The sequence below is a fragment of the Heterocephalus glaber genome, unplaced genomic scaffold, assembly GCF_053883595.1.
Source record: "Heterocephalus glaber isolate CG9 unplaced genomic scaffold, H.glaber_assembly_v1.0 deba00001745, whole genome shotgun sequence".
Taxonomy (NCBI): Eukaryota; Metazoa; Chordata; class Mammalia; order Rodentia; family Bathyergidae; genus Heterocephalus; species Heterocephalus glaber.
In genome coordinates, this window is record NW_028258451.1 from 60,828 (window position 1) to 182,723 (window position 121,896).

Genomic DNA, 121,896 nt, shown 5'->3' on the forward strand with positions numbered 1-121,896 from the left:
AAGGCCAGCATGGGCTACACAGTGAGTTCAAGGCCAGCCTGAGCTGCATAGAGAGACTCTATTTAAAAAGAGAGAGAAAAAAGATAATATGTCCCAACCAAGTGGGGCAAGGATGGTTCAATATGGACAAATCAGCAAATGGGAGACGCTGTGTTAATAGAATGAAGGACAAAGGAAATACGATCATTATGGTAAATGCAGAGAAACCACCAGGCATAGTAGGGATTCTTAACACACTAGGAACAGAAAACTGTGTCTTGGTGGAATAAACAAAGGCCATCTGTGGCAAGCCCACAGCTAACATACTCCATGGTGAAAAGTTCAAAGCTTTTCCTCCAAGACCAGGAAGAAAACAAGATGTTCACTCTCTCTGCTTCTGCTCAACACAGTGGAAGCCCTAGGCAGAGAAATTGTTAAGCAGGACAAAGAAATAAAGACATCTAAATGGGAAATAAAGATGTGAGATGGCCTCTGCTGGCCTCAAACTTGCAATCCTCCTGACTCAGCCTCCCAAGTGCCATGACTATGGGCTTTCACTACAATGCTTGGCTCTTGACATGATCTAATGTATAGAAAATCCTTAAGAGTCCATCAAAAAAATCACGAGAATTTGTAAATGAACTCAGTAAAGCTGCAGGGTACAAAAATCAATATACAAAAATCAATTGTGTTTCTATACAGTAAAAACAAAGAAAGAAAATAAGAAAAGATTTACTTATAATAGCACTAGAAATAATAAAATACCGAGGAACAAATGTAACCAAGTAGTAAAATATTTGTACACAAAGCTATAAAACAATTGTTTTGGTTACACTTTTTTGGGATTGAATCAAGGGCCTTCATACTGAGGTATATCTTCCATCTGGTTTTTTGTTTGTTTGCTTTTTTTGGCGGGGTACCAGGGATTGAACTTGGGACCTTGCACTTGTGAGGCAGGTGGTGGCACCACTGAGCTAAATCGCCAACCCTCTTCCATCTGTTCTTAAATTTTTATTTTAAAACAAGGTCTTGGTAAGTAGCCAAGTTCCCCAGGCTGGGCTTGAACTTGTGATCCACTTGCCTCAGCCACCCAGAGTGCTGGGATTGGAGTAGTGCACCACCACATCCAGCTAAAGCACCGATGAAAGAAATTGAAGATGACATGTATCCTGTGTTCACAGGCTTTAATACATAACATTGTTAAAATGTCCACACTAAGCAGAGCGATTTATAAATCCAATGCAATCCCAATCTAAATTTCAATAGCATTTTTCACAGAAATAGAAACAATAATCCTAAAATACCCATGGAAGTACCCGTGCACACACACACACACACACACACACACACACACACTTGAATAGCTAGAGCAATCTTGAGCAAGAAGAGCAACGCTGGAAGTATCACAGTGCCTAATTTTAAAATGTGTTACACAACTCTAGTAATCAAAACAATGTGAAATGGAACAGAATAGAGTCTGGAAATAAATTCATACAGTTTTGGTCAAGTTGTCTTCCACAAAGGAGCCACAGATGCACAATGGGGAAAGGCTGGTCTCTAGCAAATGCTGTTAAGGCAACTGGATGTCCCCACGGAGAATAACACATTTGAAAACCTTTCATACACCATATTAAAAAATCAACTTGCCGGGGATTTAGCTCAGTGGTTCCAGTGCCTGCCTCGCAAGTGCAAGGTCCCGAGTTCTATCCCCAGTACCAAAAAAAAAAAAAAATCAACTCTATGGGCCAGGGATTTATCTCAGTGATGCCACTGCCTGCCTTGTAGGTGCAAGGTCCTGAGTTTGATCCCTGGTACCAAAAAAACCAAACCAAAACAAATCAAAATAAAAAACGAACTCAAAAATCCCAACTTTGAATTTATTAAGGACTTAAACAGAAGACCTGATTCTGAGCAACTAGTAGAACAAAACTTCTTGGCATTGGTGTGGGTAATGATTTTGTGGATATGACTTTAAAAGGTTAGGCAACAAAAGCATAAAGTAGATGCGGAGGATGCTGTCACACTGAAGAAGTTTCTATGCAGCAAGGGAAACAATCAACAAAACGAAGAGATAACCTGTAGAATGGGAAAAATAGTCGCATATACTTGAAAAGGAGTTATATTCAGAGCATATAAGGAACTCAATTTAATTGCAAGAAATCAAATAACCCAACAGAAGAAATGGGCAAAGGACCTGAACAATCATTTTTCAAAAAAAGACAGAGTTGAGCATGGTGGCGCACGCCTGTAATCCCAGCACTCAGGAGGCTGAGGCAGGAGGATCACTGTGAATTCGAGGCCAGCCTGGGCTACATAGTGAGTTCAAGGCCAACCTGAACTACATAGAGTGACCCTGTCTCAAAACAAACAAATAAACAAACAGACACACACTTGAATGGCCAACAGGTAAATGAAAAGGAACACAGGAGCTGGGAACCATGGTGCACGTCTTTAATTCCAGCTACTAGGGAGGCTGGGCCAGGAGGATCACAAGTTTGAGCCTAGCCTGGGCAACTTAGCAAAGGCCTGTCTCAAAAATAGGGCTGGGGATGTAGCTCAATGGCAGAGTGCTGGCCTAACGTGCATGAGGTCCTGTGTCCCCAGTACTGAAAAAGAAGTGCTCAGTGTCACTTAGCAATTATCAGATAAGTGTAAATTAAAACCACAATGAGCTATCACCTCACACCTGCTAGGAAGCCTGGTATGAAAAAGACAAGAGATGACAAGTGTGGGGAAGGACGTGGAGAAAAGGGAACCATTGTACATTGTTGGTGGGAACATAAATAAACATAGTTATTATGGAAAGCACTAAGGAGGCTCCTCAGCAAATTAAAAATAGAACCACTACATGATCCAACAGCCGCACCTCTGGGTATGCATCCAAAGAAAACGGAATCGGTATCTCCAAGAGACACCTGCACTCTCGTGCTTGCTGCTGTGCTAGTCTCTATAGTTGAGGTGGGACACAATCTAAGGTTCTCCCGGCGGGTGGATAAACAGAGGATGGCAGAGCAGTGTTAGGGAATACTGCAAGCCCGCAGTCCCAGCACTCCGGGTGGCTGCGGCAGGAGGGCTGCCACTTTGAGGCCAGCCTGGGCAATGAGAGACTTAGGGAGATCTTGTCTCAAAAAGAAGGAAGAGGAGGGCTGGGGATTTAGCTCAGTGGTTTCGCCGCTTGCTGTGCAAGCGCGAGGACCCGAGTTTGATCCCCAGTACCCCACCCCCCCAAAAAAAGGAAGAGGAAGAGGGAGAAGAGAAAAGGAGAAGAAGAAGAGGAGGAGGACAGAAAGAAAAGGAGGAAGAAAGGGGGAAATCCTTCCTTAGTGACAACAGGGACAGATCTGGAGGCCATTATGTTAAGTGGAACAAGCCGAGAATCCCTGCAGATGTCACTTACATGCGACAGCTCAGAATGATGCTCACCAGAACCTGGAGGCCAGTGGGAACCTTTTGTGCTGCTCCAGTGACATGGGCCCCAGAGCTGCCACCTAGGAGCTCCCAGTTCCGTGTGAACCCCACAGGACGTGAGGCCACACAGCCCCCCACTGTATGCAAACTCTGGTGTCCAAGTGCAGGAGTCAGGGATGGACACGGAGATGGCGGGTCTTTCCCAGGCAGAGGCCTGCAGGGCGGCGCTGGGAGGGGTCCAACAACGGCTCCGAGAAAGGAAGCTGTGGTGTGTACGCAGTGTCTGCCGACGTTTTTGTTCGCTTGTTGGTTTTGTTGGTTTGTTGGAGACAGGGTCTCTTGCTGTGTAGCCCAGGCTGGCCTTGAACACACTATGGATGTACTTATTGAGTAGAGTGCTAATTGAAATAAAGTATTTAATTGGAAGTTTATGGAATTTAATTTTTAATGGTGACTGTATTTAGCAAGTGGCTCGTAAAACTCCTGAAAATTTGCCAGGCAGAGTTGTCAGCTGGAGTGAGCAGGGCCTGGTGTACTGAGCTCACCCAGCCCATGTTCCATGGCCTTTTTACTCACTGGGCCTCTGCTTTAGTTTCAAATTGTATTTTTGTTTTTTCTCCTCCGTTTCACCCTGCAGAATACCGACTCTTTCCTTTTACTTTGTGCGCTCCATGTGTGGATGTGGTACTGGGGACTGAACCCAGGCCCTTCCCACTGAGCTACACCCCCACACTGTTTTATTTTGTATTTTGAGTCAGGGTCTGCCATGTTGCTAAGCTGCCAGGTTGAGCTCAAACTTGTGATTCTCTTTTAAAAAAATATTTTGTTTAATTTTTTAATTAGTAGGTTTGAGGTACATAATGTTTACCTTCCTTATGCAGAGTTGGTATAAGTGTACAGGACACACCTTTAATTCCTTTTTTCATTCCCTTTCCTCCATCTCTGACCCCCTTCCCATTTGAGAAAGATCTATCTCCTGCTTCCTATTATCTTTCTTTTATTTTGTTCTTATTTATAATTTGGGTTTCTCATAGAAGGGAAACCATCTGATATTTAAGCTTGTGTGTTTGATTTATATTACCTAACATGATGGTCTCAAGGTACATTTATTTTCCCACAAATGACTCAAGTTTATCCTTCTTTATGGCAGAGTAGTACTCCATTGTGTGTAAATACCACATTTTCTTTATCCATTCATCTATTGATGGACATATAGGCTGCTTCCAAGATTTAGCTATTATGAATTGTGCTGCTACAAACATGGGCATGCATGGACCTCTGTAATAGGATGTCTTTGACACTTTCAGGAAGGCACCTAGAAGGGGAATAGCTGGCCATCATCAAGAAATCAAATAATAAAAAAATGCTCACGAGGCCATGAGGAAAAAGCCTTCTATACTTGGTGAGAATGTAAACTGGTACCACCATTGCTGAAGTCACTGTGAAGTCCTCAGAAGGCTAGAACTAGACATACCACTTGACCCAGCTATTCCACTTGTGATCCTCCTGCCTCAGCTTCCAGAGTGTTGGGATTATAGGCATTCACCATAGCTCCTGGCCAGAATCCAGGATCACTGAGGCAGGGATTCCGAATGACTTGTTCACAACCTCCCTCCAGCTCCTAGGATCACACCTGGGAGGTGCTCCCGCCTGGGATGCAGGTGGAAGCAGAGATGAGGACGAGAGGCCTAACACAATGGGTCTGTGGGGCCAGCTCGGCTTGGAAACAACTCACTGGGCCCTGCATGTTTTCCCGGGATGCATGGAATGAAGGGGAACTGGGGATGGAGGGTGGAAATACGGGAGTGAGAGGGAGGCCTTCCTGCGACTTGACCTCCGGAGGGGATGAACTCGGCTGTCCTCCCTGAGGCCACTCTGGGAGACGGGGGCTACATTTGCAGTTTCCCAGGAAACAGAGCCGCTCCGGAACCTCAGCATCGAGGAGAGGAGACCGAGGCGGCCCCGATCCAAGTCACACCGCAGGGCACCAGGCAAGGAGAGGGCAGCTGGTCCCTGGAGCCGCACCCGGCCCAGCCAGCCACTCGTCAGAGCAAGGCTCTCCAGGGCGCTGAGAGAGAGGAGGAGGGGGGTCGGGGCTGTGCGGTCTTTATTGTGATTTGCTTGGTTTTTAGAGGCAGGAAGAGTTTTGAGAATTGTCTTCTCAGGGCTAGGATGCCAGGGCGGTGCCCAAGGGGAGCCTGGGCAATGGTGACCTCGTGGGGGTGGGGAGAGAAACCCCGAACAACTTCCCTGGGAAAAAGGGTGGAGCCGAGTGAGGTCAGGATGCAGGGCTGGACCCCGGGGCTGAGGGGGAGGCTAGGGCCACCCAGGGCCACCGATGGACCTCACTCCGAGTTCACTGGCCCTGCTCCGTTCTCTGGATCCAGCTGCGGTACTTGCACAGGTTGGTGTAGACCCCAGGGTAGCCAGGCAGGGCGCAGCGCTCCATCCCCCAGGACACGAGGCCCTGGAGCTGTCCTCCGCACACAAGGGGCCCCCCAGAGTCACCCTGAGGAGGAGGAGGACGGAGCTGGAGACCCCGGGGTGGACGGGGAGTGTGGGGGCCGAGACACCGCCGTCCTCCCCAGCACTGAGCCCGGCTGCAGTGGGCCCTGGCTCCCCTCCCAGGCTCTGTGCTGGCCTCTGTCCCTTGGGCCTCACAGGGCTCCTCCCATCTTTGCTGACCTCCAGAGCACCCTGAGCATCTTTTTTCTTCTCTCCCCATCGCTGCCTGTCTCAGAGATGCACTCAGGTTTCCAGGGGCCCTGGCACAGTTTTCCAGATTCCCCTGCTGGGGGCGCTGCTCTGTGCCCTTGCCATGGACCACTACATCCAATTCCACCAAGCCTAGGGAGTGCTATCCCCTCAGGATGAGGGACTGAGGCCTCAAAGGATTAAGTCTGAAGGGGCGCAGGGCTGTCATCCTTTCTGTCCCTGGGGTTTCCTTTCCCAACCACCTCATCTGCTTTCCTGCTCCTGAGCTCCTTTGCTAGTAAAGGCCCAGCCCTGAACAACCCTTCACACCCTGGCCTCACCTGACAAGAGTCCTTCCCGCCCTGGGGGACTCCAGCACAGACCATGCCGGCGGTGATGTTAGGATAGGCCCGCTGGCACTGGGGACTCGAGATGATGTTGATATTCACGCATTGCAGAGCATTGGGGTACCTGGCTGAAGGTAGGGGGCACCAAAGGTCATGACTGGGGTCTGCTCTGCCTTAAGACCCTGGCATCCAGGCCCAGCCTCCTCCCTCAGACCCGGGTCCGGGCCCCTCCTTCCAGGATTCAGCTGCCTTTACCGATAGGGCTGGATGTAGTGCCCCAGCCTGACACACGGCAGGACGTCCCTGGGCTGGCACAGGACTGGGCCAGGCTGATTGGTCTCACTGCCCTCCCGATCCGTGCTCGCTGGCTCAGCCGCAGCAGCATCAGGTCGCTGTCGTGGGTCCGGGCGTTGTAGCGGGGGTGTGGCACCTGGCGCTCCACGCGCAGCACCTGCTGGGTGGCCTCCCACTTCTTCAGGTTGTGCTTGCCCAAGGCAACATGAAGGATCCTGGCCCATGGCCCCCAGGGGTAATGCTGCTGCAACCAATCTGACCTGGCGACTCCTTCCCAGCCCCACTTCCTTCCCCTGGTGATGTTTTCCCCTAAGTCCAACCCTCCTCACCCTACTGCAGGCTGGGCTTTTTCTGGGCTCCAGTGCCTTCTCTTGGGCCTGGGGACTCTCTCCTGGCCCAGCCTCACTGGGGGCCCCTTCTTGGGCTGTGCTCTGGCTCTTTGCTTAGGTATAAAGTGACGGTTGGAATTCTTGGCTGAATTCCAGTCTGTCCAAAGATCTAGGCTTCGAGTTCTAAATGAGACCCCTAAGTTATGGCTCCAAGCTCTAAATCAGAATTGATATTCTGGAGTCAGCTCCATCCAGATTCTACCTTGGGCTCTTGGTTCTAGATATTTTCCAGTTCTGACTATAGCTTAGGATCAGGATTCTAGATCAAGTCTGGATTATGGCATAATTTCTAGATTCTGGTGTGAGCTTTATGTTTGAGAATGAGCTGAGGGTTTTATTTTGAGCTTTGCATTATGGCTTGGGTTTGGGTTCTAGATTGTGGTGTGAGCTTTTAGTTATAGGGCAGGCTGAAGATTCCACATGAGCCATAGACTGACTTGAGCTAGTGGATTCTGGGCACTTACATGAGCTCATTTCTAGGCTGAGCTCTGGGTTCTTGATGAAGCTCTTATGGTCTGGGTTTTAGACAATAGCCTGAATTCTGTGATCTGGTTAGGCTCAGAGTTCTGAACATTGGTTTGAACTCTTCTTTATAGGACAGATTCTGTTTCAGACTTAATGACAATTTATAATCTGGGCTTTTGATTCTAGACTGGTCTGAGCCCTGGACCTTAAGTGTTCTCAAGGTTCTAGATGGAGCTCAGGTTATGATCTCACTCCAAAGATCTAGAGAGTAGTTTTAACCTGGGATTTATGTTCTAGAATCTGTTCTGAGCTGCAGTCCCTAGGTTCTAGACTGAACCTCAGTTTATGGCATTAGAGCTAGCTTATAGGGACTGGGCGGGCTCTAGTCTAAATTTTGACTTCAAGGCTAGGGTTTGGGTTTTAGGCTCTGGTCCAAAATCTGGGAAGGGTTCTGGGTTCTTACGGAGCTTCAGATTATCATCTGAATTCTGGAATTTAAATTCTGGGTTGGAGTCTGGGTCCTAGATTTCTCAGGAGGAGCTGTAGGTGAGATTTTGAATTAAGCCTGGGATCTGGAATAGGCTCCAGGCTTTGGGGCTAATCTTACAGTCATGTGCTCCAGCTGTAAAATGGTTCTGGATTTATGTCTAGATGGTATATTCTGATCTGGGCTTTGGGTTCTGGGGAGTGTTCTGAATTTCTGAATGTAGACTGTACCCTGAATCCAATTGCCAATCTGGAATGGGCTATTCTAAGTCTCAGTGGAGCTTGGACCCTGGATGGATCTCCAGGTATGTGTTAAGCTCTAAACTGGTTTATGGGTTCCAAGGTGCTGACTGGCTTTCAGAATCTAAACTGGGTTCAAGATTTATGGGCTGGATTCCATATTCTGAGCTATATCTTTCACACTAAGATCTTCTCTAGATCCCAAACCAGGAGCCAGCTACTATGCTGAGTTCTACACCAGGCTCTGGGCTCTCAGCCGAGCTCGGGGGGTCTAGATGGGAGTCTAGAACTCACTTGGCCTAAGAATAGGGGAGGGGACCACTCACGGGCGGGCGCAATGAGCAGCAGTGATGACCCACTGGTCCGACAACAGGACCCCTCCACACAAGAACCGACGCCCGGGCCCAGCCAGAAGAGCCACCTGCCACGGCTGGGAGTTCTGGACGCAGGTGTAGCCACCGATTACCTTGTTATCATCCTCAGGGCCCTGGGCCGTGGCTAGGAGTAGACAGGGATGGGGTGGAGAGAGCAGGTGAGGACTCTCCACCCCAGCCCGACAGAATGTCCAGCTGATGGGGCGCTTTCCTTCCTTCCAGCCTAACCCTCACATTACTCTCTTTCTTCCCTGCCCAATGGAACATTTAGCCAACATTTTCCCCGTTATTGGCCCAAGAGGAGCAGGGAATGTTTAGAGCTCTCCCTCAAGTGGCCTTCATGGCCTCTAATGCTGTGTCCTCAGCCACCGCAACACCTACCCCTCTCAACAGGCCCCGCCACATTGCCCTCCAGCCCTCCCCCAAGTGCCCCAGGAGCTCCCTGTGTCTTCCCCTCCATCCCTCTCCACGTGGCCTTCAGGATCTGTTATCTTCATCTCCATCCACTCCACCCAGCACGCTGCACCACCCCGCTGTGTCCACCGCTCCTCCACCTTCCTGCTGACCACAAGCCACTCGCCTGGACTACTTCCTCCCTGACCTGCCCAGGGAGCACTCTGTGGTCCTCCGTTCCGGCAGGACCCTCGCAGGACCACAGTCTCCCTGATTCCTTGTTTATCTCCCCGTCTCCTACCACGGCCTCTGTCTCCAACCCCACCACTTCCTCCATCTGGACTCGAACCTTCGGCCTCCAGCCCGGACCACCCCGCTCTCTCTCTGCTGGCCACCTCTGAGCATTCTCACTCTCAAAGGCCTTCTCGGGCTCCTCTCAGGGGCCCCTCACCCGCGCCTCGTTGTTGTCTTACCTACAGCCAGGACTTGGAGGGCTGCCAGCAGGAGGAACATTCTGGGGCTGGCGAGGGGTTGGCAAATGGGGAGAGAGAGTGGGAGAGAGGGAAGCCAGAGGCCAGGGCTGAGGCAGAGGGAGAGCCACTGAGACGGAGACCCAGCCCCTCCGGGACGTGGAGCCAGGACGAGGCAGGGTCTGCAGGAGGATGCTGAGCAGGCGCAGGTCCTCAGGTCCTCAGGTCCTCAGGTCCCTTTGTGGTGCCCAAAGGAGGGAGCACGGTGTCACTTCCTAGTAGAGCCAGCAAAGCCTTTTATCCCCATCTGGGCCCTGCCCCAGTGCCCTTCGGGTCACATTCCATTTTTATTGTCTGGTTTCCCTGCCCGGACTCCGGCTTCCCCTGCCCTTCCACCCCTTTGGGGCCGAGGAGCAGCCACAGTCGTTAACAAGAACCCGCCCTCGAAAGATTCGATAATTTGGGAGGAATCTGGGCAGCGTGGACAGGGAGGGTGTCCCTTCCAGAGGTGAGGCAGAGGCGTAGCCTTGCTGGTGGGCTGGCGAAATCAGGGAGGGGGCTCAGAGGAGGGAGCTGGGATGCAGGCAGCCGAGGGAGGAGAGCAAGGGGCTGGGCCGAAGGGGAAGTAGGAAGTGAAGGCAGAGACACGGGGAAGGAAACAGGTGCAGAGAGGGGCGTGCTGCAGGTGGAGAGGAGAGAGACGGAGGAAGGGGAAAGAAAATGAAGATGGCCGGTCAGGGGAAGGTGGGTAAAAGCAAGACCCAGAGAGGGAGCGGCCCAGTGACACTGGAGAGGCAGCAAGGACAGGCAGGGAGACAGCGAGGACGCAGGAACTCGAGTGGAAGGAAGAAAGTGGAAGGGAGAGGACAGCCAGGTGACAGACAGCAGGAGTCTGGGGGCAATGGCACCGACAGGTGAAGCAGACACAGACAGAGGGGCTGGGGGCGCCGCAGGAGACGGGGCAGACGGAGCCCAGGACGGCACAAGTGTGAGGCAGGCAGGAGGCCTGGGAGCTGGGCCCTGACGGTTCTGAGGTGCAGGGGGAGGAGGGTCAGCACCAGGGCGGCTGGGCCCAGCTTGGGCCCTGCAAAGGGGTGGGGAGGGACAGGGTACACAGGCTGAGGCAGAGCTGGAGACTTGGGGAGAGGGAGGGAGGCCCAGGGATAACAGCGGGTGGGGTGGGTGAGAGGGGAAAAGGTCCAGCCTGCCTGTGGGAGGGCCTAGGACTGGGGGTCCGTCCGGTCTTGGGGGAGGGCTGCTCGTCACAGCCCCTCCCCCAGCCTCTTAAACTCCCTAATGATTGTAATTTGTCTCTGGGCCTTGGCAGTCCTGTCCTGGGCCACGCGGTGACTCAGGAGGCTTCCCGCCTGTGCTCTCCCTTGCCTACCCCGGACGGGTTCCCAGCCACTTCTTCACAGGCTGCGTCCACAGTCCCAGCCTTTCTCTGCCCCGGGGACCAAACCCTCCCTAAAGAATCCTCTGGGAACACAGGGGTGGGGAGTTCGAGGGAGCTGACCTGTGGTAGTATGCAGTGTGGGTCAGTGTGTGTGTGCTCACGCGCGTGTGGTACTGGGGATGGAGCCCAAGCCTTCACACTGAGCTACATCCCCACCCTTTTTTATTTGTATACTTTGAGGCAAGGTCTTGCTAAATTGCTCAGGCTGGACTCAAATGTGAGATCCTCCTGCCTCAGCCTCCAGGACTTCTGGGGTCACAAGTGTGCAGCACTGCTCTCGGTGAGCTGTGGGCATTGACGTGGGAGGGTTACCAGGATCCACCCTGGGACGAAGCGACGCGGAGCCCCACACGAGTGGGTGTGCGCACACACGCAAGGAGATGCAGCCAAGCAGTGGACATGGGGTGAGACCCACAGCCTAGGTAACAGGGTCTCCGTACCCAGGTGTCCCCATGCAGGGCAGGTGAGGAAGGGCACGTCAGAGTCTGTCCTGTAGGTGAGGGACTTCAGCTGAGTCTACCATCAACTAAAGAGTTAAAAACCAAATGGAATTCATGTTCCTGGAAAGAGCCAAGCTTCAGGGAAGGCCCCGGGGAGCCCCAGAGTGGCCAGGAGAAGGCTGGGGGTGCATCAGGAAGGAGCGTGGCCAGCCCGCCACGGCTAGGCTGGCTTGGGCTGTGAGGTGGGCACTAGACACACAGGCGGACAAACGCATGAACGAAGCAACGCATGAACGCATGAAGGCACAGCCACTGTCCGGGCCTCCCTCCGTTTTGCAGGTCGGCTAAGGCAGCGACTTGAGACTCCACCGAGCGTCCCGAGCCCGAGCCCGAGGGAGCACCAGACGTGAGGAGGAGCCTCCAAAGGGTGGCTGGAGAGAGAGAGTGTGTGTGTGTGTGTGTGTGTGTGTGTGTGTGTGTGTGTGAAGGAGTCTGGTGGGGAGAGCAGAGAGGCCAGATGCAGCAGGGGCCTGAACTCCACATAGAGGCGGTTTGAGCGCCGAGTCTGAGGGAGGAGAGCGGGCGGCCCGGGCTCTGGCTGGGGACTCCGGGCTGGGGCTGGAGGCTGGTCAGGGACAGTGGCAGGCAGGCTGCGCGCAGTGTGAGATCCCCGAGGAGGACCGGGCTCAGGGGGCTCAGGAGAGAGGGCTTCGGGGGAGCTGAGCTCACCGCAAGGAGGCCATGACCTGGGCGGGATGGGGTGGACGCCGGGCGGGCGCAGACTGCGGTTTGAGAGCAGTAACCGGGAGCCGAGAACAAACGGACAAGCAGATGTTTACTGAGTGCTCTGCACAGCCAGGCACCGCACAAGGCCTTCTTTTTCATTGCTGCTTGCGGTGTAGACTTTCAGGAAAATCACAGCCTTTCGTGGTGGTGAAATGTACATACATTCATGATTTTAACCATTTTCAGTCCAGTTTAGCGGGGTGGAGCACATCCACGTTGTCGAGCAGCCCTCACTACTGTCCGTCTCCCCAAAACTTTTTCACGGTCCCCAGTGAAACTCAGCATCCATTAAACACTTTCCGCTCCCCCTCTTTCCAGACCCCGAAACCACGCTCCTTTATCTCGAACTTGACTCCTCCAGGTGCCTTGTACAACAGGAAGCACAATGTTTGTCCTTCCGTGTCTGGCTTATTTTACTTAGCATAATGCCCTCGTGAGTCACTCAGGTTGCAGCACTGATTAGAATTTCCTTCCTTTTAAAGGCTGAGTAATATTCCCTTGCGTGGCCATATCACATTTTGTTTATCCAACTAAATTCTTTGTGGGTGTTAGCTTGCTCCCTCCCTCTTTTTCTTCCTCTCTCCTATCTGCCTTTCTTTCCCTTCCCTCCCTCATCTCAACCAGTATTTGTTGAGTATCTACTGTGTACCCACCCACCCACTCATCCATCCACCCACCCACCTCTCCATCCATCCATCCACCTATTTCTCCATCGTGTTTCTAGTTACTGGGAAAACAATAATGAACAAAATAGACCAAAAATATTCTTGAAGTGCCTTATGTTCTTGAAGAAAAAGAAAATGAATACAGTATATAATTTTAGGAGTTACAAGGACTTAGGAAAGAAATGCATGCAAAGGCCCTGTGATAGAGGCGCTCTGGTGAGTCCTCAGCAAGACCAGTGTAGCTGGAGTAGAGTGGAAGATGAAGGTGTCGAGGTCATGGAAAGTCTGGCTCCACAGGATACATAATGTGTTGTCCTCACTGCACAGACTGGGAAACTGAGACTGAGAGAGAGGAAGTGGCTTGTCCGAGGTCACTTGGTAAAAGGCAGCATGTGAACTCTACAACTACCCTAAGCCTTCTTTCTCCTGGCCCTGTGGCACGCACTTGCCTGTGTCCAACAGGATTTTAACGCATGCCAGAAGAATGAACTCACCGATCCTTCCCTGCTGGTGTGAGAACTCAGGTGTCCCTGAGTTACTTGGTAGCCCTCACTGTGGGGGCGGGAAGCTGAGAGGGTGTTGGGTCATTCACCAGGGTGTGCAATGCTAAGAGGTGGCCGTGACTCCAGCCCAGGTGAGAGCTCTTTGCCCCCCGGGACATGGGGCAGAGGGGCAGCCGCTGGGCAGTGGGATTAGCAGCAAAGGCAAAGACACCTCTTTCATTGTTGCAGGAAGAGGGAAGGGCGGCCTGGGTGCGCGTGGAGTGTCAGGTGGCAGGAAGTCCGAGTTTGTCCAGTGGCTTTGTTTCCTCTTGCAAGATGGCAGCCAGCTGATCTCGGGGGCCCCTGGGCAGGTGGGGCTCGGGAGGCCGAGGACAGTGGAGGAGGTGCCCGTGTGGAATAGGTGATGGCGCGTTTTAAGGGGCACCATCTCGCAAGTGGGGCGATTGTGTTGGTCACTTTTCCCAGGCAGCCCGGGTGGAGGCAGAGGAGTCACAGGCCTGACCAAGATAGCCGCGGGGATGCTGGGAAGGGAGCTGAGGGCAGGCAGAGGGAAGGAGTGGACTTGGGTGCAGGAGAAGCACAGGGAGGGCCTGGTGGGGAGGCTGCAGGGGAGGCCGCTGTCTTTGGGGTGGAGGAACAGGAAGGGCAGAGCCGCCCACAGCGTCAGCTGCACAGGAGGCTGCGTCAGGGTGTGCGCTGCGGGGCTCTGTGGTTGCAGAAGTGGAGACAGAGGCGGTGGGTGTGGCTGTGGACAGGCGGGAGGCGGGGCCGGGGTCTCAGCCATGGGGAGGTCACGGGGCTGGTAAGCTGGGAGCCCCCTTTGCTCATGGCCCCGACTCCCCGTGTCTCCGTGTACAGTGACAGGCAGGTGGGCCTGGCACACGCCATTCGATCCCCAGGAAACCCTAAGAGGTCCAGGACTCCTGGGTGCCAGGACAGGGGTAACTGGCTTATCAGAAGCGGCTTGTGCAAGAGGCAGAGCCAGGACTTGAACCCAGATCAGCTGAGCATTAAACTTCCCGCTAGTGTTTCCTGACAGAGCCCGGGTCCCTAGGACAGGGTGTTCAGCGAGTCTCATGGGAGGGCAGACAGATGCCCCTCTGCCTTCCCTGGGTCCCCGGGGCTCTGGGTTGGAGATATTTTAGGGCCCACCACATGCTATGCCTCAGTTCTCCCTTCTGCCTGCAAGATGACACACAATGCCAGCTCCCAGACGAGGAAACGGGGCGGGGGTGGGGTGGGGCCAGGTGCCCGCTGTTGCAGGGTGAGCAAGAGGCAGTGCTGGGATTCGAACCCCAGCCCACCTGCCCCAGCGTGGCTCTGCTGTGGGTCCCACGTGGATCTCTGGTCGCCTCTCAGAAGTGTGTGAGTCAGTACCTGTACCCGCCAGCTGCCAGGCAGTTCCGTGTGTGTGAACCTGGGAGCCCTCCATCTCTGACCCATCGACTCCTGTTCAGCCCCGAGTCTCCCCCATGTCCTCAGCTGCTCAGGTCGCTGCCTCCCCAGTGGCAATTCCGGTCACTTAGCACCAGGACAGCCAGGGGGGAATCCACCCTCCTGTCCTCTGCATCCCCTCAACACAGCTCAAACCCTTACCTCTCACCTGCACAGGTGTGACAGCATCAAGCTGGTCCTGCTGCTTCCACACTGGGCTCCTCCCACTGCTCCCACCCCAGGCGAGTGCATTCCACACTCCGCATCTAAGTCTTAAATCCAAACATCTCCCTGAAACCTGCTGGATATCATGAATCTCCACTGCAGCTGTAACAAAACCTAAACACACCCAAGCAGCCTTGGCTAGCATCTGTCTGTCCTTCCATCCTCATCTCTCCATCGGGAGCTGTGCTAGACCCCTGGGCTCCTCTGAGCCCCTTTGAGCACCATCTGGCTCATGCCTTCCTACCCCGGGGCCTTTGTCTGTGCTCTTCCCGCTGCCTGGACTCACTACTTCCCACCGCTCTGCCTGTCCTCCTCCTGCAGATCTCAGCTTGAAGGTCGCCTTCCCCTTGCCAGCATTCTCTTCTAATTCCTGTCTCAGCCCTGGGTGTTTTCCTTCCTGTGCCTTACTTTAATCTGTAATTGCTTTGTGTTTGCTGCTTCTTGTGGCTGTATTTTTCTCTCTATGGCACTGAGCGCCGCTGGACGTCCCTTGTGTTTTATTTAGTTATTCTCACTACTTGTCTGTCTCCCACAGACAGGCCGGGGTCTGCAGGGCTCTGCCCCGCGCCCCAGGCCTTAGCAAACATCCGAGGGAGAAGTGGCATCACGCACTGGGGCTTCATGAGGGCAGCGGCCCCCAGAGCCCAGCCTGGTACCTGGCATGGCCCTGTGAGAACAGGCTGGAAAGTGAGGCCATTGCAGAACCGCTGCTTCCGTCGCCTGTGCCCTTCCTGCCTCGTGAGGGCTCCGCTCCCCAGCCCGGGACATCACCCAGAGGTGGCGGTGGGGGAGCCTGCCTCTCCCGGGCTGGCTTCCCAAGGTCCGCAGGGCAGAACACCCCTGAGCCCAGGGCCGGGACGCTGGCGTTTCACAGACCCACTGCCACGGTCAACAGCACGCAAGGCCTCTGGCGTCCACATGGGGCTTTACCATGGCCAGAGGCCTCAGCCAAAGCCCCCGGGCCCGGGCCTCCGCCCAGCTTCAGGCCCCAGTGCTTCCTGGGGGCTCCTCCTCTTGCCACAGCAACCGGGCCTGCGCCTCGAGTTTCTGTCCTTCCTCCCCTCTCCGTTGTGGACAGCGGCCTCCGCCTGGGGAAGCCACCTTCACTTTGGCTTTGCCTGCTTAGGCGACATCTTGTCGACCGACATCTTCGAGCCCAGGTACGGGTTCCACTTCCAGTCCTTGGGAGCACTGATGCCGCCCGGGGGTCTCAGCTGCCCCAGCCTCCCCCACCCCACGGCCGTGGACGTGGGCCCTGGCGCTGCCCGCTGAGCGCCTCTGGGACCGGCGCCCGCGAGGTCTGGCCACACAGGAGCCCCTGCCCGCCGCAGCCGCCCTCTCCCCTCCTCAGCTCGCTCTTACCCACCCCGGGTCTCCGTACGCACCTCCCCCTTCAGGAAGCGTCCATGCTGGGCGCCCCACCTCTGGCTCCCGTGTCCTCCCCGACCCTCTCGGTGGCACGCAACCCTGTGGTCCCGACTTGCCAGCTGCCTGCCCGGCTCCAGCACCTGATGGGGAGCCCGCTGAGGGCAGGGACAGGCTGACTCAGCTGCTCCCCAACGCCCTGCAGGCCCGGCGCTGGGTGGTGCCAGGAAGTGTTGGCAGTGTGAACAAAGCCAAAGCCGTGATCCTTGTCTCCCCCGCCCTCAACCCCAACGCCGGCCCGGGCAGCTGCCTGCTCCGGCCTCTCCTCCCCGGGTGGGCGGGAGCTGCTCTGCTCCAGGGCACAGGTCTTCACCTGAAGCCACCTTCTCCTCAGCCTCCCGTCACCCTTCGTGAATGCACACGACATGCCTGTCCTCACGCTGGTCCCCACCTCGCACACGACACATGCTACTCCTCCCAGTGTGTGTTCAATCTGTGGCAAGGGCAGGTTTGGGTTTTGCTCACTGGTATCACAAATCTCACAGTGCTAGTGAATGCTTGTTGAATAAATGACCACAAGACTCTTCAGTCAGAAGTGTGAAAAAAGATTCCAATTTGTGGGCCAGGGATTTAGCTTAGTGGTTTCGCCTCCTGCTGCGCAGGCGCAAGGACCCGAATTTGATCCCCGGTACCAAAAAAAAAAAAAAAAGAAGCGTGCATGCTTCTGTGGGGCCTAACCATCTCTGCGGATCGACTCTCTGTCTCCCGCGGCCTGAAGACCTGATGTCACCGGCCACCTGCTGCACAGGTGAGGGCACAGCGGGCCCTAGTGGCCACAGCTGAGAACAGCAGCTTCTGAGTTTGCGGAGGCCTCACTAAAGCGGCAGGCAGAGCGCTGGGCTTGCAGAAACAGCAGGCAAGCAGGCCTAACCCCTTCATCAAAGGAGGGACCAGAGCCATCCCTCACATCACTGAGCCTAGGGGGAAGGAACTTGGCTCGGTCAAGCATCATTCTGGACAATCCATGTTAATCGTCTTGCGCCCCCTACAGCCCATTCTCCTCACAGCAGCCAGAGTAAGTTTTAAAAAATGGAAATTGGACGGACTCCAAGAACCAAAGCCCTCCAAACACCTAACACCAGGTTTAGAAAAAAATCCAAGATCTGGGAGTAGTGGCCCATTCCTGGAATCCCAGAAATCTGAGAGGCTGAGGCAGGAGGATCAAAAGTTTAAGCCCAGCCTGGACAATTTAGCACGACTCTGTCTTAAAACACACAAAGGAGGTGCTTGATAAATGTTTGTGGAGTGAAAACCTGACGCTCAGTAACCCTAGGATAACACCACGGGTCAGGCAGGAAGCGTCAGGGTCTGGACTTCCCTACCTCCTGGACAGCAACCCCCAAACCAAGAGCCCTGGGGTGGCCAAACCCGAATATGATCGGCCAAGTCACACAGCACTGAGTCCTTCCCACAGCGACTTGATTTTATTCTCAGAGGAGAACAGGGAGGATCAGTGGGGTTTAGTCACTAGCCCAGGCTCACCCACCTCCGCCTCCAAAGCCTCCAAAGCCACGGAGGCGCCAGGCGAGGTTCAGGTGGGGAAGGATGCGGATGGGGGGGGGTCCCCATAACATCAGGGCGCCGTGGAGCCACGTGGGGTGGGGGACGAGGCGAGGAGCAGCCTGCTGGGCGGGAGGCACGGGCAGAGGCGTCCAGACAGCGACTGTGAAGGCCACGAGCCACCCTGCGGGTGACTTTCCCGATGTCAGCGCAGGGCCGGGCACAGGGCCACCCTGAGCTGCGCAGACCCCACAGCGGCGCTCAGCAAGCTCACAGGTCTGGGTCACAAGGTCACGGCCCGTCCCCTCCCAAGCCCGCGTGGGGGCCGGGCCGAGGCAGCTCCCCTTTCTTCGGAGTCCCGGGCCCTATAGGGCGGCGGCGGCGGCCTCCACGGCGGCTCGGGCGCGGCCCCGCGTCCCCTCCGCGTCCCCTCCGCCTCGGTGCTCGCGCTCGCCGATGGCCAGGCGGGGCCGGCCGCGGGCCAGGCCGTCCAGCAGTGCGCAGGCCTGGCAGAGCGCGCGGCTGGCCAGCGCCCCGCAGCGGGAGCAGGCGCCGGGCCGCGGGGGCCGCACGGCCGGGGCCAGCGCCAGGCGCTCGGCCGAGTGCACGAGGTCCAGCGCCGCCGTGGGCCGCACCGCCTCCAGGCGCTTGAGCAGGTCGCGCGCGTGGCCGCGGAAGGCCTCGGGCGCGTACACGCACTCCTCGGAGAAGTAGTCGAGGCGGCGGAAGTGCGCGTACAGCACCACCTCCTTCTGCGAGGCGAACTGCAGCGGGCGGCAGCGCGGCAGGGCGCCCCCCTCGCCCCGAGAGCCCAGGCCCCCGCCCCGGGCCAGCCGTGCCGCGTCGCCGCGCAGGAAGTTCATGAGCACCGTCTCGGCCATGTCGTCGGCGTTGTGGCCTGCGGAGAGACGCGGGTGAGCGTGGGCACAGCCAGAAGCCCGCACAGCTGCTCCGGAGGACTCGGGGCGCGCTTGGCACCCGCCTGCTGCACCAGGCCCTGTGGTTGTCGCCCCTGCACATAGGGAGCCCCAGGTTGCTCCTGTAGCCCCACCCCCAGGGGCCCAGGTCCCTGTCCTTCCTAATCCAGGGAACCTGGGGCTGTGTTGGGTTACAGGGCAAAGGGGAGTTAAGGCTGCAGGCTGAACTGGGGTTGGGGCGCTGACTTGTAGAGGGAGAGTACCCCGGATGACTCGGCAGGTGCCACACAATCACAAAGCTCCCTGAAGTGGAAGAGGGAGGCAGCAGAGTCAGGATGGCAGCTGTGAGGGCAGGAGTAAGGGTCAGAGCTTTGCACCCTGAGGAATCAATCGGCCAAGGCTGGCTCTGAAGAAGAAGGAACGGCCAGGAGCCAGGGATTTCTGTAGACTCTGGTAGCTAGAGGAGGCAGAGAAGCTTCTCCACAGGATATCAACCCTGCTAACACCTTGGTGTTAGCCTGGGGAGAGAACCCTGCAGGGTCTCTGACCACCACAACTACAAGGATAATTTGTCATGGCAGCAACTGGAAACTAATCATGCTTGACATAGTACCTCTGGCCACAGAGACTATGTGTTTCTGTTATCTTTGTTTACTACTTACCATAAAATGGAAACCAAATCCATGCTTACTCTGTGTCTCTGTCAAGTTGTATTTGATGGTTCTCAACTAGGGGTGATTCTGCCTAATTGCCCTCCCTTCAGGGATATTAGCAAAGCCTAGAGAGACATGTAGGGCTGTCATGACAGGGTGGGGTGATACCAGCAAGCAGTGGGCATTGGGGACGCTGCTAAAATCCTGCAGTGCACAATTACCTGGCCCCAGAAGTGCTTAAGCTGAGAAGCCCCAGTTCATGAGGTGAAACCCACCAAGAACTTTGCTCTGATTATGTGTGCAGTTACAGTTACTTTCTAAAGGTACCCGCCAAGAGACCTTGAGAGCAGGTGTCTTTGTACCTGGAAACTATGTCTGACTAAATGTTTACTGCCCGAGAGCCTGGTGACTTCAGGTTACAAACCGTGTGACTCACAGGAGGCTGGATCTGCTCCACACCTTGTCATTACAACCCATCTGAGAGCTCAATAATTAGAATAATTATTGCAAAATGCCTTTGAAAACAGATTATATAAACAAAGGGTAGGAATCACTTTTATAAATGAGGGATTTTTCTGGAAGCTTTCATTATTTTTACAAGCACAATTAATAATACGTGATTCTAACAAATTAATTTTAAGGCCCAAGGCAAGATTTCATTCTTTTATACTGACCACTCTTATGTGGGAAGGATTGTTCTCCCTGTTTTTCATCAGAGAAAGCTAAGGCCCCGAGATCCAGGGATTTGTCCAAGTGTACATAGTAAGGGAGGTGCTAAAGTAGTGAATGAAGCTCAGTCTGCCATCCCCAGAATCCATGCGCTAGCACAGTGGGAGAAGAAACACAGATGTACCTTGACTTCTGTACCCCTGAATGTGTTGAATCTCCCCTTCCGGCCTCCTGCCACCATCATCTCTCAGTAGATGAGGGTGCCTGCCCTCCTCCTAACTGGTCTCCTTGGCTCTATCCTTGAGTTTTTCAAAGACCTTTTCACTTTCACAGGATTCCCCGCTGCCTGAAGGGTAAGACCTGAAGTCTTCCGACAGCTCCAGCCTTTTCTCCCCTTGCTGTCTGGCCTCCTGCCACAAAGGAGTTCTTGGCTCCACTGATTTCCTCTGCCACAGTCCTTGGTTCCTTTCACCTCAAGCCTTCGGATCTCAGCTTCTCTGACTCCCTCTCATGTCATAAAGTCCTCTTTTTGCATACACAGCCCATACATTTTCTTCAGTAACATTTATGATCACTTATAATTTTGTATGAGAACTCTGCAATATTAGGAATTGTGCCTAACTGTATTTTTAGCCCTAGCACAAGGATGATGCTACTATCACATATATGTGTAATATACATATAATATACCACATGTATATTATACTACATGTATATATTTATATGTAATGACATTATATTATACATAATGAAGATAATGAAATTATTAATGAAATATGAAAAGATAATGAAAATAACACCTATATTTATGCCTACAAATAATGAAATAACAACTATACTAATGATGAATGAAAATAACCTCTATATTTATGCCTAAAGATGACATATATACATACATGTGCACATTGTTTACTCTTACTAACTTGTCTAATTGTCATAATCAATGTATGAGTTAGATGCCATTAATACAACTGGGCTTTTTTTTCTTTTCTGAACCCAGGGCCTTCACACTGAGCTACATTCCAGCTTTTTAATTTTTTGACACAAGGTCTTGCTAAGTCCCTAGGCTTGAACTCACAATCCTCCTGCCACAGCCTCCCTCAGTGCTGAGATTACAGCCGTTCACCACCACACTGGGGTAATACTCCTATTTCAGGGATGAGAAAACAGAAGTGCAGAGAGCTTAAGAAATTTGCTGTGGTCGCCATTTGGATCTGGCATAGGAGAGACAGTGTGTTGATGGAAAGGATGAGAAAGATAATCAAGCATGTTAGAAACAAAAATAAGTGAAGGACCAAAGATCTAAATCCCAGAAACTGACTTCTATAGCTTGACTCCTTTGCCAACGTGTGGAGACCAGACCCAAGTCTTTGTAACAATGCCCTGCCTGGTACATTATCTCCGGGTACTGGGGGCTTTCAGGGAGCTTCGGCCCTAAACTGGAGCATGTGCACATTCCGTATCCTTCCTAGGTTATTTCCCTTAGGCCTGGGCCAGGATCTCTATCCAGGCTCACATCTTGGGCATGCGCCTCAGGGCCTTTTAGCGTCCTCCTGTGCAAGTGCCCAGTATCACGCATGCGCTCCCTCCCTCTGCCACGCATGCGCTCACCGGTCACGATGTGCGTGGCTCCCACGAGGCGCGCCCCTTCCTCCAGCGCTCGGCGCCGCAGCACCCCGCAGAAGGTGCAGCAGGAGCGGCCGCGGCCGGTGCCGGCCGTGCTGCGGGCCACGGCGTCCATCGTCCAGCCCCTGAAGAGGTCCTCGTAGGCCACGACGGTGAGCGGCAGCTCCCAGCGCGCCGCCTGGCGTCGCACAGCCGCCAGCGCCGCGTCACGGTAGCCACCGATGCCCTCGTCCACGGCCACGAGGCGCAGCGCGACGTCCAGGCGCGGCGCGAGCTCCCGCAGCACGTGCGCGAGCACGGTGGAGTCCTTGCCGCCCGAGGCGCCCACGGCCACCACGGCGCCGGGCGGCAGCAGGCGGCCCGCGACCACCGTGTGCAGCACCTCGGCCTCGAAGGCGGCGCAGAAGCAGGGTCCGCACAGCGCCTGCCCCGAGCGTGGGCGGCGGAGGGCGGCGCGGGCCGCGTGGCAGGAGGCGCAGGTCGGGGCGGGCATCACGGGGTCACGGGGCGCGGCGTCTCCTGGGGAGAGAAGTGGGTGACGCGTGAGGCCTGGATGGCGTCGCTGTGTGGAATGGACCAGGACACGTGGGCACGGGGAGGAGCTTCGTCCTGAGCTGGGATTGGAGGTTTCTGCCGGGTTCCGCGGAAAGGGTTTCGCCGTCTGCGGGAAGACTTGGATTTGTACCCCTTATGCACCGAGAAGAGTTGTTTTCAAGGGGAAAGAGAGGAAGAGAAAAGCAGGTTATACTTGGAACGAGGTTTGTCCATTCCAGAGGGACCGGGGTGCCTTTGAGGACCAGTTGCACATCCTGCAGGGGGGCCAACTTTGCTATGGCCTTGATCTGAGGGACAAGGTGGCTGTCACCTAACCTGTTGGTGGTTCACTTCCTCTAGAGACAAAAAGGCAAGAGGATTGCATCTCTGCCTCCAACACAGTTGTACTTGTTTTAGGTGCACAAGCTTCTCTGGCCTCCTGGAGATGCGAGTGAACCCACCATTGACCATTTCAGTTCTCCCCTTTCCTGCCTCATCCCTCCCCACCCAGCCGTGACACCAGCCTTCCAGCCATCTTCCTTGGCCCTGCCTACCTAGGGAACCCGTAAAATCTCACCAGGCTCAGTTTCTCTCTCCAAGCCATGGTCATCTCCAGCTTGGGCTACTGTAGTGGCCCCTTCCGGTTCAGACCACGTCAGGCTCTGACCAGCTAGGGTGTGCCAATGTCTGCTCATCCTCAACTGGGGAGCAACAGCTCCCTTCACCTTGCTGTTTTATAAGTCAGCATTTACTGTCTGTAACCTCCACAAGGCCAGGGCCCAACCCCAAATCCCCGATTCCTTTAACCAAAAGGGCTTCTTCAGGAAAGGGCAGCTCCACACTTCAGCTTTTCAGGCCAGAAGCCTTGGGGTCTGGGCACCTGGACTGTTCTTTTTCTCACCACTCCTGTCACTCACTCGCCCTGTGGGTGGCTCAAGGTCAAGTTCTGACTCTTCTCCAGGAGCATCATGAGAACTCAGATCCTAGATCCTCAAGGAAGGAGAACATGGCAAATCCTATTTGTACTTTGAAAACAGTAGAAGCCAAACACAGTGTCTCCAACTGCTGGCGTCCTTCTCTGGGCCACCTCTCTCCTGGACCATTGCAGGATGCAGCTCACTCATCTCCCTGCTGCCACTAACTCTCTTCCACACAGCTCTTCTCCATACAACAGCTAGGGGGCCCCTGCCCAGTTTTCACATCTGTCTGTGGGTCTTATCTCACGGTAGTAAATGCTGATGCTCTGGGGCCCTAGGCAGTCTGGCTTCTTTCACCTGACCTCATATCCCCCCAACCATAGTCCCTCTACTCTCAAGGACATAGGGAACATGCCTGCCTCTGCCCCCATCACTGACACATCCCACAGCCCAGGATCATCAGGCACACCCATCAGAGCTGAGCGATGCCCCTAGAAACCTTTTCTCCCCTCGCTTTGAATCAACCGTCTCTCTCATCTCTTGGAGTTTGTCCTTCAGCTCCTCTGCTTTTGCGAAGCACTCTTCCTGGCCTCAGGTCCCACTCAGCACCTTCCTGTCACTGTTTGTGGGTGGCTCTGAATCAGGATACTCAGATGCACACGCAGGCTCATCTCCCAAATACCCTGCTGAATATCCCTGCTGGGGGAGCCGTCAAGATTCTCTAGCCTGACCTGCTTCTCCCTCACAAGGCAGGAACCTGTTCTTTTAAAAAGGATTCCATTAGCCATTGTGAGGGAAGGCTACGTACGGGGCGCAGGCAGAAACAGGAAGCCAGAGCGGAGGCTGTGGCAGCAGTCAGGGAGAGATGACCTGGGCTGCACGGGTCAGGGTTGGTAGGTGTCTGGGATGAAGGAAGAGTAAGTGCGCAGACAGGACAGAGATCCTAGGGTCTCCTCCCCTAGGAATCCGGCCATGTCCTAAGGACAATGTGACGTGGCTCCATCAGGACAGAGGTGCTAGGGCAGGTGAGGGCTCCCAGACGTACCCACCTGGGGTCGGGGTCAGGAGGATGCTCTTATCCGGGCAAGGAGAAGAGCATGGTCTGGCAAGAGGCCGACCAGACGCGTGCGGGGCGCAGGCGTTGGAAATCGCAGAGGCGAGTGTCACCACCCCACAGACCGTCAACTCTCCCAAAGCACCGCGGCACTGAGCGCGGCGCGCGTACCGAACCGCGTGGGGTGCACTCACCTGAGCGGGACGCAGCTCAAAAACCTTCAAACTAGCAACCACGCGTAATCCGATACGGAAGTGGCTCTGAGACTACGACTCCCATAAGGCTTTGAGGCTACTTTGCCTACTACTCCCAGAATGCAACAGCTACTTCAGGGCGACTGTGGCTCTGGGTCCGCTTGGCCTACGACTCCCAGCAACCTATGCGTCCCCTGGTTTCCCTCTGCTCACCGCGCTGTTTTTTCTGCGCCTGCGCAAGGTGGTGAGACGCGGTGGAACTGCTTGCAGAGTGGTTGCCATGGCAGTTCAGAGTCTCAGTGCTGAATGCCTCAAAGGCTCAGTTGCAGCCTGCTGATTTCCTAGTTTTGTTGGATCAGTATAGAGTCTTAAAGAGATTGCAGAGCATGTGATTTCTACCCTTTGAGGTGGGGTTGCAGGTGGGACAAGCGGGAGGGAAGTGGGCAGATTTGGCGGATGGGGCCAGAGTGGGCGGAGACCTGCTGGGGGTGGTAGTGGTGCGCGTGCGCAGGTAGACGGGACGCGGAGCTTGGTGGGGCCGAAGGGTTTCTCTGTGGACGTCAGCTGTCAGCGATTTGGGATGTGGTTTCTCTGCACATGTCCTGGCTCTGGGTAATGAGTGCACGTGGGTCCCCTGCGCAGATGTGTGTCTGGCAGTGAAACGACTGCACGCTACCTTCACGTGTAAATGAAGTGGAGGCCAAGATGGCTGATGGAGAAGTTTTCATTTATCAGAGACCCTGTGGACCCTGACTTCCAAGATGAAGAAACCAAAGATTTCTTAGGCTTCCCTTTCTCCAGCGTCCCCATCCCCACCCCATGCCCGAATCTTTTCCATAGTGTTCCCAGATCCAACGTTGTATCTTCCCTTCTCAAGATCTTCCATGGTTTCCTAGTGCTACCAGGATGAGTCAAACCGCTCAGTCTGCATTGGAAGACATACCCACCTTTCCGTTCTCAGCATTCATTGCCTGTGTGGGGTCATTCAGACGCCCTCCTAAACAGTTACTGTCTGGTAGAAGATACCATGGCGCAGCCTTACTGGTACTCTGTATCTCTGACCATGGAGGCTTTGGTCTCGGGAGCATCACACATCTCCGAAGGCTGCGCCTCCATCTGGTCCTGGTCACAGCACTCGTCACAGTATCCACCCAGGGCTAGGCAACTCCCGTGGATAAAACTGGCATACAGGGCCTCATACACTGAACTCAGGATCACCTAATACAGAGGAAAGAGGTTGTGTGTGTGTGTGTCTGTCTGTCTGTCCCTGCAATGTGCTCATTCAGTTCCTGTTTTGGTCCAGGTCCAGCTCTCTTCCAACTTCCTTCTAGTCTGTTTTGCAGATCTCTGTTAGACAGTGAGGCCACTTTAGTTCCCTCTGCATTCTGAAGGAATTGTCTGCCCCATCTTGATGGGCTCCAAGAGGCCACAACTCAGGCAGGTCCAACGAATACCTGGGCATCTTTAGAACTATCAAATTGTGCCAGGTCTCCTCAGGTTGTAAAGTATCCACACTCTGAGTTCAGAATGAGAGAGGCTGTATGGGCTCAGGAAGAGGCAGATGAGCCAGTCTGGGCCGTGGCAGGGAGGGAGGGACTGGATCTGTTGGCTTCTCATACTACTCTCTGCATCCAGATGAAGGCCTCAAGTTGTGTGAAACATCTCAGCTGTTCCCACCATGAGGCCAGATCTGTGGCTGCTCTGGCACTGCACACAACACTAGGCTGGCTGAACTGGGGCCTGACCTCCATGTATCCTCATCTTCAAACCCGAGAACATGCAGCTTCGGTGAAACAAACTGGGCCTGAGAATGGGGGTGAAGAACTCACTTGCCCCAGCCATGGCCTGGAAGAAAAATCGTATGACTGGTAAAGAATTTACACAATGTATATACAGATATACAGAAAGTATATGGTACCATTATGTCCATATGAGTGTGTGTATATGTGTATTGTCAGAGAATATGAACTCATTGAATATACATCTATATCCATATGTAGAGATGTATGGATATAGATATGCGCTCCAGGTCATGTTCTATCCTCTTCCTCTTCTCCTCAGACTCTTACTCTGGGATCCTCTCAGCCTCTTGGCCTCCACCCTCCTCTGCTCCCTGAGGTTTGTCTCATCATAGAAAATGAAGAACCGCCCCCCCCAAAAGAAAATGAAGAAGCCCTGCTACTCAGATTTCAAATGTCTCCTCTATTCATGCTTTATTTCAGGAAGTTAAAAAGGGAGTGACTGGAAGAAAGAGACTCTGTTAAATGAGGCCCCAACTGGAGCTATAAATTCACTGTACTTACCCTTTCTAACAGAAACAAAACTCAGGTTATCATTCCCCTTTCAGATACCTCAAAGTACATAGACACCAGGAAAGTCAGATTCTTCAGGGAACTTTGTTCTGGTGAGAAACTGGCTGAGGGATGAAGTTATACAGAAAGGAGGCCCGAGTCAGGTCCTTCTATCACTGATCTTGATACTAGAAATGCCCACTTAGTGTATAAATGAACACATGACGTTTAAATATGAGGAGCTAAAATTTCATCAGCAATGTCCAAATCAGAGATTCAGTAAAACACTACATACACACAATTAAATAGGGTCAAGTACAAAAGAGAATGAAGGTTATTGGGTGAGGGTGAACGTTTTTCTCAATTCTGAATGCTTAGCTCTCCTCCGGAATGACTATGGAGAAAAAGCTGGCTGGGACAACCTTGAGAGTTTTCATGGCTACCCTCCAGTATGCAGCCAAAGTCTAGAAAAAGCATTCCAGAGAAGTGTCAGATTTCATTGCGTCTATCCTGGAGGCTTAACAGAGCTTAACAACTTCCATAATTCTGTTTTGAGTTGAAGTTATCGGGAATCACAATGTGCAGCACAGAGCAGGGGAAGCAGCTCAACAGGAGAGTTCTTCCCTAGCATGGAAGAGGCCTTGTGTTCAATCCTCAACTCCACAGTATATGATATATGATACATACAGATAATTATTAAAACCCAAAGACCAATGTATCCAACAAAACTGCACAGACATACTGAAGGGTACGTTTGTAGCCCCACTCTGCATACATTCTCAAATTAGAAGTAACTCACATGTCCACCCAATTAGAAAGGTTGTATAGTATATGATATGTGAACATAGTGAAATTCTTTCAGTAGAGGAAATGAATGAGTCACTGTTATAGGACACAACAGTGAGAATTCACACACACACACACACACACACACACACAGATTGAGCACAAGAAGCCAGACACAGAAAGCACAGGCTGAATGTTTGGAATCACATCAAAGGAAGAAACAGACAAAGCTCGTCAATGATAACAACAGTCAACTTGGTGCTTCCTTTGAGTAGGGGTAGAAACTAGCAAGGGTGCTGGTGTTTTCTTGCCTTTTCTGCTGTGCTGGAGAACAAACCCAGGTCTTTGTGCCCAGAGATGACATGTCTCCCACTGAATTCAACCTGCAGCCCTGGAGAGTTTCTTGATTTTGTTGGTTGTAACAGAAATTTATTCTTTTTACTAAAGGTAACCAAGCATATCTTTAAAATCTGAACACCTTTGTCTACATGTTTTGCTTCACTATTGTTCATCTTTTGTAACAACATAAGAGGATGCTTCTTGCAAATCTGTTACTTGATTTTTAAATTTAGATATATAAAGATACAAGAACTGTCTTCAGAAGAAATGAAAAACCCAAAGGGTCATGTAACAAACAATAAAGGAATACATTTAGTAGTAAACATTTTCCAGGGGAAAAATTTATTAACAAAATTCTGTTAAATCTGAATGGCAGAAATAATTCCAGTTTGTCATAAATGCTTCTGAGTAGGGAAGGTGCATACTCTAGCATGACTTTGGGACATCTGTTGCTGTCTCAAGACCTCGCTGAATACTGCCAATCAGGGAAGTGCTAAAGACAGAGCTCCATGAACTCCCCAGCATGGCAGTTTTGGGTCTGAAGCTGCATTTATGTGCACAATTACTGTAACTGTCCACACCCACTGGCTTTCTCTTGAGGCCACCCTTGTTTCCTCAGGCTACCCTTCCCATAATATTACTACTCAGGATGCAGAAGATTCTCCTACTTCTGCTGCTGCTGCTCTCCAGGCTGTGGCAAGGTAAGAGGACCGGGAGCCAGAGGGCTCCAGGGTGGGAATTCAGGCCAGCATCTCACTGTATTTTTCTCTCCAGGGGCTTTGGCTGAGGATTTGGGATATGGTATTGAAATGCAGCAGTTTGTGATGGTACAGGAGGCATTGTGTGTCTTCGTGTCCTGCACCGTTTTCTACCCTTGGAATTCCCAGGAACCAATCAGACCCACTTTATGGCTCCTGATACCAGCATAGAGCTGACACAGGAAGGGGTGCTCCAGTGGCTACAGACAACCCCCAAAAACAAGTGCAGGAGAGAACCAGGGGCTGATTCCAGCTCACTGGGGACCCTTAGGCCTACAACTTCTCTCTGAGCATCACAGAGGCAAATAAGGAGGCACTGGGGCAGATCTCTTTTGAGTGGAGAGAGGATATTATACAAAATGCAATTACCAAGAACAGAAGCTGTTCCTGATTGTCACAGGTGAAGTAAAGGCAGAGGTAATCTTTCTTCTTTATCCAAGGACATGGGAGGCATGGAAAGATGCTGGGAGGCTCCTGCCAACACATGTCTATCAGTCTCAGTCATAGTCCAGCCCACATGGACAGCACATCAGAGGTTGCCCAAGGATGAAGGGTGAGGGGAAGCAGAAGGAATTCCCAACTATGTGAGAAAATTGGGAATTGAAGGATAGCTTCATCATCTTGACTGTGATGATGGCTTCTGGATGTATACATATTTTATTTTATTTTTGTATATCCTTTTATTGGTACATTTTAGGTGTACAACATAATGACATTCATCACTGGAGATACGCACCTTTACATACTCTCTTGGTTCTTATTTTTTTGTATACATATTTTAAAACAATACATTGCAACTTTCAATATACAGGAAAACTTTGGTTTATGAGCATAATGCATTCCGGAAACATGTTTGTAAATGTTATTACCATGATAAAAAATAAAAGTCTGATTCTTCCATGTTTTCAAACTTGATTTCTCACTTTAAGGAAGGAAAGTCATGATGTGAGCTGTTTTATGGAAGCCACCAGTATTTCCAGGCATTGACAGCAGCATTAATACAACAACCAGTGAGAAAATGAAGTCTTCAGCCTGATTCCTTTGAGGGCTTGACTCCTGCAAGAGAACAGGAAATATCCTGCAATGGGATCCTTCCCCAAAAGCTTTGAAATGATTATAGAATCACTTGACGTCTTGATTGTAGCTTGTGAGAAACACGATGTACAGCGAGTGAAGTTGGACTGCTTCCAGAACAAAAGACCCTGGAAGATAAAGTTTTGTTTGAAGATTTTGAGTCTTGACATTTTTTTATGCAGGGATAAATCATTAATATACTATTTACATTGATAGCTTTGATAAACTTGGGCTTTTTCACACTCACATCCTGATATTGGGGACAGCTTTCCTTCTAGCAATATTCTCATCCTTATGTTGATGGTCAAAGTTCTCCCCCATAGAAATCACTCATGACACATCCAGGGATGGTACTTGCTCCCACTGGAGCTCCACAACACTGGTCACACTTGTCACTGAGATTATGACATGCTGACAGCATGCACTAATGAAGGCCAGAAAGCTTCTGTATCCTGAAGAGAGAAATCCAGTATGTTGGGTCTCATAATTGTTTGACATTGGAAAAACTCTGACACACATTCTGTTAAGTAGAAGTGTGGACAAGATACGCAGGGTTCTGAACCAAGAGAGGAGGATGTGGGTAGACCGAGGATGAGTCAAACCAAATCTTAACCTCTCTTAGGATGCAGAAGTCACAGTTCAGGTGCTCAGAAAGAGGCTACTCTGAACATCACAGTCTTGTTTCCCCTTCTGGTATCTAGAGTGTTCCATCTTCTCCTGAGCCCTGACACAGATACCTGGCATTTAAGTACTGTGTTCCTTAGAATGTAGCACCCCTAGAATCTGACCTGTATCATGCCAAGGTCTTTTAATAGGGTCCCCTCTTCTGTTCCCATTGATAGAGCCCTCCCTGATATCCCTGGTTGCAAGAAATCCCGACAGCCCATTGTTCATCTACCTTGGCATCTTTGGAGTCACTGAGATCACCCATTGGGATGAAATTCACAGAGCTGTTGTGACCATAGAGAGAACTCATTTTTCTAGCCTCTCCTTGAGGGACAGACTCTGATACTTGGCTTCCCAAGAAATGTGCAAATGGGAATGGGGTGGTCAGACTTTTGGGTAATTTGAGTGTGGATTTGGGTAACTATTGTGGAGCATTTCCTTTCTTATGTCCATGAGCCTTCAATGGAGAGTGGAGCCAATACCAACTTCCCCCTGCCAAATAACTATGTTCTAGATTCTTCACAGAAACTGGACGCCATCATATTCTGGTACAAGAGCTCTGGAGGGTGTGGCATGCCACCCAACTATGAACACAGCTGGTACAGTCACGGAGCGAGGCTTCATGCCCAACATGCCTAGAAGCCAGTATTATGGCCAACACTTCTGACAGAAAGAAAGATCTTCAATATGATGAACTGATAAGGAAACAGGAGATACTCTCAAACCTTCTTCACTGTTTGGATGATGATGAAGGAATTTAAATGCCCAAAGAAAAGGGGATATAGAAGTTGATTGGCCAAAACCAGGAGTCTTGGTAGGAAAGTCCATACGTGGTAAGCTGCTGCACTAGTGACTTACAGACACATTGCAATTGAGGTGTTTCCAGTCCTTTCGTTACTCTGGCCTATGGAGCCAAAGATGAGTGGACCTTTGCTTCCACTGAAGGTTCACAAAGCCCTAAACCTGTTCCTCAGATTTGGCTCACTAAAGATTTTTTTGGTTTTACAGAATATCAAGATCATTTCAGTTCATCCATTAGGGTTCTGTGCCTGAGTTCTAAAACACAGCCAGAACAGTCTTTCAGTTCTGAAATTTTGGACTTGTATGGATGAGTCTTAAGACCTCTGAAAACTTGACATAAGAGATGAGAAAACAGTATCTGATTTTCCTGGCCCTTTCTCCTTTCCAAGAAAGCACTGTCTGATGGGTCTTGTTCACCTCTCTTGTTTCTTTTTCTCTCCCAACCCAGGAGCCTTTTGTGAATGAGTTCCAACAGCTCATACTTTGTCCTCTTTTTCTCTTCTCATTTCTCATGGTTCTCCTGTGAGGCTTTTCCACCTTTCTGACCTCTCCAATCTACAGGAAGCTCCTAGACAATTACATTTTCCAGACTTGATTAAGGAACCACCATGATGATGCAAATGAGGTCCTATGCAGTCATATAGGCGTCTCCCTCTCACTCACCACGCTCAGCTTTTGCAGATGTCTCATTCTGCAAAGGACTCACATTACTTTCTCTTCCAATATTCCCCTGGCCCCTGCTCTAGGTTGTGTTTTATCCTCTTCCTCTTCCCCTCAGATCTTCACCCTGTTCTCTTCCCAGCCTATTGGCCTCCAACCTTCTCTGGTCTCACTAAAACCTCCAGCCTGACATTGGACCCCTGCAAGGTCTGGTTCTTTTTCATTCCTTCAGTGTCACCAAGATTTGATTCATGCATCAGTTAGCAAATTTTACTCCTGCCTCATCCATTTCTGTGCTCTCTCACTGGATGAAGTCACTTTTGTTTATTGTTTTTCACTCAGAATAGTACTTCACACACATTGTGCTTTCAGTTAATATTTTTGAAGGTAAATATGATGTTTTGTGCAAGACCCTACCATCCCAGGTCTTTGTTCCTACCCTAACAATTCTATTTGCCTTGGTGTTGTAGCACTGTTAATAGTCCCTACCCTGCTCTGTGGAGGGGCTACAGGAACAGGGAATGGTAAGTTTTGTCTCTGAGAGCACTTCATTAAATTTTGATAACAGAATAAAGCTCAGAGAAATCTCTGCCTAAGATTAATAAATCCTGGAAAGCAAAACAAGCAAGCTGGAGAGCCCACTTCCTTTATAGCAAGCAGTGAGCCTGCTCCATGTCCTGGAAGGAGACATTATCTCTTCCCTTCCTACAAATCTAACCTTGAAAACTTAGGCAAGTTAAGAGAAGTCAGTGTATCATGTTTTGTGTATACCCAGCAAGGCGAGTCAGAGTAGAACAGACTGATATTCTTAGTTATATGGTAAACCTTAGAGTGCTTTCATAAAATTCCCTTTACCAAAATAGAGTAAAAATTCTATCACTAAATAAAAATTGGCTGGGGAGGTAGCTTGTTTAAAAAAAATTCTATCACTTATGACCAACATATTAGCTTATGAAGCTGGTTCCGCATCAGAAAACAAAGAGGATGTAAGAAATAGAGAAAACTCAATACTCAAATTTCATCAGTCTGTATTTTCTTGCTTCATGCTTTATTTCAGGAAGTTAAAAAGGTGACTGGACCTGGTGTGGTGGTGCATGCCTGTAATTCCAGCATGCAAGAGGATGAGGCAGGAGGATCGACATGAGTTCAAGGCCAGCCTGGACCATGTAGTGAGACCCTGTCTAAAAAAAATGGTGACTAGAAGGAAGTGACAGCGTAGTTTAATAAGGCCTTCTTTGTGGTCAGTGGGCTGAAGGGAGGCCCAGGGAGGCAAGATTCCCAAAGAAAAGAACATGTATGGAGCAGACATTACAAAAATCAGGAACCCAACTTTATTTTCCAGCACAGAACTTACAGTAGTTCTTTTTTTTTTTATCAGCTTACTGAGACACAGGAAGACAAAACATCCTGAATGACTCTGAAGGCGTGTGGCACATGTGTGGATGCCTATGCTGATTCATTATTATATAACGAAGCCCCATTGTGCACCTGCACCGTGACAGGACTGTGGTCTCAGTCATCCAGGCTCTGACATATCTCACAGCAAGCCCCTGCACTGCCTCCTTCTAACAGAAACCCAACTGTTTTACCTTCCCTGACTCTTCCATGTACATGAAAAAATATGGACCTTGAGGAGTTGGGATAGCTGTGTGAACTCTTCTTCAGGTGGGAAATTGACTGAGGAATATTGGTGAAGAGAAAATGAGGGAGTAGACCACTAAAAAGTCTTAATTGGAAGTGTGAGCTCTACCGATCTTCGGGAAAGTTTACTCAGTTGCCAGATGGGACAGAAGTGGAAAGACTGATCAAGCCCCATGGTGATGATGATGTAGCACTTTCACTCAAGAGAAAGTCAAAACTAAATAAACACCCAGCCTCACCTAAGAGATTAATTAAACACAGCACACATGGCTCGGCTGTTCTAGAATCATTACCTCTTCATATTCCCAGTAGGCGCTTCAGTCTTAGGCCCAATGTCCTTAGGTATGACTTCATTGTCCTTAAACAAACAGGAACATTTAGACATCAGAAGAACCCTAGGATGAGAGAGGGAACAGACAAGAGGAGCATGAGAGAAGCTAAATCCAGTCCCCTCAGTCTGCTGATTTTTGGCTGTAAAAGGAGGGAGGCCAATGTCCATTTCACCTCTTCCATTAAATGGAAACAATTACAATCTTCTCCCAGATGCTGCTTTCCCTATTATATAATTGCTATCATGAATAGAGTAGAAGAATCTTTCCTTACTGGGGCGCCGTGGAATGTAGGGTTTGCTGAGCCCCAGGATTCCCAAACTTTTACAGTGGAAGGACGTGGTCAGACATGGGAAATCCTTGTTCCTTCCCAGTCAGATTTTTGTCCACAAACCTTTGATGAAACCACAGTCAACCCATGAGCTCTGCTGGAATTCTCTAATATCACAAAATGAAGCATTGGGCAAGGAATCTCCTAGGAATTCAGGCTTTGTCTGGCATGCAGCTCAAGACCTCTCTGGGGAAGAATTTCTTCAATGCTTGTTCATATGAAGTAAATGTATCTCTAGTTAATGGATTGTAAGAGAATCTCCCAGTGCAGGAAAGAGAGAGAGAGAGAAAGAGAGAGAGGGAGAGAGGGAGAGAGAGTGTTCAGATTAGGAGAAACCTAATTCAGTCCTTGTTCCTCCACTTACCGAGGGGGGAAATATCACTGCCAAGTTGTCCTGATTGTGCAAGGCCAAAATAATTAGAATTTATCACAAACCCAAATATAAAAGGCACACTCATCAGTAGACTGGAATGTCTTTGGCTGTCTTGAGACCTCATAACATACTGCAGAGTATGAAAGCGCTCAAGACAAATTTTCAAGAACAGTCCAGCTCTGGTAGCTATGGGTCTGAAGTTGCATTTATTTGCTGTTGCAGTCCTGTCCACACCCACTGGCTTCCCCTTGTGCTTGCCCTTATATGCTCAGCCTATCCTTCCTGCCCTGGCATTGGTGGCTCAGGAGGTGTCTGTGATGTCTCTGCTACTGTCACTCTCCAGCCTGTGGCAAGGTAGGTGGTCTTGGAGCCAGAGAGCGGGTCCAGCTGGGAGAGTGGGGTGGTCTCAGTCTCTTTCTCTCTCTCTCCAGAGGCTTTGGCTGGGGACTCAGGATTCAGCCTTAGCGAGCAGCAGTCCATGATAATACAGGAGGGATTGTGTGTCTTTGTGCCCTGCACTGTTTTCTACCCTCGAGATTCCTGGACAGAATCTGACCTGGTTTATGGCTCCTGGTACCAGCATGGAGCTGATACTGGAAGGGATGCCCCAGTGGCTACAAACAGCCCCCAAAAACAAGTGCAGGAGAGGCCCAAGGGCCGATTGCAGCTCCTTGGTGACCCTCGGGCCTAAAACTGCTCTGATGGTGGGGAATATTTCTTTCGACTGGAGAAAGGTCAAAACAAAATACAATTACCAAGATCAGCAGCTGCTCCTGTGTGTAAAAAGTAACTTAAATGCCCCCAAAAGAAACTCTCCTCCCTATGCAAGAGCAATGCAAGGAAGCTGGGATCCTCCATCCCGTAGTAGGTATCTCCAGAAATCCAACTTGGGCCCTTTCCTTTCCCTAAACCTGACACACATCTGAGATCCGGGTCCCAGGGATGCTGACATCCAGGCACCTTGGACAAGTGACCTGCAATGTACCACGGGCCAATGGGAAGCAGACCCCACCAAACTTTTCCTGGGAAGGGGCTGATAATGATTTTACAGCCCACAAGGCCCACTGGTCCTCAGTACTCACTGGCACCCCACAACCATGTGACATGGCACAGTCCTCACCTATCAGGTGACCTTCCCCAGCGTTGGCATAAGCTTAGAGAGAGCCATCAAGCTGGATATCGCCCGTAAGTGGAGGAGGGAATGTCCAGGTTCCTGAGGACAACTGGTGTCAGGAGGGAGGAGCTCAGAGGCCAGGATTGCTTGTTCTTGGGACCTAGGGCCTAGGTTGGGCAAGGCTGAGACAGTCCACACACAGCAGCCCTTCACCGGGTGCTGTCGTTGCTGTGGGACAGAGCCGGTGGCCCTTGTGTAACTCAGGCCTGAAGTAGGGTCTTCCCTATCACTCTATGCCAGATGCTCCACACTTGGGGTCTGTCAGCGTTTCCAGGAGCAGCTGCACGGGTAGGAAAGTGCTGGTGCTCTGGGGGCAGTGCGGTGGGGGGGTCTCCTTCCAGCTCACGGAGGAAGAATCAACCCGGATGTGAAAGAGGTGGATACAGATCTGACGGGAGCAGACCCCTTCAGCCCTCAGTCCTCTCAGCCCGGCTTTGGGCCACTTGTGTGCCCGCTCCATGACTCTGTCTCCCTGTCGCTCTTGCTCCTCCACTGTCATGTCCGATGCCACCACTCTCCCTTGAGCTCCATCTTCACATCACCCTTCACTCCGGCAGTGCGGATTTACTCTTCCGCCGGCCCCAGCATGGGTACCTCCCAGCTCCGCCCAAGGCTGCCCTCTCCCCTCCACCTGTTTCCCCAGCTGAGCTCATCCATCTCTGGGCTCAGCCTTGTCCTATGCCCTACTATTTTCTCCACTTTTCAGTCCTCACCTCCACCAGGCCATTGCATCTCTACCCTGAATGGAAATCCTTAGTTTACATCCTCCTTTCTCACCCAGGCTGCCCACAGGTCAGTGTATCCGTCACATCGTAAAACTGTGTCGCTAAGTTCATTCCCTTCCCCTTTCTGTCATGACCATTGCTCCGCCCACCTCCCCACCCTCTCCATTCCAGTCTGTACCGCTCTCCCTGCAGCTTCGAGAGATCATCCCACACTCCGAGTGGGTGCTGACCCTTCCCCACTCTGCACTTTCCACTGGTTCCCTACTTCCCTGTGCCCACGCTCTTCAGGTTATCAAATCCTGAGACCTTGCTGACTGTGGCAGATTCCAGATAAATGTGCAGCTCCCTGCATCTGCCAGGTGGACTCAGTACCTTTGCACACCGCTTCCCCACCCGAAATACCCCCCCTCCCCCGCATGTGTTCACGTGAGCAAGATCCACCTTCCCATCTCAGCTCAGCCTCTCTGTTTACAGGCTCACTGTACTGCCTGTGACCACTGGGTTTGTCTGCACACGTCCACAGGCTAAACAGTCAGTGTGCCGTTTCTCTGTGGGACTGTGTGATTCAAAAGTTAATTACTCCCCTAGGTTCTGTTGTAAATTTGATGGTTGGAGTGTGTTTGCCTCGGGACAATGGACAATCAGTAATAGGGCAAGATTACTCAGCCATCTGTTTGCCCTAAATCCAAAAGTCCCGGGGCCCAGTATCTATAGGACAATCTGTAAACAGGGTGGTCGTAACTATTAGTCAGGATGTCTGCTGACCATCAGCATGTGACAGTGAGCCAGTAACCTTTGTTCTTTTTTCTGTGAATCTACATGTTAACCCCCCCCCCCAACCCCCTATAAAACAACCTCGGACTCTGAGCCAGTTGCCTCTCTGAGCTATTTTGCTTCGGGGGTGCCGTCTGGCCAGACTAATAAAGGTCTGTTTTCCCAACATGGCCGTTGTGTTCCTTCCCGGGTGGTCCTCACTGTAGTCAGCTCCTTGGAGCATTTGGTAAGGCCTTGGTCTTACATTCTGGAGGCACTGCTGGGATCCCCGGGTGTGCTCCACTTCAGCTCCTTGGAGCATTTGGTAAGGCCCTTGGCCTTACATTCTGGAGGCACCGCTGGGATCCCTGGGTGTGCTTCACTATAGTCAGCTCCTCGGAGCGTTTGGTAAGGCCCTTGGTCTTACATCTCCTTGGTGGGAAGTGGGGAACAAGCAGTCTCCCACCTGTGCCCTCTGTGTCCTTTGCTGCCCCAGTCCTGATGACTGTGAGCAGTGATGCAGCACTGCCTGTCCTGGAGGCCCAGACCCTGCAACAGGTCTGCACAGCTGAGAGCAACCCCCCAGCCTTGATAAGCTGGTCCTGGACAGGAAAGTCCCTGAATACCTCCCAGGTCACAGCCTCCAGTGTCCTGGAGCTGCCCCTGAGGATGGAGGGGGATTGACCTGCCAGGCTCAGCCCCCACTGGGCTCCCAGCGCATTTCCTTCTTCCTCTCTGTACAGTGAGTAGCAAGACAAGGGTGGGTGGGTGGGTTGGGGGGGGCAGGCTGGGAGGTATTTGCTATGAGGGAGGGGCTGAAGCCTGGGGACATAAATCCACCTCACTTCCTCTTCCAGGAAGTCTGTCTTCCTGTCAGTGTATAGCTTCGAAGTCGGAGGGCTCCAGTCCCTGGGTCACAACACCCATCTCCGGATGCCGCATGGGGGCTGCCTTCGTCCTTATCTGTGGCCTTGTCAAAATCTGCTACTCCAGTTCAGCCTGCCTGCCCCTCCCCAGGGTGTCCCATGATAGGTCCCCATGTCCCATATAGGCTGAACTCACCTGTTTTGCCTCGAGTTAGAATTTAAAGGTCTGAGTCTTATTTGAGGCCCGTCTTGACTCTGTAGATGTACAGGAGCCCAGGGGCACAGGGTAGAGCATCCCTGGATTCTACCCCCAGTCCAGAAAAATAAATAAATAATTTATGTATTGAGGAAAACCTTAGTAAGAAAACAATCTAATATAAACTGTGTCGAGGACTTGAATTTCATCAAAGATAAACAGAATCAAAAGTACATGAAAACAAAGGGGCTGGGGATTTAGCTCAGTGGTTCCACCGCCTGCCTCGCAAGCACAGGGTCCTGAGTTCGATCTCTGGTACCAAAAAAAAAAAGTATAAACAAGAAAGTACATGAAAACATACTGCATGCCTTTGGTCATAATAGATAAGGAAAATGTAGTGTCCATGAGAAAACACTAAAGAAGAATGGCTTGAAATGAAAGAGATCAGCAAACCCCTGCATAGTGGCAAGCCCTGTAATCCCAGCACTGGGGAGGCTGAGGCAGGAGGATCGATGAGTGGTTCGAGGCCATCCTGGGCTACTAGTGAGTTCAAAGTCAGCCTGAACTACACAGTGAGACCCTTTCTCACAAACAAACAAACAAACAAACAACAAAAAACCCCCTAGCTTTGGAGACGTATGGCAACCAGAACTCCTGGACACTTCTGGTGAGAATAAGAAATGGCATAAGGACTGTAGACAACACTTTGGCAGCTTTGTAGAAAGTTAAACACGTCCGTCATGTGACATCTCAGACCCATTCCTAAGTATTTACCCAGTAGAGGAGAGCACAAGTTTACACATGGTTATGCAGCAACTTTAACAGCCCAAACAGGACAACCCATAGATCCAACCAAAGATGAAGTTGTGCACATTCATCAATAGTATACTCTTCTAGCAGTGGAAACAGAACGAAGTGCTGGTACATGCTACAACATGAATACATTTCAAAATAGTTAGGCTGAATGAATAAAAGCAGACAGAAAGTGCATACTGTGCAGTCTGATTTATACTAAATCCCTGGAAACACAATCCAGTACACTGTGACAACAGATCACTGGTGGCCTGGGAATGGAGCGAGGGAGGAAGCGGAAGGAAGGGTTATCCAGGGACATGGGAAAACTTTTGGGAATCAATGGGCATGTTCATTGTCTTGATTGTGGTGGTAGCTTCATCTATGTATACATTTTAGGAACTCAACAAATTATACACTTTTAACATGTAATTTACTGGATACCAATTACATTTCATGAAATATGTCTTTTAAAACAATCTCCAAATAATTTTTTTTTTTGCTATGTTTGGTACCAGACTAACAACATAGTCCTTTGGGCCTTTTGGCTCAATGCAAAAGGATGGATGGGGCTAGGACTCTGGTCAGATGAGCTACTAGGCAGTGCTTAAGTCTGGGGAGATGAGCCGGGCCTGTTCCTCCTTCTTCGACCCTCTCTTCTCTCCCTCCTCCTCTTCTCTCTCTCCTTTCTTGTCCTCCTTACCTCCTTCTCTTCCTCTTTCTCCTTCCTTCTCCATTCCCCTCCTGTCTCCCCTCAGGTTCCTCATCTCTCTGGCCCTGTCCTTACCTGCTCAGGGAAGACTTAAGAGTGCTGGCTGCTTTTGGATCCATGACCTTATGAACTGGCTCCTGCTTAAACTTATAGGAAGCCATGTCTGGATCCCATGATCCCACTGGGAAATTATACAAGAGTCAACTCACTACTTTCCATCTCTGGGCTCAGAACCTAGTTTCACCCCCAAGGAAACACAGCGTGGGCTGGGAAACACAGCATGGGCTCTCATGGAGAGGTATAGCACTGGCTCCTCGGAGCTGCCTTTATTTTATACTCTCAAGAAAACCCATAAGAACTTCTACATCCAGTCCTGAAAGGTGGTGCTGGCAACAGGTCTAGGCATCCTATTGAAAACCTGCTTGAGTTTTCCCAAGAGATTCCACATGGATTTGGGAACTGTTCTACGTATGTGTCAGGATCTTCTAGTTAACAGGTCACGCCTACTTCTCTAGTCAGTTTAGACCACACGCTAATCTCCTAGCTCAGTGCCACCCTAGCACCCTTCTTAACTTCTGACTTCATCTATGTAGTGTTCCCCAGTCCTCTTGGACTAAGAGCAAACCTTCCCTGTCTTATCCATTGAGTCTCTGTGTCTCATACATAGAGACTTCTGGGTCCTCCAAATCAGGATGGCCCCTTCTTTTGATTTGATCCAGAAGCCACGTAGGGCTAAGACTTTGTTTTGTTTTGTTTTTTTGACCGGGATCGAACTCATGTCCTTGAGCTTATGCAGCAGGTGGCGAAACCACTGAGCTAAATCCCCGGCCCTAAGGGCTAAGACTTTGGAACAATGGACATTATCGTATTTCATTAAAACAGCTCTTTCCAAGTTGCCTTTTGTAGCTCCAAATACACTGTTGGCTTAAAAATCATGCGACTGTCTTGAGGACAAGGCCACCAGTGTGCTTGAGGAAAGGAGTACTCCTCCAGATCTCTGAGGACTGTAGGAAATTTCCAGCTTTTTGAGCTGGGCATATTTTGTGTCTCCATGTTTTTCCACTTGTTGCATCAGCCTTTCCAGAATGCCAAGAGCTCTGCTGATTTTTCTTTCACAGGATAGGCTGCCTGGCTGGCCCTGTCCAAATTATGGGCAAGCTCACACTCAGAGCAGGCTGGGTATCACTGGGTCACCTCAGAATTGTTCCCTGGTTGTTGCACGGGAGTCCTTCCCTGTCACGAGATTTTACATCCTTCCAGGAGTGGAAGTTCACATACTGAACTGGAGTATGTTCCCTATGTCTTATGTCTAGAACAGTTCCCTACGTCTTTCTCTCATGTAATTGATTTCATTTTAGTAAAAGAGAATGGGCTGTGGTCTTACTGAATGCCCAACATTTGGGATATATATAATTATTCCTTCACCTCTCTTTTCAATACCTCTTGGATGGCCCTAACTTCCATCCCTATGGTTATTGTCTTAGTTCAGGTTAATTCTCTCATATCTGCTTCCTCTCTGCTTCTAATGTGAAGAACACAGTGATAAACGTGACAAACGTTACTGCCAACATTGTATTATAAAAAGCTGGCTTTGGCTGTGTTTTCTCCTTTCTTCACTGCAGTGAAGGCAGATGATGCCGTGAGCTGCCTTTTGGAGAAGGCTGTATTTCCAGGAACTGAGGGCAGTTTAACAAAACTAGTGCACACCCAAAGTCTTTAACTCAACTGCTTTGAGGAACTGACTCCTGCCAGCAGCCAGGGAGTATCCTGGAAGCAGATTATTTCCTGCAAGCCTTGTAAAGATGATGGCATCCGTTGATATTGAGATCACAGCCCATGACCGACTCTCTGTCACATGACAGCTAAGCTGCAGTCTAATTCCAGACCCAATGGAACCACGAGATTATGCTTCTTTTAGCTGCTCAGTCTTAAGAAAATTTATTAAGCAGCAGTAGATAATGAATACACCTTCCTTGGCGACAAATTTGATAATCTTGGGTTTATCACATGCATGTCCCCATGCCAGATACATGTCCCCTTCCAGGAATCTTCTTTACCTTTAGGGTGGTGGTCAGAGTTCTCCCCCAGGAGAATCTCTCCTGATGCCTCCAGGAGGAGACCTCGGTCCTCAACTTGATCTCCACAGCTCTTGTCATCAGCATCACTGTGACCAGAACATGCTGATGGTGATCTTCTGTGTCCTGGGGAAAGGAATGAAGTATGGAGGAAGGTCCTCAGAATTGTTTAAGGCACAGGATGACTCGGGTTTTCATTATGGTAAGTGGGGGTGGGGACAAGGTATGCAGGGTCGCAAACCAAAATACTCACCCGGGAGGAGTCAAACCTGAGCCTCACCACTCTTAGGATGCAGAGAGATTATAGGGCTCAGGGTTTGAGACAGGGCCACTCTGAACATGACAGTGTGGTGATCCCCTCAGGTGCCCACATTGCGTCCTCTCTCCTCTCTCTGATCCAAGCACCTGACATGTCAGTGCCATGGTCATTAGAACCTGGACGCCTGAAGACTCTGACAGGTTTTATGCCAGAACCTTCTGAGAGGGTCCTTCATTCCCAGCGACACAGCACTCACTCATATTTGAGGTTCCTAGGAGTCTGTACAGCTTAGTGTTCATTTCCTGTTGCAACCTTGGAATCACTGGGTTCACCCATTGGGTGAAATCCAAAAAGCTCCTGTGACCATAGCAAGAACTCTCTTGTCCTTGAGGCAGGGACTATGACCTCTGAGTCCCTGAGGAAGAAGGAATGAAATGAAGGGGTCAGTGTGTGGGGCAGTTTATGTCTGGATCTGGTAACTGGATTCTGGAAGGATGTCAGTGCCACTTCCTTCCCCATGTCCATGAACCCTGCATGGGAGAGCCTGGTCTACCCCCATTCTGCTTTGCTGAATCACTGGGTTCTAGATGTGTCACAGAAACTGAGTGACACCATTCCTGTGAAAAGGCAGTGGTGGGGCATAGCATGTTACCCAAAGGGTAGCACAACTGGGCTAAGGAGACAGGAGAGCAGCTCAGTCCTCTTCCACTGAGTGGCTGGGTGTGAAGGAATTTAAGTGTTCTGGGGAGAGGAGGCAGAAAGGGACTGGTCGGAACCAGGAATCCCGGCAGGACAGTCCACATGTGGTAAGCTGGTGTGACCGTGGACACTTTGTAATTGAGGCATTTTCAGTGTCTTCTTTCGTCTGGTCTGCTCTGCAGCTGCTGATGGCACCCTCACTTCTAATCTAGGTCCACAACATCCTGTTATTATTCCTCAGCTTCCGCCCACTGAAGAGTTTGGTTCTCCCAGGCTCAAGGGAATTTTACATCTGAGGGGTCTGCATCTTCATCTTGAAAAACACGCGGAATAATTGTGCATTTACAGCTGAGTTTCATGGCCTCTGGAGACAAGAGGTGAGTAAAAAGGAAACACCCACTCGACCCCTGGACTTTGCGCCCTCCCTCTCTGAGGAATCTGAAGACTCCGGATTACCTCTCTATGCTCATCCCTTGTTCCTCCCCGCCCAGGTCCCTTTGGGTGTGAGTTTCCACAGCTCAGCCCTGGCCCTCTTTCCTCTCTGCTCATTTCTCATGTTCTCCCCTGATGGCTGTCACCCCTTTCTGTCCTCTCCAGGCTACTGAGATCCCCACACTATCACATTTTCTTCTCTTAATCATTATCCAAAAATCATCATCCATCATTATCCAAAAGAAGATCCCCAGAGTCACAAAAGATGTCTCCCTGTCACCCACCACACCCCAAAAACAGTGAGTCTTGCAAATTTCCCTTCCTGGAAATGGCTCATGTTACTTCCTCTTCCCTTCCTTTTGCCTGTCCCCTCCTCCAGGTCCTGTTCCTCCTCTCCTAGGACCCTCACCCTGGTGTCCTCCCAGCTTCTTGGCCTCCGCCTTCCTCTGCTCCCCGAGGGGTTTCTCACCTCACCACACAGGGTGATTTCTCCATCCAGGAGCCCACTCTCACCTCCCCTGCTCTAGACTCAGGCAACTCTCAGGATGGCACTGGAAGCCGGCAAGGTCTGCTTCCCACCGATTCCTTCAGGGTCACCATGAGCTGAAACCTCTGGGGGTCATTAGCAAACTCTCCTGCCTGCACTGGACATTCTCCACTCACAGGGTAACTTGTCCGAGGAGGAGAAGCAGGTGTCCCACCTGGCTGTACTGGCTCTGTGTCTGCCCAGCTCTGGGGCCCTGGGCCATGCTTCCACACTGCCCCTGCCCGGGGAAGTCTCCACTGGACCTGTGGTACCCGATGGAAGCATTTTTGTCTGTACTCTTCACCCAGAGGAGTACTTGACACACAATAACCTCTCAATATCCTTTTGAAATTTTAAAATGATCTTGTTGGTTGGCAAACATTTTCATTCCAGGTCTTCTTCCTCCTCAGTCACTCTCCGGATTGCTGTGCTGCTGTCTATAAGGGAAGTTTCAGTGGTCCCTATCCTGCCCCATGGTGCGCATATAGGAATAAGGACTGGGTGTGCTCTGGCTCCAAGAGCAGCTCAGTAAACTCTGTTGATAGGACAAAGCTCAGAGAAACCTCAGGCTCAGAGTTTTAGGCCCAAGTGGCAAAACTGGACATCTGGAGAATCTCATTCCTTTATAGCAAGCAGCAGGTGAGCTTGCTCTCTGTCCTGGAAGGAGGCATTGTCTCCCCCCTCAAGGCTCCACCCTGAGACCCTGTCTAGCTAAAGAGAAGTCACGGCCTCAGACTTTTTGAGCACCTAGCAAGATGAGTAAGAGCACAAGACACTCACAGAGGACTGTCCTTCCCAACAAACCTTTCCAGTCTTCTCTATGATGTGGGAAGCCTTAAATTTCTTTCATAAAATTCATTTTGCCAGGGTGAAGATTCTTTCATTTGTGATGGACACATTGCATATAAAAGTGCCAACATCTGTGCAGTTCCCAATCAGAAGACAGAGCATGTGGTAAACAGAGGAACCCAATACTCTGATTTCACAATTCCGTGCATCCTCTCTGCATGGTGTGTTTGAGGAAGTTAAAAAGGAGAAGACTGTGACAGGGAAGATAAATACAGCCCCTGGTGGGGGGCTATGAATCCATTGCACTCCCCCTTCTAACAGAAGCCAAACTCTACCTTTCACAACTCCTCCACATTCCTCAAAGGACATGATCTCCAGGAAAGTGAGATTCTTGTGTGAAATTTTGTTGAAACAGAGCCTCACTATGTAGCCCAGGCTGGCCTTGATCATGGTGATCCTCCTGTCTCAGCCTCCCAACTGCTGCAATTAGAGGCATGCACCACCATGCCCAGCTGTGTGACTTTTATCAGGCGGAAGTTGGCTGAGTTGCTGTTGAGGGGAAAATGAGTGAGTGGATCACTGAAAAATTACAATTGGAAGTAAAGCTCTGCTGATTTTAGTTCTAGAAAGTTTAGTGCTCCTGGCCCCTGGTCCTCACCCTGATCAGAGGGATCCTCGTGGGAGCAGGCTTCCTCCTCACCTAGGCCTCGCCTGGATCTACTACACCGGGTGAGCAGGACAACCCCACTTCAGGGGGCCCTACCATAGGTCCCCAAGTCCTAAGGGGGGGCTGAGATCTCCTGCCCTACCTAGTTAGAATTAAAGGGGCCAACCTGGATCCGAGACCTGTTGGTTCTGCAGGCCCTGGCGGTGGCCAGAGGCGCAGGGCTGCGAGGCCTCAGCGAGATCGCTGCTTCTCCACTCCAGAGACTCGGAGGGAGACTTGCCTGGACTCACACTGCTGGCGACCATCTGTGCACCTCCCAGTCCTGTTCCCCTGTCCCAAGCCCAGCCCTGCCATGAGGGACCAACCTTAGGGACTTGTTTCCCTCCACTCCAATGTCACCTTGTTGACACCCACTGTCTTGTAACTCACACCTTAGTTCCTGCTGCACATCAGCTTCACTCTCTTTCTCCCATAAATCTGTGCTTTCAGATGGTCACTTAGGGTGGGCAGAGCGAAGCCCAGGGCTCCCAGGGTCACAAATGTGAATGAGGGCCCTCCTGTGCCCGGGGACAGGAATCCCCATCCATGACCACAGCGATGCTAAGCAGTCCAGCTCCTGCTGGGTCCCCGACTCCACTGCAGCTGCCCCTTCTGTGCACCCAGGACGGCAGTGTGGACCTACAGAGCACGATGTGTCTGGCCTCTCAGGCTCTCAGCGTCAGGGGCTCCTGTCCTCACGGAGAGAGTCGGAACACAGCCCAGGAGACTTTGCTGGTGCTGTTTCATTACTGTCTATGTTAGTCTGCTTTCCCCAGAGAAACAGAACTCAAGTGCTGTGATTTTAGGGTTTTCCTCAAAAACCTATGTGTTGGAAACTTAACCCCTAAAGTTGTTGGAGGTGGTGACCTTGGGAGGGAATTAGGAATGGATGGGGCTGTGGGCTCCAGGCCCTGCCATGGCATTAGGGGGTTTACAAGGAGAGGAGCAGAGACCCCAGCTGGATGCTGGCTCTGACTCATCATGTGATGGCTTTTGCTGTTACACTGCAGCAGAAGGACCTCACCAGTGTCCAGCAGATGCTGAGTCACGCTCTTTGACCTCCCATCCTCCACAGCTGTGAGCCAAATACACTTCTACTCATTGTAAATTACCAGCCTCCGGTTGTTTGTTATAGCACCAGAAATAATATATGTATAGTCTTTGTCACACATCACACACACACACACACAGGCACTGGGCATGGTGAGTGCTGAGATGAGCCTTATCCTGCCCCTTACCCTGAGGAGACAGAACTCCTGTGAATAGACAGATGACCCTAGGTGACAGGGCACAGGACTGTAGGACAGCGTCTTAGTAAGGGAGAAAGATTAGGAATGTCATTTTCCTGGGTGATTTGCAGGTCACTGTACATTTCACTCAGGGCCACCTGTGACCACCTGGGCCGCCAGTCCTTGTACCACAACCCAGCAGCCCCTGCTCTTACTGACTGACCCCAACTGCCCTCCTTTGTGCCCAGCAGATGTCACACGTGCAGCCCAGTGAAGGCCACCATCTCAGTGCAACTACCTGGAAAAGCCCAGGGCAAAGGTAGCAGTAAAGCCCCCTGGCTGGTGCCCAGCTGGTTTGCAGCAGGTTGCGATGCAGTGAAGTGAGTTTGGGGTGCTCTGACGTGCAGCAATGCAGGACTGAAACAGTGACCCACACAGGCCCCAGCTAATAGGGAGAAGGCAAAATCGGAAGTCCACTTGTCTAACCAACTTTGCTACCTTCTGTATTACAAGGATTATTTTAAATGGCAATTCCGAGTCTTCTGTGAGGACCCTGTGAAGCTCTGGGTTCTATCCACAGCCAGGCTGGAGCTGCACTTCCAGATTCCTGTCCCTGTACGTTTCTGGGTTAGAGGTGGCCACAAGAGAAAGAAGTTAAATAAGTCACAAGACCGAGGGTCAGCAGGGCCCGGGGCTACGGCGGCTTTCGCAGATCCCTGCTGCGTCGTGTACTCGCCTCACTGGTGTGACATAACCGCTGACTCCTTGGTCTGATGGGGGGTGCTTTCCCTTCCTGGTCAGGAATGGGCGGAGGAGGCAATGGGAACAGGTAGGCAGAGTAACAGCACAGTCTCCACCTTGCTTGCCCTTGGAATGGGCAGCAACAGCCCAGTGACCCGGACAACAGCTTGGTGTTGTCCCAGGACACTCCTGAGGTTGGACAGAAGTGGGAGTAAGATCTGCTGCATCCTGAGTGCCTCCTTCCAGGTGGACCTTGTGGCTCTGTAGCGCACCTGACATGTTGACCCTCAGATGCCAGACCGCGGGCCCAGTCTTTATGATCTGGCTCCTGCACAGAGCTGTGCCCATGAAACCTGAAACAGTGCTGTCCTCCTGCCCAGGGATCCCTGGAGCCAGAGCCCAGCCTGAGTGGAGGGAGCAGGCCATGGTCAGTGCCCTGACGTCTGCTGGGCACAGTGGAGTGGAGCACACACAGAGCACAGAATTGGGGGGGTGGCTGAGGATCTGCCACCGTGGGAGAGTGAGAGGTGCTGGGAATGCAGTAGCATAGAGCCCAGCTCTGTCCTTTGTCTCAGAGTCGCTTTGTAATTCAGTTCCTCATGACTGCCTGAAAGTCCCGCCATGTCCACTCTGCCCATTCTCCACTGAGAGCTCCCGGTCCACTCCAGGACTGTGAGGTCCCCACCCATCCCTGGTCTGTGCCCTGCCATCTCGGCCGCCTACCCTGTGACACTGGGATTACCCAGTGACTGTTTCCAGACCCATGCTGCTCTCTTTCAAGGAAACCACTGGACCTGTTCCTTTTACCTTTGCTAGAAACTGCAAGGCACAGCCCGAATGGGCACTACCTGGCTGCTAATGAGTGAGTGAATGAGTGAATGAATGATTTCTCCCACCATTCCTTGGGACAGACTTGACAATTCTTCCCTCCCAGCTCAGTTAGTTCTGGGTAGACAAAGATTGATGAGGTGGCTCCACGGGCAGACAGTGACACAAAGACAGGACACTTGTGTGACCGGGGCAGTTTATTTTGCTATCTTAGTTTGTTTCAGCAGCTCTAGCAAGATACCATAAACAGGGTGGCACAAAACAAGAGACATTTATTTCTGACAGTTCTGGAGTCTGGGAAGTCCAAACTCAAGGCACCAGCGGGTCAGCGTCTGGTTTCGTAGAGATCACGACTTCTTGTTGTGTCCTCCTACGGTGGCAAGGGCAGACGAGCTCTCTGGGGTCTCTTTTATAAAAGCGCTAATCATAGTCCTAAGGGCTCTTCCCCCATGGCTAAATTACCAACCAGAGGACCCTATCTCCTGTTACCATCACCTTGGTGATTTGGACTTCAGCTTATGAATTTTGGAAAGATACAAATATTCAGACTACTCTGGCCCTCAGCAGTATCTTCTGAAAGTTGGGGAAATGGATGTAGAAGGCCTCCCAGCTCTTTTGACTTATAGCCCTAAGTTCCTCTTTTCTGTTTGGATTCTCTGTGGCTTCCCCGGATCTCTCCTTGCCATTGTCTCCTCCTCTTTACAAATTGGAGGCCATAGGAAGCAGATGGGCCATGACCCAACCGGGCTAAGCACTGGGATGTTGTAACTGCTCCTGGGTGGGAGAGTGCCTGGGCAGGTTGAGGGGCTCAGGAGGGTGGCAGGGTGGGATACCAGCTGACATGCAAGAAGTGGGTGTGCATGTGCATGTGTGTGTGTTCATGCATGTGTTCGGAGAGGGCCAGCTATGCCTGCACAACCCCTGTACCTCCCCTGCTCAATTATCACAGTTGATGAAAACTTCACAACCTCTCCTCATGGCTATGAGAAATGGTTCTGGGAAGGGAATGGTATAGAATGGAAAGATCCATGACATTGAATAAAAGGAACCAGACTACTCTTCCACATATAAAGTCTTTAGTCCAACATGTTCAGACTCTAGTATTCAAGGAGTTAGCTCAGGTGATAAAACTGCCAGGACAAGCAAGGCAACAATCAGCACTGAAGCAAGTCTAGGGGCTTCTTCAGGAGGGAGCAGGTTATAGCAATAGGAAAGCAGAACAGCTGGGTGGTCCTGGAGCACTCATGGAAGTCTATTTCATGGAGGGGAATCATTTTGCTGGAAATCACTGTGTTCTTTCCAGGGGCACTTTCATCTGCATGTTGTATATTCTCACCCCCCATTGTACAAAGTTCCAAGAAATACTGAGAGTAACTGATGAAGGCTCTACCTCCCAGAGCTTCCACCACTTCCTCCCACTCCCCACCAAACAGTTAAAAATAATCTTCCTGTTGAATTGAGGTGTGTGTTTCTTCTCACACAAAATCCTGGCTTTCTCTGATGTTGGACACTCCAAGCTGGGACTCCTGGTTCCATGTCTCCTGTTTACCCAGATTCCTCAGGGCAGACCCAGCATGCTCTGGGGTAATGAGGCGGTGGGTTAGTGAGACACAACAGTGATGAGGAGATCCATCTTGGTGGGCTGAGTGTGTAGCTCCATGGTGCAGTGGTTGTGTCACATGTGCAAGGCCCTCCCTGTGTCTTGCTTTCTTGTTGATGGGACAAAATACCTGAAACTCACAGCTCAGAGAAGGAAAGGTTTATTTTCACTCACCCTTTGTAGAGATTTCTAGCTGTAGTTGGCTGGCTCCAAGGCATGCAGCATGGCAGATGGGAATCACAGAGGAGAAACAGTCCATGGCAGGGTAAACAGGAAGCAGAGAGCTATCAGTGGAGGAGGGAGGGAGATAGACTTCCAGGCCATGCCCCAGAGACCCATCTCCTCCAACCAGGCTTCACCTCCCACCATCACATTTAACTATAATCCATGGATTAGTCCACTGATGAGTATCATGGCCCCAAAACCCAATCACCTCCAAAAGCCCCACCTATGAGCACATGAGGCCTTTGAGGACATCTAGATATAAACCATGGAACCCTGAGTTCCATCCCCAGCATGAAGTTCAGCTTTCCAGAACAAAGAGAGAAGTTTACCCCTTTCAAAATATGCCTGTTTCCTCTTGACTTTCTTCCCTACCAAGTCCCCGCTGTTCTGTAATGACCACCTCACTTCCTCAGGCCGCTTGTGAACCAGGTTCCCCTCTGGGTCCTCATTATGTTTTAACACTCAGCATGCTCACCCACACCACCCCAGTGCCTCCCCTTCTCAGCCTTCCTGAGACTGACCGTCCAACCTGGGTGAGACCAACCCTCTGCCCCACCTGTGCACCCCACACTGAGGCTCCTGAGAGCTCTGGATGCTGGGAGATTCATGGTCTCCCCTTGGGGTGGTGGCCCCTTGGGGACAGAGTCCAGGTCTGCTGTGCTGACCTCACTGTGCAAGGAGGGTGTGTCCACTGTGGCTGCTGAGCAGGGGAGGGGAGACTGTGGCTCACGTGACTGGGCCTCTCCATCCATCCTGTCCCTGGGTCCCACCCCAGACTCCGCAAATGTCGATGGCCTCAGGGGTGACTTGGGGGTCTGGTCAGAGGCGACCCATTTTCACACTGCAGAAAATGTCACCCAAGGGGAAAGATATCAGCAGGGAGGGAGGAGATGGGGTTGGTCCCTGCATGGGGTGAACTGGGGAGAATCTCTCGCCCCTCTGGCTCCAGGATCCCAGGAGCAGACTTGGGTGGTGGGTGGCTGATCTCCAAGGGCTGCCTAGGCCCTGGCGCTGGCAGGTCTGAAACTCCTCCCAGGAGGAGGCCCCCATGCTGACCTCACCCCTTCTTCCTGTGGGGCCTCCTGCAGGTCCTGCAGCTCTGGGTTCCTCAGAGTAGAGGCTGGAGGAGGAGCAGACTCCCCTGGGTGGACCCGCAGCTCCAGATCGACATGCTGCTGCTGCTGCTGCTGCCTGTGCTGCTGCTGCTCTGGGTGCAGGAGGGGGTGTGGGGAGAGGCTTACTCCTTGAAGGTGCAGAGCCCGGTAACGGTGCAGGAGGGCCTGTGTGTCCATGTGCCCTGTGAGTTCACCCACCCCTATGAAGACCAGACTGAGTTGGACGCGGCTCACGGCTACTGGTTCCGGGAAAAGGCTGGGTTTACAAGACAGACTGTTGTGGTGGCCACAAATGATCCAAGTCAACCGGTGGAGAAGGAAACCAAGGGCCGATTCCACCTCACTGGGGATCCGCGAGCCAACAACTGCTCCCTGGACATCAGAGACGCCCTGAAGAAGGACGAAGGGTCATTCGTCTTTCGGATGGAGAGAGGATGGAAACGATACAGTTACATAGCATACCCGGTCTCTGTGCGTGTGACAGGTAGGGCCCGGGCTGCAGTAGCAGCCAGAGGGAAAGACAGGGCTGCGGGCAGAGCTGGGATGGACCCGCCCCTGGGAGGGTTTAGGGGTTAAGTTTTAGGGCTCCGGGGAGCAGGGGCCAGGCCTGGGCTTCCCTCAAGGCCACCTCAGAGCCTCCGTCCTGATCCTGGGGTCCCCTCTCCTCCCAGCCCTGACCCACATCCCCGGCATCCTCATCCCGGGGACCCTGCAGCCCGGCCGCCCCAGCAACCTGACCTGCTCTGTGCCCTGGGCCTGCGAGCGGGGGACGCCCCCCATCTTCTCCTGGGCGGGCGCCTCTGTGTCCCACCTGGACCCCGCGGTCACGAGCTCCCCCGTGCTCACCCTCACCCCGCGGCCCCAGGACCACGGCACCGCCCTCAGCTGTCAGGTGACTCTGCCCGCGGCCAGTGTGACCACGAGGACGACCGTGCAGCTCAACATCTCCTGTGAGAGCTGGGCCGGAAGGCGGGCTGGGGACGGAGAGGGCTCCGGGGCGGGAGAGGGGCTGGGTCCGGGCTGGGCGCCGGTCCTGGAATCTCGGGGCTGGGGCAGGGGCCGGAGGGCGCAGCCTCCCCCCTCCCGCCTCTGCAGCCCCTGGGGCGAGGGCCGATGATCCCGCCTCGCCACGGCCACCGACGGCCCTGCCTTGTCTCTTGCCCCAGACGCTCCGCGGAACCTGACGGTAACGGTGGCCCCCGGAGCAGGCGCAGGTGCGGCGGGCGGGGCCTCCGGGGCGGGCGGGGGGGGCGGGGACGGGGCCTGCGCACCCTGGAGGCGGCCTGGTCAGAGACCCCTTGTTGGGGAACCCAGTGGCTCCTCCCCACCCACGGCCCCACCGGCCTCTCCCTCCCTCAGACTCCTGCACAGACCCCTCGGCCCCGCAAGGATGGGGCGACTCGCACGCAGCGGAATTGAACTCTCCAGGCCCCTCCTCGCCCCTCCGCTGGATCCGCCTCCACCCTTCTCTCTCTCTCTATTCCCCCAGTAGCTTCCATCCAAGTGCTGGTGGAGGGAGACACACACGCACGCACACGCACGCACGCACACACGCACTCAGAACGCAGCAGTCTGTCCCAGGAGTGACCGTGACTCCCAGGCTGCGCTGACCCTAGCCTGTCCCCCTGAGGTCAGAGAGGGCACCGCGGTCCCTGGCGCACACGGCCCGCTTCTCTGCGCTCCGCGGGCCTCTCCTGCCAGTGGACAGCCGTGGCACTGATCGCATGGTTCGGACAGAAATGTGTGTCTACTTCCATACGAGTGCGTGTGTCAGTGTGTCAGCTCCTAAGTCTGAGACACAGCCGGGTCACCGAGAGCGAGGGTCGGGTGGCCCGGTACTGCTGTGACAGGCTTACATGCCTGCCCTCACGGGCGGAAGTGCGTGTCTCCCTGTGCTTCAGTCCATGTCCGTGAGTCTGTGCCTCTCTCTGGACTCCAGCGCCCTTCTTTCTCTCGGTGTCTCCGTCGCTCAGGCCCTCTGCGTCTTCTCCGCAGCACCCATAGCCCTGGCGAACGGCTCCTCCCTTCCAGTCGTGGAGGGCCAAGCTCTGCGCCTGCTCTGTGCGGTCGACAGCCACCCCCGTGCCAGGTTGAGCTGGTCCTGGGGGAACCTGACTCTGTGTCCCTCCGAGCCCGCGAACCCTGGGGTACTGGAGCTGACCCCAGAGCATCTCAGGGGTGAAGGAGAATTCACCTGCCGAGCGCAGAACGCTCTGGGCTCCCGGCATGTCTCGCTGAGCGTGTCCCTGCAGGGTGAGTGACCGGCGGGCTGCGGAGGGGCTGGAAGACGACACCTGCCCCTGAAAGCAGCCCGCACAGCCGCCTGGCGGGGTGGAGGTGGAGGTGCCCCTGCCCTGCTCTGCTGTGAGGCCAGAATCTCCCTCGCCCAGAGCCTTGCCGCCTTCTCCCTGTAGGACGAAGGCATGGGACAGGGCGAGGCTGGGAGCCGAAGGGCAGGGTGAGCAGGTGGCTCTTGGAGGAGAGGGGCTGGATCCTTTTGGGATCCACAGAATTACGGAGGAAACGAAAGCAACAATCAAACAGGACTACCATGAAAACAGAAACCTCAGCATATCAAGTGAAATAGTCACAATATTAGGATGCCAACAAAGGAAAAGTGATTGCAAAATATATCCCACAATGAACAGAATACCAGATTTTAAATAAGGGCAAACGGCAGGCAGCATTTACATGCCTGGCTCTCCTCCCCTAGTCCTGCCCTGCGCCCTTTCTCCCCCATTCTCCTTTCCAGGAAAGCGGGAGGAAAGCAGAAGTCCAGGGTCCCCCGGGGAGTGTGTGTGTGGGGGGTTCTCCCCGGTGAATCAGCAAACAGTTCCCTCCATCATCAGATAAACAGGGGCTTCCACAGAGAGGGTGGGGAGTGACCGGAGTGACGCTGGGGGCCTTCGTGGGAGCTGGAACCACAACCCTGCTTTTCCTGTCCTTCTGCATCATCTTGGCCATGTGAGCGCTGGCTGGGAGAGGGGACCCTCAGAAGGTGGCAGGCCCAGGGCCCGAGGGACTGAGGCCAAGGCAAGCAGTCAGGAGCTCAGGGACTTAGTTGCCTTTTGTTGTTGTTGTTGTTTTGGTACTGGGAATTGAACCCCGGGCCTTTGCACTGAGCTACATTCCCAGCCCCCCTGCCCCCCGCTTTATATTTGAGACAAAGCCTCACTAAGTAGCTAAATTGGCCAGGCTGGTCTCAAACTTGTGGCCATCCGGCCTCAGCCTCCAGACTCTGTCATCAGCACCACGCCTGACTGAGTGTGCCCTCTAATTCAGGGCCTCCAGGACGAGGCTGCCCTCTCCGGCTTCAGCCACCCCTCCAGCACCTGAATAGGAAAAGAGTGGGGGTGGCGGGCTGCCCCACAACAGGGACCCTCATTGGGCTGAAAGGCCCCCTGATGTCTTCACTCAGATCATGGTCCTGGAGAAAGAAATCTGCGAAGCCAGCAGCGAGTGCAAGGGATCCAAATGCTGCTAGCGGCTCAGTCTCACAGGTGAGTGACTCAGGAGTGTCCACTCCCAGCACCCTGCCCACCAGGACACCTCCTCTGCAGTGGCCCTCAAGACTGCTCCACAAAGCACTGCCCAAGGTCCCTCCCCCTCCTGCCCATTGAGCCCCCAACTGCCAAGTCCCCATCTTGCTGATCTCAGACAACTCCCACCACCCCAGTTCCCCACGCCACGCAGGAGCAGGGAGCCACCTCCTCTCTGTTCTCCCTCCTGTCACAGCCAAAATGTCACTGTGTGGTGTCCCTTCTTTCTCCTCAGCAGCAGCATCTGTGTCCTCCCCTTCTTGACCTCATCTTTGCAGAGAACACAGGACCCCTTTCTTGGACCTCCTCAACTCCCCTGTCCCCCACCCACGTGATCCTCCAAAAGCCAGCACAGCACAGTTCTGCTGCATCTGACATGTGTTTGCCACCCCACACCCATTGTAAAGGGCTGGGTAGTAACTATTTTTGGCTTTGTGGACAATACAGGCAGCTCTTGGAGCTACTGGACTGTGCTACTGCAGCAGGAAAACAGCCAAAGACCATATGTCTGTGATGAGTATGACTGTGTTCCAATAAAACTTTATTTATAAAAACAGGCAGTGGGCTGAATCGGACCCAAGGGCCGACCTAAAGAATACAGCCAAACTGCTTAGTCCACAGCCCCACTGTGCTGTGGGATTCAGATCACCCAGCTCTCCACCCAGGCTGGAAGTAGGGTCAGGTGAGTGAGGTGCTTGCCTGACATGCGCAATTTAAGGAATAAGCTATATTCCCAGCCCCTTATTTTTAAGTTTTTATTTTAAAGTGGAGACTTGGTCATTCACCACGTCACCCAGGCTTGGCTTGAACTTTCAGTCTTCTTACTCAGCCTCCTAGAGTGCTGGGATTATAAGCATGTGTCACCACACTCAGCTGTTTTTCCATAGTGACTACACCAGTGTATGTTCCCACCAAGGGTACAAAAGGGTTCTCATTTCTCCACATCCTCGCCCACACTTGCCAACTTCCATCTTGTTTTGTTTCATATTACTTTCTGAATAGCAGCCATCCTAATGAATGTGAGGTGATATTTGTTTATGATTTTGATTTTTCATTTCTTGAAATAATTAGTGACATTGAGCATCTTTTCATATGCTTACTGGCCATTTGTATATCTTTTTGGAAGAATCTCTATCCAAGTTATTTGCCTATTTTTCCAATCAGGTGATGTGGTTTCTGTTGTTGAGTTGTAGGAGTTCTGTCTATATTCTGTTTGGGGCCCTTGCCAGATGGATGGCTTTCAAGCATTCTCTCTCATTCTACTTGTGATGCAGCTGGGTCCAGAGTCGGCTACTTGGTTGCTGCAGAGGTGCAGGGAGGAGCAGGTGCAAACATTCAGAAACAGGAGGCTGACCAGTGAGTAGAGGAGGGAACAACCAGGAGGAACATGTGGCAAGAGAACAAGGGCTGACCACAGGAAACGAGTTTGGAGAAGTCAAATGTGTACAAATCGGGTCTGAACATGCAGGCTGCAGAACTCTGAGCAGAACAAGGGAATATCCTACTTTCACTTTCAAGGATTCCTCTGGCCACCGTGCAGACACTGTGTAGCCAAGGAAGGGCAGAGGCAGGGAGGTTAGAACGAGGCTGGTGAAGCATTCCTGGCAGGAGGCAATGATGCTGGCTCCAGGGCTGGCTTCTGGGTGGTCCTCGAGATTAAGGCATAGGCAAAGTGCTGTGGGCAGAGAGTGGGTGAAGAACAGGGGAGGATGAAGAGTGAGTCCTAGGCAACTGTGCTGCACAGCTAGAAGAACGGAGGTGCCAACCCTGGAGGTCAAGAGGAGTAGGAGAAAAAGAGATGTTCGGTCTGAATGTGTTGAGTTTTGTGTGCATTTGGACAAGGGAGTGGGAGTTTCAAGTATAGATGGTCCCCATTGCATGATGTTTCTACTTAGGATTTTTCAACTTTACCATTATGCATTCAGCAGAAAGAACAGTTCAGATTTTCAGTTTTTATCTTTTCTGGGGCCAGTGATATGAGATACAGGACTCTTGAGATTCTGGGCAGCGGCAGTGAACCACGGCTCCTAGGCAACCACAAGATCACAAGATAATAACCACCACTCTGCAATAGTTCATGTTGTTTTGGATACAGATATTTGATCATTACCTGAGCTGTTCAACACTTTTAGGAGTTGTCAGCAATTTCATAGAGCTGTTCTGTTTTTAAGGGGTGTGGCAGGGAAGGGCATCATTGAAGGGGATGCCTGCCAGGGAGGCTCCATCCCTTACCCTATGTGAGTCTGTATTAGGTTCCTGGTGCTGCTGTAACAATTTGCCACAGATATCCTGTGTACAATAGTAAACATGCATTATCTTACACTTCTGGAGGTCACAAGTCCGACATGAATTCCATTAGGTAAAATCAAGAAGTTGGCAGGTAGGGCTGGCTCACTCCAGAGGCTCCAGGCAAGAATCCGTTCTCCTTCATTTCTCCTCTTCTGGAGGAAACCTGGTTTCCTTGGCTCAGGGGCCCATCTTTCATCCGCAAAGCCACTAGTGTAATATCTTCCAATCTCTCTGTCCTCTTTTCACTTGTGAAGACCCCTTATGATCACATTGGGCTGGCCCAAATAATCTGGGATCATCTCTCTATCTCCACGTCCCTAACTTAACTTTATCTTTAAAATCCCTATTCCTGGAAAATAGATGAATCTGGAGACCATCACGTTGAGTGAAATAAGCCAAAGTCACTCAGAAAAATAAACATCATGTGTTGTCTGTAATATGTGGAATCTAAAAGAAATGACAAGAAAGTAGAAGGAAGACTATTGTCAGACAAGAGGAGGAGGATAAGGAGGGGGAGGAGACTGTATGGGCAGGTAATGGGGGGGTGGATATGATCAAAATATATACAGCAAAACCTCTTCCCTGGTGGGCGGTAAAGGGTGTGATGAGAGGATGAAAATGGTCAAACAACGTTATATGCTCATAGGAATCTACAAAATGAAACCTATTAATCTGTACAACTAATTTTGAAAAAGAGTACAAAATAAGTCCCTCTCACCTTGAAAGGTGACACATTTACAGGTCCCACAGGTTCCCGGGTGTGGACACTTCTGGGTGCCATCGTTCTTCCTATCAGAAGGATGCAGTTTCTTTGTCGGCTTCCCTACCCCCCATCAAACTTCGAGCTTCCGAGGGCAGGTGCCATGTCTGAACCAAGGCGCCGCCTCCCTCACCCTGTTCTTGGCCATTGCAATCCACAATTAGATACTTGTCTGAGTACTAATTTATTGCCACCACCTCAGCTAACAAGTGGGCTGCAAGAGGTCAGGTCGTCTGTCTGCCATGTCTGCCGTGGTATCTCCAGTGCCCAGCTCAAAATCCCACACATGGGGAATGCTGGGATTGGAGTCCGAAAGAAGTGGATCCAATCCTGGATTTACCAGGAAGTTTGGGCATCCTACTTACTGATTTCAACCCTGTTTTCACATCTATAAACTGGAGACAACCAATATCTTCTTCATGGAGTCATGAATGAGCCTAGGTGCTCATTCTGCATTCAATGTTTGAAGAAAGCACAAATGACAGAGATCGAAACACAAATGCACATGGAGGGTGGATGAGAGAACTCATGGGTTTCCACCAGGACTCTGCCCTTCCTGTCCACACCACCCTGCCCTGATTTCCTTCTCTCTGCCTCACACAGGGTCCCCTGGTTGAATCCCAGCCAGATGACAGCTCCTCACACCAGCCTCTCCCATCTGTGGCTGCCCTCTCCTCAGAGGAGGAAGAAGAGATCCACTATGCATCCCTCAGTTTCCATGGGGTGAAGCCCAGGGACCCGCAAGAGCACCAGAGCATCACCAGTGAGTACTCGGAGATAAAGTTCCACGAGTGAGAAGACCCTGAGGTTGGTCCTGGTTGGAGAGGTCATGGCCCCTCTGGGCTGAGGAAAAGTCAGGTCATGTAGAAGGAAGAATCCTCTGAGTCAGCCGTGGACTGTGCATCCAGAGCCTGTCCTCAGCAATGCTGAAGCTGTGCTGCTACTCTGCATCTCCCCTCTCCCTCCACCTGGCCCTGCAACCTCCCATAGTTACCACTCTACATCTATGAGTTCAACTTTTTTAGGGTTCACACATGAAAGAGATATGCAGTTCCTGTTTCTCTGTGCCTGGATCAATTCATTTAACATAATGTCCTCTAGGCTCATGCACATGGTTGCAAAAAGCACAATAATGTATTGTAAAGAGAAGGTGTTAAATGTTCTGCCTAAGGAATGATAAGTATTTGAGGTGATAGGCTAATTAGCCTGATTTGATCATTCCTCAAGGTGTGAATTTATTGAAATATCATATTGTGCCTCAAAAGGCATATATAATTATTATTTGTCCATTAAAGTGAAACTTTAAAGAATCCCTGTAGGTGATAAGCTATAACTATAGTGAGAGAAGTTGATAAGTTATAACTTTAGTGAAAGTGCACAGGCTTTCGAAGCACTCCTAGTTTGAATCCACATTCTACCCTCTTATGAAGTAAATGACAGACAAATCCCATCTCTCTGTGCCTCAGTTTCCCACTCTGAAAAATAGGGATTAGAAGCCCTCCTTCAAGGTGAGAAAGACAGGGAAAAAAATCCCACCATAGCTCCTGGCACAGATGGGGCTGAGCACACGTTGGATCTGGATCCTGTGCTTTGAACAGAGGTGTCCTGCTGGGCGTTCTCCCTCTGTCTGGAAATGGCCAGTTATCTTGTGTTGATGCCACTTGCCTACAAATAGCTATTTCACAGCTTTTGCAAAAGTGACCTCAGCCTGTGAATCAGATCTGTGCAGCATCTAGGCCATGTTCTGCTTCTCTCTCTTTCCTCTCTCTCTCCCTTCAACCTTGAGGTCTTCTGGTCTTCCTTGGTCTCTGCATCTTGCAGGTAGTCCAGAGGGGATCATTTGGACACCCAGAGCTCTCTCTGCTGTGCTTAGCATTCACTCATGGCTCCTTGCTCCTGAACAACCCCTCCAGCTTCCTCATGGCCTCACTCCTCCATCCATGCTGCCTGCTGATCCTTCTGGTCTTCCTAAGCCATTTTCAGGGTGCTCTGCTGATTCATACCTCAGTCCTTGATACTGAGGTCCCTCCTCCTAGAATGTCTTCCCACTGAGCCTCCAGCTGCCTCTGCATCTGGAAGTGGAGCTGGAGGAGTGGCCTCTGTACTGAGATGAGGGAGGGAAGCAGCAGCTCATGGTCTCCCTGCTCTTGAGCCAAACCAAGCAAATGAGAAAAGTGTCCCCCTCAAATCTCAGGATTATCTGGAGAATGGAACAATATGATTTAAAATTCACCTACACATGTCACCCAAACAAGGAAAAGAATGGAGCACAGCAATCACTTGATACATGTAGCCTCGATGGCAAGAAATCAAAGGATGGATGAAGCACCAACAGTCCCTTAATCTGGATCCTAGCCCATTTACAGCAGCACTAAAAAACAAAATGTCAAGGAATAATCTTTTAAACAAACATGCAACTTCTGTACTAAAAAATACAGAACATTACTGAGAGAAAGAAAAGAAGACCCTAATGAATGCAAGAAATATACCATGTTCATGGATAGGAAGACCAACATTATTAAGATGTCAGTGTTCTCTATGTTGGCTTAAAGTGATCCCAGTCATATACATATAAATAAATAAATATATATGTATATATAATATACGTGTATGTATATATAAGGATATATAATATATATAATATGTATACATTGATGAGTTGATTCTAAAATTTATATGGAAATGTAAAGGGCCTAGAATAGCCCAAAAATAGTGTAAAAAAAAAAAAACACAGTAGGAAAATAAGGCTTTGACTTTTTTTTTTCTTCAGACTGTACTATTAAGTTAGGAAAATCAAGACAGTGTGTTATGGAATAGGATAGAGTCTATAAATAGACCACATAGATGCTGTCAGTAGAGTTTAAGTTTGTTCCACTGGGAAAGAAAATACTTTTTAGCTAGTATTGGTAGAACAAAAAAATGAACCTTGACTCCATCACATGCACAAAATAGTCTGAGATGAATCATAAACCTGAAAGTGAAAATGGAAACTAAGACTTCTACAACTATGGAGTTCAGTGTGGTAGCTGCTAGCCACACAGGGCTACTGAGACTTAAAAAGTGCTACATTTAGTAAGCAAAAGAAGAATATAAGGCACCCATTAATAATTTTAATATTGGCACCAAGTCAAAATGATACTTGAGCATATTTGGCTAATAATATACTATTAAAAGTAATTTCATTTGTCTCGTTTTACTTTTTGTTGTGGCTACTAAAACATTCCAGATTACATATTAGATTGCATTGTAGCTAGAGAGTGTTCTATGCAGGAAAACTTAGAGACATCTCTGGGCATGCAGTGATTTCTTAGAGAATATCAGAAATATTAAGTGTAAGAGAAATGTGTGTATAAATTAGATACCATCAATGTCTTAGTCACTTTCTTGTCGCTGGGACAAAATTCTCTACATCCACAACTTAAAGCAGCAGAGGTTTATTTTGGCTCCCAATTTTTAGGGAATTCAGCCCATAGTCACTTGGCACCGAGGTAGGAAGGGAATGGTGGAAGGGTCAGGTGGAGGAAAACTGCTCACATCAGGGGCTAGGAAGTAGAGAGTGAAGGGAGAAGCCAAAGAGAAAGATATGTCCTCGCAAGTCCCACCCCTTGTGACCTGCCTCTTGTGACCAGACCCCACTTCCTAACAGCACATTCAGCTCTGAATTCTCCAGCAGATGAATCCACTGATAAGTAGTATACACTCCCATGATCCAATCACCTTCCAAAAGCGCCCCCCATGAGCACATGAGCCGTTTGGGGGACATTGTAGATCTAAACCATAACACCTGGCTTCTCCTTAATTTAACAGTAGTTTTTTAAACTAAAGATTATTTGTTGATTTGTTTCCCCCAAAATTAAAAAATATCTTTTGCTTTTTAATTGAGGCAAAATTTACCCACAATGAAATGCACAGCTCTTAAGCATGCACACTGTTCAATGAGTTTTGCCAAATGTGTACACCTGTGTATCCAATGCCCTCATAGAGGACGTAGACATTTGTGTCACTCCCAGAAGGTCCTGGTGCCAATTCCCAACAAATCTCCAATCTGAGAAACACCATTTTCTGATTTCTAGCCAGAGAGATTGGGAGAAGGAGGTTGATTTATTGATTCAGCCTGGCCTCTCCAATCTGGTCCTTATCCTGTCCCAGATCACCCTCCTGTGTCACTCAGCCTCCAGTCCACCCTCATGTGACCTTTATATGGATCTTGATAAAGCCCAGGTTGTGACCCTGCTCTTCTCTACTCAAGTACCTTCTATGTTCTGCCTGCATTGTCACAGTAAAGTACCAAACTCTGAGCATGACTGAGATACTCTCAGCGAGAACTGGTCTTTATGACTCACCAAGCCTCCCTTACCGCTACACATACTGCATCCCATCTCCCAGTGCACTTCATCATTGATGCATTCGCTTATGCATCAGAAGACCCGACTTCCATGCCTGTGGCCCAGCTGTAAGTGCAGCTCTCTTGATGTTCTGCACTCCTTTCTCACTCTGGCTTAGCACGGGCTGTTTCTGTTCCTGACACACTGAGCCCTGCTCCATCCTCTCCATCTGCATCATCCCACAGACTCACATCCACCCCTGGTCCTTTCACAACCCTGCATCTCCCCAGAGGCTGCTGTGACCACCTCCCCACTTCCCAGATGGTCTCTGCCCAGCCGGGCTGGAGAGGCCAGAGAGTCAGTCCTTATGGCTGTATGCTGGCTTTAGTTTGTTAGCTACATATTGATATCATTTTTATATTTGTTTATATCATTTTTTCCTGGTAATCCATACAATAAACAACACGGGCTCACTGTTGGGATAACTGAGAAATGCAGAAAAGCAGAACAAAGACAAGATGTAAAGCACTTTAATGTGCATCTCGTTTCCATTTCGTCTGTTTCTCCTGTACCCAGTCTTTCCATTGTGATTGTGCTGTGTTTTGTTTTACAACCAGCTACTCTTTCCCTCAACAGTGTATAAGGGGTACTCAAAATATATGGTGAATGTTTAAATTAAAAAATGGATGACAGAAAGAGACACATTGCTATTAATGTCCCTCAAAATACTCCCCTTCACTTCAAGCACATTTATAATGGATCTTGCCCCTCTCTGAAGTAGTTCTAGATGTTTGTGAGTGTCTTTACAAGGTGGGATCAAAAATACAGTAAATGCAGCTGAAAAGGCAGGCTCATAAAGCCATTACTGTGTGTCCTCATCCACCTGATTCACCAGATCTAGCACTGGGCAACTTCTGGCTCTTCCCTTATGTCAACATGACCATGGAAGTGAACATTTTGAACTGATTTAGAACACTGGGGCAGTGACAACAACCCAACCAAGGACACTCACAAAAGAGGATTTCCAGAACTGCTTCAGAAAAGGATAACTACCATGGGGTAAGTGTGTTCAAAGTATTTTGAGTGGAATTATGGCAATGTGTCTTTTCTGTAACAACTTTTAAAATTTAACCACTCACAATATATTTTGATCACTTCTAATATTTCCCCACATCGTTAAATATTCTTCCCCAGGGCCATTGGCCAAAGGCATGTATTATAGATCCAAACCAAACTTTATACTGTCACGTGCCACAGGAGGATATTTCTCATAATGATAAACCACATAGAAGACGGCAATCCCATAAGATTGTAATGGAGCTAGGAAATTCCTATCTCCTAGTGACATTGTGGCCATCATGGTGTCCTAGAACACACATTACCCATCTTCATGATGATGCTGGGGTAAACAAGCCTACTTTGCTACCAGTCCCATAAAACAATAGGACACACAACAGTGTACAGTGCAGGAGACTTAATGACGATGATACCAAATGATTATGTTACTAGCTCATGTATTTACTACACTGAGCTTTTAATCATTATTTTAGAGTGTGCTTCTACTTAGTAAAAAAAAAAAAGAATTGCACATGGCTCTGTCCCAGCACTCCGGGACACTGAGGCAGGAGGATTGCAAATTAAAGGCCAGCCTGGGCAACTTAGTGAGACACTGTCTCAAAATTTAAAAATAAAAGAGGGCTGTGGATGTAGCTCTGTGTAAAGGCTATGGGTTCGATCCTCAGTACCCCCCTCCAACACCAACACTTTACTATGAAGCAGAGTCTTGTGCTGGCGGGAACACCACACATCTCATGCTTACTCTGCCTCCTGATTGCATCATTTCCTTTATGGCTGATGTAATTTCCTGTTTTGTTCATTCTGGCTCTGGGACCAATAGGCCCTTACCTTGTAAACCCGGTGTGCAGTGGGCTGTGCCATCCGTGTTGGTGTAAATCCCTTTAATGATGTTCTCACAGTGACAGAACTGCTCAAAGACACATTTCTCAAACCCAACTTGGAACATTGCATGACTCTTTGTGGATGGACAACTAGGAGTGGGTGTCCATGGTGGAGACTCTCAAGACTGAGAAAGCAACTACACAGAGGGTCTTCTTGTGGTTATGTTGATTTCTTTTTTTTTTATGTTGATTTCTTAAATCAATACTAGGTAGATCGAGTTATAAACCCCAAACCCAGTTATTCTAAAGCTTTCAAGTTCAACATATCTTGTTTTTGTTCATAGACCTAATAAACTTTGATAATCACAGGTGGACCACATGAATGTCAATAGATAAAAATCCCTTTAAAAGTCCGTGACATTTACAAACACAGTTAACTAAGTTCCCATAAACATTTTACAATGTATTTATAGATTTAAAGAAAAACCACTTCACTTACATGAGACCTAACAAAATTTTCCCAGATAGTTAAATTACCCTATAAATCTAATTAATTAAACATATAAATATGGGGACTTGGCTTCTTTTAAACATTCTGATGCTGTTTACTAACTTAATAAGACTCTTATACCACTCAACATAAATCTGCGCACTGGATGTGCTAGCTCGTGTTGATGTTCTAAACTTATTCATGAGGGGGTGTGGCTACAATGGCCCAAGTTCTTCTAAACACCTGTATTACTTCCCTATTGCTGCTGGAACAACTTGCTGTAAACTCAGTGACTAAGAACAACATCATGTATGATCTTCCAGCTCTAGATTTCAGAAGAATACAATGGATCTTTGGGGCTAGCATTAAAGTATTACAGATTTTGTTCCTTCTGGAGGTTCCAGGGGTGATCCCATTTCCTTGTTGTTCCTAGCTTTGAGGGTCACTTTTGTTGCTGTGGCCCCACATCACTCCAACCTTTGCTTCCGTGGTCACCTTCCCTTCTTTGACTCTGACTCTCCTGCCTCTTAAGGACCTTTGTGTCTACACCTAGCTTGTGTAGACCTGAGAAGCCTTATTGTGTAGGACTGTGTTCAGTTGAAAGTAACCAACAATAGTAAGTGAAATGTCCTATAGAGTGAGACTGATGTCTCTCTCCTATAGAGTCTGGTGGCATGAAGGTGAGCTCAACAACTCAACAGCTCAATAGCATCATGACTGTGAGGAACCCAGGTTCCCTCCACGTTGTTGCTCTGTGACTCTCGTGGCTCCTAACTCATGATCCAAGATGGCTGCTTTCGTTCCATCACCGTGTCCATGGTCTGACAGCAAGAAGTAGGAGGTATGGGAAAGATTCCCTGGAGTCAAGGACAGTTCCTGAGAATGGATCATAGCACTTCTGTTTATATCTCATTCACCAAAATGTAATCATGGAGCAACAGGAGAAGCTGGATATTGGGGGTGGTGGGCAACAGCTACCTCTGCCACAGAGAGCATCTTACACATCTGTTTGGCAACACCCAAGCTGGAGCATTCCTTTTAGAGAGCCTTGCAGCAAATCATTACAAAAACATTGGTGCCTTATATCCAGACTGTGCATGGCCAATAACACTTGGTCTGAACAATTAGGACTAGGATGGCAGAACTGGTTTCATCCACAGCTCATGGCATGAACTGAGCATTTTATGCCTGACACTCTCATGAGGACCCTGCTCCCAGTAGATGAGTGCAGACTTGGAAGGTCTCCGGCTTTGGAGACCCATTCTCCTTCCCTCCAGCAGACCCCAGATGTGAGTCTGGCCTACCCCAACTTGGATCTTGCACAACCTGGAGGATCTTATCTGAAACTCTGTCTCTTCAGTCAGGAGAGGCAGCATCTAGTGCTCATCTAGGGGCAGACAGCTGCCAGGGGAACAGCCCCGAGGGGCCTGATTCCTCTCTGAAGTCAGCTTTTTCTACCTTCTTGTCAAGTGAGCAAAACGTCACAGCCCCTCCTAAGTCAAAGTTCTGTCCTGTGCATCTAGATTGGATGCTAATGAACAATTGGTCCTCCATGTTGATCAGTTTCAGACACCACAGGAGGGTGAACCTGGTGCCCCTGGGGAGCTGTACATGGTGGGGTTCTGACAGCCTCCAGCAAATGCATCGCACCACCAGGGGGAGCCATGGAGTTGGTGTCCATCCTCCTGGGGACAAGGGTAGGAATCCCATAGAGGAGGGGAGAGGCAGGAGCCCTCGATCAGCTTCCAGAAAAGTAGAGTGTGGTACAGGACAGTAATAATAACATTAGAGTAGCAGTAACTTTACTAATAAAAACATTGATAAGAATACCTACGTCCGGTAGCTATTATTCCTCCTTAGTGAGGTTGTGAATCTCCAGATAGGCCCGTTTCTGGTGACAGGGTCAGAGCCAGGCGTCAGGAGGCATTTGGTGGTGAGAGGATGGGCTGGGGCAGGTGCTGTGAGCCCTGTAGCCCAGGGTGGGCAGCAGAGGGATGGAATGGCTGGATACAGAGTGGTAAGGGGCATCGCCTGGACTGCACTGCAGAAGGAAAATTGCCTGATTTCTGTGTGCCTCAGTGGCCTCGCCTGCAAAGTAGGCATCATGGCTCCTACTTTTATGAACTTTTTATTTTTAACAGAGAAAAAGCTTTATTTAGAAAATTAGAGGGAAGATAGGGAAGGACTCCCTTTTAGGTCACTGGAGGGGGTGATATCTGGTACAGGAGTTCAGACAGGCAAAGATGGGAGGCCGGCTTCCAAGGATCAGCTGGTGGTGGGGTCCGGTTGATCATTACCTCAGTTCTGGTCTCTGGTCTCAGTTCTGGAATCCTCATGGCTGAGGGATCGCTCCATTTCCAGAAGAGAACGGGCTCTGTCTGGTGGTCTCAGCCGTGTGTGGGCTCCACCTTTCCTGGAATCCAGATGATCACAGACTTAGGACAACAGCTGGAGGCTTCAGGTGTAGCTGAATGTCCCTATAAACCTCTGATCTCGGTGTCCTTAGTCTCGAAGGGGGATGAGAGCCTATGACTTCAGGACTGATCAACCCGTCCAGCCAGCTCTTTTGCAGACCCTCCCTAGGGATCAAAACAGCCCTACTCAGAGCTGAGGGTGGATTTGACTCCATATTTACAGGAACAAAGAACACAAAATGAAGGTCAGGCTTGGCTTTGCCTTTGGCCCTCTGCACCTGGAGCCTCCACAGAGGCAGCCGTCCGGAGTCCAAGCCGGAGGGAGGTGATGGAAGTCAGCGAACCCCACCCTGCCCCACAGCCCGGGAGGGGCCCCAGAGTCTTCCCAGGAAATCACCTGGGTAGGAAGGAGCATCTCCTCCGGGCGTGCTGGGGCGCAGTCGAGGTCGGCTGGTCAGGCTCCAGACCCTTTGCTGGAGGAGTGGGTGACACGCTTTCATTCATTCCTTCAACACAGTTCACGAAGCACCTACTGTGTGCCTGGCGTTGTTCCAGACGCCCAGCTCCCTCTGTGATCAGAGTGTGCGAAACAGCTCTCTTCAAGATGTTACACTGCTGTAGAGGACACGACAGTGGGTGACTGGTGAGTCGGAGATGAAGGCTGGGATCTTTAAGGAGCCTAACTGGACAGAGGCCACAGAGGAGCACCGTGCCACTCTCCCTGGTCTCACTGAACCCACTTCCTGTCCGCCTTACCAGTACTCGGCTGTGCATTCGCTTACCTGCACCTCCACCATTCCGTTCCATGCCAGGACCTCTGTGGACATCAAACCTCTCAGCCTCATCGCAATCATCCTGTGTCTGATTCCAGCTCTGCAGACAGGGACAAGAAACCTCTTCCCTTGAGAGTTTGTGGGTGGTAAAGGCAGCGGCACGGTAAACGCCCCTCTGGCGCTGGTGTGGAGTGTGAGCTCCGTGCTTTCTGGATTCCCCTCCTGGCCGTTTCCTGAGGTTGGATGCAGGGCTCTGGGTCACAGCATAGCCGGTGCCTCTCTCCTGCTCAGTGCTGTTCTGTGGCCCCAGCCTGGCATCCTGAGCCCTGCCAGCCTCTCCAGATTCTATTCTGGTCACCTCATCGCTGTGCACAACCTACCCCATTTTCCCTGCTTCTGGGGCTCCCATCTCCTGGGCTCAGCCCATCTGACTCATGCACCTGCTCTAGGACTGACCCTGCCTCTCCTCTGCCAGAAACCCATGCATGGTTTTAGATCCTATGCATCACTGGCAAATCACCCTGGCATGCGAGCCCCTTTCTGATCTCACCTCTGTCTCTTGGTTCCTTTGCATCTGTCGATACGTTGTCCCCTCCAGACATCCTGAGCCTTTAATTCCCTTAATCCACTTGGGATGATACATCAGCACCCTCTGAAACTCCAGTATATTCTTTGGGGTTATCCAGATAAACAGAACAAATGGGATACAGAGACATATGTAGGAGACTTGTTACGAGGAACTCATTCACACAATGGGAAACTGAGAAGTCCCACAAACTGCTGTCTACAAGCTGGAGGCCAGAGAGCCGCTGGTGAAATCTCCAACCCAGACCCCAAGGCCTAAGGACCAGGAAGACCGATGGTGAAAGTCCCAGTTCGAGTCTGGAGGGCTCAAGGATGAAGACATCTGATGTCAGAGCAGGAGAAGAGTGACTCATATCACTCAGAGACAGCAAATCTGCTCTTCTGTATCTTTTTAGTCTACTAAGGCCCTGGACGGATTGGGTAGCTCCTACCCTTCTTGACTCCTCTTGACTGAGTCTGCCCATTCAACCACCGATCTTGTCCAGAAACATCCTCACAGACATACCCGGAAGTAATGCTTTGTCATGGTCCGGGAACCTCAGCCCAGGTGTGTTGACATAAAATTACCCATCACCCCCAGGCTGCCACTTCTTCCTGGCGCCAGCCCTTTCCTGGCTGTCAATGCCCAGCTCGAGAGTAACATTTGCACCCTGAGGACAGAGTGAGGCAGTGACACCTCATCTCCTTGTGGAGGACAGAGCGATGCATGGCAGCTTCTATGACTGGTGAGGCCCCTGTACCTCCTTCACCGAGGGCACCTCCTCACTGCTGTCACTGGGAAACAGACAGGAAAGCCCTCCAAGTGCTAATCTTTCATAAAGCCACTAATCCCACTCCTGAGGGCTCCACTTCATGGCCTGATCTCCTCCCAAAGGCCCCAGCTCTTAACAGCATGGCCTTGGGGTCAGGGAATCCGTGTAAGACTTTGGGGAGTACCAAACATGCAGGTCATTGCAGGCATCACACGCAGAGGTGTGACCCTCCTCGGGTGGCAGGGTGACTGCGGGAGAGGGCCGGAATGAATGCAGGAGGAATGAGCACCTCCAGTGGTGGGCACAAGAGGCCCGCTCACCTCTTATGGCCCCAGGGTCACACACACTGGCTGGCTGTAGGGTCAGCGGCAGCTCTTCTGACCTGGCCATTGTGGACCCATGGAGCTGGAGGACTCTTTCATGGGGGGTTGTCCTGGGCCTTGTGGGGTGCTCAGCTGTAACCTGCCCTCTGCCCACATTGGGCTGTATGCAGGTAAAATCAGTCCAGTCACCGAGAAATGTCCATGAGAGGCGAAAGTGCACCCAATTGAGAAACAGAGTTCACGACGACACTGCGACTTCCTCATGCTGGTCCAGTTAGGCCACTTCCCGGAGCAACCAAAGGCCACTTGCAGCCCCTTAGCCTGGGCAGAAGCACCATGAGAGCCTGGTGCCACCATCTCTCGTGCCTTGGAGTACCTCAGAGGTCCCCGTCAGGCCCTGTGAAGACAGGGCGGGCATCCTTGAGGCCCCAAAGGCCCGTTGGACAAGATATAAGTTTCTGTCCGGACCCAGGTACGGAAGGGAAGTGCCCGAGATGGCAGCAGGATGTGGTGTCTGCTCCTCCTCTGCCCTCTCTGAGCGGCCTCCGGGCACTGGTCACAGGGCTTCTGTCCAGCTGCAAAGAGGAACGACTCTGACCACGTGATCATCGGAGTTCCTGTTCCCTGCAGAATTGAGGTCTCCTGCTCCGCTCAGCGTCCCAGGGTCCCACGGGGCTTCCCACGCCTCTCCGCCCTCTTGTGCTCACTCACAGGCACCCAGGAGCCGCTGCATGAGACATGCTGCCGCCTCTGCTGCTGCCCCTGCTGTGGGCAGGTGAGTGGGTGCAGGGAGAGGGCCGGGGGTCTGGGCTGCGCTGAGTCTTGTTTCCCCACAGGGTCTCTGGCTCAGTATCCGAGATACAGGCTGCGCATGCCAAAGTCAGTGTTGGTGCCAGAGGGTCTGTGCGTCCTCGTGCCCTGCCAGTTCCACTACTACTTTGGCCTCAAGTCTGGCTCTGTGTCCGGCTCCTGGTTCCGGGAGGGCTCTGAATCTCTCCGGGACTTGCCAGTGGCCACAAACAACCCACAACAGCAAGTGCGGGAGGAGACTCGGGGCCGGTTCAGCCTCCTCTGGGACCCACAGACCAGGAACTGCTCCCTGCACATCAGGGATGCACGGAGAGGCGACAGCGGTTCATACTTCTTTTACATGCACCCAGAAAGCTCCAGGAGGAATTTCTATTGGAACCAGGTCACTGTGTACGTCGCAGGTGAGACCCTAGCTCCAGTTCGGCCACTGCAGAAGGTAACGGTGGCCACAGGGTAGGGCTGAGGTGGAGTCCCGTCCTGGGAGAGGTTCGGGGTCGAGCGCTGAGAGCCGAGGGAGGAGCTGGGTCAGAGCTGGAGCTTCCCTCAGGGCTGCACTCCGGGGCCTCGCTGATGATCCTGGGATCCCCTCTGCTCACCAGCCCTGAATCACACACCGGACGTCTTCATGCCGGGGACTCTGGAGTCCGGCCGCCCCAGCAACCTGACCTGCTCTGTGCCCTGGGCCTGTGAGCAGGGGACGCCCCCCATTTTCTCCTGGGCGGGCGCCTCTGTATCCCACCTGGACCCCGCTGTCACCAGCTCCCCCGTGCTCACCCTCAGCCCCCGGCCCCAGGACCATGGCACAGCTCTCACCTGTCAGGTGATGCTCCCTGGAGCCGGTGTGACTGTGGAGAGGACTGTGCGGCTCAACGTCACCGGTGAGAACGGGGCCCGGCTGCCTATGCCCCAAGGGTGTGAGGGACAGCAGGGCCAGGCCTGGGACTCACGGTGGCCGGGTGCTAGGTGCCTGGTTGAGTTGGGGGCACCAGTGCTGTCCTTCTGTGTGTCTGTGATCTCTGGGTTGATGCTGGGGAGTGCTGTCAAGTGACAAGGGACAACCCCTGTCTTCCTGCCCCAGATTCTGCCAGGAGCCCCACAGCTGGTGTCTCCCTGGGAGCCGGCTCAGGTAGGGAAGGGCGTCCTTGGGCTGGAGGGGAGGCCAGCACCAGGTCTCTGCTCGCCTTGGACACCACCTGGTGACTGAGGTCCCTGGTTGAGGAACCTTGGTCCCTCCCCATACACAGCTCCTCCACCACCGTGAGTTCCTGTTCTGCTCCTCACCCTCTCCTGTCCCTGGGCCACCCACTGCCTGCATAAGGCAGATCCTCGCTCAGGCAGCACCCGCAGCCTTGCTCTCGCCCATTTTGGGCATCCAGCTCTACCCTCCTCTTTTGCTTCCCCTCGGAGCTCTGTTCTAAGTACTCGTTGAAGGAAATACAGGCACACAGGGCCGTACACTCAGAACACACACGAAGACCCCACCGTCAGTCCCCAGAAACTCTCCCCACAAGTGACCAGTGTCCACACGGGCTGTGCTGAGCCTTGCTCTGTCCACCTGAGACCCAGAGGGCACAGGTGTTGGGAGCACAGGGGATCCTGTCTCTGTTCCCGTGATCCCACTGCACGCACGGAGCTGATTCTGCGGGCGTCTTCGGTCGGCGCACAGTCATGACCAAACACTCTGCACTCTGCCCACAAAATAGTTTTGCATCTGCTTCCACAAATGTGTCTGGAGGTGGGCGGGAAATTCCTGAAAACAATCTGGCTCGTCATAGTTCTTTCTCTTTCTGGTTTTTCCCAAAGGGCGGACCATTTACATTTCCCACAGTGAGGGCTGAGGCTGTGTTTTCATCCACTGAGTGCACCAACGCCTCTCTGTTAGATTGGTTTTTGGGTTTTGGTGCCGAGGACTGGACCTGGGGCTGAGCATGAAGGTTCCCTCCCAGCCTCACTTCCCACCCTCAGAGGGAGCCTTTGGATCTATGCCAGCGTTGAGTAACACTTGCTGTCCTCACTACAAGTTTACAAGTTCATATCCATATGCTTTTGAGATAGCATTCACTAGCATTAAATTCAGCACTGCTTTCACATACGCAACAACCTGAGCATTCCCAAAGATGTGTGACGCTCGCAACTATGAAATTCAGGACTTTTCATCAGCTGCAGACAAAGCTCCTGCATGCACAAAGCAGCGGCTCCACCTTCTTCACCCCTGAGGAACACCAGCCCCCGTGTCTCAGTGGCGTTGCCTACACCGGACATAGCACAGAAGCGGAATCATCCACACTGCAGCCTTATGTGTCTGGCTGCTTCGTGTAACACTGTGCTTGTTAAGGTTCGCCCATGTACTGGGGGTTTGTAGCTCATTCCTTTTCAGACTCAGTGACACCCCATTGCATGCATAGACCTCGTTTTGCTCATCCATTTATCAGGTGACGAACCCTAGGCTTGTTTGTACTTTTGGACTGTTGTCGATGATGCTCCTAGGAACATGGGGGTAAACGTTTTGTCTGAGCAGATTGTTTCATTTCCCCTGGGCACATAACTACCAGCAGAATTAGGAAGAGTCCTGCAGTACAGAGTGTAAGGTTTTGAGGAAATGCGGAATTGTCCTGCAGTACAGAGTGTAAGGTTTTGAGGAAATGCGGAATTGTCCTGCAGTGTTGGCCTCACGCTGTGTTCCCACCAACCATGTTCAAGAGGTGTAGCATTGCATTCAAAAGCTCCCCACATTCTTCCCAACACAACTGCTCACCTTTTCACCAAAACAGTGCCCTGCCAGTGGGTATGAGGGGTCATCTCCTTGCCATTTTGCTTAGCAGTAAGCTAAAAACTAAGGATGATGGCAATCTCTTCATGCAGTTATGGGCCATTTGTAGATCTTCAGAGACATATTTTTCGAGTTCTCTGTGCATGTACTATTGGGTCATAGAGGTGCCTTGCAGTTTGGTCTGTGGGGTCCTCTCTGCTTGCTGGAGAGCAGACCTTTATCACATCACACTGCAGGGCACTTTCTCCACTTCTTCAAATACTTGCAGATATCTCCTCCAGTTCCACAGAGTCGCCTTTTCACTGTCTTCATATCATCTATTAATAAACAAAGGTTGACCTTTTTTTATAAAAGGAAAATTACGTTTTCTCTGTGCAACTGCAGAAGAGTTGGAGCGTGTGGTGCAGAGGCCCAGACTGATGTGGCCTCTTCCTCAGAGATGAAGGGAGGTGTGCAGGGTCCATATCCAAGTTCTACGTGACAGGAGGGACTGGGGTTCTGTTTTGGCTGAAGAATCCAGCCTCACCCACTTTCCCGCAGGGAAACCAGGCCCCGTGGCCGAGGTGGTGCTGGTGACCATTGTAGAGGTGGCTGTCAAGGTCCTGCTCCTCGGGCTCTGCCTCATCTTCCTCAGGTGAGCGCTGCCCAGGGGTGGAGAGGAGGCGTGGGGGGGCAGCCTGACCCCACTGAACCCCAGGCTCCCACGGCTGGGACCCTCAAAGGGACCAGGAAATCTGGGGTCAGTGGCTGCATGGGTGGTGAGAACTCGACAGGGAACAAGTCTCTCTCCAGTTCTGCCCCAGCGTGGAGGCTGATCCATCACGGAGCTCTAGGAATTGGCCCTCCCTCTCCCTCCCCCTCTCTCCCTCCCTCCCCCCCCTCCCTCTCCCTCTCTCTCCCTCTCCCTCTCCCTCTCTCTCCCTCTCTCCCCCCTCTCCCTCTCCCTCTCTCCCCCCCTCTCCCTCTCCCTCTCTCTCCCTCTCTCCCTCTCCCTCTCTCCCTCTCTCTTCCTCTCTCCCTCTCCCTCTCCCTCTCTCTCTCCCTCTCTCTCTCCCTCTCCCTCTCTCTCCCTCTCTCTCTCTCCCCCTCTCCCTCTCTCTCTCTCTCCCTCCCTCTCTCATTCTCTCTCTCTCTATTGGTCTTTCTCTGTCTCTCTCTCTGTCTCTCTCTCTGTCTCTCTCTCTCTCTCCCTCTCCCTCTCTCCCTCTTTATTGGTCTCTCTCTGTCTCTCTCTGTCTCTCTCTCTGTCTGTCTCTCTCTCTCTCTCTCTCTGTCTCTCTCTCTCTCCCTCTCCCTCTCCCTCTCTCCCTCTTTATTGGTCTCTCTCTGTCTCTCTCTCTCTCTGTCTGTCTCTCTCCTCTTTCTTAGTCAGCCCCCTAGCCCCTCGATAGGGCACAGGCCAGATGACCTTTGTCCTCTGTACCCAGAATGGCCACCCTGAAAAGCTCTGTTCCCTTCACTCAGATTGAGCTACCATAGGATGAAGGTGGCAAGGCCGAAAGTGGACTTGGATGCTGTCATGAGTTAGTCTCTCTGGTGAGTGACATGGCCTCTTTGCACCCCAAATCCCTTTAGCCACCTCCAGCGTGATGACCCAGTACCCCAACTCAGCATGCACAAGCGCCCATTCTTTACCGTCCCGAGCCCAGTTTCACTGCTGGGGTCCAGTGATGCTCATGGCTCCTTATGGAAAGCAGAATGAGGCCGTGATTCTCCTCTGTGACCTCCCTTCACCTCACTCACCCCACTAATCCCTAACTGATCTTTCTTTCCTCCTAAGCCTGACCCAGCCCACGTCCCTTTCTCCACCCTGACCATGGTCGTCCCTGGTCACTGAGTCCACCTCACTGCTGCCTCATCTCTCCCAGCACCAGCCTACGGGATGTGATTGCAGACACAGTCATCGTCCACTTCCTGCGCAGTCTGAACAGCCTTGTGTCCCCTCCGCGGACAGAGACAGTGACAAAAGCTATGTCCGGGCTGGAGGCCTCGCATGAGCTGTGCCCTGCTGGACTCTCCTTAGGGCCTCCTCTCTCTGCTCCATGAAGCTCTCACCACAGCCACCAGCCAGGCCCTCCTGGCCCGGAGACTGCACGTGCACTTCCTGCTCCTGAAACGCCCTCCCCCATTCCTTCCCATCCAAGTACTGATCACACTCCAGGCTCCAGTTACAGTGTTGCTCAAGTGTGTGTGCATGCATGTGTGGGTGTGTTAGTTCTTCAGCATCCTCTAGGTTCGGTCTACAATGTGTGCATTTACTTCTTGAATGATCCATGGAGGGATGACATTCCCCCATTGTTTATAGACTACTTTGGTAACTAACACCGAGTTCCTACCATGTGCCAGGGTATTTGTGGGTACCAGAGGTGCCTCAATGGACAGCATCTTAGTCTCTGTCATCAAGAAGCCATTGGTCTAGAGAAAAGAGGAACGGGAATAAAAAGAAATAAATAGGATGACATAGACATAGGATGGTGTTTGGCACCCGGAGAAAAAGCGTGCAGACACAGAATCTGGTGGTACGGGGGTCAGTCCCTGTGTCTGGCGTGGTGAGAGGTGATGCTTGGGCTCACTGGAAGGAGGGGAGGAAGCAGGATCTGAGTCATTCCAGGAAGTCATATTGGAAGAGGAAAAGGAGGACACGTGGCGTATTGTTCAGAGGCTGACGCCAGTCTGGAATCAAAAGAAGCCGGTGTTTTAGGGCAGAGGAAGGCAGAAGGACAGGGAGCAGCAACGAGGCAGGTGCAGAGAGTGGGCGCCCTGCAGGGGGAGGCAGAACCCACAGCCTTTTCAGAGACAGGGCCATGACCGGAATTTCACTTTACTAGAATTGCCCAGGCTGTCCTCTTGAGGACAAGCCAGAGCAGATTCTGGCAGCAGCTGAGAGAAGGGTGTCTTAGTCAGCTTTCTGTCACTGTGACAAAACACCAGAGGTAAGTAAGGTATAAAGCTGGACAGTGAACCTTGGCCCTTAGTCTCAGTGGGTCCAGTCCACCATCATTTGGCCCCCTTACCTTTGGGCCTGTGGTACCTGTGGCTTCACGGCCCTGGCGCTTCCTGGGGAGGCCTGCTCACCCCAAGAGGGAGCCAGAGTCCCAGTGTAGCCTGCAAGAGGACGCTCCCACTGACCTAACTAACACCCTCCCAGTAGCTGCTACGGCCTAAAGGTTCTACCACCTCCCAGTTGGACCCCACACTGGGGACCAGGTCTTCAACACGTGGGCCTTTGGGAACATTTCTGACCCAAACCACAGAAAATGGGAAGGTCCCATGGAACTTCCTAGAGGAGCAGACAGCCAGAGGAGCCAGTGAGGTGGTGTGGGGGAGCCGGAGTGAGTCGGGTGATGTGGAGGGCCAGCTGACAGGGTGCCCTTTTTATTTTATTGGTACATACTGCGGTGTGAAGTGATTACAGAGCTTTGGATGAATCAGGACAGATCTATCACATCTCCATCAGCTCCGACCCCCTTTCTCACCTCCCCCTTGCACAGGTCCCTCATTTCCTTCTCCAAGGAGTCTACTCCCTCATTTCCTATCATGTTCCCTTTACTTTGGTCTTTAGATTATTTGTAAGAATGGTTTTTCATATAAGACAAAGAAAGTGCTATTAAACCTTCCGTGTCTGATTTATTTCACTTAACAATGTGGTCTCAAGGTGCGTCTCTTTTCTGAAAAATGACTCAAACTTTGCCTTTATGGCTGAGCAATTCTCCATTGTGTGTGTACACTGCATTTTCTTTATACAGTCAACTGTCAGTAGGCATCTAGGCTGTTTCCACAGTTCAGCTGTGGTGAATTGTGCTGCTATAGACATGAATATGCCTGTGTCTTTGTGATATGATGACTGCAACACCTTCGGGGAGATACCCAGGAGAGAGATATCTGGGTGAACTGAAATGTCCATATTTACTTTTTTGAGTAATCTCTACAGTAATTTTTAGAGTGGTTGTACTAGTTCATGTTCCCACTGACAAGGTAGAAGGGTTCCTTTTCCTTCGCATCTTTGCCAGTATTTATTCTCTTATTGAGTCCTTGATGAGAGCCATTTTTAAGGAGTAGGATGGAATCTCAGCGCTGTTTTGATTTACATTTCCTAATGGCCAAAGATGCTGAGCTTTGTTCCATGTATTTATCAGCCACTTGTACCTCTTCTTTTGAGTTGTGTGTGGCTCATGTTTAGACGTCCCCACAACGTGTTGTGCAGTCACATTTTGGGCTTTTTCTGGAATTGATTCGTGATGCAAAGCTAGGTCTAAGGGCCGTAGGATTAAGGGTGTGACTGCTACTTGCCCTAAATAGTCTGCTTGAGATAAAAGGGGCACAAGGTCTGGTATTTTCTGCAATGCTGATGTGGTGGTTGTGAGTTTCTTTAGATTCTCTTTTCGTGGAAGGTTTTTATTTCTCCATCACTTTAGAAGTATAATGTTCCAGGACATAGCAATTGGGGTCTGCAATTCATTTCCTTCAGGGCTTAGAATGCTTCACTCCAACCTCTCCTGGCCTTTGGTAGAGAAACTGGCTGTAATTGTGATGGGTTTGCATCCACACATTACTTCAATTTTTGTACAATGGTTTTTAGTATTTTCTTCGTTCTGAATTTCTGGGATTTTGACTATGGTGTGTTGTGGGAAGGTTCTTTGTGGTTATGTCTATGTAGGGGCACAGAGGGAGAGCTCAGCAGCATGTTTGTGTGTGTGTGTGTGTGTGTGTGTGTGTGTGTGTGCATGTATGCTGTGTCACTGATTATGATCCAGTCACCCATGCACGGAGTCATCTAGTTGATTTTGCACCTTGCCTATTGCGAATACGACGGATATGGGAGTGCTGGTTTGTCTCTCAGATACTGATTTCCTTTTCTTGAACATCCATATACCCACAAATGATTTGGTGGAGCATATTGACAGAAGGCCACTAAAAGACATAGGGGAAATAATATAACTCTCAACCTGTTAGATGTCTGATATGCCAAGTTTGTGTTTCCCAAAATCAAAGAATGAATTCTAGGCAACAATGGAGGTTAAGTGTAGGAAATTTTACTGGGAGAGACAGCTCCTAAGAGAGACAGGAGGGGACCTGAGTGGGTTGCAGCAGACTCAACTTTAGAGGCAGTTTTATAGAGCAAAATCGCAAGGTGCATACAACATGGGTTAAAGCTATGATCAACCAATAAGATAATAGGTATAGCTACTTAGATAATATTGATCCAATGGGAAAGCAGGTCACTGAGTGAGTGTGCATGGAAAGAACAAAGAACTTTTTTTTTGGTACTGGGGATCGAACTTGGGGCCTTGTGATTGCAAGGCAGGTGCTAGAACCACTGAGCTAAACCCCCGCACAAAGAACTATTTTAGAAAGGGATGAGTCTGGGGATCTTGGTCCCCCACTGAGGTGACTGACATTGATCTAGACTTTATTGGACCAGTTGTTGCCACTTTTGTCATCCCTTGGGAGGCATGTAGGCCTACTCATTTTGTCTTTATCTTGCAACCTGGCCTCTACCAGATGTGCCTCGAGCCACAGCTGTAATGTGTTTTTATCTTTTGTATTGACTCTCTGGAAGGTCTAACCCGTTTGACTGCCTATAATATTTTTACCTAGCTTAGCTGCCTATAATAATATGATAATTTGGTTTTAATTTTGGAGCTGTCTCCATACTATTTTCCACAATGGATGCCCTAATTTACATTCCCACAAGGAGGTACAAGGTTCACTATTCTCCACATCTTTGCCAACCCTGTCTTTCTCCTTGATTAGTAGTTGTCCTAACAGGGGTGAGGTAACATCTTATTTTGTTTTTCCTTTGCATATTCCTGATGAACAGTGGTACCTCATGTGTTAGTTACTTTTCTCTTGTGGCTGAGACAAAATACGTGATACTCAAAGTTAAAGGGGAAAAAGGGTAAAGAGTTTATTTAGCTCACAGTTTGTAGAGTTTTCAGTCCATAATCAGCTTGCTCCAAGGCAGAGTGGCACATGGCAGAGTGGTATCAGTTCATGGTACCCACACAGTGGCAAAAGCCACAAAGGACCTTAACAACATCTCCTGGCCTGTTTTATCTTATTCAGACTACCTAGGGTGGGTAGCACTCGCCCTTAATCCTAGTGCCCTTGGGCCTAGCCCCCACCATGAATCAGTCACACACTGTAGATTCAGCCACCTCTGAAAATGCAGGAGGCTTTGGAGGACATCTAAACACAAGCCATAACACCTCGGTCCACGAATTTGATTCACTTCGTGATTCTGGTCACAGACTGGGTTGAATGAGAACTGAATCAAATTCATTGGTTAGGTTCAATGTTGATCTTATGGGGATTTTTGGTTTGGCTGTTGTCCAATTTGATTTGCAACCAACATTGTAAAGAAAACTGAGTTGCGAACTGAAGTGCCACTGTATTTTGATGTTGAACCTTTTTTATATCATTGCTCATGTTTGTCTTCTTTTGCAGTGTTCCCTCAGGTCATTTTCACTTGGGATATTAATTGTCTTATTAAAATTTTTATTATGTTTCTTGTATATTTTGGACAGTAACTCCTCATCCAATATATGTTTTGTAAACATTTTCTCCCTTTCTATTATTTACCTCTTTGTCTGATTCATTGCTTCCTTTGCTTCACTTTATTTTATTTTGGTGCAAACCCAGTTGTCTATTTTAGTTTTTGTTGCCTGGCTTTTGTGGTCATTTCTGAAAAGCTATCATTACTCAGGCCACTCTCAAGGAACTGTTTCCGTGTGTCCTCCGGTGGCTGTTATAGCTGTGGGTCTTACGTTTGCTCCTTTCTCCGCTTTGAGTGGCCTTGTGGATTTGGTGTAGTACCATTGAGAACAGCGGTTCTGGCGGATGGATGGGAACAGGTATGGAAACCTAACATGGGGAAAACAGTGGAGGATCAGAAGTGGAATGAGGAAGTAGAAGCAACCCTTTGAAATAGGAGCACAGAAATGGATGTGAAGAATAAAGGGCATTTTTGTTTTTCTTTTGTTTTCTTGGCTGCTTGCTTGTAATTTCACAGAGCTGCTGGGTGCACTACTCCTTCCAAGGGTCCCCAGCAGATACTGAAATGAGATGGTCCACAGTGAGTATCTGAGATAAGGAAATTTACTGTCTCCTATTTCTGAAGTCAGTTCCTCTGGGTCAAATCTAAGGGCCCCGTAGGCACCCTTCCCCGAGTCTCCATGGCAGTTGTCCCCCCGGGCTTCTCTCAGCTTGTTGAGGCTGATGTTCCCCTTGACTCCTGGCCCTGTCACCCCAGTCTCAGTATCCATGGTCATGTGGTTCCATCCCCCTTCATGTGCATCGACTCTCCCTCTGCTTCTCCAGTGCAAGGGCATTATGACTGGGTTCAGGAGTCAGCTGGATGATCCAGGATGGAACCTGCTGGTCAAGAAAATTCACTTAATCATGTTTGCAAAGATCTTCTTACTCAGAAGACCACACTGACAGATTTCAGTGGCCACGGCCAGGGTTTTTGGGCCCAGCTCTGACCTCACACAAGGCCTGCGATCTTCTGTGCCCTCATGTACCCCAAGCCTTGGCTCCTTTCATCATCTTTGCTCATTCAAGTACTGGCAAAATAGTGGTCTTCTTGTGTGTGACACATATTTGGGAAACAGTGGCCTGATTGCCTGAGAAAAACTGTTAAGATGGTGAACAGAACAGCCACCCATTGGAAGAAAATATCTTTAAACAGATGAGTGGCCTGTGTGACAATATATCAAGGACTCTCAAAACAAAATAATTTTAAGCAATCAAATATGTTGTAATGCACACAATGTATATGTAAATATATAATAATGACATTAAAAATGCTTCGCTCAATGACAAAGAAATAAACATCTGCATTTATAAATTGGTAAAGTACTTGGGTTGAAATTTCTCTAAGGACATACAAATGGTATTAGGCACATGACACAATGTTCAACATTACTGATTATTAGGGAAACGCAAATCAGATCCTGCAAATCATCATGTACATCTTAAACAAATGCAATAAGAAACAATATGAGATACCACTTCACACCCATTGCAAAAATTGCTGTTTTTTAAAGTAGGAAATATCAAGCATGAAGCTGGATGTAGAAGAACTGGAACCCTTGGCATTGTTTCTGAGAATTTAAAATGGTACAACTGCTAAAGAAAACAGGATTATGGTTCCTCAAAAATTTAAGTATAGAATGATGATATAATCCAGAAATTTCACTTCTCACCCTAGGCCCTAAAGAACTGAGAAATGAGCAAGTTTATATGCATCTATTGTCATAGGAACATTATTCAAAATAGACAAGTGGGATCACCTTCAGTGTCCATCCATAGATGTACAGGTAAACAAATTGTGTTACACAAACACAATGCACTATCATTCAACACATGCTAAACATGTGTGGACTTTGAGTACTTTATGCTCACTGCAATAAGCCGGTTACAAAAATACAGATACTGTATGATTCCACTCATATGAGGTACCTGAAGTAGGAAAATTCATAGGCAAAAGAAATAGAATGGTGATGCCTCTGTTGGAGGTAGGAGAAATAGATAGCTTTTAATTTGTCCTGGGTTTCCCTCTGGGGTGATTAAAGAAGAATGGATATCAATAGTGATGTACTTAAAAATATAACAAAGCAGAAAAGCTCACGTCCTGACAGATTCACTGCTGAATTCTACAAGAAATTTAGAGAAGACCTAATGCTGCTACTTCTCACACTCTTTAATGAAATTGGAAGGGAAGCAATACTCCCAAATTCATTCCTGGAAGCAAGCCTTACTGAGGCAGAAAGAGCTGCCAAACATAACTTGAAATGGATAATCACTGTGAAATATTTGTTCATGAACTCTGTGTCAGCTTAACACACTGTTTATGTACTTTGTGTTAACTACCCCTGAGACCCCATCTGGGTCAACATGTCCCTGTTTAGAGACTGTGGGTGGGCCTTCCCCCTCTTGTGGGGCAGCCTGCTCCCAGCAAGATTAGAAAGCAGCCTTGAAACTTGGGTATCTCAGGCCCCAACCTTGAAACCATGGAAAATTGCCTAATGCTGTTTTATCACACCCTGCCACATTCTGTGCAATGCCCTGCCACGTTCTGTGTAACTGCAACTTACGATGACGAGCAAGGTATAAAAAGGAGAACCTGCCTTAACTCGAGGTCAGTCTATAAGAACTTGTTTCCTGAGGCTGGCCTTTGCCTGGCAAAAAACTTCTTTTTTATTTTACCCAAGTCTCCTGTCTCTGGACCATTTAGACTCCTGATTTGCCGCAACAATACCAAAACTACTGAAGGATCCAACCAAAAAAAAAAGAACTACAGGCCAATCTCCCTAATGAACATAGATGCAAAATTCCTCAACAAAATACTGGCAAACAGAATGCAGCAAACCATTAAGAAGATTATATACCATGACCAAGTAGAATTCTTCTCAGGGATGCAGGGATGGTTCAATATATGCAAATCAATAAATGCAATACACCATATTAACAGAGCCAAGGACAAAAACCATATGATCATCTCAATAGATACAGAAAGAGCATTTGACAAAGTCTAACACTCATTCTTGATTAAAAATACCCTACAGAATATTGGAATAGATCATCATTGTCTCAATCTGCTAAAAGCCATCTATGACAAACCAACAGCCAACATAACACTAAATGGATAAAAACTGAAAGTTTTTACTCTAAAATCAGGAACAAGACAAGGATGTCCACTGTCACCACTCTTATTCAATTTAGTTCTGGAAACATTAGCCAGAGCAATTGGACAAGAGAAAGAAATAAAAGGGGAAAGGATAGGAAAGGAAGAAGTTAAATTATCGGTATTTGCAGATGACATGATACTCCACAAAGACGACCCTAAAAATTCCATCAGAAGACTTCTAGATTTAGTAACCAAATTCAATAGCATAGCTGGATACAAAGTCAACACTCAAATATCAATTACTTTCTTTTACACAAATAACAAACTCATTGAGAGAGAAATTAAGGGAACAACACCTTTCACAATAGCATCAAAAAAATGAAATACCTAGGAATCAATCTAACAAAGGAAGTAAAAGAACTTTATATTGAAAATTACAGTACTCTGAAAAAGAAGATCAAACAGGATATCAGAAAATGGAAAGACATCCCCTGTTCTTGGGTAGGGAGAACCAATATAATGAAAATGGCCATACTTCTAAAATTGTTATATAGGCTGGGGATTTAGCTCAGTGGTTCTGCCACCTGCCTCACAAGCGCAAGGTCCTGAGTTCAATCCCTGGTACCAAAAAAAAAGTTCCATAAAATTGTTATATAGATTTCATGTAATCCCAATCAGAGTACCAATAGCAGATCTCACAGAATTAGAGAAAACAATTCTAAAATTCATTTGGAACCAGAAGAGACCTAGAATAGCAAAACCAATTCTGGGCAACAAAGGCAAAGCAGGGGGCACCACAATGCCTGACTTGAAATTATGCTATAAAGCGACTGTGATAAAAACAGCACAGTACTGGCAAAAACAAAACAAAAGAAACCCAAGATCAGAGACCAACAGACCAGAGAATCAAGGAACAGATTAGAAGGTACAGAAACAACTCCAAAAATATTCAGCCACCTTATCTTTGACAAAGGAGCCAAAAACCTTCAATGAAAGAAAGATAGCCTCTTTAATAAATGGTGCTGAAAAATACTGGCTTTCCACATGGTGGACATTAAAACTTGACTCATATCTTTCACCATGCACTAAACTAAAATTGAAATTGAACAAAGATCTAAATATTAAAACAGAAACACTAAGTCTCCTGAAAGAGTGAATAGGTAGAATTCTTGAAGACATTGGTGCAGGCAAAGACTTTATGAGCAAACAGTGTGGAAAAACATCTTGCCAGCTGTTCCTCGGACAAAGGACTAACATCTAGAATATATAAGGGATTCAAAAAAATCATACTCCTCAAATTTAAAGACCCAATCCAAAAAAGGGCATATGAAGTGAACACACACTTCTCAGATGAAGAATTACAAACAGCAAATATGAACATATGTTTGACATCACTGGTCTTTGAAGAGATGCAAATTACAACAACAGTGAGATTCCGTCTTGCTCCAGAAAGAATGGCTATTATTAAGAAATCAACCAATAACAAATGCTATCAGGGCTGTGGGGAAAGAAACACTGCTCCACTGGTGCAACCACTGTGGAAATCATTGTGAAGATTACTCAAAAAAGTAAAATGAGACGTTCCATTCAACCCAGCTCTTCCCCTTCTTGGTATCTTCTTGAAAGAATTAAAAGCATCCTACCACAGTGATATATGCACACTCATGTTTATAGTGGCACAATCTGTAATAGCTAAATCTTGGAAACACCCCACTTGGCCACCAACTGATGAGTGGATAAAGAAGATATATTTTTTAATACACTGGAGTACTACTCTTCTCCCATAAAGAAGGATAACTTTGTGACATTTCTGGCTAAATGGATGCACCTTGGGACCCTACTCTTGAGTGAAATAAATCAGACACACATGTGTAAATATCGCATGGTTTCTCTGGTATGAGAAACTGAAAAAGTAAATAAGAACCAAAATATATAATAGATATTGGAAAATGGGAAGAAAATGTTCAAATAAGAAGGGGGCATACATCAAACTGGAAACTGGATAAAGAAGATGTGGTTTTTTAATAAAATGGAGTACTACTCAGCCATAAAGAATGAGAAACTAGAGTCATTTATAGCTAAATGGATGCACATTGAGGCCATCCTCTTAAGTGAAATAAACAGGACACACATGTGTAAATACCAAATAGTTTCTCTAGTGTGAGAAACTGATAGTGTAATTAAGGATACACACGGATGAAATGGCCTAATAACATATTTCTAGGATTGTGTTTCCATTGTGTGTCATATGGCTGTATCGAAATTTAAATTAGGGAGAAGCTTGGCTTATGTGGAGTCTGCTAGCTAACTCGATTTTTTTCCAGATCATTATGTGTTCAGTGTTGGTTTTGGGGATCTTTCTGAAAGAAATCACATCCTCTGGTGTCTTGTTGGTGCTCAAGATGCTTTTTTAAGTTATATGGAAAAATGTTTAAGTGTTCTTCAGTTTTGTTTTGGTTGAGTTCTACTGTGAATATTATTGTGGGTTTTTTTTACCCTTGCATTGTTCTTCTTTGAATAGTTTTAATTTTTTGTATGTGTGTGTGTTTGATAATAAAGTTATTTTTAAAATAAAAAAATAAAAAAAGAAGGGGGCATCACAAGAAGTAGGAAGACTCCAAACTTTGCAGCCTCAAAATTGCAAAAGTGAAACACTTTGCTTTGAGAAGAGAGCCCCAGAGCCTCATGTTCCAGAATGGCCATGGCCTATGGAACTTGTTCCTTAGGATTTGGTTCATATGCACTGGATCCCTATAGCCAAGAGGCAGGAAGCCTGGCTAATACTCCAGCTGGCAGCAGACCTTGGCATCATCCATGTGATGCTGGTTTTAGGTGCAAACAGAATGTAAAAGTTGTGGCGTCGGGAAGGTTTCCACTCAGAATTCAGAAGAAGCCATGGGATGCCAGGCAGTGTCCCCCGAGAGGGCAGTGTGTAAAGCTGTGAGTGTGAAGCTGCAGGTGCAATGGAGACCCCAGAAGTTGGGAGAAGCCAGGAATGTGGATCAGCTGCGAAAAACTGCAAGGAGAAGTAGAGGTGGCTAAAGAGACAAGCCGAGAGGGCTACAGCCACCAGAAGTGCTTTAGGGGCGGAGCCACCCAAGCCCTTTGGAGTCCACAACTTGCCACAGATGCCGAAGAGGGTGGAAGTGGGACTGTGGGTTGCATATTTGTCCTGCTGGACTTTGGTCTTGGTTTGTACCCATTTCTTGCTATCCCCCTGTTTGTAACCTTTGGAATGGAAATGTCTCTCTTGTGCCATTGAATGTTGGAAGTGTTTAACTTTCTTTTCATTTGTGCAGGGGCCTGCAGCTGAGAGATTGCCTTAAATCTCAGAGGAGACTTTGGACTTGAACTTTACAGCAATGCTGAAACTGTTAGCACGTTGGCAACTGTTAGAGATGAACTAAATGCCTTTTGCGTAAAGCAATGTACATGAATCTTTAGGGAGCCAGGGGCTGAAGGTTATGGTTTGGGTCTAGATGTCTCCCCAAAGCCTCATGCACCCATAGATGTCTTATTCAGAGGTTGCTGAACCTAGAGTTTGTGTTGATGGGTTTAGGGCATGTGATTACTACATCAGTACAGTGATTGGTTTGACACCACCCTAATTCCTGTAGTTTGGATAAGAAAAAAGAACCAGAAAGACACTGTTAAGGTTCCCATGTTGTTTTGTCATCTTGTGTCTGTCATGAGCTGTTTCTCCTCTCTGTGTGGCCTTGCCTTGGAGCCAGTTGATTATGGACTGCAACCTCTACAAACTGTGAACTAAATAAACCTTTCCTCCTTTACCTTTGGACATCTGGTATTTTGTCTCAGCAACAAGGCAAGTAACAAAGACAGCTGTTATACAACAGTTCATTATGGTGTCAGCCCACAGCTGAGAAGCCTAATTCACCTCTTTACGGGGCAGCACAATGAAACAGGAAGGGGCCAGAGTCCCACAGTGCCCTTCCGGGGCACCACTACTTCCAGTCATGCCACAGGCTGGGGACCAAATCCTCTCCATGGGGGCCTTTAGGGATGTTCCAGACCCAAACCAAAGCAAAGGGGAAGGGGAAGAGGGATCCCTCTAGAGGAGGCGGTAGTGCAAGGATCCAAGGAGAGAGTGAGGAAGCGAGAATGTGGATCTGATGCATGTTATTATAATTTTTATTATTATATTTTTAGATGTTTGTTTCATTATTGCAAATTTGTGGTGTATTGTAATTTCTTTCCTTCTACATGTTGTGGATTTGGATTTGTTTTAGAACTTGAGATGCATCATTAGGCTATTTATCTGCTAATACTCCGTTTTTTTAACATAGGCACACACAGGTAGAAACGCCCTTCTTGGAACTCCTTTCATTGTGTGCCACAGGTTTGGGTATGTTGTATGACTATCACTTGATCTAAAGAAAATTTAGTTTTCCCCTTAATTTCTTCTATTAGCCACTGATTATTCGGGAATGTGTTATTTCATCTCCGTGTGTTAGTGGCATTTCTATGGCTTCTGATTCTGATGGTTTCTGGCTTCGTTCTGTTGCGATCTGATAGGATGCAGAGATTACTTTAATCACGTTTATTTATGGGAACATGCTTTATGGCGTAAGGCAAGGTCCGTTTTGGAGGAAGTCTCACGGGCTGCTGAGGAGAGTACATCGACTCTCCCTCTGCCTCTCCAGTGCAGGAACACTGTGGTGGGATTCAGGAGTCAGCTGGAGCATCCAGCATGGACCCTGCCTGCCAAGAAAATTCCCGTAATCACATCTGCAGAGATCTTCTTACTCAGAAGACCACATTGGCTGGGTGCAGCAGCTGAGGCCTGGGTTTTGGGGCTCTGTGCTGCCCTCAGAGCCAGGTTGTGATCTCCTGCACCCCGCCATGCATCCCCACCCCGTTTCCTTTCATCATCTGCCCCTGCTCTTCCACGTCCTGGCTGACTAGTGATCTCTTGAGTATGCAGCATGTTTGGGGAACAGCGGCCTGGATCCCTGAGAAGGACTCAGGGCGGTAGATTGAAAACCACGTGAGCTGGAGCAAAACACAATTTCATCTATCTCATCCCCTCATGTCGTCTGAATATATTACACCTTTTGAGGCACGTTTGCCTGTGAGAAGCAGATTTGCTACATGGAGGAAGAGCTCATCGGTAAGCCGAGGACAGACCGAAACTCACCTGCTTACACCGATGGCAGCGTCAGGGAGGAGAATTCACGGTGCCTTGGCTCGGAGCCCCTGCTCTCTGTGTCACGTGAGGACACTGCCTGCTTCTTACTCTGCAGGTGTTACACTCGGGGAACCACCGTCCTAGGTGCTAGGAAAACGATTTCTTGCTCATACTTTCAAATTACACTCAACGCCCCACCATGATGCATGGCCCTGAGGCTCCGCGTGGGGCAGCTGTGTTGAGCTCAGGTCATCCCTCCCTTTCCCATGTCCAGCTCTACAAATGCTTGCAGCACACTGCACGTTGGAGGGTGAATGAACGGTCAGCTGTCACCCACACTTTGCCTAGGACCCCTCTTCCTCTCTTCTGCCTTGCACACAGACCACACAGAGCCCTTTATTCTTCAGCACTCACCCACGGACACGGGAAAGGCTGTGCAGTTGCCGGGCCAGCTTGTGACATCTGTCTGGGCCAGCCCAGAGCTCAAGGGACGCTTCCAAGATGTGGCCAGGAGGTGGCCACTGCTCCTTGTCTGCTCCCTGGGCGGGTCTCTGGGGTTTCTGTGCTGTGCACAGAGGGAGCCGCTGCAGCAGGATGTGGGTCTGAGTTCCTCTTCTGTGAACCCCAGCCTTGTGTTCCTCCCTGGCTTCTGTGTCACACAGCGCTTCCCCTCCACACTGCTCCCTTCTCTGCTGACTCTCAGAAGCCCGGGATCCTCCAGCTCCGAGATGCTGCTTCCCCTGCTGCTGCTGTGGACAGGGAGGTGGGCCCAGGGAGCAGGGCCATGGGGGCCTCAGAGAGCTGATGGGCCTTTAGCCAGAGGGTGCTCAGCTGAGAGCCAGAGCTACAAGCTGGAAGTGCCACAGTCCATGCCTGTGCAGGAGGGTCAGTGTGTCCTTGTGACCTGCAGATTCTTCTACCCTTACAAGTACTCCCGGACTGGCTCTGTCTCTGGCTACTGGTTTCGAGAAGGGGCCAATACAAATACGGACTCCCCAGTGGCCACAAACGACCCACAAAAACCAGTGCAGGAGGGAACTCGGGACCGGTTCCACCTCCTCCTGGACCCACAGACCAGGAACTGCTCCCTGCAAATCAGAGATGCTCGGAGGGGCGACAGTGGTTCATACTTCTTTCGGGTGGAGGCAGGAAATGTACTATGGAATTACTGTGCACACCCGGTCTCTGTGGAAGTGACAGGTAAGGCCTGGGCCCCAGGAACAGGTTGTGGTGGCCTCTGGAGGTGGCTGGATAGGACCCTGACTTGGGAAGGGTTGGGGTTCAAGCATTAAGGACTCAGGAGGAGCTGGGTTGGGGCCTGAGCTTCCCTCAGGGCTGCACCTTCAGCCCTGCCTCCTGATCCTGGGGTCCCCTCTCCTCCCCAGCCCTGACCCACACCCCCGGCATCCTCATCCCCGGCACCATGCAGCCTGGCCGCCCCAGCAACCTGACCTGCTCTGTGCCCTGGGCCTGTGAGCAGGGGACGCCCCCCATCTTCTCCTGGACGTCAGCTGCCCTCAGCTCCCTGGGCCCCAGGACCCCCCGCTCCTCTGTGCTCACCCTCAGCCCCCGGCCCCAGGACCACGGCACCAACCTCACCTGTCAGGTGATGTTCCCTGGAGCCGGTGTGACCGTGGAGAGGACCGTGCAGCTCAACGTCACCGGTAAGTACTGTGCCAGGGTCCCGGGGCCCTGGCGGGTGAAGGAGAGGAAGGCAGGGCCGTGGGTCCCACGCTGGCTCTGTGCTGGAAGCTTGGCTGAGTGCAGGACTCAGGAGAACACGGGTCCCGTCCCCTGGCATCGGTGTGCTTTCTGGAGTGGGGTTGGAGAGTGTCGCCTCATCTCCCCCTCCTTACCCCAAGTGAAGTGGGAAACAAACCCTGTCCTCCTGCCCCAGACCTTGCGGGGAAACCCCACTTTCAGGGTCTCCCCAGATCTGGCTCAGGTAGGGCGAGACTCCTGCCATGAGGCTGCTGTGGTTTATTACGGGTGCCAGGTGGGGCCAGAACTGTTTCTTGGGGTTTGAATACTGAGAGGTCTGCAGGTCATCGCGAGGCACCCTGCTCCGGCCTCTCTGACGGGTGAGGACATTCATGCGTGAGTAGCAATTTCTTCCTTTCCCAACCTAAGGCATGGTCTTTATCTCCCTCCAGGCAGTGGATATTTTGCAGACATTTAAAAAAATACCTTTCAGGTTTCAGAGCAGTGTAGTGTTCACAGCAAATTTGAGTGCCGAGTAAATACAGAGATTTTCCATGAATCCCGCTCTCACATGTCCACAGCGCCCTCTCCTCCTTGCTAACACACGCATCCGAGTGGTCCATCGCTAACTGAGGAACCAGCAGACCCACAGCGCTGTCAGCTGGAGCCTTAAGTTCACACCGGGGTTCGCCCTTGGTGGTGTACATTCCGTGAGAGCTCACCATGACAGTGTATTTCACACAGTAGTTTCATGCCTTTGGGCCATGTTTTTTCTGATCAGTCATTCAGTCCTTAGCCCTAACATCTGCCCAAAGATCAACCCAGTTCCCCTGCCCTGTCCAGTAGTGGTGGCATCTGGCTATGTCACTGGACAGTGGGCACCAGCAGGACAGGGCAACTCCCTCCCAGTGTCCAGGGACCCAGCTCTGAGTCTGGGTGTTGGGATCTCCCAAGGTACAGCCCGGCAGGTCCAGGAGGGCAGTCTGTGTCTGACTCAAAGGTTCAATCAGCACCTCCCTGTTCTACTTTACCTCCAAGGCCTTCTGTGGGCACAAAGGGCCCCCTTAACCCCAAGCAACAGGGCCAGTGCAGACCAGGAGAGGAGACTCTGACCCCTCCCTGGAAGGCACCAGGGACCAGGTCTGCAGCATCACTTGGCACTTTCTGACCCTGTCACCATCTCGGGGAAGGCCCATGGGCCCAGAGCTTCACACTTCTGCAGTGGCCAAGCCCTGGGTCTGATGCAGAGAGGCCCTGGGTGGAGAGGAACCTGGTTCCTAGGAGAGAAGGATTTGCTGGGCAGGAGGTGTAGGGTGGGCCATGTCCTGCATCGCACGGTTCTGGAGGCTGAGCTCAGGAGGCGTGAGAGGACTCAAGGCGCTGAGCCCCATCCTGGAGGTGAGGGCTTCCCTCAGCCGTGCCCATTCACCAAGGTTGGGTTCAGACCGAGCCTCCTTTCTCTGCAGGGAATCACAGGACAAGAGCAACAGCAGGAGTGGTTTTGGGGGCCATCGGGGGAGCCGGTGTCACAGCCCTGCTCGCTGTCTGTCTCTGTGTCATCGTCTTCGTGTGAGCCTCAGCTCTGGGCCGGCGGTGGGGTGGAGGAGATGGGCCTGAGCTGGAGGGACCCGAGGGCTGTGAGGGGCTGGAAGAAGGGTAGGGTGCCCTGGGATTGGGAGTCCAAGCTGTAGCCACTGGGCATGCGTGGCCTGGCCCCAGCCGAGGTGTCCGGGAAGTGGGCAAGGAGTGGGGAGAAAGGAGCCCTGCACAATGCCTGGTTAGGAAAGCCACCAGGCCAGCACTACCCTATACCTGCCATAGTCACTTGTTCCAGGCTCAGAACAGCGAGCTTCCACCTGAGCAGACCCAGCTCAGAGACTCTGGTGTCCCCCCTCAGAGTGAAGACCCTCAGGAAGAAAGCTCCCAGGATTACAGAGGACATGAATGACATCGATCCTGCCACCAGGCCAGCCTCACTGGTGAGTGACATGGCCACTCTGGGATTCAGGCTGCTCTCCAGAGCCCTCCGTGGTGTGGCTCACTGTTGCACCCCATTCAGTGTGCTCAGAATGGAACCGGTCACCTGCTGCCTCTTTACAACCTATGTATCAGTTTTATTCAGGCACAGCAAGGCCAACCAACCAGGAGACCGCCACACTGCAAAGACAATTTGTGACTCACAGTTCCCGTGTCATGCAAGAACACATGGAGGCACCAGGCTGGCCAGGAGGCAGAGTGAGGGCAGATGCAGGAGAGAGGCTCTGCTGTAGCCTTCAAAGGGGAGGCAGGTGTACAGGCTCTGCAGGTTTGGGACTGGCTGCACCGCATAATTTCAGGAGGCTCTGGAATAAACATCACTACCTCCAGTTGCCTGATGCCAGCCCGGAGTTAGTAGGGCAGAAGGCTCATGGGCCCGGGTGTAAGCACTCCATAAAGATGTGGTTTAGAGTGGGCTTTGGGTTTGTTCATTGGCACACCAATGATACACTTGTAGATGGGTCCTTTACTGTCTGTGGACATTGGCTGTGCCTGGGAGAGGCAGCCTCTCATGTAGCAAGGGCCTGGATGGCAGCACATCACAAACACATAGCTCACACATGCCTCAACGCACTTCTCCTGCTGGCTTTCCTGACTGATGGCAGCCCTGTCCATGTAACCCAACCAGAGGCCCAGCACCGTTCCACCCTGGTTCTCTCTCCCCTCTTCCTCTCCCATAAGCCCCAGAGGATGTCAGGGCCTCTTCTGAGATCGTTGACCCAAGGCCTCCCTCTGAGCTATGTTCCCCTCTTTTCTTACTCTGCCGCCATCCCTCCTCCATGTGTTAGCATCACCCACACACGATCAGTGCCCCACACCCTCGTGATGAAATGCTTGCCACTGCCAAAAGGTGGTCATCCCAACAGCATAGTCTGGCATTTGAGTAGGAAGATTGGAGCACTCTCAGTACACAGTCTCCTCCCTCCCCTCAAGCTGAGGGAGCTCTCTGCATCTCGGGAGCTTGGCTCAGCTGCCCCTCCTCCATCCAGGCCCACATCAACCTGCCCGATTCTGCTCATCACTTGAGCACTGATTTTCATTTATTTACATCTTTCTGACTAAGCCACTGTAAGGACTGTAAGGCCAGAGTCAGCAATACCAGGGCATTCATTCAGCCCTTCAGCAAATGATCAGTTCCCCTGTGCCAATTATTTTAGATGCTTGGGGCACATCTGTATGCTTTTAGATCTACCATAATTATTAGGTATTTCGAGCAAAAGAGTGACACAAACTGACAGCATTTGAATGAATCGCTCTGTGCTGTTAAGAATCCTACCCTGGGTGGGGTAAAGAGGGGAGATCAGATAGGAGGAGACACCAGTAACTCAGCAAGGGATGAGGTAACACAGGGTGCCAATGATGAGTGTGGGTAGGGAAGGGGATTCTGGATACTTCTCAAAGGCTAAGCCAATGGATTCTGCTCATAGAGTGAAGAACTAATTGTGGGGGGCCGGGGATGTAGCTCAGTGGTTCCGCCGCCTGCCTTGCAAGCGCAAGGACCTGAGTTTGATTCCCAGTTAAAAAAAAAACCCCAAAAACTTACAACTAATTTCGGGGCACGTGCCAAGCTAGCACACTGTCTCTACTGTGTATCTACCATAGACGTTGACGATGACTCCTAGGCTTTTATTGATGTCGCAGGTGTCTGTGTGTCACAGATGACACCACTATGGTAAATAACTGAATTCCCAGTGTTGGAAACTGCCAACCCTGCACGAGGAGTAATTTTTCAAGAAAAAAAAATCAAACATTATTTTGTTGGAGGCACCTCTGAGAATTCAAGTGGAGACAACAAGTAGATGGCAAGAGTGAGCAGTGAGGAGAAGGGATCCAGATGAATACAGAATCGGGGGCCCCGCCACGGGGAGGCCTGAGAGTGGACAAAGCCACGAAAGAGGAGAGGCCACAGACAAAGCCCTGCACCCTCCAGGATTCAGAGCTGGGGAGATGAGGCAGAAACAACGAGACTCCTGAGAAGGAGCAGCCCAGGAGGAGGACAGATGAGGGAAGCGCAGGGGGGTCCTGGGCCCGGAGGAGGCGGGGCTGCAAGGAGGGCGGGGTCTGAATGTTTGTGTGAAGCTCTGCTGGCTCCAGCGACACTGGCCCCAAGCGATGACTGCACACTGTGTCACATCCCCGCTGACCTTGACCAGCACAGGTGTGGTAGCCCGAGGAGGAAGAAATCTCTCTCGATAGGAGAAAGTTCACGAGAGAAGGGGCGGAGAGGAAGTGGAAATTGTGTTTCAGGAAGCTCCTGAAAAACACTGCCCCAAATCTAGAACTGAGAAATAGGCTTGCAGCGAAAAATGCTTCTGCTTTGGAAACCGTGACATTTCTATGAGCACCCGAGCCCTGTGTCCCCTAACGCCACGTCACCCACCGTGTGACCCCTCCCACCTTGCAGCTTTGCAGCTGCCCCAGCACATGGACTCCACAGGACAAGGCCGGCCCCGATGCGCCTCTCTCTATTCTGTTCCCTCCCGTTCACCTGCGTGGAGTGACAAGTGTCCCTCCGTGTTCACTTAGCAATGTTTGCCTTCATCTCCTTTAGCACTGGAAGCCACAGGGCCCAGCTCTGCAGTGCTCCCATCCTGTCCTTGTATCCGCTGCCAAGCACACAGAGGGTCTCGGGGTCAGCAGGGGTTGATTTCATGATCAAAGGATCAATGACCTTTCAAAGTACTTAATCTCTCTAAGGTTTAGTTTCCCTGTCAGGAAAATGGGCAGAACAACAGTGTTGTCCACACAGGTCCTGTTGTATTTTGGATAATGGAGTAAGCGATGCCTTCAGCCGTGTTCGGTGGGAGAAAGAAAGGTGAACAAATGCACTGCCAGAATGGAACCCTCTCTACGGACCCCCTCTGGCGTCTCCCGGTTCCCTCCCCACTGCTCTGCTGTGATTCCCTCCTTTTCTCCAAACAGGGTCACCCGCCAGAGTCCCAGCTGCAAGGCTCTGCTGAGCCCTGGGGTTCCTCGGGGGCGCCCCCCGCCTCAGGGGAGGAGGAGCAGCTGCACTATGCCTCCCTCAGCTTCCACCCCTGGAAGAAATCCTCCACGCCGATCAGGATCCACTGACAACTTTCTTGATCCACTGACAACTTTCGGGAACACCAGGCTCAGCCAGATTCAGCCTCTGGGGGACACCAAGTTGCTTCAGTGAGATTTAACATCCCCCGAGGCTTTGAGTTTGTAAACTGCCGCAGCGAGTTTCCTTCGACTTGGAAATGACCTCAGACGGCAATGAGAAAGCTGGGATGCAGTTGTTGTCTAAGAAGAGTCCTCATGGGGGAGAGCTGGGTCACCCCAGCGCGTCTCAGTTTCCTGCTCTGTGAGTGGAGCAAGGAGCTCTGGTTCTCAAGGCTGTGGCGAGGATTCAGTAAAGCACACGAGGAAGACCCCAGCAGAAGTCCTGGTGTGTACCGAGGGCACCCTGCTTCCTCGCTTTGGCCATGGAGTCCAGAGCCCCGGGCTGCCCGGTCCTGGAAACTGTCAGCAGCCAGTCAGCGCCACTGGGAAGCCTTTCCCTGACTTGACCTCCCCTCCTGCGTCATTTCTGTCTCCACTCCTCAAGTCTGCTCTTCTTTTCATCTCACTTCTCTCTCACTCTGACTTTCCATCCCTTTGTGTCCTGCTACGGGCATGGTCATGTTAGCATCTGACACTTTCTTAAACTCAGAGATGACCATCGTCAGAATATATCACTAGCTCCCCAGTCCAGAAAGGACAATTGATAAGATTTTCATCGTGACCTTCTAGGCCAAAGATTAAACATCTTTGTAAAGGGCCAGAGAGTCAGTATTTTCGGCTTCACAAGCCACAGATTCTGTTGCAGCTATGCCACTCTGCCCTTGGAGCACAAAAGCTCGTGACCAAGTGTGGCTGGATCCAGTAAAGCATCGTTTACAGACAGCACTGGGCCTGCAGCGGCTGAGCTTGCCTGTTCCTCTGCTCCCCGCTGTCAGTGCTGCTTCCTCCGGGATCTGGCCTCACCTGAGCCTCCCATTAGAACAAAGGAGAAGAGCAGGAGTCAGAAACCTCAGCCCTTGTGGCCGGTACCTTTTCCCATTTCTTCCCACCAGACAGAGGCCGGCCAGGAGGGGAAGGGCTGCGGGGAGGCAGCACAGCTGACTCCTGATTGGCAGTCCCAGCCTGAACTGACCCACACCTCTCCCATGCCTTTGCCCTCCTAGGATTCTAAGACTCTGGGTCAGGCCTTTCTGCAGAGTTAGGGAGCACCTGAACTCAGTGTGATCTTGTTTCAGCACCAAAATCAGCAAAAGCATCACCATCCCAGCCCTTTTTAACTTTTATTTTGAAACAGAGTCTCCCTCAGTTTCTCAGGCTGAACTTGAACTTGCAACCCTCCTGGCTCCTCCTCCAGAGTGCAGTGATTTCAGGCTTGTGTCCCCACGCCTGAGTAGGAAGATGTGTCTGAGTGGAAGGAACATCCCTGGGCCGAGCCTTGCAGACTCCTGTGCAGAGGCAGGAGGAGCCCACAGAAAGGGCTGGTGACAGTCTACATCAGGGGTGGGCTCCTTGCGGCCTGTGGGTATTAACTAGGGATTTTGCTCTCCTGAGGCGGGGATGGGTCAGTCCCAGGTATCCCAGGAGTCAGATGGTGATAACAAAGCCATTCCTGGGGCAACATGGGAAGGAAAGCATTAATCACTCAAACAGTGACGTTTTGCACAGTTGCAAGGCCTTGGGAAAAATAAGACTTGTGTTTAGTGTATTTCTCCTCCCGCCCACCCTGAATAACTGCAGGCTTCTGTTTTCTGTCTCCACCTGTGCCCACTTGTGTTCTCCCGGTTGAAGGCAGGCCTTTCCTCTTCCTGTACTTCCTCGCACTTCTGTCTGGAGCCTTCCAGTCTCCTGCAGTTGATCTCAACCCCTGCAGGGCTCCCACACCAGTTCCTGCCAAGACCCCACCTGCAATTTCTTTCCAGCCCAGCTGTCTGAGCCCAGAGCCCTGGGGAGCCAGCAAGTCTGGGTGCTTCCGATAGGACGCTGAGACCAGAAAACAGGAACTTCCCCCTCCACATTCCCCTCCGCGTGACCCTGCTTCCGGTCCTTGTCCTGCTCAGGTGCCCACCACAGGCCAGGTTCCTCTCAACAGGGGCCTCTCAGGACCCACTGCATCAGATAGCTGGCCATGGTGGGCATGGCCAGGGCTGAAACACACACAAACCGAGGGGCAAACACACACACACACGTGCACACATGAGCATCCTCCATTGCTCCGAAAGTAAGAACCAGGACTCTCATACAGACATAAAGTTAGCACATTAAAGATTTTACTTTCGGTATTATTAGTCAGGGGACAAGGACGGGTTGAAAGAATCACAAATTACATAGAGAATGAAAGAATGTTGGAGTGGATTTGTGAATGCATGTGAAATTGGCTCGCTGTGGGATTTAAATAAACCTCTAACAGACAACACATGAACTACTTGCATTTCTATTACTTATCACAACATTCTAGCATTGTAAAATAGGTAAAAGGCAAAACAAAAATGCTAGAATCAAATCACCCCAGAAGATTATACTCTAAGGAACATATTTTTTTTAAAGATACCCAGTAATCTTGTTTTGCTTTTCTAAATTTCCTTACAATTCTTTTTTTTTTTCTTTTGGTACCAGGGATCGAACTTGGGTCCTTGCGCTTGCCCAGCAGGTGGCAAAACCACTGAGCTAAATCCCCGGCCCTTCCTTACAATTCTTAAAGCAACTATTTATTGAGGGCCAAAGATTTAGCTCAGTGGTTCTGCCACCTGCCTTGCAAGCGCAAAGTCGAGTTCAATCCCCGGTGCCAAAAAAAAAAAAAATACATATATATATATATTTATTGAGTATTTATCATATGACACACATTTTTTCTAGAAAGCACTCAGCAGTGAACAGATAAGATACGAAATCCTTCATGTGACTTACATTTGAATGGTGGGAGAGTTAGGAAGATACAATTAAGCAGATTATATGCTATTTTGATTGGTCATAAGAATTGGAGAAAAACAAAACATGAAAAATAAAGAGGAAATAAGGGATGGATTATACTCCTCAATATGTTGTCCCTGGACATTATCAATGGGAAATGGACATTTGAACATAGATATAGATATGGCATGTGTGTGCATGACTAATGTCATCAGCTATACATACAATCATGAAGTGACATCAGTCACACTGTCAGTGCACACACACACACAATTCACACATGCATCAAAGAGACCACACATACACACACACACACACACGCACACAATTCAGCATGCCCACACACAGACCACAGACACACACACTTCAAACACACACACATATACACAAACACACTTCCAAATTCACATATACACTTCACATACATACACACACCTCATGTACACACAAAGACTACAGACACACATGTTAGTAGCATGTCCTCAGGCCAACTAGACCCAAAGTGCCAGGAGAAAAGAAGTAGCAGGAATGCTTGTGACTCTGGGAAGATTTGCCCACTCGGGTGACTTTCATTTCTCAGTTACCCCTCTCCCCTGCTCACTGACCGATGTCAATGTCCACCTGTCACTGCTGCCTGAGGCTCAGCAGAGTCCCCTGGCCTTGCCACGCTGGGGCTCACCTATTGGTGCAGCCACAGTTACACCCACACTCAAATTGAGGAATGGGCCCCTCAGCTTTCTCTAGACAGTCAGGTTGAGAAGGGAGTCGAGAAGCAGAGGAACAAAGAAGGATGGACTCTGGGGTCACAGGCCAGGGTGGGTGCATAATTAAGCGGCTTCTGTCCCCTGAAGATGCTCTGCACATCCTGCTCTGAGGGCCCAATGAAGGTGTGACTGGACACACAGGGACCCCCTCCCCGCCGTGGAAATGAGAAGACATGTAAACAAGCCTCAAAAACAGACTTCCAGATCACCTACAGCAACCCCAAAGGGAAATGAGATGGAACAGTCTGATACTCAACCACCTGGACTCTCTGAACTGGCAGCAAAAGAGGATCTGGGAAAAATGAAATCAGAAATAATTACTCAGATAACAGCAAAGATTGTGCTCATAGTGCAAGACATGATTAATAAATCTAGAGAGGACAGAGATAAAAAAATAGAGGATCTGAGGAACATGATGGAATCCCAACATAGGAAACAAATGGAATCCATAAAACAGATGCAAACAGATTTCCAGGAGATTAAAAACTCCATTGAAACTCTGTGCAGCAGAATGAACCAATGTGAGGATAGAATTTCAGATATAGAAGATAAGATTGCTATTAGTGACCAGGAAAAGAAAAATTGCTTTAAAATTGTAAGGGAACATGAGAAATCAATCCAGTAGCTGCTAGATGATGCAAAGAAGAATAACATAAGACTGATTGGAGTCAATGAAGATACAGGAGAGAGAGAAGATGACATTAAAAAAACTATTCACAGAAGTGATGGCAGAAAACTTCCCAAATAGAGGAAAAGAACTTGACATACAGATAAGTGAGGCATATAGGACTCCAACTAGCTGTGATTAAAAAAAACAAAAAAAAAACTACACATAGGCACATAATAGTTAGGATTCCAGAAACCCAACAGAAGAACAAAATTCTACAAGCAATGTGAGAAAAGAAACAAATCACATACAAAGAGAAGCCCATCAGAATCACAGCAGACTTCTCAAAGCCACAAGGCAAGAAGATCTTGGAGTGATGTATTTCAAGCTCTAAAGGAAAACAACCTCCAACCCAGATTGATGTACCCTGCAAAACTATCTTTCAAAATTGATGGAGAAATAAGGTACTTTCATGACAAAGAGCACCTTAGGAACTTCACGCATACCACACCAGCACTCCAAAAAATTTTAAAAATAAATCCTAGGAAAAGACAACAAGGATCACAGCCCCAGGAAGCCCAGCTGAATGAATCCATCAGGCACGACAAGAAATTGAATGCAAAGCGGGACAATCCAACAAAAAGAAAAAGTCATGACAACAATAAGTCAATACATATCTGTACTGGCTATTTATCATCTTCTTGTCTCTACTTTTTAATTGGGTTGTCTATTAATGAGCTATAAGAGTTCTTTATATATTCTGGTCATAGGTTATATGCATTATAGATATGGTCTGTTTAAGGACTACTTTCCATTTTCTTAACGATGTCATTTAAAGTTCTAAATTTTGATGGAATCTCATTTATCAATTTTTTTTACACATAATGTTTTTTATATCCTAGGAAATTCTTGCCTACCCTAAATTCATAAACATTTTCCCTCATAATTTCTTCTTAAAGTTTTATAGTTTTAGTCTTTCATATTTAGGTTCATAGATCCTTTCAAGTTATCTTTATGTATGGAAATAAAGGGTTGAGGTTAATTTTTTTATATACAGATACCAGGTGCTCTAGTGCCATTTGCTGAAAACACCATCTTTTCCTCTGCTCTTGAATTGAGTTAATGTTCTATAAAATGTTAATATTAAATAATCTTTCAAAACTCAGTGGACCATATATGTGTGTTCTATTTCTAGGTTCTCTGTTTTATTCCAATGATCTATATGTTTTTCCTTACACCAACACTGCCTTGATTACTGTAGCTTTAAAGGAAGTCTTAAAATTAGGTACTAAATATCTTCCAACACTGTTTTTTTTTTCTTTTTACTTTACTTTTCTTTTTACTTTTCTAGGTCCTTTGTACTCTTACATAACTTTTAAATTTCAATATCCAATTCTTCATTTATAGTAAGTACACATAGACCTGAATTTTTATATATACCTTGAGTTTTCTAATCCTGCTAAATTCAAATACAAGTTCTAGGGGCTCCTAGATATTTCTTAGTATTTTCTCTGTAGATGATCATTTCATCTACATATAAAGATTTTACTTCTACCTTGCCAATCCTATCCTAATTGTGTTATTTTATTGCCAGACTATTTTGGTTTGGGCCTATGTTCCAAAGCTTAATGGATAGGTGAAGAGTTGGCATATCTGCCCTTGTTCCTCACCTTAGAGAGAAAGCATTGTATCTTCTCAATTCATATAAGGTATTTTTGCTGGAAGTATGGAGTACATATCTTTGATCTGTTGGAAAGGTTCTGTTCTACTTCTAGTCTCCTGATAGCTATTACCATGAACAGCTGTAGAATTTAGTCCAATACTTTTTCTGCAATTACTGACTGGATCCTATGGCTTTTTCCTTTCCTCTGTTAAAATGATGACTTTTGGGGGTGGATCTTCCAATGCTGAACCAACACTGCCATCCCTATAACAAAACCACTTTCTACACACTGCCAGATCTGATTTCTAATAGTTTGATTTGTTAAACAAATTTCTATCTATGTTCATACTTTTTTCTTCTATTATCTTTATCCAGTTTTAGTATTAGCACAATGTTGATTTCCTAAAATGAGGAGAGAAGTGTTCCTTCTTTTTTCTGCTTTAAATGTTTGATATAATTTATCAGTTAAAATGTATATGAGCCCATTGTTGTCATATAGGTAGGTTTTGAAGCTAGGAATATACTTTCTTTAATAGGTGCTATTCAAATTTTATATTTCTTTCAGAGTTAGTTTCATTAATTTGTCCCCCAAGGTACTTCTTAGAAGTTGTCAAATTTATTTCAAAAAAGATTTTTGTAATATGCTTTCTGTATCCTTTTAAATTCTGTAAAATCTGTGATAATGTCTTCTAGATCTTGATATTGTAATTTTTAAAATGCATAATTGATATTGTGCAATAGGAAGTAAAGGTCTAAAGGAGCAGGGGAAGTGGGAGGGGTAGAGGAAAGGAAAGAAGAGAAAAGAAAAAATATGAGAAAAGGAAAAAAATGGAAACAAAGTCTTTGCAAATAGGGAAGGGTGGAGGGGGTGAAGGGAGGGCAGGGGAAGGGAAAAAAAATAAGAACCAAGATACTCATGTAAAGGTACAAGATCCCAAAGATGAATGTAACTGTATTGTACACCTAGAATGTACCAATAAACTTAATGGGAAAAGAAAAAAAAAGGGGGGTGACTTGTTTATAACTCAGAAGGGTACTGTTAACCTGATCATTAACTGACAACCATACCACTTCATTGTCCTCTTGGTAGCCTGGTCATTCACCAGTTGAATTTCAGATTGATCAGGTGACAGACTGACCAGGTGACTGATGTGGTGACAGGTTTGCCAAGTGACTGCAGAGATGACATGCTGATCAACCAAACTGTCCACAGTATTCCTTTGTCCTGACCCAGAAACGGCCTTGGACAGACCAAAGGGCCCAGGTTGGGATCCCAGCACATGTCCTGGACCAGCCATTCCAGGGACGCCTGGGGTGAGAGACAATCATCTCCTGTCTGCAGGGCAGAAAAGGCACAGTAAGTGGACAACAGCCACCAGAGTCCTGTCAGCCAGCCTTATGCCAGCCTCGCACCCAATGAGCGGCCATGCATGCCACCTACTCTACAACCAATGAGAGAGGCCGATGGAGCTTTGTGTTCTCCTGCACATGCCTCCTGGAGTTGATGCACAGCCATCAGAGCCAATCAGAAGGTGAAGGCCTATGTCCCGCCTCTCTTCATGCCCAAACAATATTTGCACCCAATAAGCAGCCATGCATGCCACCTACTCTACAACCAATGAGTGAGTCCGATGGAGCTTTGTGTTCTCCTGCACATGCCTCCTGGAGTTGATGCACAGCCATCAGAGCCAATCAGAAGGTGAAGGCCTATGTCCCACCCCTTTTTATGCCCAACAATATTGAACCAATGAGAAGGAGAGGGTGATCCCCTGGGAGTTTGGCTCCAGGTTTTCTTCTCAGCGAAGCCTTTCTTGACCACACTCTTGAAGGCACACCCCACTCTCCAACTCTGACCACTGTATTCCTATTAATTGACACTTACTTCTGCTTACACTTTATCTATTGCACACTTTCTGACTTATTACATGTGTTTTTTAACTTTTATTTTTATTAGTACATGTTTGCAGTACATAATGATTACATTCATCCTTGGGAATTGATACGTGTACATAACACATCTTAATTCTATGTCTTTTTCACCTCCTTCCCCCTACCCTCCTATACATTTTCAAAACATATTTGTTGCTCAATCATATTGTTAGGATCTGACTGACCCACTAGGATGTAAATTCACAGCGGGAAGACTATTGTTGTCATTATGATTTTCACTGCTGTTTTCTCCACGGTCTCTGGAGTCTGTTCTGCTTTCTAGCATGGGATGAACTTGTCTCCAGCTCCCCTTTCCATTCTCCCGGCAGATCCACACTCCCTCCTCTGGCCTCCCTCAGCCTGTCCCCAGGCTGGCTCACCTGTGTGCTGCCAGGATGTGACTGTGTCTCTGTCTCCCCTGCCTTTTCGGTGGACACCTCAGCTCACCACCCCCAGAAACCCCACTCCACAAATGGGTCCTGCCCACTGCTGGGGAGGGGAGCACAAGGGCAGCCACCCGGAAATAACAGCCGTTTGGAAATGCGGGACAGAAGGAGTGGCAGACACTTCCTCTGGTTGCCCAATCATGGTCTTTCTTTTCTCCTCCCACTCTCTGAGTGGACCCATCTGGCAGGCTGGCCACTGGCACTGTGCATTCCATGTTCTGCTGTGGGAGACTGAGCAGCTTAAACAACATGTTTGTTTTCTCACAGTGCTGGAAATTGAAGATCCCAGGTCAAGGTGTCAGCAGGATCGGTTTCCTCGGAGGCCTCTCTCTTTGGCCTACAGATGAGTCTTCTCCCCGTGTCCTCATGTGAGATTCCCTGTGAAGCCAGGCATGGTGGTGCACACCTGTAAGTCCAGCACTTAGGAGGCTGAAGCAGGAAGGATTGCTGTGAGTTTAAGGCCGGCCTGGATTACATAGTGAACTTCTGTCTCAAGAAAACAAAATGAAATGAAACAAAAAAGAAAGAAAAAAATTCCCTCGGTGTGTGCACATCTCCTAATAAGGACACACACCATACTGAAGTAGGCCATAGCAGCACAGCCACAATGACCTCATCTTAACTGAGTCTCTTCTTTAAAATCCATCTCTCCAAATATAGTCATTTTCTGAGGACCTGGGGGTTGGGACTTCAGCATATGAATTTGAAGGTGAACATTATGCAGCCCATAATACTCTCCAAACATGGACGCCTACTACCCTTGCTCCAGGCAGCAGAGCAGGCACCAAGTTCGAGCTTGTAACCTTCTCGCTGCAATCTGTTCTCCCTCACACACTATGAGCCTTCAGATGAGGAAGCCCCAAGGCAGTGTGGGCTGCCAGGGGCTTCATACTGAGAGCAGGACTCAGAATGGATCCTAAAAAGGGCAGGGCAGGACGCATGGGCTCTTGCAGCCTGCCTAGGACACACAGCATTGCAGGGTACACTGGCCTCCAGCTTCACACTGGTTCCTCCCTTATCTGAGTGTTGGGAATTGAGATCCCCCTGTGACAGCTGAGGGAGCTAAGACCTGGGAGAGAGGTGCTGGGACCATCTGACTGCAAATGTGGACCTTCCTCCAGCACCTCCCTCCACACCAGGGATGCCTAAGGATAGGAGAGGAGATAAGAAGTCCTCGGGGCTGGAGAGGCCAAGATGGCAGATTAGGAGGAGCGAGCAGTTCCCAGCCTCTCCTCAACTTGGAATAGAGACATGGGGAGAACAGCTACTCCATGAGGTGGATGGTGAAAGGAATACAGTATAGTTCAGTATTAGAGGGTGTTAGGGTTTGTATCCTGATGACCTCCAAAGCCTCACGTGCTCAGAGGTGGGTCTTATGGAAGATGATTGGGTTAAGGGGGCTTTTAAGTGACTTGCTGTTGGGATATGGAGTCTGAGTGAAAGAGGTGATCGCTGAGGTGTGGCCTGGAAGGATTTATCTCATCCCAGCTCCTGCCTTCACTCTCTGCTTCCTGCCTGTCATGCTACGAACAGCTTTTCCTCCACCTTGGCCCTCTGCCATGCCATCCTGCCTTGGAGCTGGCTGACTGTGGATCGACATATGAAACAAAATAAACCTCTCCTCCCTTAAGTTGAGGGTGATGGATATTTTGTCCCATTGAGGAGAAAGTGACTAAGACACAAAGAGAGATTCAGCTTTGTTAAAGCAGAAGGCTAGGAAAACCTTTAAGTTGTGCTGATGTTGGTGACTGTGACCCAGCAGAGAGGGAGGCAGCTACAGAAGGAAAGAGGGAGAGTGCTAGTAGACAAAAGTTGGCATGAAAACAGATTCAAAGCAAAACAAAAGAAAACAAAACAGACAGCAGTTTCTACTCAGCTCATTCAGAAGATGCATACTGGGCTGGTGCCTGAGAAGCGTCAACATACTAGCCTGTAGCTGTGGTAGGAGCCATCCTGTGAAGGTCACTCCCAAGCTTGCTGCTCAGGTAAATACAAAACCCTGCATCTTCCTTTCCCCTTAAAGTGAAAGCATTGCCATGCTGCCCCAGCTAATGATGGCCGATGACCAAGTTCTCCCAGTAGAATGCCACTGTAGCAAGGCCATGGAAAGATATATACCAACAGATTCAGGTCAGAAGTGTGAGGGTGAATAGAGCTCCCTACCTCTTAGGGGCTGGTGATTCCAACTGCTGGAGGGACAGAGTCTGGAGTCTGAGCAGACACGTGTAATTGCATTAAGGGCTGAGCTGTGGCGAGATGCGGTCTTGAGAAGTAGACTGCCAGGGACATGCCCTAGCCCCTCTACCCAGGGCAACTGGATCTTCTGCCCTCACATAAAAGTGGAGGAGATATCCAGCCCAACAGGTGTGCAAATGTCAATATAGAAATACAAGAAACATGCAAAAATAAGGCAACAAGTTAATAGTTCCAGAATAATTGATTCCAATGACATCAAAGTGGATAAAATACCAAAAAATTCAGAGAATAATTATAAAAATTATCAATGATCTCAAAGAGGATACAAATAAATAGTTGAATGAAATAAAGATGACAATGCTACATAAAAAATAACATTTCGATAAAAAGGTAGAAATTCTGGGAAAAATAAACAGAAATCTTGGGAATGAAAAGCTTAATGTCACAAAATTCAGTAGAAAACCTCACCAGCAGAACTGATCAAGGAAAGGAGATAAACTCAGAGCTTAAAGATAGTTGGCTGATAAAAACATTATATAGTCAACAATAAAAAAGTATGAAGAAAACGTGAGACTTCTGAAACATGATTAAAAAGCTAAATTTAAGAATCTGAAATAAGAGCATAAAATACAAACTAAAAGCAAAGAAAATGGATTCAGTGAAATGGTAGCAGAAAATTTTCCAATTCTTGAGAAAAATGTGGACATCCAGAGTACATGAGACCTTTAGAACCCTAAACAAACTTGACCACAAAAGAATCTTTTTACATCTTATCATACTTAAAATGTCATGACTACAGAACAAAGAGAATATTCGACTCTGTAAAATAAAAATGCCAAATCGTGTATAAAGGTAAATCCATCTAAATAACAGCAGATTTTTGAGCAGAAACTCTAAGAGCCAGGAAGGCATGGAATAATGTGTTTCAGGCTGTGAAAGAAAATAACTTCCAATTTAGAATAATCTATCCAGTAAGGCGACCCTTCAGAATTGAAGGAGAAATAAAGACCTACCAAGATAAGCAAAAACGAAAGGAATTCATGTTCACTAAACCAGCATTACTGAAGATACTTAAAAGAACACTACATATAGAAGAAGAAGCACAGACTAACAAATGAGTATTACAAAATGATCAAACATCACAAAAATAACAAAATGGCATACCTTCAATAATATAAATTATATAAATATATTATACAAATATTATATAAATCATATAAATTTATATGAATATAAATTATTTTAATTCTCCAATTGAAAGACACAGACTGGCAATTTGGATTAAAAAAACAAAAGCCAGCTATACACTGCTTGCAAGAAATACACTTCCAGTGGAGAATGGTGGCACATGGACCCCGAGAGGCTGAGGCAGGAGGATCAAAAGTTCAAGCTCACCTGGGTGACTTCATGAGAATTAGTCTCAAAATAAAAAAGAAATTTAAAAGGCTTGGAGTGTAACTCAGTGTGAATATCCTGGGTTCAATACCCAGCACCACAAAAAAGAAAAAGAAAAAAATGAAAAGAAAATACACTTCTGGGCTGGAGATGTAGCTTAGTGGTGCCATGCCTGCCTGGCAAGTGCAAGGTCCTTAGTTCAATCCTCGGTGAAAGAAAGAAAGAAAGAAAGAAAGAAAGAGAGAGAAAGGGAAAGAAAAATACACTTCCCCTGTAAAAACATACACAGACTGAAACTAAAGGGATGAAAAATGATATTTTATGCAAAGAGAAATCCAAGAGCAAGCAGGAGCAGCTACACTCATAACTGACAAAGCAGACTTCAAGTCAAAATTAGAAGAGACAAAGAAAGTCACTTTATATTGGTAAAGGGATCAATCCAGCAAGAATACATAACAATTGTAAATACACATGCATCAAACATTGGGGCACCCAATTTCACAAAACATTACTCAACATAAAGGGACAGATGGATATCAATACAGTTATAGAAGGTGATTTCAATACCCCATTTTCACTAAAAGATACAATATCCAGATGATAAATCAATAAAGAAACATCAAAGTTAGACTATATTACAGATCCAAATGGACTTAACAGATATCTACAGGGAGTTCCATCCCACAACAGCACAATACACTTTCTTAACAGCAGTTCACAGATCTTTCTCCAAAATAAAACACATTTTAGGCCATAAAGAAATTCTTAGTAAACACAAAAAAAGTAATCCCTCAGATTCTATCAAATTACAATGGAATGAAACTTAGAAACAGTAAAAGAAGCCACAGGAAATATACAAACACATGAACATTGAATAATGTACCTTTGAATGATCAGTGGGTCTTTGAAGAAATCAGACAGAATGATACTAGAATTCCTAGAACTAAACGATATAGAAATACAACATACCAGAATCTGTGGAATATAGAAAAGGAAGCTCTAAGATGAAAGTTTATAGCTACAAATGCTTATATTTTTAAAAAAACAACAAAAAACTGGGCTGGCGATTTAGCTCAGTGCCACCATGCCTGGCTTGCAAGTGCAAGGTCCTGAATTCAATCCCCAGTACCAAAAAAAAAAAAAAAAGAAAGAATGAACTGGACTCCAAATCACTAGAAATAATGAACTGCAGAACTAAAATTAATGAAATGAAGATGTAAAGATCATATAAATGACCAATGAAGCAAAGAGTTGGTTCTCTGAGAAGATAATGAAGACTGATACACCCTTAGCCAAACTAACCAAAAGAAAAGGAAGACTCAGTTCAACACAATTAGAGATGAAAAAGGTAACATTACAGCAGATACCACCAAAACCCAGCGGATTAATAGGAACTGTTTTTGAAACTTATATTCCAATAAATTAGAAAATCTAGAAGAAATAGATACATTTCTAGACACATAGGAACCAAAAGGATATTTAAAAAAAACCCTAAACAAATCAATAACAAGCAATGAATTTGAGGTAGTAATAAAAAAAAAATCTCCCAACAAAAAAAAGCCCAGGAGCAGAGAGGTTTCCTGCTGAATTTACCAGACTTTTAAAAAAAAACTAATGCCAATGATCTTCAAACCATTCCTTGAAATACAATGGAAAGAAACACATTTGATTTCATTCTATAAAGCTAGTATCACCCAGATATCAAAACCAGAAAAAGACTTACCAAAAAGCAAATTACAGTCCAACATCCTGGATAAACACAGATGCCAACATCTCCAATAAGATTTTAACAAACAGAATGCAACAACACACTTAAAAGGTCACACATCATGATCAAGTTAATTTCATCCCATGCATGCAGGGATGGTTCAATGTACATAAATCAACATCATACTGAATAGGGAAAAATTGAAAGCATTTCCTCTAAAAGTAGGAACAACACAAGAGAATCAACTTCTGTTGAAAACAGTGCTTGAAATTTTAGCCAGAGCAATTAGGCAAAAGAAAGAAATAAAAGGAGTGAAATACAAAAGGAAGAAATAAAATTATTTATATTTACAAACAATATGATTCTTTCTTTAGAAGATTCTAAAAAAATAGGTTTAAGCAGGAGGACCACAAATTTATGGTTAGCCTGGGGAGATTAGTGAGACCGTGTTTTAAAAATTTATAAGTTTTTAAAGGGGCAAGGATGTAGCTCATTAGTAGAGCACCACTGAGTTTAATTCACACTACCACACACACAAAAAATAAATCAGAAGATTTTAAAATCTGATAGACAAATTCAGAAAAGTAGAATGAACGTGAAATGAACAGACACTTCACAGAGGAAAAAGTACAAGTGGCCAACAAACATAAAAAAAAAAGCTTCAAGATCTCTGCCCATTAGAGAAATGCAAATTAAAACAATGCTAGGATTCCATCTTACTCCAGAAAGAATGGCAATCATCAAGAAATAAATAAATAACAAATGCTGGTGAGGCTGTGGTGAAAAAGGAACCCTCCTACATTGTTGCTGGGAGTGTAAACTAACACAACCAATATGGAAATCAGGATGGAGATGTCTCAAAATCTAAAATTAGAAATTCCATATGACCCAACTAGCCCTCTTCTAGGTATCTTCTCCAAGAGCTTAAGACATTGTGCTACAGCAATACATGCATACCAATGTTTATAGCAGCACAACTCACAATAGCTAAATCCTGGAAATAGCCTGTATATCCATCAACAGATAAATGGATAACGAAATTGTGATATCTATATATAATATAATACTGTTTGGGTAAAAACGAAGGACAAATTTGAAACATCCATAGGAAAATGAATCCACCTGGAAAATATAATGTTGAGTGAAATAAACCAGACACACAAGCTTAAAAACCATATGGTATCTCTCATTTGAGTAAGGCAAAGTACAAGCAAAGAGAATAATAAAAGATGGATAGGAGGAGACAAAGGGATGGAACTTTTGCAAATGGGAAGGGGTCCAAGAGACTAAGGATGAAGGGGTGAATGGGAAGGGGAAGGGGAAATAGTTAAAATAAAGATATGCCATGTATAGGAATGTAAAAACCTCAATGAGTGTAACATTGTATGACATAACTATGAACTAAGATTAATAATATCAACAAGTATGAAAATGGGGAAAGGGGAATTAGAGGAGGGAACAAGGAGGGAGGGTTGGGGAAGGGGATTAAAAAAAGAAACAAGTTGTATTATGTATAGGTAACTACTCCCCAGGATGATTGATTATAAACTACATGTACTGCAAACATACACTAATAAAAAATAAATATATAAATAAAAATACAATTTCACAAAAGAAAACAAAAAGTGGCAGGGTACAAAATCAACATAAAAAATCAGTAAATTTTCTATAAACCAATGTTGAACCAACTGATAAATCAGAATTACATTCAAAATCACCTAAAAAAAGTAATATGTCTAACCAACAAAGGGATAGATCTCTTCCATGAAAATTACAGAATACTGAAGATTGAAGATGACACTAGAAAAGTGGAAAGACCTCCCATGCTCATGAATCAGCACAATTAATACTGCTAATATAGCCATGTTACCAAAATCCACAGATTTGATACAATCCCCATCAAAATACCAATGAAAATTTTCACAGAAATAAAGAAAATAATCTTAAAATTCTAAAATTCATATGGAAATACAAAGACCCAGAAGAGCCAAAACAATACTGAGCTAAAGGAGCCAGGGTAGAGGTATCACAATGCCCAACTTCAAAATATACTACAAAGCCATAATAACAGAACAGTATGGTACTGGCACCAAAATAGACACATAGATCAAAGGCACAGAAACAAACCCATGCAGTTATAGCCTTCACACCGAGCTATATCTTTAGTCCTTTTTGTTTCATTTTTAAATATAGAGACAGGATTTCTCAAAGTCACTAAGTTGCCCAGGCTAGGCTCAAACTTGCAATCCTCATGCCTCAGCCTCCCAGAGTGCTGGGATTACAGGCATGCACCACAACAATGGTCCCATCTGATTCTTGACAGAGGGACCAAAAACATACATTGAAGTAAAGACCATATCTTTAACAGTGGGGCTGTGAAAATTGGATATTCATATGTCAAAGATGGAAACGATTCCTATCTCTCACCTCAAGCAAAAATCAATTCAAATGCACCAAAGATCTTGGTATAAGACATGAAACTTGGAAACTGCTGAAAGAAAGTATGAGGAAAAACAGATGAAGTCATAGGTACAAGCAAAGACTTCCTGAGCTGAACCCCAAGGCACAGGAAATGATAGCAAGAGTCAACAAATGGAATCATATCCAACTAAAAGCCTTCTGCAGAACAAAGGGAACAACCATCAGAGTGAAGAGACAGCCTACAGAATGGGAGAAAGTCTTTATTAGGTCCTCTGTAACAGAGTAAATAAGTCAAGGAACTCATCACCAAATAAAATAACCCAATGAGTAATTGGGCAAATGAATTGAACAGACACTTCTCAAAAGATTTAGTACAAATACCAACAGGCATATGAAGAAAAAAGGTCACTCAGAAATGCAAATCAAAACTACAGTTGGGCCGGTGATTTAGCTCAGTGGTTTCACCGCCTGCTGTACAAGCGCAAGGACCCAAGTTCAATCCCCGGTACCAAAAAAAAAAAAAAAAAAAAAAGTAAAAACTACAGCAAAACTCCATCTCACCCCAGTCAGAATGACGATCATCAACAATACAAAAAATAATAAATGTTCCCAAGGATGTAGAGGGAAAGACCTCTTCTACACTTTCAGGAAGTCTAAACTAGTACAGCCAGTATGAAAATCAGTATGGAGGCTGATCAAAAAACAAAAAATAGAACTACCATTAGATCTACCTGTACCAGTCTTCATTATAGAATTCACGAAAGAATTAAAGTCAACACACTACAGTGACACCCATGTTTATTGCAGCACAATTCACGGTAGCTTAGCTATGTAAGCAGTGTTTGTGTCCATTCATAGGGGAATGGATAAGGAAGTTGGGTAATATACACAGTGGGATATTAGCCATAAAGAAGAATAAAATCATGTTATTTTCAGGACATTGGATTGAACTGAAGAGCAGCATGTTAAGTGGTATAAACCAGTGGTAAAAGTCAATTATTGCATGTTTTCTCTCATATGAAGAATCGAGAAAATATTTTGTTTGAGGTGACATGAAAGTAGAAGGGTAACCATTTGAGAAAAAGAAGGGAATAAACGGGGGTGGGAAGGCAAAGGGGGTGACAGGAAATGACCAAAGCCTGTTACACACATGTACAAATGCACCGAAATTAAACCCACGTTTCTAAGTAGGAGAAGTCGCAGGACCGCCTAGGCCCCGTCTTCATGCCCCTCGGAGTCCGGTCCTGTCCACTGCCCCGTTTGCTCCGAGAACTCACCTCCCCGCTGCAGAGCGCTTGGAGCCCCACATCCCCTGCATCGCCCCCTTCCCAGCAGGCTTCTCCTCCTCCTCAGTCCTTGGCCGGTTTGTGTTCAAGGTTGCCATTTTCTGCATTTTCACACGAAACTAGTAAAAGTCAAGGAACAAGAATTTGAAGAGAAAAACCATTTTATTATTTTTGATATCTTAATTACGTGGTGTTCCGATAAAGGAACACTGGCCATAAGCGGAACTTCCCAAGGACAAAGTCGGCCCTGTCTCCACGGGCTCCACTTCATCAAGGAGCAGATGCCCTAGGGGGCGCTGTGCGCGCACGCGCTCGTTCACCCCCACAGCGCCCTCCAGAGGACCCTGCACCACGCCTTAGGCCTCTGATCCCGGCCCAGGGCTGAGCCTCCGGAGCATCCAAAGGTGAGAGCGGCCGAGCACTGCCTTCTGCCTGGTGTGCTCAGGGGTGGGGAGGGAAAGGCCTAAAACAAGGAGGAAGGAGCCGTGGATCTCTCCCCATTGTTGTGTGGCCCCTTCCCCGCATTAGAAAGAAGAAGTTGCTCTCCCGGAAGTGTGTGAGTGGGAAGTTCCTCTGTGTGGTCACTGGGCATTCCTGGGCTTCCAGTAGGCGGGCTTCCGGTGGGCCTTCCGCTCGGTGCTGTGACAGCACAGCTCCGAGAGTCTCACCCCAAAGATGTGCTTCCCCTGCACACACCCTTCTGTCTCTGCTCCACTCGGGAGCTCTCCGTCTCCAAGATGCTGGCACCTCTGCTGCTGCCCCTGCTGTGGGCAGGTGAGTGGGCTCGGGGAGAGGGGCCGTGGGGGCTGCACAGAGCTGACCCTCCTTTCCCGCAGGGTCTCTGGCTAATATTCCAGGATACCAGCTGACAGTGCCAGAGCCCGTGGTGGTGCAGGAGGGACAGAGCACCTTCATAGCCTGCAGAGTCTCCTACCCCGGGAGATACTGGAGCAACTTTTCCCCAGCCTGGGGCTACTGGTTCAAGAAAGAGGCTAATTATGACCGGGATCCTCCAGTGGTCACAAATAACCCATCTCGTGAAGTGCAGAAAGAGACCCAGGGCCAATTCCACCTCCTTGGAGACCCCAGGACCTACAACTGCTCCCTGCGCATCAGAGATGCGCGCAACAAGGACACAGGAGTCTACTTCTTTAGGGTGGAGAGAGGCAGTGGCATGCAGTACAATTACAGACAGAACCAGCTCTGTGTGTTTGTGATGGGTAAGGAGGGAGGCTAAGAGGGCTGCACAGATGGGGGCTGGGGGCAGAGCAGGGTGGGGCTGGGATCCCCTGCTCCTCAGGGGGTGCAGAAAGAACGGGGCAGAGGGCTGGCCAGGGAGATGACGGAGCTGGGACTGTTGCTCTGAGGGCCACACTTGGGGTCCCCTCCAGGGCTTCAGTGCCTCGCTCCTCCCCGGCTCTAACAGAGACTCCTGACATCCACATCGCGGGGCCCCTGGAGTCTGGTCACCCTGGGAACATAACCTGTGCAGTGCCGTGGCCTTGTGAGCAGGGGACACCCCCCACTTTCTCCTGGATTGGGGTGAACCTCACTTCTACCCTGGGCCCCGAGACTCCCCGCTCTTCGGTGCTCACCATCAGCCCGGGACCTCATCACCATGGCACCAACCTCACCTGCCGAGTGACTTTCCCTGGAGCCAGTGTGGCAGTGGAGAGCACCGTCCAGCTCAGTGTGGCCTGTGAGTGCTGGCCAGGAGGCCTAGGGCCTAGGAGGAGAGGGACAAGAGGAGTCAGGCCCTGGGACCCTGAGTTCTGGTGTGGAAGCACTTCCACTGGGGAGGAAGGAAAGAGGACCCTTGGCTCCACTGTCCTCCTGACCCTAAAGTGTCTGTGGGAAAATCACCCACACCCACCTGCCTGCCACCAAGAAGGGAATAATCTTGTCTGTCTGTCCAGATGCCCCATGGAACCTGACCATCCAGGTGTTCCAGGGAAATGGCACAGGTAGGGCCCAGCCTGTCCTTCCTGGGGGTGTAGGAGAAGAGCTTGGACAGAAGGAGGGAGCAGGCCAGGTGCCTGGCAGTAAGGGTGGGATCCCTGCACCCACTCGTCACCCTACACACCCACTCCTCAGGCACTGAGGTATCGCTTAGCCCTTTCCTTCCCTCGGGTGAGAGATGCGGCTGTCACCGGTCCTTGTTTTCCTTGGGACCTAACCCCTGCCTGTTCCTTTCATTGTTTTAGTAACTTTAAAAATAACATAAAATTAGTCTTAGTCTGCTTGAGCTGCCATAACAAAATACCATAGTCTGCGCCTGGGATTTACCTCAGTGGTGTTGCTGCTTGCCTCGCAAGTGCAAGGTCCTGAGTTCGATCCCCAGTACCAAAAAAAAAGAAAGAAAGAAAACCATAGTTTGGTGACTTCAGCAACAAATGTTTATTTCTCAAGTTCTAGGCTGGAAGTGCAAGCTCAAGGTGCTGGCCTATTGGCTTCCTGGCTTGTAGATGACGTTCTTGTCCCCTTCATGTCCCTACCTGGTAGAGAGAGACCAGCCAAGTTCTCTGGTGACTCTTCTTATGAAGCCACTGATCCTATCCTGCAGGCTTCAGCCCCGTGACCTTGTCCACCCTGAACTTCCCAAGGGCCCCGTCTCCAAATACTGTCACATAGGGAGCTTGGGATTTAACATACAAATTTAAGGGAAGTGAACTTTGGTTTCTAGCAAAAGTTAATAAGAATAAGATTGTATTCAGGCCCTAACGCTTTCCCTTTCTCTCCTTCCAGGTAACCTATGTATATGCAGTCACACAGCATTCACATTCACGTTGCCTCACATCTTCATTATTTTCATTTATTTACTTCTTTTATGGTGCTGGTGATGAAACTAAGATTCTCCTCTACCACTGGACTACATCTCCAGACCTTTGAATATTTCAAATCAATTTTTCATTTCACAGTACTTTTAGATTGATGAAAAAGTTGCAAAGATGACCCATAAAGTTTCCACAACTCCCTCATTCAGCTTCCCTCATTGTCAAAGTCTTCCCTTTCCATGGTACGTTTGTTACCGTTGAGAAAGCGGCAGTAGTACATGCTGATAAATTAAACTCACCTTTCTCTCAAACTTAGTATATCTGGAGATCTTTCCATATTTCTGTATTGGAAACCTTCACACAAATTAATGACTTGATGGTTTTCCAGTCATAAATATGTTATACCATAAAGTGTGAACTGATTGTCCACTGGTAGAATATGGGTGTTTCTTGCCTTTTTTAAAAAAACAAGCACTACTGAAATGAGTAACTTACACGAATGTCCTCTATAATTTTCTACAGGAGAGAACTCAGGATGAAAGGATATTGTGATTTGCATGGATGCCGTACTGAAGTTGCCCTGCTTGGAGTTTGTCTTATTATACTCCCCTGAACAGTGCCCTCCTTCCTTCTGATGGGATGAGTGGATTCACTGTCATTTTAATTTGCGTTATCATTTTGTGAATAGGCTGGGTATTTTTCACCATGTTTAAGAACCTTTTGTATTTGTGAACGTATTTGAAATGATTCGAAGAGTTTTGACATTTTAAGGAAATCAGCCATTTTTTATTTGAAAGGATTTATTTCCAACCTGTTGATAACGTGTGGTTCAGCGTGCGGTGATTCAGTTAGGCAACAACACGTGTCATCTTTTCTCAGTTGTGTTCAGGGGTGCCCTGGCGCTGGCTCCCCCTGCTTGGCACCAGTCTACACCTGCATCTTCCCTCGGCAGCTCCTACCTGTTCTTCTTGCTCTCCTTAAGCCCTCGTCCTCCAGGAAGCCCTTCTGCCCTACTGTCTCACTGGCTTCCCAGGCAACCTCCAGCTGCTGCTGGGTGTCCTGCTTATGACACCGTGAGCTCGGCAGGCTCAGTGAACTGTAGCTGAGAGGCTAAAGGCAAGCCTGGAACCCGAGCTGGTGCGGATGGCCAAGCAGTTCGGGTGACGCCACGCAGGTCCTTGGAGAGACTGAGCTGCTCCTCACCCTGTCCGCTGGGGCAGAATGCACACAGTAAGTGCCTGGGTGGGACGCAGTGCAAGAGAAAAGACAGACCCACGTGACACAGGGACCAGAAAGGCAGAGAGCCCCATGCGAGCCTGGGCTCAGCCTTCCCTCTGTCTCTCCAGGACCTACAGCCCTGGCTGAGGGCTCATTATTCCGTGCTCAAGAGGGCCAGGCCCTGCGCTTGGTGTGTGTCGCAGACAGCAACCCCGCTGCCGAGCTGAGCTGGACCCGGGGCAGCCTGACCTTGCAGTCCTCACAGCAATCAGGCCATGGGGTTCTGCAGCTGCCTCAGGTGGAACTGGAGGATGATGGGAAATACGTGTGCAGCGCTCAGCACCGGCTGGGCTCTCAGATGGCCTCAGTGAGCCTCTTTGTGAAGAGTGAGTTGGAAGGCACTTGGGCCGGGGCGCCTGGGTCCCAGGCAGGGGACAGCCCCTCCGATCCCTCTCTTCTTCCCCACAGGCCCACCACAGCTGCTGGGCCCCTGGTGCTCCTGGGAGGCCGAGGGTCTGCGGTGCAGCTGGTCCTCCTGTGCCCAGCCTGTCCCGTCCCTGCGCTGGCGGCTCAGGGAGGGGATGCTGGAGGGGAACAGCAGCGACGCCTCCCTCATGGTCACCTCCAGCTGGGCCGGGCCCTGGGCCAACAGCTCCCTGCATCTCCTGCGGGGACTGAGCTCCAGCCTCAGGCTCAGCTGTGAGGCCTGGAATTCCCATGGGACACAGAGCATCACTGTTCTCCTGCTGCCAGGTGAGGAAGTTATGAAGGGCAAGGCCTGGGGAAGAGGGAGACTCTAGTCTGGATCCTGGAAGACTCCGGGAGTGAGAGAAATGAGTCTGACTCATAGCAAAGCAACTGTGGTTTGGGGCCCTCTGTCCTTTGACTGGGAATGGGGCTGGGGGCACAGGAGGCTGCAGTCACATAGCAATGGGGAGGAAGGACTGCATCCTGGAAGGAACTGGGCATCCCTGCGGGTCGTGGACTGGAGGAGGCTGGGTGCTCAGTTGTCTGCTTTGAGAGGCTGAGGCCTCCCAGGTCTCTTGTCTGCAGAGAAACCTGGAGCCAAGATGGGAGCCGTTCAGGGAGCTGTTGGGGGAGCTGGTGTCATGGTCCTGCTCGCTGTCCGTCTCTGGCTCCTCTTCTTCATGTGAGCGGCGGCCCGGATTTGGATGAAGGCATCCTGAGGAGGTGGTGGTGTGCAGTGGTGCACAGCTCAGATATTCTGCAAGACCGCAACCCCAGAGCTGAGGTGCCCTGATGAGGTGAAACGGACAGGGGTGGGTGCGGCCAGTTCGATTTGCAGCGAGCGTTTAGCCTCCTGCCGCCATGGGCGGATACAGGGCCAGTTCCCAACACCCACTTCCTGTTGCCCAGAAGAAGGCTGCGTCTGCTCTTGCCATGGTCTCTGATCCCAGACCGGAGCCCTCACCTGCTGCTGCCCCAGTCGTGCTGGGCTCCCGACAGCCAGCGAGCCAGCCAGGCTGAAAGGCCCTGGTCTCTTTCCCCAGGGTGAAGATCTACAGGAGGAAACTGGCAGAAAAAGGAGCAAGTGGGGATGGCACCGGTCCTGTGAAGAGCGCCGTCTCCCTGGTGAGGGATGTGGCCATGTCCACCCCGGGTCCCAGCTGGGTGCCGACCCTGGGGTGACCCAGGGCAGCCCCCTCAGCGTATCGCACTGAGCTCCTGTTTCCCCCAGAAAGTCTTCCTCCCCAGATTTCCTGCTGCTGCCAGGCTGGGCACCCGGGGGCTTGCATCCCTGCTGCATCTCCCAGAGCCAGTGATTCCCCAAGGCCTGCCCCGTTCTCTTTTCTACCAAAGCTTTTCTCAGTGTAAGCCTTTCTTTCCTGTCAAGCCCTGGTGTCTCTTGCCTGGGTCTTCCCTCCACGACTCCCTCTCTCCCTCTCAGAATCAGCTCGTAGAAAGGAGTCCCCAGAGCACCTCGCTGTTTGCTTTGAACTATCCTGAGCAGCACCGTCCAATAGAAGGAGAAATAGAGGGCTGGGGATTTAGCTCAGTGGTGTTGCCGCCTGCCTTGCAAGCACAAGGTCCTGAGTTTGATCCCTGGTACCAAAAAAAAAAAAAAAAGAAGAAGAAGAAGAAGTAGAAATAGAACAACAGGGACTGGAGACCTAGTTTGGTGGTTTAACACTTGCTCAGCATGCACGAGGGCCTGGATTCAATCCTCTGCACCACACACACACACACACACACACCCACACACACCCACACATGTCAGCCATGTAGCTATGTCCCATGTATGGGACATAAAATTTTCTAGCAGCCACCTTTAAAAAGAAAGATCACTGTGAGATCAATTTCAATAGAATGCTTTATTCCATCCAATATATCCAAAGTGTTATGATGCTAAATATTATCAATAATGAATATATAAATTAGGAATAAGCTGCTTTACATTCTTTTTAAAATTTGGGGTACTGAATCTTCCGTACCCAGTGTTTATTCGGACTTGCAGCACGTCACTACTCTGACCCAGCACACTCCACGCTCTCACGAATCACATGGGCCTGACGGCTGCCATACTGGACAGCACAGGATGAGGGCCCGAAGTCCACACTCCTGGGTCTGGTGTCCACAGCTCTGCCCCCTGCCCAGCTCACCAGCCTGCTTCCTGCATCTCCCCTTCCAGTGCTTTGCTCCCAGCGAAGTGAGCCTCTGCCCTGAGGGTTATTGTCTGCCTGACTGTACCTCTGTGTGCCATTTCCTCTTGCCACACGCTTCACCCTGCTGTGACTTCCGGATCCTCTTTCACACTCCAGTTGAAATACACTCTGCCCTCTGCCCAGCAAAGACTCTCCAAGCCTCCTAGGACAGTCACAGACCTGTGCCCCGCACCCACAGTGAGGCCCAGGTCTCACCAGGCCTCTGCAATGCTCACCCACAGCACCCTGCCTCTGCCCATCAAACCACAGTGCTCGGTGCTTGAGGCGTTTGCTCTTCTTGCCTTCTTTTTTTCCTTTTTAAAAAAATGTTTGGGCAGGCTGGGGATTTAGCTCAGTGGTTTTGCTGCCTGCTGCATTAGCTCAAGGACCCGAGTTCGATCGATGGTACCAAAAAAAAAATTTTTTTTTTGGATAGTTTGATGCTTCTCTTTGCCCAGATAGCCAAAGGTTGGGGCCTGTGTGCTGAAGTGTCACTTCACCTTGCTCAGTCTGCTTTCATATCTGAAAGTAAGATAGCAGTCACCGGAAAGTTGTAAGGATTCAGTAAGATAAGTAGCAGGTAAGGACCATTTGGATTCTAATTTGTTAGGGCGGCGTGTAGGTCAGTGATAGAGTGCTTGCTTCGCATGTGCAAGGCCCTGGGTTCAATTTTAGTACTGCAAACACAAAGACTTTTAAAATGTTAAAGGTAGCTCAGTGCAATGGTACATGCCTAAAAATCTCAGCACTCTGGGAGGCTGAGGCAGGAGGATGAAAAATTTGAACACCCTGGGCAACTTGGTGAGAACCTGTCTCAAAATAAAAATAAAATGTCTGAGGATACAGCTCAGTGCAAAGACATGTGGTTCAATCCTCAATACTACCAACAAACAAAACAACGACAAACCACTGTTAAAGGTACGGATGCAGATAAATAAATGAGTGAGTGAAAGAATGGGTACCTGGTGAATGCGTGTGAGTCTTCACCAAGCCCAGGCTCCCCGGGAACCCCGGCACTGACTCCCGTCTGCCCCACGTCAGGGTCATCATGGGCCCCTGAACATGGCCGAGGCAGGCGGTGCCCCAGCCCACCCCGCCTCTGCCGAAGGGCAGGACCAGGAGCTCCATTATGCCTCCCTCAGCTTACAAGGGCTGAGGCCCCTCGAGCCTCAGGACCAGGACTCCAGTACCACAGAGTACGCCGAGATCAGGATCCAGAAGTGACAGTGCCCTCGTCCCAGCCCCGCCCCTGGCTGGAGCCCTGGAGAGGCCTTGCTGAGGAAGGAGCATCTCAGAGCAGGTGCTTGAAGTGAGTCAGCAGCCCTCTGAACCGGAGGCTGCAAGTCAGGAGGGGAGCTCCTTGCAGTGGCTGAAGCTCACTTGGTAATGACCTTGCAGTCCTTTGGAAGGTCAGAGCCAGACTCTGCTACCTCGGGCAAATCACTTTACCTCCCTGTGCCTCCACTTCCTCCCCTGTAAAATGCGGATAATATCATTAGGTATATTAAGTGAAAAATTGCACAATTTGTATTGTTAAGTATATTGCTATGTGTACAACTCTTAACCACCTTTACCTCAGCAAGGACAAGGGAGATGTCACCTTTTGACTCTATGATATACTGGTGTTTACTTGACCATTTTAAAGAACATATATTGTTTTTAAAAATAAATCTATTTTCTTGAGTAGCCTGCTGGTGTAGAAGGCATGTCCCAATACGTGAATCTAACAAAGGACTCATATCCAGAGTACATAAATAATATATAGGTCTCTCCCACAAAGCAATGAGAAAAATTAGGCCATCCAGAAAATTGGAATATCCAAATGGCCAACAAACACATAGAAAGACATTCAACTTTACTAGCTGTCAAGGAAATTGAAATAAAAATCATAATTCCACACAACCACCAAATTGGCTAAAATAAATAATTTCAAGAATATCAGTTGTTGGTAAAGACATGGACCAAAGGAGCTCTGATACACTCTTGGCAGGAGCGGGTATTGGTACAGCCACTACAAAAACTGTTTGTCACTCTACTAACATTGAGCATATGAGCCAGCAGCTCCCTGCCTAGGTGCCCACCCAACTGGGGTGCACGCAGCTGTCCATCAGTCCCACCAGGAATGCTCATAGCAGCTCTGATTGTAATGCTGAAAAGGAGACCTGCCTGGGTCCCTTCAACAGACAGCTAGATAAATCGCACTGCATTCACATAACAAAAGAAGAAAGAACAACCCCACACATCATGCGTGAGTCTTGCAAACATAATATTTGGTGAAAGGACCCAGATACAAAGACAACGTGTGCTGTGCTGTCCCTAGAAACAGGAAAACTGCCAGGGATTTAGCTCAGTGGCACTGTGCCTGCCTTGAAAGCACAAGGTCCTGAGTTCAGTCCCCAGTACAGCAAAAAAACCCAGGAAAACTAATCTTTGGTGTTAGAAGTCCAGCTACGGGAACCGTTGGGAGGTGACAGTGGCTGGAGGAGCAGTAGAGATTTTCTAGGGCTCTCTGTAAGGATGGATTTTCTTAATCTGAGTACTGACTGCTCAGGTGCATTCTATTAAAAAACATTTTAGTGAAACACTTGTGATTTGTGCCCTTTCCCATAGAAATGTTGCTCTTGAACAAAATTCACATTAACATTTTAAAAATCTCATCTGGGTAAGCACAGTCATGCACTACACAAAAACATTTTGGACAATGGTGGGCCACACATATAATGGTAAATACCGTGGAACTGAGGCGCTACCATGCAGGGTTATGAGTGCACTTGGTGGCCTTTGCACTGAGACAAAGTGGCCTCATGATGCATCTCTCAGAGCATGTCCCCCGGCTGATCTCTAGGCTTCCAGCCCCACCGAGACAGGGGCAGTGCTGGTTGCAGGTTGGCATTCTGAGGGCCCAGCCTCGAACACCGCACAGCCAGTATACTCAGTTGAGTCTTCGAAGTGACATGAGTGGAAGCCAGGTGGTACAACCTAGCCAGTCTGCTGAGGCTCCCAACGTGCATGTCCAGCCCAAACTTCTCTTCTAAGCCTGCAGTCTCCACATCCTCCTGGACATCTCCCCCTGAGCAGCCCATGGCTCCCCCTCCTCTACACTGTGTCAACTGGACTCACCCTGCTCCTCAAGCCTGATTCTCCCTCAAGTTCCATCCTGGGGTGTGAAGATCTCCATCTGTACATGGCGCCTGGCACCCATGCCTGGCTGTCTTGCTTAGTTTGAGCAGCTATAACAAAATGCCATAAACTGCACAGTTTGTAAACAATAGAAATGTATTTCCTGGGGACCAGGGATTTAGTTCAGTGGTTCTGCCACCTGCCTTGCAGGGGCAAGGTCCTGAGTTCGATCACTGGTACCAAAAAAAAAAAAAAATGAGGAAGGATTAACACTCAGCATAAGAAATGTATTTCCCACAGTCCTGGAGGTTGTGAAATCAGACTGTAGCAGACTTGGTTTCTGACAGGGCTGGCTCTCTGGTGCACAGATGGTGCCTTCCTGTGACCTCTGCATGGAAGAATGGTAAAAGGGAGCTCTTTGATATCTTTCATAAGGGCCCTAATCCCATTCACCAGAGCCCCCCCTGCATGAGCCAATCAGCTCCCAAGGGCCTGATCCTG

At 49.3% G+C, this 121,896-nt stretch overlaps 6 protein-coding genes and 1 long non-coding RNA gene across 18 annotated transcripts; 4 read left to right on the top strand and 3 right to left on the bottom strand.

Moving 5' to 3' along the window:
* Positions 1–4,766: 4,766 nt before the first annotated feature.
* Klk14 (kallikrein related peptidase 14) lies at positions 4,767–9,812 on the bottom strand. Its single transcript, XM_087200809.1, has 5 exons — positions 9,543–9,812; positions 8,629–8,800; positions 6,684–6,937; positions 6,423–6,556; positions 4,767–5,896 (listed from the first exon to the last, which is right to left on the bottom strand). Exons 1-5 carry the CDS (start codon positions 9,580–9,582, stop codon positions 5,744–5,746), a joined length of 753 nt encoding a protein of 250 aa, XP_087056935.1. The 5' UTR covers positions 9,583–9,812; the 3' UTR covers positions 4,767–5,743.
* Positions 9,813–17,871: 8,059 nt separating this feature from the next.
* Ctu1 (cytosolic thiouridylase subunit 1) lies at positions 17,872–24,970 on the bottom strand. 3 transcript variants are annotated; one of them, XM_021245976.2, is made up of 3 exons: positions 24,538–24,970; positions 21,824–22,357; positions 17,872–18,871 (listed from the first exon to the last, which is right to left on the bottom strand). In XM_021245976.2, exons 2-3 carry the CDS (start codon positions 22,329–22,331, stop codon positions 18,339–18,341), a joined length of 1,041 nt encoding a protein of 346 aa, XP_021101635.2. In that variant the 5' UTR covers positions 22,332–22,357; positions 24,538–24,970; the 3' UTR covers positions 17,872–18,338. The 3 variants fall into 3 exon arrangements, with proteins under 3 accessions (XP_021101635.2, XP_021101634.2, XP_004867251.2); XM_021245975.2 differs by having other exon boundaries at positions 21,824–22,525; positions 24,538–24,947; XM_004867194.3 differs by lacking the exon at positions 24,538–24,970 and adding an exon at positions 24,339–24,527.
* Positions 24,971–50,874: 25,904 nt separating this feature from the next.
* Positions 50,875–61,440, top strand: LOC101713445 (sialic acid-binding Ig-like lectin 8). Of its 8 annotated transcripts, none has more exons than XM_021245914.2 (8): positions 50,982–51,512; positions 51,700–51,978; positions 52,195–52,242; positions 53,024–53,281; positions 53,878–53,992; positions 54,447–54,528; positions 58,220–58,379; positions 59,811–61,437. In XM_021245914.2, exons 1-8 carry the CDS (start codon positions 51,083–51,085, stop codon positions 59,840–59,842), a joined length of 1,404 nt encoding a protein of 467 aa, XP_021101573.2. In that variant the 5' UTR covers positions 50,982–51,082; the 3' UTR covers positions 59,843–61,437. The 8 variants fall into 8 exon arrangements, with proteins under 8 accessions (XP_087057061.1, XP_021101573.2, XP_087057062.1 ...); XM_087200936.1 differs by having other exon boundaries at positions 59,653–61,432; XM_087200935.1 differs by lacking the exons at positions 58,220–58,379; positions 59,811–61,437 and adding an exon at positions 54,803–58,203 and having other exon boundaries at positions 50,875–51,512.
* A 4,953-nt stretch (positions 61,441–66,393) lies between these two features.
* Positions 66,394–67,673, bottom strand: LOC147821281 (uncharacterized). The gene is made up of 3 exons (XR_015447314.1): positions 67,526–67,673; positions 67,141–67,358; positions 66,394–66,742 (listed from the first exon to the last, which is right to left on the bottom strand). It is a non-coding gene; the product is annotated as an uncharacterized LOC147821281 (long non-coding RNA).
* Positions 67,674–69,821: 2,148 nt separating this feature from the next.
* On the top strand, positions 69,822–76,382 carry LOC101712837 (sialic acid-binding Ig-like lectin 13). 2 transcript variants are annotated; one of them, XM_021245921.2, is made up of 7 exons: positions 69,822–69,951; positions 70,013–70,387; positions 70,586–70,864; positions 71,065–71,112; positions 73,297–73,390; positions 74,221–74,292; positions 74,537–76,382. In XM_021245921.2, exons 1-6 carry the CDS (start codon positions 69,915–69,917, stop codon positions 74,282–74,284), a joined length of 897 nt encoding a protein of 298 aa, XP_021101580.1. In that variant the 5' UTR covers positions 69,822–69,914; the 3' UTR covers positions 74,285–74,292; positions 74,537–76,382. The 2 variants fall into 2 exon arrangements, with proteins under 2 accessions (XP_021101580.1, XP_087057066.1); XM_087200940.1 differs by having other exon boundaries at positions 74,625–76,382.
* Positions 76,383–88,120: 11,738 nt separating this feature from the next.
* On the top strand, positions 88,121–100,512 carry LOC101703350 (myeloid cell surface antigen CD33). Of its 2 annotated transcripts, XM_021245920.2 has the most exons (5): positions 88,137–88,733; positions 88,919–89,197; positions 90,701–90,803; positions 91,132–91,213; positions 94,194–100,512. In XM_021245920.2, exons 1-5 carry the CDS (start codon positions 88,262–88,264, stop codon positions 94,344–94,346), a joined length of 1,089 nt encoding a protein of 362 aa, XP_021101579.2. In that variant the 5' UTR covers positions 88,137–88,261; the 3' UTR covers positions 94,347–100,512. The 2 variants fall into 2 exon arrangements, with proteins under 2 accessions (XP_087057065.1, XP_021101579.2); XM_087200939.1 differs by lacking the exons at positions 91,132–91,213; positions 94,194–100,512 and having other exon boundaries at positions 88,121–88,733; positions 88,919–90,789.
* An 11,309-nt stretch (positions 100,513–111,821) lies between these two features.
* On the top strand, positions 111,822–120,259 carry LOC101712244 (sialic acid-binding Ig-like lectin 13). Its single transcript, XM_021245922.2, has 9 exons — positions 111,822–112,394; positions 112,457–112,840; positions 113,047–113,319; positions 113,537–113,584; positions 115,741–115,998; positions 116,081–116,365; positions 116,666–116,762; positions 117,124–117,205; positions 119,317–120,259. The coding sequence occupies exons 1-9, from the start codon at positions 112,358–112,360 to the stop codon at positions 119,497–119,499; spliced, it is 1,647 nt and encodes a 548-aa protein (XP_021101581.2). The 5' UTR covers positions 111,822–112,357; the 3' UTR covers positions 119,500–120,259.
* The last annotated feature ends 1,637 nt before the right edge of the window (positions 120,260–121,896 follow it).

Bases quoted from the DNA above. Each gene is read 5' to 3' on its own strand.
- Klk14 (XM_087200809.1), bottom strand. From the start codon at position 9,582: ATGTTCCTCCTGCTGGCAGCCCTCCAAGTCCTGGCTGTAG. The intron at 6,557-6,683 runs GTAAAGGCAGCT...CCCTACCTTCAG, and splicing joins CACTACATCCAGCCCTATCG to CCAGGTACCCCAATGCTCTG. The intron at 5,897-6,422 runs GTGAGGCCAGGG...CCTCCTCCTCAG, and splicing joins GCGGGAAGGACTCTTGTCAG to GGTGACTCTGGGGGGCCCCT.
- Ctu1 (XM_021245976.2), bottom strand. From the start codon at position 22,331: ATGCCCGCCCCGACCTGCGCCTCCTGCCACGCGGCCCGCGCCGCCCTC. The intron at 18,872-21,823 runs GTGAGCGCATGC...GTCTCTCCGCAG, and splicing joins AGCCACGCACATCGTGACCG to GCCACAACGCCGACGACATG.
- LOC101713445 (XM_087200935.1), top strand. From the start codon at position 51,083: ATGCTGCTGCTGCTGCTGCTGCCTGTGCTGCTGCTGCTCTGGGTGCAG. The intron at 53,282-53,877 runs GTGAGTGACCGG...CTCCATCATCAG, and splicing joins GCTGAGCGTGTCCCTGCAGG to ATAAACAGGGGCTTCCACAG. The intron at 53,993-54,446 runs GTGAGCGCTGGC...GTCTTCACTCAG, and splicing joins TTCTGCATCATCTTGGCCAT to ATCATGGTCCTGGAGAAAGA.
- LOC101712837 (XM_021245921.2), top strand. From the start codon at position 69,915: ATGCTGCCGCCTCTGCTGCTGCCCCTGCTGTGGGCAG. The intron at 69,952-70,012 runs GTGAGTGGGTGC...GTTTCCCCACAG, and splicing joins GCTGCCCCTGCTGTGGGCAG to GGTCTCTGGCTCAGTATCCG. The intron at 70,865-71,064 runs GTGAGAACGGGG...TTCCTGCCCCAG, and splicing joins TGTGCGGCTCAACGTCACCG to ATTCTGCCAGGAGCCCCACA.
- LOC101703350 (XM_087200939.1), top strand. From the start codon at position 88,262: ATGCTGCTTCCCCTGCTGCTGCTGTGGACAGGGAGGTGGGCCCAGGGA. The intron at 88,734-88,918 runs GTAAGGCCTGGG...TCTCCTCCCCAG, and splicing joins GGTCTCTGTGGAAGTGACAG to CCCTGACCCACACCCCCGGC.
- LOC101712244 (XM_021245922.2), top strand. From the start codon at position 112,358: ATGCTGGCACCTCTGCTGCTGCCCCTGCTGTGGGCAG. The intron at 116,763-117,123 runs GTGAGCGGCGGC...CTCTTTCCCCAG, and splicing joins CTCTGGCTCCTCTTCTTCAT to GGTGAAGATCTACAGGAGGA. The intron at 117,206-119,316 runs GTGAGGGATGTG...GCCCCACGTCAG, and splicing joins TGAAGAGCGCCGTCTCCCTG to GGTCATCATGGGCCCCTGAA.